The following is a 144,179-nucleotide window of genomic DNA, read 5'->3' on the forward strand; positions in this document are numbered from 1 at the left end:
TTTTGGAGCTCTTCCATTATAAGAAACTATACTGGAAGAAAAGATGCTCTAAAAGATGGATGTTATATGGGGATGAAAATTCGAATTTCTTTCATTCTGTGGCCACTGAGAGATATAGACAAAACACAATACCTCATATTGCCAATGATGATGGAGTATTTGTACAGTCACATGAGACAAAAGCTTTTCCCTTCTAGCAGTCCTCTAAAAACAGAATGGGTATAACTACTTTACTTGAGATGGCTTATAATTTGACTGATCTGCTCACAAGGAATGTAAATCTGGATAGGTTGGTGACTCACTTTTCGACCCAAGAGACGGGTGATCAGTAAGACGAATGCCAATATATAAGACCCCAGGCCCTCATGGTTTCAGTGGTGGCTTTATTAAGTTCTGTTGACCACTAATTGCACAGGATTTCTACATTCTCTGTGCACACTTCCATGCAAAAATCCTAAATTTAAGATCTATCAACTCATCCTATATAACTTTGGTACCCAAGATGAGCTCGCCAGAAACAATTAATGATTTCAGACCTATATCCTTGAATGAATGTCTCAATTTTTCGACCAATGCAAACTCTTGGCTGATAGATTGCCTAATATATAAGTGGGAGCCCCTCACCTCATTGGCTAGCTTTTGGGGTGGGAAATGCCCTTTACGATCCTATAATTGGTATCAGAGCTTGCTAGTTCAACATCTCTGACCTGAGGGACACAGTGTATGAAAGCCTGATGGACCTTAGGTGCTTACAAGGTGTAGGGCTTGTATACTTGAGGGACCATGGGGATACAGTGAAGGGGCGGTGAACGGCTGAGGGACACCAATGTGTGAAGACGGAGATTGTTGAATAGTCCCACATTGATTGTGTAAGGGCAAGAAACCTAATATGTAAGTAGGGGAGTCCCTCACATCATTTTCTAGCTTTTTGGGTGGGTAAGACCCTTTACGATTCTACAATTGCAAGGTAAAATAATGGAAGTGGTTCATGCATATCAGTATGGCTTCATTAAAACAAGGACAATCCAAGATTTCTTGCATGGGCTTTTGAGTATTTACATCAATGCCAATAGCCCAAAAGAGAAATAATTCTACTTAAGCTAGATTTTGAGAAAGCTTTTGACATAACAAAACACGAGTTCATCATTGAGATAATGAGGCATAAAGGTTTTCATGCAAAATGATTGTCATCAGTACAAACTACTTTTAGCACAACAACCACAACAATTTTCTTAAGTGAAGTTCTAGGAAGGTGGTTTGAATGTAAATGAGGTGTGAGGCAAGGAGACCCTCTTTCATCATTGCTCTTTGTTCTAGGAGTTGATCTATTGCAATCTATTATCAGTAAATCTTCATCCTGAGGCCTGTTGTCAAAGTCTATTGGAAATGCTGATATGGATTTTTCTATAGTCCAATATGCGGTTGATACCCTGTTATTTGTTAAGGCTGATGCCAGAGAGATTTTCTGTTTAAATGCTGTCTTGAACACGTTTCCTTGGTCCACTGGTTTCAAAGTAAATTATCACAATTCAAGCATGATACCGCTGAATGTTCCAGAGGATAAATCAGGTTCCCTAGCTGATCTCCTTGGTTGCTCCATTGGAGAACTTCCCGTCACATAATTGGGGTTACCTTTGGGCACAACAAAACCGAAAGTTTTAGATATGGCACCCATGGTAGTAGGGTTGAAAGAAGGTTCAGCTCTACTGCCAGATTCATGACTTATGGGGGAAGGTTGACACATGTTAACTCAGTTTAGTGATGTCACCCAACATATTATATGTGACCTTTTAAGCTACCTAGAATAGTAATAGAGGCTTTTCACAAGTATAGAAGGCACTGTCTGTGGATAGGGATGGCAATGGGGCGGGGCAGGTGCAGGTTGAGCAAGAATGGCCCCAGCCCCGACTCGCTGTGGTTCCACCCGTCCCCAGCCCCGAAGGGATGACCGGGGCGAAATCTCTTGCCCCTCCCCCCTCGGCCCCTCCGGGTAGGATGAAAACGGTACGGAAACTTTCCGTATTCCGGACCTATTTTTGAAAACGGAATTTATCGGTCGGAATTTTTTCGGAATTTTTGGGAAATGAAAACAAATTCGGAAATATATTCTCGGAAACATAATCGAATATGATAAGGGCAGTTTCCGTCGGAACTCGGAATCGGTTGGAAACTTTCCGAAAAATTTCTCGGAATCTCCGGAATTATAAAGGCCCATAACATAGTCTATAATTCCTCCCCAGTCCAACCCAATTCAGCATCCTAATTCCTAAGTCACTCAATTCAGCCCAACCCAATACACCCAATTCAAACTTGAGAATTGGACTTGACATGATTGTGTTTTGTGATGTAATGTTGAAATTTGAGACTTGAGAATTGGATTTGACATTGTTTAAAGCTTAGTTTGAGGGGTTTTTGTATTCCGATAAATTTTCTTTACCGTATCATCGCCAGTCTGTTTTCGCTCCGTTTTCGGTTTCGACAATATTTGATTCCATTTTCATATCCAGGGTTTCCGATTCCCTAAAAAAATATGAAAACGAAAACAATAAATGTAGTTTCCGTCCATTTCCGTACCGTTTTTATCCCTACTTCTGGGGACCTGCACCCAACTAGGGCCCTACAAGGCACGTCTCTTGCTCATCTCCGAGCTTGCAGGCAATGACAACAAGTGGGAGAGAATAAGGTGACCATGGTAGAGGTGGGAAGGCAAAGGGTGCATGCGGCACCATGGCAGCTGCCATAGGATCGCAGTGAGGGGAGAAGTCGCACAACACCAGCGGCGGCAGTCGATGACCGATGAGATAGGGGAGAGACGGAATGGCAGGAGCGCGGAGGCGAGGCTCTGTTGACGCGAAAAAACACACACTGGCCTGGGAGATCTGCTTAGCTCCAGTGCAGGTCCAAATCATGATGAGATGCGGGCGTGCCAGTCAGTTTGATCCTGCAACTGACAAGATATGCAAATAGTAGATCAATGAGCTGATCGGCTGGTAGGTCGATGGAGTAATTCCAGCCGACGCCGATATTAGCCGATGTCGATTCCAGCCTATGTCGATAGGGTTTTGAACAATCGGCTATATGCCCAATGTAGATAACGATATAAAGACAATCGGCTGATGATAATGCAAGCAAGCAACAATATAATCCAATAGAAACCAATCGGCTAATAATGATATGCTAGAACAAGTATTGATCCGAAGGTTAAAGCATACATCGGCTGAAAGTCCGATATCATAAAATCCAAATGATTAGATAAATAGTGAAACCTTTGTTGCAATCGGCTAAATCCAACTTGTATGTAATCCTTGTAAGCCGATGCAACGCCCAGATAACTTATCGGCTATCACCCCGATAAAACACTAGCATGAATCTATCAGCTTAACAAGATTTATATTATGAACAATAATCTAGTAGGTTGTGATGTGCACCAGGGTTCCCGATCTTCCGACTTCTTGAATGCACATGCTCTTGAGCCCCGCAATCGCAGCACCACGTCTCCTCTGGTTATCACCGTGTCGAAACGCGGATGACCTCACCGAGAAGGCTAATCCCTATTTACCAATCGAAGAACACAAACAAGAACATGTTAGAATACAACCAAAATTGCAGATGAATGATTAAGCGCACAAGTTGGGGTCTTACAAATTGATCAAGCGGCGAAACTGTTCTCGACAGAATAATCGAAGCAAAACCCAAACCTTAAAGATGACAACGGGTACTGATATATAGAGTTTGGGGTCATGCAACCCGGAAATGCTAATGGGCGGGTGATCCCTCCCCCGTCCGCCCAGCGATCACCCGCCCGCCCCCTCCCCTATACTACTCGATACACTCCTCCCTCCTCTCCCCCCTTCCTTCTCCCCTTCTTCTCTTCCTACTACAGTAAACCACAAAAAAAAATTTAAAAAAACAAAAAGTTAGAAAAATTTATATATAGAAATACTATATATAAAAAATTTGAATTCAAATTCAAATTTGAATCGGGTATGTAAACTTTTGACTTACAAACTTTGGGTCTATAAACTTTAGGTGTATAAACTTTAGATGTATAGAAATACTATATATAGAAAATATTTGAATTCAAATTCAAATTTGAATCGGATATAATTCAAATTCAAATTTGAATCGGGTATGTAAACTTTTGACTTATAAACTTTGGATCTATAAATTTTAGGTATATAAACTTTAGATGTATAGAAATACTATATATAGAAAATATTTGTATTCAAATTCAAATTTGAATCAGATATAATTCAAATTCAAATTTGAAACGGGTATATAAACTTTTGACTTATAAACTTTAGGTCTATAAACTTTAGATGTATAGAAATACTATATATAAGAAAATATTTGAATTCAAATTCAAATTTGAATCGGATATATAAACTTTTGACTTATAAACTTTTGGTCTCTAAACTTTAGATGTGTAAACTTGAGGTGTATAAACTTTAGGTGTATAAATTTACTAAAATAGGAAAGTAATACGGTGCCAAAAAAGAAAACCAGGTGGAGGGAGGGAGGGGGGAGGGGATCGATCGCTACCCCCATCTCCAGGTGATCGATCGCCCATTAGGATCCCCCCGTGCAACCCCCTCTTGAGGCAACCCTAATGGGTTCCATCACGATACACGGCCCAAAGGCCCAAATACGGTGACGCAATACCGGGACAGATTCTGGACGTCAACTTTTTCGGTCAATTCCCGTTGACTCGGAAAAAATTTGGATATGGGTCCAAAACCATTGGAAAAGTTATCTTCTTAGCTTTCCGTCGATATAAAGAACGCCCCAATCCGAGCACGTATGCGACCTGGGCACCCGTTTTAGTGCAGACTGGTCCTGGACTCCGAATTGCACTCGAGGTCGACTTGGTTTGAGCCTCCACCTTGACTTGGACGTCCTCGATGATCCTCCATGGCTCTAAGTCCTTCTCTAAGTGTCTCCTTGTCCACTCCATTGTTCCTAATCACAATATAATCATTAGGTAGCAATATAATCTAAATTCAATTGTCGCGCACGAGCTCTTCTTATCGGTCCTTGAATGACCGTTGGAGGATTGTTGTGTGTATCTGAAGGAGTGATGTCCGTATCAGGTCAAACCTTACCGATGCATCACGAGATTGTATATGATAATCGAATACTCGATGAGCTGATAGATCTATCTAATGTGATGGATATAACAAATCTATTTATAACAGCATTGTGATTGTAGAGATATATCGGCTAAGATAGAAGATCGGACTTAACCGAGACAGTCCCAACTAAACTGATGTGTCTCTAAACACAATGCAACTAGAGATAGAATTGAGATATCAGGTAGGCAAATATATCAACCAAACCAGAGCGATTCAAGAGATCGAAGCGATGCAGCCTTGAACACCACTAATGTAGCTGATAGATTCACCAAGGCCGGTGGAATGTAGGACTTACCCCTTTGCCAGAGATCGAACTGAACCAATGCAGCCCCGCGTCAGGTGCCAAATTCCTCTAGTTGATAAGTAAAAACCTCGGGAAAGAGGGTGGCGATGCGTCGAGAGTGTATTGATCAAGAGATAGTTTAAAATGACCCTGGGTGTACATATTTATACCCATGGGTAGATACTAGTCCTTGCAGGACAAGAAAGAAACTTTCCTAAAGATAAAATGAAAACATGAAATCCTTATCGAACACTAAACACACTTTCATAAAGATAAAAGGAAAACATAAAGTCCTTATCAGACACTAAACACACTTTCCTAAAGATAAAAGGAAACTAACAAATACTACCTAATTAATAGATAAACTGTCATGCCGCATCCTCCTTAAACTCGGTCACTTCTGGATAAGCTTCCTTTAATAGATTAATTTCCTCAACCAAATATAGCAGGAATCCGACTATTAGCGATGTGATAATTCTCTTAGGAGCTTGCCAACTTTCACTGTTAATAGGCTCACAATGAGTTGGCGAGGCAGGATCGGAGGGCAAAGGCACACGGTGACGTGGAGTCCGCTCCTTGCTAGTCACAACCGCGGACAAGTTGTAGGAGATGCCTGTGGTGGCAGGATGGGAATGGGAGGGGACTAGGGTTTTGACTTTTTCCAATGCATCGTATTGTATCTCTTTCTCTATTGGGCCAGTTTGCTATGGATAAGTGTTGGACTTAAATTTGTACAATGGGTTATATTAACATGATTAACTCAAACTGGGGCCCCGTCGGGTGACCAGTAGGTAACAAATGATCCCCGCCCCCCCCCCCCCCGGGCCCCGTAGAGGCGGGTCCCTGGCCCCAACGGTTTGACAAAAATTCAGAGAAAAAGTAGCAGCTTGGAGTAAAGTGTGAAAACCAAAAAATAAAGTAGGATTGGGAATCATTGACTTGAGAAAATATAAGAGACTCCAAATATAACGTGGCATTATGGATGAAAAACCTGCATAAGCTCTATAATCACCATGACTGCCGTGCCGTGGGTGCATCTAATTTGGAAGACATATTATATAACCAAAGTGCTTCCCACAGTTTTTAACAAACGATCCTTTTGGTGGAAGAATATGATTCACTTGTCAAATTTATTTAGAGGCATGTCAATCTGTTCCATAGGGAATGGATAAACTCTAATCTTTTGGGAAGATATCTGGAATGGTTCAGTAAAATGAGGAAGTATGAAAGACTTTATATATTCTTTCTGCAAATTCAAAGATGATTCATTAGCCATGATGTTTGCTAGAAAAATGCATTCAGTTTTCCACTTACCATTGTCACAGCAGGCATATGAAGAATGCACACAATTGGAGGAAACAATGCAATCAATCCAGCCAAGGGACATGCATGATAAATGGACTTATTTATGGACTATGCTAACCTTCAGATCACAATATATAAGCTCCTTTTTGCAGGTTTACGACCACAAAGACCTCTGACATCAATATGAAAGTGCAAATGTGTTATGAAGATAAAGGTGTTTGCTTGGCTCTTCTGTAATGACTGGCTGAATAGTGGTAGATCACAAGCATTGTGCACCAATAGATGCAGTGTTGTCATGTGCAATCTGCCTTACTGCAGGGAAAAAGAATGTACCTTTTCTTTGACTGTCCATGTAGCAAGGCATGCTGGAGGCAAATTGGAATTTCATGGAACTATAAATGGCCATATGGCCCGAGGCCTGACGGCCCGGCCCAAGGTACGGCAATTTCGGCTGCCTAAGCACGGCACGGCCCGACAGCCGGGCCGTGCCTTGGCTGCTCCCTCGGCACGGTGGGCCGACACGGGCCGGCACGACCAAAGAAAAATAGTTCAAGGATCCATCATAGACTTAATTCAGCCATTTGAGGTACAGCGCAAAGACAAGAGATATACAAAATAGACTTATTTCAGCCTGGCCAGAGTCTTATTGGGCCGTTCCTGGGCCGGGGGTGCAGCCCGTGGGTAGGCATGGCCCGGTCCACGGGCTGCATCACTGGCCCGGCGTGTTGGTCAGGTCATGCCTGGGCCGTGCCGGGCCGGGCGGCCCATTTGGCCATCTATACATGGAACACCCTAATGACCTTTTACCATATGATAGTTCTTGCTAGAGTACGTAATGTGAATAAGGGTTCCCGATCTTCCGAAAGGTTCTGGTAAACAATCCATTTGGTGGAGTCATGATAAAAATCGATCCGGCTTCTGAATGAACACGCTCTTGAACCCCGCAATCACAGCACCACGTCTCCTCTGGTTATCGACTGGCGGTGCATGGTCGACCTCGCCAAGAAGGCTAATCCCTGCTTACGAATCAAAGAACACAAACAAGAAGAACAAAGAATGCAACCAAATTTGCGAATGAATGGTTAAACTCACAAGTTGGGGTCTCACAAAATGAAGCATCAGCGAAACTGTTTTTGATAGAATAATCTAAGCAAAACCCAGAACCCTAAAGGTGGTGGCGTTTAAAGATATATGGAGTTTAGGGGAGTGCAAAGACCCCTGGACGCAACCATAATGCGTTTCAACACGATACACGGCCCATAGGCCAAAATACGGTGATATGCAGCACCGGAACAGATTCTGGGCATCACCTTGTTCGATCGATTCCCGATGACTTTTGTTGAATTTGGACCTGAGACCAGAGCCATTGGAAAGGTTATATTCTTTGATTTCCATCCATATAAAAAATGCCGCAATCTGAGCCCGTGTGGGCGCCCGTTTTAGCGCGGACTGGTCCTAGACTCCGAAACATATTCGAAGTCACTTGGTTTGGGCCTCCATCTTGACTTGAACGCCCTTCTGGTCCTCCACGCCTCTAAGATCCTCTCTAAGTGTCTCCTTGTCGTCTCCATTGTTCCTAATCATAATACACTAGGTGAAACCTCACGCATTGCTGCGGGAGTTTGGTATGATAATAATAAATAGAAATAATTTGTAAAATAGCTAGACGACAGAAACTTGCATAAGTTGATGTGGTTTATCATAATCTAAAATAATATATAGAATGATGATCCAACTATAAAAGTAATATGATGTGGCTTTATGAGAGAAGAAAAATGAGGGAGATAATTCTGACCATAGATTAATTATTTTGAGGGCTAGAAACAATTGAGGTGATATGGCTTAATGAGAGAAGTGAGAAATAACATTAACTAAGTGAGGATGAATTGCATAGTTATATAGATATTATACAAAATGATGGAGAGATATATTAAAATATTTTGAGAATTATGTGGAATGATGATTTAACATGCTTGAATTTTAAAAGCTCTAAAATTTAAGTGGGGATGAACTACATAAGCATATAAGATATTATAAAAAGTGATGGATAGATATATTGAAATATTATGTGAATTATGTGGGATGATAATTTAACTAACATGCTTGCATTTTAAAGCTCTAAAACTTAACAAATTAGCATGCTTGCATGAGGTTTGAGATGTAATAGTTATTAGTGGATGATGTGGCATCTTTGCACGTTAAGATTTAAAATTTAGAGGGTCTTAACTTTATAGAAAGATAGGATTAGGTAGCAATCTATTCTCAAAATCATATAAAGAGGAACTTAGGAACGTGCTCACCTCACCTCTAAATTCAATTGTTGTGCGCGAGCTCTTGTGATTGGACCTTGAATGACCAATGGAGGATTGTTGTATATATCCGAAGAAGTGATGTCCTCATCACTACGGTTCATAATGAAAGGGTTTATGGAGATAGTAGTGATAGCTTGCTAGCATATTTTGAAGCAAAGGAATTACAAGATTTTCCAGAATACTCCTACAAATGTGGGTAGGTGGCTGGCAAGCTTTACAAATGAACTTCTCCTGGATACTTGCAGGATGAAATCCTCAAAAAACATTAGTTTTAGACTTGTTACAACCAGTATAGATCTTACAAATTTTCTCCATTTGCCCTTCCTTTGTAACATAAACTCTTTTTTTCCTTATTTATAAAATTGTAACTATTGGGAAAACCTAGTAGTGTTCTCTCAAAAACCACCATCGGAGAAACCTACTCCTCGGAGAAACCACCATCGGACGCATACTCGAACTCTGAGGGTTGGGAGATAAAGCAAGACTAAGTACTACCCAATGTACTCAGCAAGTCATATCGGAACAGAGGGTATGATGTAATATAACCAAAGGAAGGCTAATGGGGATCATTTGCATAAAGCTAGCATTTATAAACAGCAGTTGAAATCATTAAAACAGTTGTAATAATTAATCAATATTAAACCAATCACTGCTCAACGCTACACCACGTTGAGACAGGCCCAAACCACCACCTGCACTAATCAGTTCCATTAACTAACTAGGGGTGAGACTAATCATGGTGAATCTGGTTGACCGCCCATAACCGCGGGCACGACTATTCGAATAGTTTTACTCTGATTAGAGGTGTACAACTGTACCCACAAGACACAGCCCCACGACACGTTACCGTGAGCCGGCATGCCACCACGACATACCGGAAAGGGACCGTGATAGGACCATTCGCGTAACCCCCTCTAACCAAACACACCACACCTCAGGTTTCACCCCCACTCCTCGCAAGGCAGCGGGCAGTCCCCTCTCATGCCTAGGTGAATCCGGAAGCCGCATAGGCCGTCGCTGGGCCTATCCAAACTCTATCACGCCCACCCTTGCCTGGATGCATCAGCTAGAGGAAAGCAACACTACAAGCCCAGCCGTTGCCCACGCTGGCTTGTGGTAAGTACGAGAAATTCTTCCAGGATTTCCTGCGAACCGGTCTTTAATTGCCATGGGTGCGACCATCAAAACCATGCACCCACAGCCAACCATTTAATACATTTTAATTAACCAACACCAGAGCGGTGGCACTAATTCAACATCAATACTAGAATCTGAAGTCTATGCATTAATGTAAGTTCCCCATTGTGTCTAGTTGAGCTAATCATGGCTAAGCAATCCCTAATCCAACATCTAATCATGTTGTATCCCCAAGCTAACAAAGGAACAAGGTAACAAATAGCATGTCTGAGACAGTAGGTAATCATCCCATAGTATCATTATAAAACAATGCAGTATTTAAAGGAAAACAATAGAGCATTTGCAATATGGGATCAACATGTTCAAGTGACAAGCATGACTTGCCTTGCTCTGTGGCTGGAGGGACCTCGGCGACTATCTCAAAGTACACCGGAGCATCGGGAGAGCTGGAATCTATACGAAAAACAAAGCAAACAATACAAACATGCTATAAGACTACTGAAACTGTTAACAACCAAATTTGGTAACATCAGCGTCGGAGAGAAGATTAGATCGAAGCAAAGTCGAAAGCGGAGATCGAGTTCGGAAACAGAGCAGGAATCGGCTGGAGCTCGGATAGGCTACGATTAGGATTGGCTGAGTCTGAGTCGAGCTAAATAAGCCGATGTAGCCGATTCCGGCAATACGACTTGTATGCGACATCGGGTTCAAGTTAATGTACTTCAAGATGATTGCCACGCATGGATAGAGTCCTGGGAAGGCAGTTGTATCTATTAATTAGGATATTTTATGTAAATTCCTTATAGATAAGTGTGGGCAAAAGTCTGCCGCAAAGACTTATGGTATCTTAGAGTTTGTTAGAGATAATGGTCGTGTCCGGTATGGGCATATCTTGTAATCCTCGGGTATAAATAGACCCCGAGCCTTATGTAAACAACAACACACGTTCAATACAATCTCGGCGCATCGCCACCCTTTTTGCTTTAGTTTTGTTTCGACGAGTTCCTGCTTTTAGGTTGAGCTGCATCAATTTCGATCTTCAACAAGAGGTAAAATTCGTTATGATGGATTGCGTTCTCGGGATTAGTGCTTCCATCTTTATGATACTCTAATCTTGTTGATGTAATTCGTCGAGTTATCATATATCTTACATAATCTCTAGCAATATCGCTATCTAACCCACAATCGGCTAACATCTATTAACAGACGGCCGCCGATTGGGTTAGATATCGACGTTGGTTTAGATTATATAAAATATCCACCACTCTATGAAACTTCTAGCGGCTTGATTGTTTAGATATCGTTCTTCTTTTCATACTTAATGCTGCATCAGTTGAGTTTGATCTATTAAGTCGTGCTTAGAATATCGATCTCTAGCCTGCCCTCTAGTTGCCGATTAGAATAGCATCGGAGTTTCAGCCGATCGTATCTGATTTAACTTCATTTGTTCTATATGCCTTATTAATATGTTAAATCTGCCCTTTATGTTAAGATATTGTTGTATCTAAGTATGTTAGGCTTTTGCTCAATATATTATACTTGCTTTAATATCTTGATATAGAGTAGTATCGGAGTATTAGCCGATACATGCTAGATTTATCTGATCGGCTATGCTATAAACATATATAGTCTTGTTATTGACATATATTTCGATCTAAGTGATTTATACTGTCTCGGCATGATGACTGATCTATCCCAATCACTTGTTTTAAGTATACATCGATATAAGGAGTATATATTGTTAATATCTACAGCCGATCGAGTAGATTTAGTCCTTTTTTACTTATTCATGACTGCCGATCGATGCACAGATGACATCGGCTCAAAGATAAATGATATGTCATCGGCATCTAGCCGATCGGCTATCATTTATGGATTTAACTACGGTTTCTTTGCTTCTATTTCTTGTTGATTACAGGATCAAATCAACTAGCACGCTAATACCTCCGAAGGCGAGCTTTGGACCTGCACTGGAGTTAAGCAGATCTCCCAGGCCACGTGTTTTCTGTCAACAGAAACAAAGAACAAAACCATTTTTAATGGATTCTTTGCATTTTTCTGGATTTACTGAGACTTGAATGGGCTTAAACGGAGCATGGATGAATTTTCTATGAATTTTAGAAGATTCACTGTGTTTTTACTTTAAAAGAAAAAAAACCTTAAATCGAATTATTGCGCATTAATTATCCCCAGATGACGTCAGCGAAGGGGGGGGGCGACATTCGGGCCTCACATGTCATCGCCTCAGAGGCGCCGGCCCACCGTGGACCGAGTCCACGGGATAGGGGCCGGGTGCACCACGTGGCACCGACGTGGCGCCGACGGGGCACCGACGTGGCGCCGACGTGGCGGCCATGCGGGCTGCGGATGGACGGCCCCGATCTACCCGGGGTAGATCGGACGGCGGAGGCGGCACGCGGCCGGCGCACGTGCGAGCAGCTTAATCCGGCTCGGCGGCCTAGCGCGCGGCTAGGTGGCGGCACGGTGCTAGCGACTAGGCGGCGGCGCTAGGCGGTGGTACGGGAGAGAGAGAGAGGGAGGGGGGAGGCCTCACCGACAACGACGAGTGACGGCGAGCGGCGGAAGACGGCGGCAACGGCGGGACGAGCTCCGGGAAGACCTAACGAACAAAACGGGGGAGTTTAGAGAGGGAGAGAGGGAGTAGGACGGGCTTAGACGCCGGCCGAAGGCGGCGGCAATGGTGAGCTCACCGGCGCACAGGGGAGGGCGGATTCCGGCGGCGGTTCGGCCGACGGAGGGGTGTACGGGGTGGCAAACGCGATGGCGACGACGGCACGGCTCGGCGCAGTGGCTAGCAACGGCTAGCGGCGGCCGGAGCGATGGCGGCGGCGGCAGAGAGGAGGGCGACAGCGCTAGGGCGATGGGGTGCACGGGAGCGGTCGGTCGCAATGTGAAAAAGAGAGAGAAGGGGTCGGGGATGGTTTATATAGGCTCGAGGGGGCGAGACGTGGCCGGGAGGCGCGAGAATCGGCCGGCGACGTGGGGGAGGTGGGATTCGAAAATCGAATCCCAGCCATCTCGAGCGCAGGCGTAGGCGGGGAAGTGGGGCGGCGGTTGCGGGGTGTGCGGGGCGCGCGCGGGGAGTGGGCGACGTGGGCAGGATGCGCATGAGAGGCGGAAGCGGCGGTTGCGGGCACGGGTGGCACCGGCTGGAGGTAGGGGACGGGCCCGATAGGTGGGCCCCACCTGTCGGCGACCCGGAGAGGGGAGGGGCGCGGGCGGGTGCTGGTTGGGCCTCGGCCTCGGGCCGGCCCAGCTGGGGCACGAGAGGAGGAGGGGAAATGGGCCAACGGGGGAAAGGAGGGAATGGGCCGGCGGCCCAAAAAAAGAAAAAGGAGGGAAAAAGAAAAAGGAAAAGAGAAAAAGATTTTCTAGGGATTAAATAACGCTTGTGCTTAATTTTAATTGGTTAAAATTATTTATAGAGCTCTGAAAATTCCACTAAAAATCATGTTAGCATATTTTGACATGTAGAACTCAAGAAAAATCCCACATGCCACTTCCAATTATTATTTGCATTAATTCAATTAGGGTTTCTCTCTTACTTTTACACAGGTAATTTCTTGAGACCATTTATTAATTTGATTTAGACTTAGGAGAAGAACTTCAGGGTGTGACAATTACCGACCTTTGCAACCATCATAGCTCAGCTATAAAAGGCCTTCACCTCCTCCACTCCTTCACACACTCAAGCAAGCTTAACATTTCTCTCTATACTTTAGTTTAGTATTCTAGTGCTAACTGGAGTAGAATAGAATAGCTCTTAGAGTCCTCGGAGTCTTCGGAGGAATTCGGGTATAGCTCTAGTAGCTTTTCTTTATTCTTTTGTAAGACTTTCGGAAGTAATAAAATGTTATTCTTTATATACTCTCGGACCATCACTGCCCGGTTAGCCTTTGTTAGTACCGTATATTTTTTCGTCCAAATGACCAAAATACCTTGTGTCGTTGCCTTCTAGCTTGCCTGCGCCAGTGCGTTCGCGGCGGCGCGTGCGAACCCCTGCCAGCTCCCATGCACAGCCGCACTGCTTGCTCCCGTGCGCTACTACCGCTTGCTCCCGTGGACTAGCGTCACCAGCAACCACCCCGCCGCTAGCCGCCGCCGCCGAGTGTACACAAGATAGCTAGTATAAAGATATGGTTAGGGATTTGTGTGGCTAGGGTTTGTGAAAATATATACTGATGCGGCATAAATGGGCCAAATGGGCTATTGGGCCATGAGGGGAGATTAAACTATTGAAGGGCTAAACCATATATATGGGCTAAAACATTTTTGGGTCGGGCACAGGTTACCCGTGGATGGAATGGACAACCTGTCAATGCCCACTAAATTCACGGGTATCGAGTCGGGCGTGCCAACGGGCAAAAGAAGATGCCCATGTCCGTGCCCGTCGGGTATTCTTTGATACCCGAACCCACGGGCAATACTGTCATCCCTAAGTTCTAGCTCTACCAAATAAGCTATCTATCTATTATATAATAAAAATCCATTAATCTTCCTACAAACACTCCCAAGCTGCCACGTGGCACTCCTACAAACACTCCTAGGTCGCCATGTGGCATAGTCTAATCTCACCGTCGATTTTCATTTAAATTGGTGGACCCGTTATTTTATACCATTAGATTAGATTTATACATGACATCGATTTTCATTTAAATTAGTGGACCCGCTATTTTATACCAACAGATTAGATCTATATATATATTACCTTTCTCCGTACTGTTTGCCGAAGGAATAGAACGTACGTACGTACATACAACAACCAAAATAAAACATACATGATTAGGACTATCAAAAAGCAAATATCTACAATATAAATTTGAAATATATTGGCCCAAAAATATACACATGCAGTTGAACTAATTTTAATGTTGATTTTCACTTAAATTGAGATGGATTCACTATTTTATCTATATGTGTTATTGATTTTCAAATTAGTGGACCTGTTATTTTATACTATTAAATATGTAACACCTTTCTCATGTACATAATATTTGCCGGAAGAAAAAAATGCACGTACTTACTATAAAGATAAAGCCAAAGTAAAACATAAGTACTTAGTACCATCTGAAAAAATCGATGGCCTTTAAAATAGAACTATCTACAATATAAAGATGAAATATATTGCATGTAGTGTTAAACTAGATCTATAATATAAATATCAAATATCAAATCAACCATCTATAAATGTTCATCTTTTAAAACTATTTTAAAATTATATATCTAATATGTGATCCTACAAACACTTCTAAGTCGCCAAATGGAGCTCTTACAAATGCTCCTAGGCCGCCACGTGGTACTATATAGTCTCGCTCTCGATTTTCATTTAAATTGGCCACCTGTTTAGACCATTAGATTAGAGGTATACATAGTAACTGTTAAAGAAAAACAGTAGGATTGAAAAGGAAATAAAGTTTCGGTAGTACTGTCCGCAGCAAGAAAAAAATATTATATACTAATAGTCTACTAAACTACCTAAAAAAAATTCTAAGTTGCTATGCGGTGCTCTTACAAATGCTCTTAGGTCGTCATGTGGCACTATATAATCTCACTGCCAATTTTTATTTAAATTGGTGGATCACGTGGCATACAAATGGCTAAGTTGAGGTGGCCCAAGTATGTTATAGTACTCTATGAGGATATTATAGTAAATTAGGTATTAAAATTGTGCTTCATGCTGATCTTGAGAGGACACAGCTACATCGATGAGGTACCCAACTTTCAAGTAATAGATCACCCGTTAATGAGGCATTCATGTTTAACTTAAAGGTTGTTATCCTATTAGTCGGTAGAAAGTGATACTTTTAGAATATTTATATATGGGTTTGGAAATAAGTAAGACATAAAGACTTAGCTAAGTAGTGCATTAATAATATATTAGCTTATTTTATTTGCACATATGCAATTTCATTTATTAATAGGTAATCAACTTTTATAATAGTGATAATGAGTTGTTACGATAAATGGAGAATTTATATGTGATCGGAACAAAGTGTTTTTTTACTAAAAGTCCATTAAACTTCATACAAATACTCCTAAGCCGCCACATGGCACTCCTACAAATGCTTCTATACCGTCATGTGACACTTTCCTTTAAATCGGTAGACCCAATATTTTAAATTATTAGATTATTAATTTTCACCATTAAATTTTATCTTCCAAAAAAAAATCTGTATGTTCCCCCTCTCCGAACACAAGTTCACATAATACGTTTTAAAACGAAAAAAAATGCGCGCATGTATGTACGTACTCCCTCTCTCCCTGTCTAACCCTCCCCTTCCATCTTTCCAATTTTCTGGCTAACAACCAAATGAATAGTATAAAAATTAATTAGATAGCTAAATAATCTCTTGGTACATATATTTTTATATAAAAATTATAATACATAACTTGGATATATATACCTTTAATTTCCAGGGGCGAACTCAAAAATAAAATTATCAAGACATCACTTGGATATATACCCTTTGTTTTCAGTGGTGAACCCATAAAATGATTATCAGGACACTGCACACACAAATTATTTAATTATTGATTGATATATTAATTAATATGACATGAATTATCTATTATTATATATTAAAAGTCCATTAGATGTCCTACAAATTCTCTCAAGCTACCACGTAGCTTCCTATAAACATTCCTAAATCACCATATGACGCTCTAATATATCTTAATATAAAAATTTTTGAGAAAAAGAAATCATCTTACCCAAACCAGTGGACCTTATTTTAAAATGTTAGATCTATATCTTAAAAATAAAACCTATCGATCGACCAGGCTATCAAAATCCGTATGTACAATGCACATATCCACTTCCCTCACAGATGAGACGAACCCACCGGCTCTCGCCTCCTTTTTTCCCTTACGGCAATTAAATTAACAACCGGATAAAAGAAAATCCTAAAAACTATCCCTAAAAAAATCCACCTTAATCTTTTAATAAAAATGGTGGACTCAGTACTTCATAATTTTTTAATAAAAATGGTGGACTCGTTACTAACTTAATTATATCTCTCAACATATATACGAGGTCTATTTACCTATACAAATATGTAAAGCTAAATCAATCTACAAACGTACAAATAAATCCGTAAATACGTATATGAATGAAGCTCTTTTTAATTACTGTGTCCATCCTACATTGAATCCTAAAATTTTATAGGAATTAAGGAAGAATGAAAAAAATATACTAAGATTCCCCTCTCTAAATAAGACTCATTAAATATGAGATATGTGCAGAGTTAGAAGATAGTTAGAGTACTGTTGGATAAAAGTTGAATAATGGATGGTTGGATAGGACGAGTAGTATTAAAATCCTTTATATCTTAGGATAAAAATTGAATCCTTCAATTTATGGATGGAGATAGTACAAGGTATGTAATTATGTCTTTAATTAGATAAAGAAGTCATATTACCATATTTTTTAATATGAAATTTCTTAACTTAATATATCCTAAAACCTATTAATACATCTTTAGTATACAAGAAAAAAAGTATTACTTAAAAGTTTAAATTAAGATGCTAAAAATTTTTTAAAAAGAAACACATGTAGTATAAATGATAGTTTCATATAAACCGGATCCATTGTTGCGACATTTTTTCTTATAAATTTAAGATGACATGATTCAAGTAATTTTAGTTTACAATTTGTAACAACCCGTTCTCTAGAACAACACATCCCAGCCCATTCAACCGGCACACCCACTTACAAATATCACCCACACTTACACTTTCATTCTCGCTTCACGTAAAATAGTCAACACGAAAATGATATGGTTAGAAGGGCAGTGCCTTACAAGTGGTTGCACTCTTGCTTAACTAGCAAGACGGTACTACTGAAGTGCACACGACGCTTATAGACAACACATATCACATTCTTTCAATAAAACATCGGCCATATCCTAATCGAACTAGGATGTCACAGACACCCCTCAAAGGACCTGACATCCCCGTCGGTCCGACATGTGTATAGACAAATGTCACAGACACCCTCTTAAAGGACCTAACATCCCCGTCGGTCCAACATGCGTATACACAAATGTCTAGAAACATGTCCCTTTTAGCACACGTCCGTACGTCCAATGATCAAAACTAACTTTCAAAACATTCCTAAACAAATTATTGATATACACATATTTAGAAGAGAAATTTTAAAAAAAAAATCATATATACATAAACATTCGTAACAAAATTTTAAACAGCGCGGGCTACCTTCCTAGTTATTTCTAAAATCTAAACCATTAGGCTATACCAGGCGGGATGGCATGGCAAAATAAAATTCACACGTCACCTACACGTCACACCAACAAGAGCAGCGTAGTCAAATAACGCTGCCACACCACTCACCAGTGAGAATAGCATAGCCAAATAATATTATCACACTAACAAGATCGATATGACAGTAGTTTTGCCACGTCAGTTTGGCTTTGGCTGCATGTGGTTAAAAGGTTCATATCGTAAAAATAAGTTTTTAAAGTGTTTATTTTAAAAATTAAAAATTGAAAAGGTTCAGAAAAAAAAATCCCGCACCTTGATCACCCCTGCTTGGCAGCCACGCTTCCGTACCCGGACTCCGACTCGAACTCGCCTCCCGATAAATCCAACCCGCCTCGCCTGCCGATAAATCCAGCCGCAGGTACAAGAGCATGCCATAAACCAGCTATAAATATATTTTAAAAAAATAAAAGAAGAGAGAAAAAAGCAGCGGACGGGCTACAGCTCTCTGTAGCCAGCTGTAGCACAAACTTCAAGACGTAACATATGTATGACAGGTGAGATCAGGTATTAATAGTGTAGTAAGCAACTATGTACTTCCTCCGTTTTACAATGTAAGACTTTTTAGCATTGCTCATATTTATATAGATGTTAATAAGTCTAGGTATATATATATATGTCTAGATTCATTAACTTCTAAATAAATAGTTGGCTATACTATTAAACTTGCTCTTTAACCCAAGGCCTAGCACCCGCCAACCCCATTCGCCTCGCCCTCGCCCTCGCCTCACGCCGCCCGATACCCCAGCGCGCGCGCGGGGAGAAGGAGAAGATGACGGCCGCGGGCGGCGACGGCGACGGCGACGGGGACGGCGCCGCTCGCAGATCCCGCCGTCGAGGGCTTCCGCATCCCCTTCCTCCCCAGCGACAGCGACCTCCTCGACTGCCTCCTCTGCCCCAAGATCGCCTCCGGCCGCGTCGACTCCCGCTTCGCGCCGCTCGTGCACGACGTCGCCGACGTGTTCGCACTCCCCCCGGGCCAGCTGGCGGCCACGCACGCGCCCGCGCCCGGCGCCGGCGGCGCCGAGGCGTGGTACTTCTTCGGCGCGCGCCCCCGCGCCCGCGCCGGATCCAAGAAGGCGGCAGCGCGCGCGGTCGGCGGCGGCGGCGGTGGCAAGCGGTGGTGCTCGGTGGGTGCCAAGAAGGTGGTGGACGGAGGCGGGTACTGCCAGAGGTTCAGGTACAAGGAGAGGATGGCGTCGGGCGTCGTGGCGCCCCGGTGGGTGATGGTGGAGTACGGCGTCGCGGAGGAACCCGGCGTCGAGGGCGTCGCCGAGCTCGTTCTCTGCAAGATCTTCCGCTCCCCTGAGCCTTCCCCTCGCTCGGAGTCGGGGTCGCCGTCCTCCGCCTCCCCGTCCTGCTCCGGCGGCCGCAAGAGGAAGGTCGCCGAATAGCACGGCGAATTCTGCGGCGGCCGGTGGCCGGAACGCCGCCGCTGCTGCTGAAGATATCCTGGCATTGTGATTATTAGTATATAGTGCACTAGTTTAGTAATTTACTAACTATTGCAAGATGCTTGTAGGAATCAAGATTATCAGACTAGGTCTCTTGTCTTTCCTCTTCTTTTTTTGGTCTCATGGAAGGCACCATGATCTCTTAGATGATAGGATGATGAATTCTTTAAATGGAAAGAAGAACATGTAATCTATGAACTGTATTTATCATTGATTATATATGAATAAAAGATAACATCTTTTTTTATACTTGAGCAATCTTTTATTCTCTGTAATCTCATGACCAAATGCCTCATTCGTTCTGTTGAGCCAAGTGTTCAGATCACAATCACAGATTCACAATTCTCTGTTCTGTTGCTAAAGGAAATCCCAAGTCCTGAATGTTGGTGAACTAAACAATTTTGTTTCTTTCAAGAAAATTTCAGTTACAATTCTGTTTCTTTCAAGAAAGTTTCAGTTGCTGCAAGGCTGTGGTACACTAGGAACTGATGAACTCAACAAAACTCTTTTTCTATCTGTGTGCTGCTGCATCTCAATTCTACTATTATTTTTCAGAAATTGCACATGAAAAACATATTATTGTCAGTCATGGTACAAGGACTACATTCTACTATTAATTAGTGAAGAAACTTGTAGGAATCATATTCGTAGACCATATGTCAATGTCTTCCTCTGTTTTTTTTGTTCCAGGGAATGATATGTGATCTCTGTTAGTACTAAATAGGATTCGAAATTCGTGTGAAAGGAAGAACATGTAATCTATGAACTGTAGTTGTCATTGATTATGAAATGCAAGATGAGACGTGTGGTGCATTCCGAATGACTATGGCTGTGTTTAGATCCAAAGTTTGGATCCAAACTTCAGTCATTTTCCATCACATCAACCTGTCATACACACATAACTTTTCAGTCACATCATCTCCAATTTCAACCAAAATCCAAACTTTCCGCTGAACTAAACACAACCTATGTTATCTCATGACCAAACTCTGACGTCGGTTTAATTTTGTTGCGCCAACAAATTTGGTTTCAGGGAAATTGACCTCAACCATTAGAACTCAGAAACCAGACGATACGAGCAACACCAGAGGTAGAATGACGGACTTTGCCCTCACCGGGTCCGTGCCTCCTCTGGCGAACCAGAGGTGGCGACTTTGAGCAGCCGAGCGTTGCTCAGAGGTAGGGATGTAAGCGGGTTGACGCGCGAACCTACTTAATTGGTAACCCGTGGATTTTCGTGTCATGGTGTGACTTACCGCATATAAAGATACAAATAGGTCAATCCATAAGCCTATTTAGATGTCACATTTATAGGTACCCGCTGGTCAGTCCGCGAGTTTCCCAACAATTTTGCTTATAAACGGATTCGCGGGTTGGTCCGGTTATTCCTAGCTCGAGGTAGGGGGAGGGATCGTGGTGGACCCAGATTGGCAGTGACATTGTCAGCTTATTCGGGTTTTTTAGGGGATATTCCAGGTTATTCCCACTGACATGTGGGGTCGCCCCGGCATTCCCCTTCCCGTCATCATGTACCCTTCCGCTTCGCTTCTAGTTCCACTTCCACCCGAGGCAAAAAAAAAAGAAAAAAGAAAACTGCAACAGTGAAAACAAAAAAGGAAAAGGGGGCATATGGCCACAAAATTAGAGGATAACCTCCGAATAGGCATACAACTACTTGGAGTGATCAAGATGTCGAGGTTATCAGTGCACTTTAAATTGACATGGCATCTAATTGATCTTTCAAAAACAAACTATCTTTTTTAACATTTGGCCAATAGCTTCACAATAAGCTTTAATTTTAAGGAGATCTGCATTGGCATTTAATTATATGTTTGTGGCATTTCATTGAGCTAAGAACATTTTCTTTGAGAACCGAGCAAATGGAAGCCCCGCTGTTAGAGGGGCAGAGCCAGAAACTCTGTAAGAGTAGGGGTCGACTTACATATACATTATTTTCAAAATTCTCGCTAATGTTTTATAGATTTAAACAGGAGTCTAGGATACAGACCTAGGGCTCGGGCCCTAGCTATCTTAGGCTTGTCTCCGCCACTAGCTGTGTCACACCCTAAAAATCCCAAATATATAAATTGTTGTCTAAATTGGAATTATTATAATTGATTTTAAAATCCTAGAAAAGAAGATCTAATTTTAAATAATAAATTCCAATATAAAATGGGGCCAGATAAAATTTTATTAAATACTTTGCTTGATTCTATAATTCCTAGATTTTTCTGGGATTTATTTAAGCCAAGGAAGTATTTTTAATAAGTGGAATTGCATTTCATGAATAATTTAAATGGAAAAAGGTTTTTAAAAGTCTCTTTTGGCTTTGGGCCAAAAGTCGGCCCAAAACCCTCTCTCTCTCCTCCTCGGCCCAAGTCGGCCCAAGTCAAGCCGAGCCGCCCGCGCGCGCTCGCTGCCGCTGACAGGTGGGGCCCACCTGTCAGGCCTGTCGTCTACCTCCGGCCGGCCGCCGCCCGAACCCTAGCGCCGCGCCGCCGTCGTCTCCTTCCAAATCCAGCCGCCCCTTTCCTTCTCCGGTGAAATCAATAGAGGGGAAATGATCCCCGGGATCCACTCTACCTTTTCTCTTTTGGAATCGTCAGCTAAAATCGTTTGGAAATCCTTGGATTCGATCTCGAATCGGATTTCTCTTTCTCTCCGAACCCTAACCTTTCCTTCGCGTCGCCGGTCGCCGTGGGCCTCCGTCGCCGCCTCCTAGCCGCTATAAAAGCACCCCCAGGTCCTCCGCTACCCGTCGCCACCCTCGCCTTTGCCCGCCGTCGTTCGTAGCGCCCTAGCCCCGTGAGACCTTGCGCCGCCGTCGTCGCCGCCGCTCCAGCTGTGCGCCACCGTCGCTCCAGTCGTCGCCGCCGCTCGGGGAGGTCGCTATCGTGGTCGCCGTCGCGTCGCCGACCTCGTCCGCCCCTTCGCCGTCGCTGTCAACCGCCGGAGCACCGTCGCCGTCGTCAAGCCGAAGAGTGCCGCCGCCTTTTCGCCGACGTCGTCCGGTCATCGTCCGCCGTCGCTTTGGTCACCGGTGAGTTCGCCGCGTCGCCCTCTACGTGTTGGTGTCCTCCGTTCGCGTCGTTGTGCCGTCGTTCGCCGGCGAGCTTGCGCGCCCGAGCCGCCGCCGGTGGTGACGTCACCGCTGACGTCTTTGTCGTCATCCATCCGTGAGCCGCGGTGGATCCGATCGATCTCGGCCGTCCGTTGTAGTTAGGATCGATCTCGGCCGCCCAATCTCGTGAACCGCCGCCGTGCACCCGGTCCACCGCGAACCCTAGCCGCTGACGCAATAATTCCCTTTTCCTTTTCAAAAATAATTCATTATTGCGTCATAATTCAATTAAAATCCATATAAGTGTTTTAATCCGATTTAATCTTTAAAAATTCATAACTAATTCATCTTAGCTCGGATTTAGTTGGTTCAAGTCTCTAAATTTTTCTAAAATTGAGATCTACATGTTAAAAATATCCACATGTACTGTTCATGCTTGTTTATGTGCTGTTTTGGTGTTTTGCTCCTTTCTGTTTAGATTCCGACGTTTCCAGAGAGTCCGTTTTCGCAAGAGAAGAATTTGAAGAGTTCCAAGGCCAGCAAGGCAAGTCACACAGATCCCAAACATCCCTTTGAGCATGTTGATCCCGTTTAAAGCTATTGTTTCTATTCAACTATTGCATTTATTTTCGAATGTCATTGGGTGGAATTAACCTATTGTTTGTTATAGCCCTTTTGTTCTTGATTACTTTATTCCTTGATACCGTGGGTTATTATAACTTGACTAGTTGGGCTTTATATATTGGTTCAGCTAGATGTTAGTTATGATTGCTTAGCCATGCTTAGAAACATTAGCACACTATTGGAATAACTTATGACTCACTATTATTTAATGATAGCTCATGATGGTTAATCATGATTGGTTAATTAATTAATTTGCCAACTAAAACCTGATAATGGTGGGTTGTGAGCACATGGTTTTGATGGTCGTGCTCATAACAATTAAGGACCGGTTCACGGGTTTCGGTTGTGAAACATTAACCGTGCCAACCACAAGCCAGCATGGGCAACGGCTTTACCTTTTGTATAACATGGTTCATTGCGGGACACCAGACTGAGAAGTGGCGGAGATAAGCCCACGGGGGGCGCTGGGGAGTCCATGCCTTGTTTATAAGGGGGTGATTATGATCCAGGAACGGTGCGCTGTGGTGAATTGTGTTGTGCGAGGGGTACTGTCACAGCTCCTTTCCGAGGTACCGTGGTGGTATTGAGGCACATGGTGACATGTTGTGGGGCTGTGTCTTGTGGGTATAGTGGTACACATCTGGCCAGAGTAAAACTATTCGAATAGCCGTGCCCACGGTTATGGGCGGGTCTAACAATGTCTTTCGTGATTAGTTTCACACTTCTCACCCTAATAAAAGATGCTATAACTGGTAATAATTTGATTAGCTCCTGGTTTGGAATGGTATATTCCTGGTTTGGAGATAGAACTGTGCAGCCGAAATGGTTGTTCAGAATAGTTGGGCCTAAACAACAGGGTATGTTGTATAGCGTTGGATTAATATTGTTTAATTATTACTTAACTGTTTTATTAAATTCTGAAATGTTTATTAAATGCTATTTATGCAAATGAAACCCTACTATGCCATCCTTTGTTATCCTATGCACTTACATATTTGCTGCGTGGCTTGCTGAGTATGTCATGTACTCACCTTGCAATCATTCATCAGATGAGGAGTTCTACAGTGATGCTGATGGTGTGGAGGATTAGGTGTAGCCCTGGTCAAGCTGCCTGTGGAGTGGAGTCGTCTACGCCGTTTACCTTATTTTTCCGCTGCTTAGATCTTTATTGATTGAGAGTAACTATCTACCTCTGTAATGACATTTTATTCGCTTATTAATTAGAGTAATAATTGTACTCTATTATCAATTTGTTATTGTGTGCCTCGGCTGATTCCTGGATGAGGGTTCACACACATGTAAGCGTTTGGAATTTTGGATAGAAATTCCGGGCGTAACAAGCTGTTAGGATATATTTTATTAGAAACTTAAAATAATAACGTTACAACGATTCAAGAAGAAAAATAAGGCATCTTTTGATAAAAATCAACCCATTTCTCTGCTTCTAGATGTTCCAAGGTACCAATAATAATTTTTCCATAAAGCATCCTCCTTGGTGCTAGTTATGGGCCTCGATCATCATCATTTGTATTCACATAGAAGTATTCCAAGTTATTTCCATCATTGCATACTGAGATAAGAACACTATTTTTTTGATGGAAAATTGAGATAAGAACAATAGTTGCATATGAAACAACATCTTATTTATTCATCTAGAGAACTCACCTCTTGAGCCGACAATTAAAAAAACTTTATCAAAGAGCCATTCCAGGGTCAGTCTTGGATTTTAAAAAAGGCAAAAATTTGTTATAGGACATTCAAAATTTGTGGTATTTATTGTGAGACACCCAAAAAATGCGTATCTTCTCGTGGACAAAAAATATGGTAATTTGCCACATGACACTCTGAGCATTAAAATACATTATTCAAATACATTATTCACTTAGTTGAGGAGAGAGTGGCACCTCCCCGGCAATCCCCGCGGCCGCTCCCCTGGCCAGCACGAGGAGCAGCCCCGCCGCCGCCGGAGGAGAATCCGAAGACGTCGTCATTGCCGCCGGCGACCCCGAGCTCCGAGGCGAGCGGCACCTCCCCGGCGACCCCTGGGGCCGCTCCCCTGGTCTGCGCGAGGAGCAGCGCCAGCAGCAGCGCGGACACTTCCAGTAGTGCCGGCGCCGATTTGGCCATGGCGCTTCTGCATCTCTGCCTTTGGATTTCGCCGTCGAGAATCAACACTTCCTCTGCCAGTAGTGTCGGCCAAGTTGAGAAAGAAGAATGAGGGTAAAGCGGCTGCCGGCATCGGGGCGCAGCAGAACCGGGGCGGCGGTCGGTGGCGGCGGCTCGGCCACGGAGGCTTACGGTAGTGGGAGGACGAGGGGAACAGCGGCGGGATCTTGATGGTCGATGGCGGCGGCGGCGGTATGCGATATCTCCTCCTTTGTGTCTCCGCAGCGCCACCGCCGCCGCTGCTAGGGCCGGAGTCTCCTCCTCTTCCACCTCGACTTCATCGCCGGAGAAGACCCCAGCGTTCGATGACACCAGCAGGAAGAAGGGTGGTAAGCCGAGCTTCGAGAAGCAGGCCATCCGCCACTGGTCAGCGAGGGCGCCCTCCCAGCGCGCCTCCGTCCACTGGCAGCAGCAGCAGCTGTGCGGCATGGTCGGCGGCGAAGCTGCTGAGGACCAGGAGGATGGGCCGCGTCTCGAGCCAAGCTTCCTTCTCAGGAGCCAGCCAAAGACAGCGCTGTGGATGCACGGGGAAGAAGAGGCGCCGCCGCCTTCGCTCCTCCTGTCGCCGCTGCGTTCCGCTCCTCACCACCGCCTTCCGCTCCCTCCCGACCTCTGATGGCCTCGCCGTCCCAACCACAGGAGAGAGGGGGGAGACCGCTCCTCGCCGCTACCTTCCAGAGGGGATAGAATGTGGAGGCCGCTCCTCGCCCTCGCCCTCCTGCCGCCACCGCCGCCGTTGGCCCCCGTCCCACGCTCGCGGCTTGCCGAAGGGAAGAGAGAGAGGGGGGAGGATCAAGGTAAAGAGGAGAGCATGATTTATGTGGGCCCCACATGTTAGTTGGTCCCACCCATACTTTTGGTGAATGACAAATGGGTCCCACACATTTTTTATTTCTAATGCCACCTAAGCGCCACGTCAACGCCACATGGAAAGAAGATCGAGTCAACACTGCCACGTAGGTGTCACGTCAACGAAACCGCCCTCCAAAACCGCCGAGGGAGTTAAATTGCACTAGTTTTAAGAGTTGGGGGGAGTCAAATTGCACTGGTTTTAAGAGTTGGGGGTCGATATCCAGTTTCATGGTTTAGGGTCATGGATAGGGCTGGATATCGAACCAACTCGGCTCGGCTCGGTCTAGCTCGTTAGGATAACGAGCTAGCTCGGCTCAGCTCCTTTGCAAGCTTGAGCTAGCTCCTTTAGCTCACGAGCTAGAGCGATAAAATTGCAAGACTGCACTTTAGCGACAGATAACATATGTAAAGCCAGCGAGCAAACATATAAAGCGAGCGAGCAGGAGGGCAGAAGCATAGTCTATCATCAATTAACCCAAAGAAGTACCCAAAAATCAAATAGAAACTATGTAAAATTGCAAATGCAACAAGGCAATAAAGCAAATAAACAATAGATTAAGTCCTCACTCCTCCAGTACTTAGGCCGATGAAACACTACTAGAAAAAGCATTTTTCCCGACGTAGGGGTCTCATTTTCGCAGGCGGACATGACTCTTAAAGCCAAATAACCGCCTACAAAAATATATATCGGGGTGAAAATTAGGCGGACCACTTAAGCGGCGCGTGCAAAAATCATTTTCGCAGACGCCACTTAAGTGGTCCGCCTACGAAAATAGACATAAATATAAATAGACTCGGGTAGGGGTTGATTTTTTCTAAGTCTCCACACCTCACCCTCCCCTCCTCACCCACGGCCGGCCTCTCCCCTCCCCATACCTCACGGCCTCTCCCCTCCCCTCCCCTCACGCCTCCTCCTCTCCCCTCCTCTCCCCGGCCGCCGGAGGGGGAGCGACGGCGGCTACGGCGCGGGGTGGCGGCGGAAGGCGGCGCGGCGTCCACGGCGCGGGGCAGCTCGGGGCGGCGGCGGCAGCGGCTCCCCTCCCCCCTCCCTCCTAGATCCGGCCAGAGGAGGGAGGGGGGAGGCCGGCGGCGGCGAATACGGCGCGGGGCGGCGGCGGCGGCGACGACGACGCGCGGAGCCGCGGCGGCGGCTCCCCTCCCCCCTCCCAGATCCGGCCGGAGGAGGGAGGGGGGAGGCCGGCGGCGGCGACTACGGCATGGGGTGGCGGCAGCGACGACGACGACGCGGGGCGCGGCTCCCCTCCCCTCCTAGATCCGGCCGAAGGAGGGCGGCGTCGGCGAGCCGCCGCCGTGATTTTTTTTTGTTCGATTCGTGGATTTTCGCAGGCGGGTTGTTGCTCCGACTGCGAAAATTGTTGATTTTCACCGTTGTTGTGCTACGGCGGTCCAACCCTCCGTTTACAAAAATCACTTTTGTCCGCATGTGGAAATACTTTTTCTAGTAGTGAAAGAAGGAATAAAGTGGCAGGATGCATGCTTGCTCCATGTGAACGCACTCGGTAGTGACGCTGAACGAGGACTGCATGCTCGGGATCTTCAACCATTCGCTCATCGCTGATGCATCTCGACGAAACTTGGTGGCGCCGGTGGACAGTGCTGCATCGTTACTTGCTCGTGCAAGGGGTGGCTGATTATGGCGCTGCTATACGGAAGATGGCGACGGTGAGATGGTGGCTGACTAATTTCGTATGTTGTAAGTCATGTTTGCACATATAGACATCAATTTACACATAACCATGCTTTCCTCCTACTGTTTATCGCACGAGACATGTTACGTTGCGTTCAAGGTACTACGTTAAACAACAATAATCTTATACTGCCATAACATTATTTGAATTATATTGTAAAAATTACATAATCTTCATAATCAGACTAATGAAAATAATATTGTTTGTACATCACGAACTAAAAAGTTGTACATCACAGCTAAATCAAGAAAAATCATTAGAGTACAAAATTGGCCGGTAGCTAGTTTTGCATCAAACTGCCATGCACACGAACCCTAGCGCGAGGCTGCCGGCCAGGGGATCCATCGCGTGCTCGTGGGCAAGGCTGCAATAACCAAAGCTCGAGGCAAGAGCGTCCGCGAGAGAGGAGGCTGCAACTCTGGCGCCGGCAGCGACTGATCAGCTGATTCCTCCACTTCGCTTTCCACCATGTCAATCGCCTGCTCCTTCCTGGCGGCAGCAGCGAGGAAGCCGCCGCGCCGGAGCTCCCTCCAGCGGTGCTTCATGACGCGCGAGGTCCGGCCGTAGACGGCGCGGCCGATCTCCTTCCAGCTGTCGCCGAGGCGGTAGTGGAGGCGCAGGAGCTCGTCGTCGTCGCGGGCGGTGAAGGGGCGGTGGTAGACGTCGCGGGCGAGGTGGTGGCGCCACCTGTCGCGGCACGACCTGGCGGAGCGGCGTGGCATGCTCCTGGCGACCCGGCTCCAGCGGCGGAAGCCGTTCTCCTTGGCGAGGCGCTGCAGCCGCGCGTCCTCCTCCGGCGTCCACGCCGGCGGCAGCTTGAGGCGGACGACGCACCTCGCGCGCGGCGGCGGCGGCTGTGCCCCGATCTCCTGGTCCTTCTCGAATCTCGACCTCTGAATCACTCCCTCTGGGTCTGGAGCGAGGACGACCTAGGGATGAGCAGTAGCACGGCGAGACGAGAGGATTCTGAAAATTAAATCGGTTCAGCGATCGAAAGAACCGAAAATATATAGCACTTCGATGTTCATTTCCCAGTGAAGTGAAATGGAGTCGGAGTCGGAGTGGGAGTGGGAGTCTGGAGTGCTTAATTAGCTTAACTTAGTTTGCACGTACTCTCTGCGCTGGCATGTGTTCGAAAGACCTGGTGAATTAATCCTAAAGCTGCCTACCATGTGAACCAAAACGATCTTAGCTTAGGATTTCTCACTTCGAAAGCCAGATTGTATTCGATATATATGAAGGCTCACTATATATTCTATCCGAAATCGTACGGATTGTTTTCGAAAATACTTTACCTCGGGCGACCGGCGCCCGGGGGGGGGGGGGGGAATCGGGTGCTCACCCCCCCCCACGCGCCCCTCCCCTCATGTGCGCACCTGTTGGACCCACCCACTTCTCCCTCCCCTTTTTTCTACAAAAGATGTTTCACCTAGTGTATTTACAATATTTCACTGTTTATAGATCTAGTGTTGCAATGAATTAAAATATTCTTTTACAACAAAAAAACCTATATATTTTGTAAACTCTCTGTTAAAGGAATTTGGTTTATTTTTTGTTCCACCAAAAATGTTTCACCTAATGTCCTCACAATGTTTCACTATATATAGATCTAATGTTGCAGTGAACAAAATATTCCATTGCAACAAAAAAAACCCACATATTTTGGAAACACCCTATTAAGGGAATTTGGTTTATTTTTTGTTCCACCGAAAAATGTTTCACCTAGTATACTCACAATGTTTCACTATGTATAGATCTAATATTGCAGTGAACTAAAATATTTTTTCGCTATTTGCTGAAACATTGTTTTTATATAAGCTGAAACAACACCCGGTTTAGACGAGTGAAACATTTTCAACCTACTAAGTGAAATAATTCCGATATACCTGGTGGAACATCTTGCAACATTTAAAAATAATTAAATAATAAGCTAAAAAAATTTCGTCGGAATATATTCATATGTGGTCTTGTTTTGAAGATTTAATTGCAACGAATTTAATAGTGCAATCGGATCATAATTTGGATAAATAATTTAGAAGAAAAATCAGTTTAAATTAGTTTTGCACGTCAGCGCCCGATTTTGCTCCAAACGGATCGGTCGTCCGAGCCGTAGGCTCGTCCTTTTTGTTTTCAAAGAAAATTTTAATTTGGGTATCTCGTTCTTTTTCATTTTTCTGAATTTAGTGAAAAATAATTTTAATTAGAGGCCGGATTAATGAAAATCTATTATCTAAAAAAATTCGGTCAAAATTTATTCAAATTTCAAGTTATTTTCCGTTGAAATTTTTGAAACACCAACATTTCTTTTGCCTGCATAAATAATAAAGACCAGGTAATTCACATTGACGCGACATATAAGTAATGCAGAAATAGAGGGATGTTGTCAACACGAATAGTTGTAATTAATTTATGCGTGCAACATCCACAACTTTTGCAAAAAAAAAAAAAGACCTCTCAATTTCTCTGAATTTCACGCAGGTATCAGCCATCATTCACCATTCGATAACGCATGAGGGTCGACCTAACTGTTCACATATGTAGGATCGAAACACACCAACTAAGACAATCAGAGGAGGGGTGAATGGTTGGTATACCCAAAAACTGAAAACTTTTAGCGGAAATAAAAGTTACCCTCGAATTCGACAGAAATCGGTCTGACCGAAGTTGCTCTGCCGGTCTGACCGCTCAGATGCCGTCGGTCTGACTGGTATAGATCAACCGGTCTGACCGCCAAAGTCGCCTGCCGTGCCTGCCGCCACCGCCGGTCTGACCGCTGCTTGCCGCTGGTCTGACCGCCGGTGAGTTGTCGGTTAGACCGCTGAAACCCGGTGAAATACAAATCGAAGAACTCTTAAAGTGGATGATGACTTTATTGATTCTCTCTGTGTTTACAAAGTGCATCAACAGCACTCCTTACAAAAATTTTGACTAAACTCAAAACCCTAACTCAAAACTCAACTCAATTGCTCTCAAAAGCGATACCGGGAAGCCTCATGCTCCCCTTCTATTTATACCCGAGGTAGGCAGCCTAAAGCCACGAACCAAACTCATACTGTTGGAATTAATAGATGGGCTAAGGCACATTCAAAGATTAATTCTTTGGAAAATCACAAAAGCCCACCTCATGGGATGGCATGCATGTGGAGTTTAATACCACCTTGCTTATTCTAGGAGAGGGGGACCTCCTTAAAAGGGAGGATGCTCTCCTAGCCACTTGAAGCATGTGTGGTGGAGAGAAGAGGGGGAACACACGCGCGCGCTCACCTCGCCTCGCCTGGCAGGGCAGGGCAGCGCAGGCGGCGCGCGCACGACGTACGCGTCGAATGGTCCGCAAAATTGGCTCCTCACCCTTGCGCAGATGCAGCCTCTTTTTGCAGTTTTGTTTTGCTGCAGGAAAATTCAGATTTGTTTTGTTGTTGGAAACATTCCAAAAAATCCGGTGCGTGAAAACGGCGTGGAGTCCGGATAAGTTACGCGCGACTTATCCAGCTCGGTTACGCAGAGTGGAGATTGTACTGGCGCCCTGATCAAGCGACCTATCTCTATATAAACCGTGCCGCGGCCTTCACGCAACACACGCGAAATCAATCTAGGGTTTGCCTCCTCCTCTGTGTTGCGCCGTCGCTCATAGACTACTCCATCCCGCTCGCCAGCGTGCACCGGCGATCGGGAGAGCAGGTCTCCGGAACCTCTGCCTTCGACGTCCTGCACCGGGAGAAGGCGGCAATAAGGTTTTTGGGAAGCACTTCGCGCGACTGCTCCCTGTTCGTCCGCGACGGCTCTCCTTCCTCTCCGCTCGCGTGCTGCGCGCCTTCGTCGACGCTCGCAACCGCGAGTAGTTCCTGTCGAGCAACCGGTCTTTTCGCCACCTCGGTACGTGTTCGACATGTTACGCATATTTGATCTGTTCATGTTTTACTGCTTAATTTACATGTGTAGATCTAATGATGCGTTAATGCTAGTATACATCTGTAATGTCATGATTTATTTATGGAATATATTAAATCATTATATGCCTATATCATCAACACATACTAGAAGTCCTAAACACCTTAGGAAACCATCTAGTACAAGAAACAAACTTTACATAACCAAACGTACCAAATTTGGACTCCTTCCAAATTCGACTCCGCATCCCATACGCACACAATTCCTCCATCGTATGCCATATGGAATCTCTATCAACCACGTGCATCAACTCTAGCCTAAGTATTCCGCATGATCTCTGACAACCACGGACGTCGTCTTATCCCCAAGCCGACTCCCGGTCCATCACCGCAAATACTCTCCCGAGGCATCGAGTCACCTACACATGAAATAAACAAAGAAACCATGTTCTGAGACCAAGCTATCTCCAACTTGACTCATTAGTAGCAAACAACAGTATTACATACGTATAGTATCCATCTAGAAGCCATAATCATGAAACAATCACGGATATCCAAACAACCAACCCGAAACCGAAACTGACACAGCGTCGGCCGGTCAGACCGCGGGCTGGCCGGTCTGACCGCGCGCATACCGCCGCTCTGACCGGCATACACAGCCCGGTCTGACCGGTCACATAAAATAACAACAGTATCCCGTAGATTCACCTGTGAAATACAATCATCTCCAAAACCACTTCGAAAATAAATTCCAAATAACAAAACCAATAATCTCCGATGCCAATTTATCGGTGATATGGACCCGGGGGTATCACGTCTAGAGGGAGGAGGCCGCCCTCAAACCCACGTGGCTCCCCGCGAGGGGGGATCAAGCCCGGGGTGGAGCGGTGGCTACCCCCACCCAGCTAGAGGGAGGAGGCTGCCCTCAAACCCACGTGGCTCTCCCCGAGGGGGGTCGAGCCCGGGGTGTTGTGGCGGCTGCCCCTCCCAGCTTGGGGTCGGGCAGCCCCCCAACCCATGTGGCTCCCCGCGAGGGGGGATCAAGCCCAGGGTGGAGCGGTGGCTACCCCTTCCCAGCTAGAGAGAGGAGGCCGCCCTCAAACCCACGTGGCTCTCCCCGAGGGGGGTCGAGCACGGGGTGTTGCGGCGGCTGCCCCCTCCCAGCTTGGGGTCAGGCCGCCCCCAAACCCACGTGGCTCCCCCCGAGGAGGGTCGAGCCCGGGGTGGCGCGGCAGCTACCCCCTCCCAGCTAGAGGGAGGAGGCCGCCCTCAAACTCACGTGGCTCTCCCCGAGGGGGGTCGAGCCCGGGGTGTTGCGGCGGCTGCCCCCTCCCAGCTTGGGGTTAGGCCGCCCCCAAACCCACGTGGCTCCCCCCGAGGGGGGTCGAGCCCGGGGTGGCGCGGTGGCTGCCCCCTCCAAGCTAGAGGGAGGAGGCCGCCCTCGCTTAGGGTCGAGCTGCCCCGACCCCCTCCACGTATCAGCCAACGTGTACAGGGTTAGGTGGGCACGCCTAACGCCCACCTAACTGCATTTAAAGCGGTGTATACAACCGTGCCATGCCACATTTAATGCGGCGTGCTGCACATCTGACTGGTCTGTGACCGGTTGAATGACCGATGGGACGGCGATTGTGTACCCCCGTCATGTCAGTGTGTCAGGCAGCGAGTGGTGTGCTCCGTCCCGTCCCATCATAATGATGAGGGGCTTCACAGCCTCTTACCTCAGTCAGAGCTGGTCCAACCACTCTGAACTGACCCGGGTTCCCGTTTTCTGGTGTGAACGATAACCCGAAAGTCCTCATCCATTAAATGGTGAATGACAAGGGTGCCCTGCATGATTTGATGGGCCCCGCGCAGCAACCGACGTACAGATAGCTTCTGGGCTAAGGCACAAGACATGTGATTAATATAGAGAATATTTTCGCTTCTCCCTAGGTAGCACTCGCACCACATGTGGTATCCCCTTAGAGTATAAAAGGAGGACCATGCCTAGCGAGGAGGGGGATCGGACTGAGGATCCCTGAGCCAAAACTTGTCTAACCCTAGCTTGTATACCAGGGATTCAGGGACTTTCTAAGCACAGAAGAATCATACACACAGGAGTAGGGTATTACACTTCATAGCGGCCCGAACCTGTATAAACCTCTTTTGTCTCATCGTCTTGGAGGAGCCTCCGAGATCAAGATCACACACAGTTTTGCTCACCACCAAATCCTCGAATCTCACCCGCTGCCCCCAGCCGAACTCTCAAAGGGGGGCCTCACAGCCTCCCGCTAGAGAGGGTCACCCCTCGACACAATTGTTCATCACAGAATAATAATCAAAAACACCTTTAATTTTACACCATCTTTTGACGTGGCTAAGATTAGTGGATTATAGGAAATGGATGGCCAAGATTTGCCAATGGCAAAGTGAAGCCCTATATCCTTCTTTTCCTTAACCTCATAGGACTCCCCTCAACCCACACTGCTCTCTCTTCTAAACATCTCGCCGGCCTTCGTCCTTCCCTCCCTCACACATGTGTCGTCATCATAATCTCGCCTCCTCTGGCCGTAGTCGTCGCGCCGTCACCTACTGCTCTCGCCTAGTGATGGTATCGCATCTGGCAGATCTGACTGCCTGGGCAGATGAGAGGGCGCGAGTTTTCGCTGATGCTGCTATCTTCTCCTCTTCTTTCATAACCATCAAACAGTTTTGTTTGATCTTATCCAACCAAAGATTTAAAACAGTCAACGTATATTTAGTTATTTGGCGTTACATCATGGTCTTGTCTCTTTACCTAATTAAAAAATTCATAGTATTTTTATCGTCCCACCTAACATACCGACCGTAAAAATAAGAAATCAGATTTGACAAATCTAGATTAGCGATCCTGAAAATAGGAAATAAAAAAATATTTATCTTTAATTATTCTCTCTAATATTTATCTTTAATTATTCGATACGATATTTTAGTCCAAGTACGTGAGTGGTATATCGGGCATCATGGTTACATTAGCGTCCTATTCAAGCGCATGCCTAGTGCACGCCAATCCGGCCACTTCCTGGTATCGTCGGCCCACCCGCATGTGATTCTGACTCCCTCGTGCCCTTGCGCCTCGCATATCATTCGATTTATAGCGCGCGTCCGATTCCCCCACGCTTTCACGCTGCGCCAAGCAGTAGCCGATTTCAGCTTGGACAGCATCCTGCACTTCCGCCGCATGTGCATCCTTGCCGCAATGACTCGGTGCCTTCTCATATCTCTCTGTTCACATGTCTATAACTAATACTCTCTCCGTTTCATAATGTAAGTCATTTTAGCATTTGCCACATTTATATTAATGACTGTCATTAATATGAATGTGGGAAATACTAGAATGACTTACATTGTGAAACGGATTAACATTAATATGAATATGGGAAATGCTAGAATGACTTATATTGTAAAACGGAGGGAGTAGCAATTTGTTTTCCAAAAATATATTAGGGTTCAGCTGAATCTTCACGCTCCCACATATTAGAGGTTCGTCTCCAAATGCTATGCAATGCCTGGCTCTGCGCTGAGATTTGCTCTGTTCCGTGTGATTAGTGATTGCTCTCTGTGGATCGTTCCCATGCACACGGAAAATTGGGAATAACGCAATTCCCCCTCACATTTACTTGAGCTAATTAATGCAATCACACTTTATTGGGTTTTGTACATTCGGGAATACTCTCTCCGTCTTATTAGAGTAGGTACAATAATTCTATTCAGCAGGCTACAAGATACTACTGCCATGTCATCGTAATGCTAGTTGGAGGGGAGAGAATTGAGGTGAGAGAGGGGACTGGGCGACTATTTTGACGCCCGGCGGTAACACAATCTCCCACGCGCGGCAGCTTGTGGAGGCATTTAAAAATACGGTTTCTGGACCCCACAACTAATCCATCGGACCTGCTATGGTTTTTCTATCGCTTTCCCTTCCGCTGGTCATCCCCATCTATTCCCCGTTCTCATGCGGCGGAGCGCCGAGGAAGATCAACGCCTGTGCCTCGCGCTCCTCTTCCACTGCGCCGCTAATCTCTCCTCTTGAGCCCCGTCAAAAAGCCGTCACGTGATAGATAGAAGTCCTCCTCCACCCCTTGTTCCTCTCCTGCTCCGTCAAATCGACCTCCCCTCACTGCTAGAACGATCTCCTCTCGGCCGGAATTAATCAAGCAAATCGATGCATGGATAAGCTCCTTTCTTTGTGTTTCTAGACATGACTACAGACCACCGAAGAGTTTGCTCCGTCATGAATCAACCACTGCTGCAAACGTTTGCTATGTTTTTCCTTTCGCTTTTGCTTCCATGCGTATCATTTTCTTCTAGTTCTTGTTTCTGTTGTCAATCGATTATAAGCTATGATAGTGTACTGTGATTTGGCTTAGGAAGAAGCAGAGCAACAAATTTGAAGAAGAAATATGAGCTAGTAGCAAGCAGGAAACCATCCACACAAATGGCCACAAAGATAGAGTACACTTTTGATCATACGGGGTAATGTATTCGTGCAAAATTAATTGTTTAATAGATAAGATGTAGTTAATGTAATAGCCAATCTATTGTACTAGGGCTGTGTTTAGATGTAAAGTTTAGATCCAAACTTCAGTACTTTTCCATCACATCAACCTGTCATACACACACAACTTTTCAGTCACATCATCTCCAATTTCAACCAAAATCCAAACTTTGCGCTGAAATAAACACAGCCTAGTTAGCTTCAAAATTAGCTATAATATGACGTGGCAATGGGTGGAGCCAACTATTGGCTATACTATTGACCTTGTTAAATGTAACCATGAGTTTCCGCACCCAACTTTAATCATCCGTCTTATTTGAATTTTTGTTATAATTAATATTTTTGTTGTTATGATATGATAAAACATGAATAATATTTTATTCGTGACTTATGTTTTTAATTTTTTTCAAAAAAGTTTTAAATAAGACGGACAATTAAAGTTGGGCACGAAAAATCATGGCTACACTTAAAATGGGACGGAGAGAGTAGCCATGCACTTGGTATGGATCAGATATATGCATTGACATAACAAGGACTAAACGTATTAATCAGGTTTTAAGGAATTAAATTGCTTGGCATCTTATTATCTTCTGGATCGAGTACCTTCCTAAAAATTAAGAGGGCTCCAGGTAGTCATCTTTCTTCCATGGTCATGTCACAAATGATACGGTTCTCTGGTGGTCAAGTTGAACTATGCTCGGAGCATTTTGGGGTATAGGTCTAACCACCTCAACTCCTCGTTTCTAGCATGCTATTGTTCTTTTAGTTTTTCAACGATGGGAATGGGAGATGGCCGGTAAGCCAGATGCTTCGCGAACGACCAATATATTTAATTGCACTTAGATCACCCTCGTTAAGAGGTGCACTCCGGTACATTGATGTCTAATAGCTTTGATAGTAATGGTTGGATCTACTAATACCCTGTCCATTTAGTATAACTAAGAAGGTAGCCCGCGCGAATGCGCGGGCATGCGTTTTGTACGCTATGTTTGAGACAGTTATAAGAGCGAAATATCAACCGTAAAACATCTACCATTATTTCTTCGTAAATTGTTTTCGTCGACATTAATTGCTTTTTTAATTTTCTAACCTAATAGCTTTATATTATAGGAGTATCATATTTACCTGATATTTATAAGCAATTATTTATAATCTTCTTCATCATTTGAAAAGAAGGTAGACTTATTTTCTTTAAAAAACATGTCAACGAAAAGTAAGTGTAAGGTAAAACTAAGGTATTTTTCTTTTTTTTTCAATTGCATATGTATTATCATGGTTTATTCGATGATGAATTGGGTGAGACATGAAGCTCCACTAAATATATGGGTTTATATAGTCTAATATGATTGATATAGTTTGAGAGTTAGTCAATCTATGAACATTTCATGTGGAGTGGGTAAGAGGTTCCACGCAAGCTAACTTGCATACGATAACGATGAAATATAATTGTACAATAATATTTTTAAAATGTGACATACCATGAATACACACTTGTGTTTCCTTTTATAAGATAGTTCTAACGGTTAGAAATAATGGTTCTACCGGTTTAAAAGATATAGGAGTACTCCAAGAATGTAGCTTAAAAATTATGGTTATTTTAATATCCAATATTATTGCGAAGTGAACATAGCTCAACCGGTTAGGTTACTTGTGATGGAACTTGCCCGAGTTCAGAATTCACAAATTCTTTTAGTGGTAGGCGACGTACCCGTCGATAGCGAGACGTACGTGGTGACTTCGTCAAACTCAAAATATATCAGGCTAGTCTCTTGAAAGTACTCAAAGGGGTATTTGCATGTGTGCATTCACAGAAGTGATTGTGCGCGTTGTGAGCGCCCGCGTTTGTACTTTGTTTCAAAAAAATATCAAACATTATTTATTGTTTCTCTTTTATTTAATAGATAAAACAATAGGGAGGGGACGACAGTGTTGTGTACATGTGAGGGTGAGGAGGTGGAGATTATATTTTTCTAACTTTTTTTAAATAATTTAAGTGAAAGCCAATGATGAGGTGTTTTATTTTTTTCTAAGAATTTCTAAAGTTTTTCCCTTTTTATAGGACGTGACACACGGTGACTTAAGATTTTTTCTAAAAAATAGATTTAATAGTTAAAAATAATGGATACATCAAATTAAATTGATTTTTCTTATAATTTAATTACAAGATCTAATCTATTGGTTTATTATAGATCTAGATTACATGCATATATATACTTCCGTATATTATGTAATATTATATTTTATCTTTTTTATATTATACAAAATCCTATTTTTAGACCGTAGTTTTTTCCACGGATACTAAGTACGCTTTTTTTGGCTTTATTTTTATCGTAGATAGATGTCTATTTTTTTTCTTCCAGCTAACAGTAGGTAGCTTTATATGTTTTTTTAAAAGGGAGTAGCTATATTTATAGCGCCATATTTTTCACCAAAAAATAGTAAAAAAAATAGTCGGTATGTATTTACATTGTAATTCCCTAAATTACATATGTAATTTTAGTGTATTTATAATGTAAGTCTCAAAATTACATATGTAAATCCTAAATTTATATACTAATTATATATGTAAGTGGGGTGTAACTACGGTGTAAATTCGTATAAATATATAAATAATTATTAATTTTACGATGGAGGGGAAGTGCTAATGAGTTTAGAGCTTGATTAGGTGCATTTGGTTCTTTCGCATAAGTAAGATGGGGTGCAACCTGCAAGTGCTTGAAACGAATCTTACCGGACGATCTCACGGTTAAAACATCCGACTGTACACAAATTTAGCAATACCGTTTTTAATTGTACCTACGTAGGGACATTTATTTTTCTTTCCTTTTCCCAGCCACCGGTTGCATATGTTTTTTTAAGGAAAAACTATCACCTTTTTTAATAATAGATCTAATCTAATGGTCTAAATAAATGGTCCACCAATTTAAGTGAAAATCGATGATGAGATTAGATAGTGCCACGTGGCGGTCTAGGAGCGTTTGTAGGAGTCCCACGTGACGGCTTGAGAGCGTTTGTAGGAAGTTTCATGAACTTTTAGTATATAATAGATAGATAGAGCAGACGACGGTATATCGATGAGCAAAAGAATGATACTAGGAAATATGGTCAAATTGAACTAAATTGATTTGACTGCAGAAAGTATATACATCTAGATTTGGCTCTTCAATTATAAGGGTGCATATCCGGATTGAGGGTTTATACCTGGACACACACATGTCCAGATACAAACCCAGGATTGGGGTTTTTTTTGGGACGGAGGGAGTACATTATTTTCCAAAATTTTGTATGTATATACATGTTTTTTGAAATATTTGCAGAAATATGCATTCCCTGCTGATTAGGGGCGCACTTTGAACATAATGGAAAAAATAAAGACCGGTGAGTTACCTGGACGACCCCTCGCACCAGTTCAATAGCCATCCCGTCGCCAGGCATAGGGGGTTGCTCAAGGTAGACAGAAGCAGTCCACAGGATTGGTCACAGTTGACCAATACGGTCATGCGGATTAATTGGTCGCGCACGACCGCGGGCAGCATCACCGCTTGACAGGACCAGCAGTGTCGCATCACCGCGATGGCGCAAGCATGCTACACGGGACATGCACATTCCCGCATATAGGTGCCGCGCCACCACCCTCTCCCATCAGTCCCCACGGCCCCACCATTCGAGCTACGCTGACAGTGCATCCCCAACCTACGGAGAACATGTATTTCCACGAATATTTGAAAAACATGTGTGTGTACACACTAACATACGATATATATATATATATATATATATATATATATATATATATATATATATATATATATATATATATACACACACACACACACACACACACACAAAATCATGAACCATAATGTATATTTCAAAATTTAATTCAGATCATCGTGACTTCCCCAAGCTGATTCTTGGTTATGATTATCGTGATTTTCTAAGCTGATTTCTTATTCACAATTCTAAATTTTAGTTTATTTCTATTGAATTACATAATTTTGGTTTTATCTGTTGCAGTGCACGGGCGCTTTTCTAGTATATATATGGTAAGAAAAATCAATGTATGTCAAGCAGTAATCCTCAGGCATTGGAAATTCCCAAGCCCACCGGCATCTTTCCATGGAGGAGGACATGTAGTAGGAGAAAATACATAGATGAGGAAGAAGAGGATCTCGATTTCATCGGTCTCTCGCCAAGAGAATAGCGATGGCCATGGCAGTCTTCTAGGGAGAACTTTTACGTTACAATATACTGTACTACAACAATATAATTATGAAGGCAATTTAGAACTTGCCACAAAACTAAAAGTGGCATTTAGTAACAACGTGCTTTAGTGCTGACCTACCACCTTATTGTCATCTCAGTATGTAAATTGACGGCAATATGCGTGGACTCACAGTAGCTAACAGAGCATCGTCTTGTTGAAGGATGGCGAGGAATGAAGAATGGGATAGGTCGGGGAAAACGCCTAACATTGTCTATATACTGTGAATTAATAGAGAATATCCATCGCTCAATAGTACTAGAATACAATTTTACCCCTTTTAATTTCATAATATAGTATAAGTGAGAGGATGAATTAACGTAAAATCTTGGATCTGACAGTACATACTACCAGCATATCTCTTATAACGAATTCAACGATGTTTCTCGGGCAACTAGCCCCTGCCACGTGGCGCATCCTAATTCCTAGGTTTGCTCCCCATGCACAGCCATCAGATTGAAAATCAACGGTAAAAAATTGCAATGGACTAAACTATAAATATATGCTTTCTAGGGAGTTTAATGAAAAATGGAACATCTCTATCTAAAAACAATTGAATATCTAGAACACCGGGGAAGGCAGAAAAAATGGAGGGAAGAAAAAAACAGCAGGGCATCACATCTATTGCGTATGGCTAGACCGTGGCACTAGTTGCATCTATACAATTAACGACGACGTGGTGCGTTACTTTTATAGATAAATCAATCCCCTTGATTAAAAAATAAAAATAATATTTCCTCAGTTAAATGTAAGGTTAATTATAATATAATCTAGAAATCATTCGGAAGTACTAAATTAAAAAATAATAATTTAACCACTACATCCGCTTAAAACAGTCACCTATCCCATGGAACTCTGCAGATGTCACGAGATTGAAGATCACCGATGTTGAAATCCAAAATAATCTGTTATCGTCACATCTATAGCATTTCAAGCATATTTCTTTGAAATGAAGTTCAAAATAATAGAAAGAGAATCCCTTATATGCCACTTAAAATTGGTCTAATCCCTTATATGCCATTGAAAATTGGCTCTTCCCCTATATGCCATTGGTCCACCCTCTCATGCCACTCCCGTCTGTTGACTATGTGTTAACAGTTAACTCTAATGTAAAAAAGACATATTTGCCCTTCTGAGTATAGAACCATGCCTAACAACTCGGTGGCACGTAAGGGATTCTCTCAATAGAAAACCTCACCAAAGAATCAGAATATAGAAAAAAAAATCAACAACAAATCTGCTTGGTTCAAAGCCCCTTCTCCTTCCCGTGTCAGATCTGGCATTGGGAGGCAGAGAAGTGATGGTATCAATGGCCTCGCCCACGGAAGGAGAGCAGCAGTATGCAAGAAGGGAGATTCCATGGTGACGACAATGGGTTCCCCATCTCCAACAGGTCTCTGTGCACCAATACTGGAGCCCTTCGCCCAAAGCTCGCATCTACAAGCGTGTAGGAGGCAGTGGCCGGGAGAGCTGGACGTAAATCATAAATGAATGATTGATTCTAACATATCTTAGATATGCCACTCATTATCCCTTCGTCAAAGAGTGACCGAATAAAGAAATTATAATGGCATAAAAAATATTAGTTATCTAATAAATTCATTTTTTTTACAAAGTCGTAATATTTTTTTAAAAAAATATCATAAACTATATTATCATATATTAAAAAATATGCTGGATATTACCATTCTTTGAAAAAGTATTATTTGTTGTAGTTACTATAAATTAATTAAAAAGACTTATATTATTGCTAATTTTATCAGTCACATGCACGGGCTAGCTCTTAGGCGCGCCAACTGGCGTGCCAATTTTCTAGTTTTACGTTAAAGTTCTCATGTTTGAAATTATGGGTCTTTTTCTTTTGAACCGTCTAGCTGCTTTGCTTTTACTCGTTTATCATTCAATTATGGAAAAATCTCTACAGGAAACTCAATTTGGGCAGAATCATACTTTCCTCTTGATGTTATATCGTTCCTCGCACGAGACATGTTACATTGTGCTCAAGGTATATACTAGTTTAAACAAAAATAGTCATATTAATTAGCCATACCATTATATGAATATTGTAAAGTTACATAATCATCATGACCAGATGAATGACATTGTTTGTACATGACCAACCAAAGAGTTGTACAGCTAAATCATGAAAAATAATTACAGAGTACAAAATTAGCCAGTAGCTAGGTGCCTAGGTTGCATCAAAGGATCAAACTGCCATGCACGCAAACCCTAGCGCGAGGCTGCCGGCCAGGGGATCCATCGCGTGGTCATGGGCAAGGCTGCAACAACCGAAGCTCGAGGCAAGAGCGTCCGCGAGAGAGCGCTGCAACTCTGGCGGCGGCAGCGACTGATCGGACTCGTCCACTTCGCTTTCCACCATGTTGTCCACCATGGCGAGCGCCTGCTCCTTCCTGGCGGCGGCAGCTAGCGGGAAGCCGCTGCGGCGGAGCTCCCTACAGCGGTGCTTCATGACGCGCGAGGTCCGGCCGTAGACGGCGCGGCCGATCTCCTTCCAGCGGTCGCCGAGGCGGTAGTGGAGGCGCAGGAGCTCGTCGTCGTCGCGGGCGGTGAAGGGGCGGTGGTAGACGTCGCGGGCGAGGTGGTGGCGCCACCTGTCACGGGCACGACCTGGCGGAGCGGCGTGGCATGCTCCTGGCGACCCGGCTCCAGCGGCGGAAGCCGTTCTCCTTGGCGAGGCGCTGCAGCCGCGCGTCCTCCTCCGGCGTTCACGCCGGCGGGAGCTTGAGGCGGACGACGCACCTCGCGCGAGGCGGCGGCGGCAGCGGTGGCGTCGCCATGATCACCTCCTGATCCATCGCGACCTCTCAATCTCTACGGCCCGAGCTGTGAGCTAGCTACGTACGGCGACAACAAGTGAGGATTCAGATGAAGAATCGCGATTCACCGGTCGATGATGAAAGACAGGGCGGGCGGCTCCGTCCCACTGAATATATAGCGCTATTGCGCTAATTCCTTCATTCGCTTGGGATACGAATCGGAGTCGGATTGATTAGCTAATTAGCTTAATTAGCATGCATGCGTGGATTAGTCGCTACTCCTACTTCGCTAGCTTCGGACTCCGTATTAGTATTTGGCAAATTATACCAAAAAACTGCCTGAGAAAAGACTAGTTCAGGAGCGGCCGCGCGCGATCTGCTGTGCTTGCCATTTCGCTTGCCCAGATGAGTATTCCTGTTTTTTTTTTCCTTTTTGGGCTTTTGTCGCATGGGCATGTTTCAGTATAACTCTTCGCCCGCATCAAAGCCATTGCTGCACACACACATAGAGCTTAGAGCACGCCTGCAAGTTTCACATCTTGCATTAGCGCAAGAAACGAACCCCAATCCATTTTGACATGGCGTCAGGGAATGTGAAGAATACGGAGTGGATTACAACAACGAATCCATATTGGAGGGGGGCGATCTGACGAGCCGCCACCGGTCCCGACCCGGCCGCGGCCGCGAGGCCGACGAAGCGCCGGTGAGAAGGGTGCCGCAGTGGCAGGTGATGCGCGGCCGCGCGGAGGAGTCGCCGAGCCGGCGGCGACGGAAGAGCAGGGCGGCGTGGAGCGCCGCGCCCATGGCGAGGATCGACGCCGTCGAGGTCATCTCCGCCGCCCCCACCGGTGCCCAGAAGAGAGGGGAGAGTGAGAATGGCATGTGGGTGATCCATTGCTCCATCCATCCATCCAAATGGACGCGTTAGATCACTCAAAAGCGATCTGCATCCCGTCCAACCTCTGATCTACGCGTGGGTGATGAGCCCCATCGAGCTTTTGTTATTCCGACTCGAAGCTCTGAATTTTTTAGGGAGGTTTGAACCGCTTTCTTGCTATTTGCTGCAAATTCTGTAAATTTGTATTCAGTCATGCATGTTCTTGACCACTTGAGTCTTCTTATGCATGAAGTAACAGTGTAACACAAATCTGTCCTTGGTAATCTTTTTTATGAGTTTTCCATTCAGGAGTTTCTGTTCAACAAAGAAGCTAAAAATGTGGTTCACAATGAATCCATCCTAGCAATTTTGGGGCTCTAGATTCAGACCACGTTGCTTCTCATTCCCTCCGTTATTTATATATTAGGGGGTGTTTAAAAAAAATAGGACTAATCCAGGTAGAACTAGATTGATTTTGAATTAACGAGGGGGTGAGGCTCGAACCAGACAGGCTAGCTCGCAGCTTGCGTTGCTAGCCGGGAAGACCGCGGCCTTTCTCATATTAGGGGGTGTTTACATGCATGGGTGTAAAGTTTCGGTGTGTCACATCGGATATATGGACACACATTTGAAATATTAAACGTACACTAATGACAAAACAAATTACAGATTCTGCCTGTAAACTGCGAGACGAATTTATTAAGCCTAATTAATCGGTCCTTAGCAAATGTTTACTGTTCAATTATATCATTATTTGGTAAAATTAATAATTATGTGGCTACGTTTATTTTGTTACCAAATATTAACAATGTGTACAAAATTTTAGCAACATTGTTAAGTCAATTTTGCTAAAATTTTAGTATTGCCAAATTTTGGTAAGGTTTATTTTAGCACTAATCTAAACGGACCCGCATTTTCTTTCATTCGCTAAATTTATTCAGATCAGTAACGTGTCGCTGCGCATTTCCTTCTAGTATCATATATCATCATCAACCCCACGAAGCCACGACGGCGGGCCTAACTCCTTTCCCCAAGCACTCCAGTAGCCCCTGCTCTTCCTACCCTCTCTAGGGTCTAGGCTAGTGTTTGTTTTAAGATTATTTGCGGATAAATTAATAATATGAATACATTAAATATTATATATTATCTAAACATAATAAATAGTTTAAAATAAGTGGTCTAGGCAATAAAGTAAAAGAAACTTTCATGGAAAATTATATTCTTAAAACATATGGAGCAAATAATTCGTAACTACAACTATCAGGTGATAAGCGTAAGCTGGAAAAAACCGGCCCTGCAAAAGTACAAACAGCTCCACTTCGTAGGCTCCCAGACGTCCTTGTGTTGTCTTTCCCCTGTCCTTGTCGTCACCCTCGGGCCTCGGATGCAGCAGGTGAACACAACCGCCAGGCCTTTGAGAGATTAGTTGATCTGGAGTCGATGAGTGCAACGAGCCAACGATCGAGTCGTCTACTCGATCAGTTCTTGGGGCTTTCAGAAAACATTTAATAATAATAATAAAAGAGAGTATGCATCCTGGCATTGCTGCGTCTTAAAGCATCTTTCATAGGGGCCAGAATTGCAACTAGAATTGTCGACACAAAAACCAGGTACTATAACAAAGGAGATAAAAGATATGCACAGATGCACGATGAAATACCTGCATTCCATTATGCACAGAAAGAAATTATCTTTACCCTAGCAAAACAGGCAAATTTGAAGAGCAATTGAGTGCACAAAGACACGTCAGGAAACAGTGGCATTATTTAAGTTGTTGCCGCAAGCAGGAACGACAGAAACCATAGTTATTAATCCTGGAGATTTTCAGTAAGAAATGAGACTAGGATCAGCACGCTAACCGCTGCACCAAGCTGGCACATGTTACAAATCGGACAGTGGTTCAAAACAGGTAGGAAAATGACGGAGGTTAACGAAAAATCCTAGCATGAAGGGAACGCCGGCACTAGAAGGGGCTACTGCCACACCCTGTAGGAAGAAAAATGATATATAGGTTAACGAAAAAGCATCATGGTCATACAATCAGAACAGAATAAGGAGCAAAGATTTTGTAATGTGAAGAATGATTCAAGAGAAATCCCCTTACTTCACAGCAATGATCATCCAGAAAGATCAGCATTGCATTATGTACATGGTATACAGCAGCCACATACAGCTTGTTACCTACAAGACAATTTTGGATAAGACAGAGAACACCTTCAGGGTTTAACTTGCATTATGTGCACACGGAGAAAAAGATAGCTCACCTTCTATACAAAGCCTTGATATCCTGGCGAATAGCATTAGCCTCCAATAGTTCATCTTCAGAGTCATCAATATGAACTTGATTCAGTTTGAAGTCTTCAGTAGTGCAGAGCTCACTCCATTCAAACCATAGCTTTGGTATAACTTCTTTCTTGAACGCAGTTTCATGGAACTTCACCTCTGGAGAATCAGCAGCAACAAGCCTGTACACAAACACTTTCTTCTGCTGTCCGGGCCTGAATGCACGTCCAATTGCTTGACGGGTGACAGATGGGTTCAAATGAACATCTAGAATGATGACTCTCGATGCACCAACAAGGGAGATTCCCTCTCCACAGGCCTTGATGGAACCAAACAAAACTTTTGCATCGGCAGAGTTGTTAAACTGATCCATCGCCACTTCTCTGTCGTCTGCACTAGTATCACCAGATATCATGAAAATCTCCTTCCCTACATGCCAGCCCAGCCTCTTAACCAACAACCTTTCCAAAAATTTCATGGGAAGTATATATTGACTGAAGGCAAGCAACTTCTCTCCTGCAGAGTTAGCAAGAGACAGAATGTTAAAGAAAAACTTGGCTTTCACCCCATCTTTAATGATGATAGACTCAATCAAGCTGTCAACAGTGGCATCTGTCAAGTTGGTCGCCCTATCTGCAGCATCACCCTCTGAAATTTCTGACAGGCAGGGATGAATGTACAATGCAGTCCCCACCGCACTTCTTTTGAACTTTTCATAGGCTTCTATCTTGTGAACAATTTCTTTCTGCTTGGTACTGAGTTTCAAGAACACACTAAAATCCACTAGGCCAGGTAGTTCATCTAAGATATCACCCTTGTAATAGTGAAGCACATCTTTTGTTAATTCTCTAAGACTTCTAATAACATGTGCCTTTCTAGTGAAGTTGTCGTCATTCAGCAGGGTGTCTTCTACTGACTCAGTGAATGCACTGTCATGAACCCCTTTTAAACTCCTGATACCTGATATTGCTACCTGACTCATTATACGTCTAGCGATAGGACGGGATGATTCCATCTTGAGAAACTTAGGGCGCACGAGGTCCAAGATGTTAAACACTTCCGAAACATGATTCTGGAAAAGTGTACCAGACAGGACCACTTTGCGTGGTGTTTGGACTCTTTTTAGTGATGCCAGTACATCTGTCTCCCGATTTCTTGGTGTATGACCCTCGTCTAGTATAAGTAGGTTGGGGACCATAAGCAGCCTGTCCCGGCACGCAGCTGCAATGTTTCCATCTCCATCACCACAGATGATTCGTGAGAACTGCTTGTATCCAAGAAATAGTATGCTCATCCGGGCTTCCCAAGATTTGAGGACTTCCAGTTGCTCTGTTCTTTTATCAGCCTTAACAGAATAGAAATCATATAGTGGTATGTCCTCCACTTGCCACCGCTGAAACTCCCTCTTCCAAGTACCTAAAATCCCTTTCGGAAGCACTACGAGGGGCCTTGCAGAAGGATACTTTGCTAAGAAGCTTTGAATGAAACTTATGAGCATAAATGTCTTCCCTGAACCAGGAGCATGAGCTAGAATACAACCTCCAGGTTTGTCTCCGACTAGATTCTTGACCAGGAAGCTGAATCCTTCCAACTGATGTGGTCTCATTTGCTTCGCATGTCTTGGATGAATGGCAATATCAGAGACAATGAAATCTTCGGAAACTTTAACAGCACCAGTATCAATATCATCAGCATCCTTTGAACGTGATTCATAGTAATTTGTTCTTGTCCTTGAAGCCTGATATAATGTAAGCATGAAGTTAACTTTCTTATCCACGTAGGAAAATCCAACAAACGTTAGAAAACTGATGCAAGCATTCCATCTTTGCTACAGGACCCATGCTCTGAATACTGCCCAGGCTCCCAGCTTAGCTCAGGTACAAGCCACTAAAGAAATCCATATGATTTGCAAAACGACTATTACTATAAACTCCAAAGCGGTATCAATATCAATATAGTTGGTAATGAAAACACTCTCCCATTTTAGGAAGTATTTCAGTAAAGAGAAGGTCCCCCATAGCAGGTTTTTCTACAAAAGAAACCAGAATCCCTAGATATTCATAGTGAATCTAACAAGCATTACAAAAACCATATATCAGTAATTTTTATTTCATTCAGCATGACTCCACAAATTTCTCTTGATCGTGATGCCCTTCCACTGCCTAAAGTCCTTCAAGGTACTGTGCCTTAATATTAATAGCATTTGCATAGGAGGTGAGGAAAACGGTTTTTGACATGAACACGGCAAGTGGATACGGCTGGTGTGTAGTGTCAAGTATAACCAGATCTAACTCTTGGGGCTTTAAAAGTGGACACTGTATGGGACATGAGGGGTTTCATGTAAATAATCAACTTGCAGTTTCTTTATGAAGAAAACAATTCACAAAGTTGATTGTCTGCTTATATTAATTTCCTCAAAGTAAAACTAGAATCTGTTATGGATTGGCTAGGTAAGGGTCCCAAGACCGGGGGATAGGGCACTCGCCCTCTAATAGCAGAGGCAGGGCTTCTCCCTGCTGAGCTAAAAGAGGCTCTGAGGCTTAGGGCTAACTTTAGATTCATTGATTGATTGATACTAGAGTACATGGGGTCCCTTTATATATAGGGAGGACATACTAGACACATAAGGAACTAGTCTCTAGTATTATATAAACCAATCCAATCTCTATCTCTAACTTTCTAATAAACCTCATCTCTTTCCTAACTAGATAATCTCCTATATTTATATGACTTATTCCTAATTTATCATGCCTAAACTGTTGCATGGGCCTGGCCCATTCCCATAACAGAATCATAGACATCACAGGTTTGAGAACTTTGAAGTATCATATGTCCAAAACATGGTATGTACCTTTTTCCACTGATAATCAATTATTGTTTCAGCCTTTCTAACAATCATGCCACAAATACGGCATACATGGCCTAGATCTTCATGAATCCGAATGTCATGATTGCAATCGTCATCCATCTCGTTTTCATCATCCACATCTTTTTCATTGGACATGTCTTCATTTGTATCAAGCTGGACAAAGAATATTACTTTGATCATTATTGGAAAAAGACACAATTCAGATAGAAATAATCAACTGAAATGCTTCAAAACTTTGTCAAAATACGCATTTAACTGATTTAAATGACAAATGAACGCCTTTTCAAACTCTAGCTTATCTTATAAAATACACTTTGCCATGAAACTTACTTTGTGGACAGTGGTATTCAATCTTGAAACAAAAAATAAAGATTACAGCATGTATTTCCGAGTACAATTAGAGGTCAGCTGGAAAAAGAACCAACAGTATTATAAAGCTGCAGAATAAAAGTAAAAAAGAACATCTGTGATTACATCTTGTACCTTTGTACATTCAGCAGCCAATGAAAAATCTTTCCAAAGATCCTCGAGACCATCACTTTCTTTTACAGGTTTCTCCTCTTCTATCATAGTCCTGTAGCTTTGTGAAGGAACATCATTTTGTTGCAAAGGAACAACATTTTGTTGCAAATCCAAGATTGAATCAACTGCTGCTTGATTTTGATGATTTTTCCTTTTTCCTTTCCCTAGGTTAGTTCCACCATCTCCATCTACCAGGGTGGTGGGTTCTGATTTCCTTCGTTTTCTCTCATTAGGAAGAGTAGGCAGAGTAAGGAAAACTTGTGTTTCTGCTATCTTCTCTGCATGGCTTGCTGCCTACAGTGAGCAACAAGAGTTAAAGTTCAAATATGAGATATTTAAGCTTCAAAAGAGTATAGATTCAACAAACACCAAACATTTCCATTCTAACATTCCAGACAAGAAATATCATAACGCTCTTCAGATTTATCAAAGTACAATCACAAGACATGATGCAATAAATTGGTTTGTCAGTGCAGGTTTGTGGAAGGAGTAAAAGTACCAATATGTAGAAGTGGATAGTCCATTGAAAAATTTCAAGTGAAAGATACATACCACCAGATCTTGAACGCGTTGCTCCTCAGGTCTTCTCTGCAATATAACCCTTTCATATTGGATAGATGGTTGCCAGCTGGTTTGCAAAGGGGACTGATTTATTAAAGGTGCATTTTGACCATATGGAACAATTTGAGTGCTTTGGACTCCATCAACATGCAAGGTTCCATTTACTTGGTCTTTCGCACTGGATACAATCCATGTTGTGCAAGGACTAGTTGGTCCAGATGGTGCCTGTTGTTTATTGTTCTCAGATGCGAGCTGTTCACATCTTTCTGCTTCGTCCTCATCATCAGAATCAAGAACTACTATTGCTGAGCTGTCCTTTTGTTTTTGCTCCAAAGGAGTGTCCATGTTAGCATCCATTCTAGTGGTTATCAAAGAATTTGCAGTGCGTTGATGCAGTGAAGAAAGAAAATTGATCAACTGGAGTTTGCGAGCATAACTAGCTTCCCATTCTTCGCGAACACCACCATATCCCCAATCATGAGCCCTATTTGATGCAGGAAATGAAATACCATTCTGACCCCCAGGCACAAACACATTGGCATTGACCTCAGAAGAAGCCTTCCTTTGCCTGCGGTAATACATTCCTACAAAGACAGCAGATTGATTAAATCAGAGGAGATGTTGGTTGTGGTTTGGGGTATCAAGTTAGAATAAGACAAAACAACAGATTAGGTCCATGAAAGAACAGGTTTTGGTTGGGAAGGAAACCAAATGATGCTTGAATAGCCCCTAAGTCTGCAAAACAATGAAACTGTGCAAATGCCAAGTAGAATGGTGAGCTTAATGCACAACTCTTAATTTAAGAATGTTATTTAGGATGTTCTATAATATAATAGTGAGCAATACTGAAACAACATCAACAAGCACATAAGGCAAGTGCCACATAAGAGCTCGATATGTGAATGGAGCAGCTAGTCTGATCTGGATGCAAATCTCAGACACAGAACAACTATCCAATAACCATAATGATTGAGGATGATGTGGCTCAACACGACGAGAAAATTAGTATTAATTGAAATTAGCAGGGAAGAATAGTTTAGAGTATATAGATGTCATTAATCATACATCACCATGGTTTGGCACAATAAACTAAAAGAGTTTTGTGAAATCTACTCTTCTTTATATGTACCATCGACAAGTGCCCACTTCCCAAAGTGCCATCAACAAACACCTCCCTTGTACGCCATGAGAATCTCAAATCACGACATGACGAATGTGCCCCCCACCGCTACCAGCGTTCTAGAAACATTATGCAGGTATTACTCCAAAACAAAGCAAAGAAGCTCCATTCCAGAACCTAGTTCACTCAAACATACAAACAAATGAGGTAGGAGTAGAACAAGCACTTCTCCCCTCAAATGTCATGAATGGTTTGTTTCCGAGGAGCATTTCCAAGCACAATACTACAAACCTTTGTTCTACTCAAATCGAGGTGTACATGTACAGGTGCTTAATGCATAATATCACGATCTAAAAATAAAATAAAATCACCGGAGATTTCGACCAACGGAGGCGAGCCAACATTATCACCGAGGAAAGGCCCAACCAGACAAAAGCCGAGGGTGAGCAGCGACCGCCGAGGGTTGCCGCCGGCTGGGTTCGCGGGAGGATGGGCGACGACGCGGGAGGATGGACGACGGCGACGTGGATGGATGGACGACGACGCGGCCGCCGCCGGCTAGCGCACTCCCGCCGCCAACTCGCCCCTGCTCGCGCTAACCCTAGTCACCGCGCGTGCGGAGGTGGGATGGCGCCGTCCGCCAGATTTCTGGATGAGGTTGTCCCGAATATTCTCTGTTGGAATCTTGCTAGTCTTTAAACCAAACACATGTAAAAGATGGGATGATCCCAATCCATCTCAGGATATCCTCTCAATCAAACACATAATTTCCAACCCCCCCACCCCTCCACCCCCGTAGAACTGACGAAGAAAGAAAAAAACGAACCCGCCCCTTCCGGGGACTTTGCCACCAGACGAGAGCGAGGAGGAAGGGAGAGGGAGAGGGCGAAGGGGGAACCGGAGTTCACTCACTGGAGGATGGCGTCGCCAGCGGGTCCCTGCCGGCAGCGGCCATGGCGTGGCCGCGGCGCGGGAGGCGGAGACCGAGACAGAGACAGAGAGCGGCGGCGTGTGGCGCGTGCGTGTCAAGTGTCGCTGGTGGAGTGGTGGGTGGAGTGGAAACCGTGGTGATTCTTGTGTAGGGGGAATCTCTGTTTCGGAGGCTTTGCCAATTGCCACCCGCTACACTGACGTGGCGCGCCTCGGGCCCACCTGGAAGGGGCCCTACTGCTCTAGGGTTGGTGGGGGTGGGTGTGAATTTCCGGGGTGAGGAAAAAAAAAAAGGAGAGAGACTAGAATATGCTGCCACAACGTGCATACCAGCTGGGTGATTTGCTTTAGAACCAGTCGAATGGGTGGAGCCACGTGGCGGGACTGATAGGTGGGCCGATGATGACCAGGCGTACGACATCACTCCTGGTAACTCCTGGTTGATCCAGGCACTATTGGATTAGATGACTCCTTGTAAAATATTTTCCAGCGATGTGAGCTTAACATGATAGTCCTGAAATATGCGCAATGTAAAGATTTAGGTTCTTCCTCACTGAAAAAAAAAGTTGGAATGAAGATGAGTAATTAATTTCGACAGTTAGGCAAGCTTAATAATTATGAGGATTGGCAAAGGATTTCTCTTATTTATAGAAAGAAGATAGGAAATTTTCTTTAAGATTGTATCCTATCGTCAATTTCATAAAAAAATAAGTAAGAGATAAAGCCTATTGGAAACATTCCTTTGGTTCAATCTTTACTGTGCTGCAACAACAAACTTCTCCTTATGTTTTATGTGTTTTTAAATTCTATAGGATTGAAAAAACATGTTACTTCCATTCATGCATTTTTTATCCCATGTTTCAAAGGGGACCTAAAGCGTAGCTAAAACTCCAAATATCTACATGTGCTTGCGGAAACTCCAGATATGACAAGGACACTGTCATGGGTGTTGATGGTTAGTTTTTATCCATATGAATTATATTAATGGATATATTCCGTATGTCTGTAGTTTAAGATATAGCAAAGTGATTTGGCCTTAAGGTCAATAAAAATAGTTATTACTGCGTCACTCCATGCTAAGAAATTGAATGCAATTGCCCACACTAGCATGCTACCTTGGCGCCTATTAGCATTAGTTTTACCATGCAACCCTTTGTTAGGAAACCAGAGGCCAAGAATACCTGGCCCAGTTACCCGACAAATGGGTCTGTCACTAAATAAGGAAACCACTCATGACTATACCTATAAATAGATGAGAGGAGCTATTGTACTCACTAGTGAGAATAAATGAATAAGAATGCAGTCCTACCCAACATCTTGTGTCTCCACTTTTCGTAGACATTATATAACCCCTCTTGATTAGGCATGTAACGTAGGGGTTGTATAATACGTTATCAGCATGATGTTCTACCGAAGACCAAGACAGAAGAAGGGTAATAACTCGCAAATCCATTTTGCATCTTGTCGATCTAATCACGAAAATGGATTCCTCTCTTCATTCTTGTTCCCTTTTTATTGTTCCTAGAAAAATCTGCCAACGCCGACTTGGAGTCAATGGCGAATGCTGATTGGGGATTTTCCAGAACGGTTGGCCGCCAATGCACGTTTCTCCATGCCGCATCGGCCACGGACTTTGCACCGTGCCACGGGAGAAAACAAAGGAAAGAAGCACCACCGACGAGTAACCGTGGCTGCTTACCGCACCGGCCCGCCATTACACGGTCGCCCCTCATTGTACCTTACAGCCACAGGGCCGCGCTGCCGCAGGCCTAACCGAAGTGTTGCTCCGGCTGCTGCATCGCACGGCCGCGTCAACCTCGCACAGTTGCACTGTCTCCGTCCTCCTCTGCTAGACAGCATCGTTGCACCAACGAAAAAAAGGAAGCGGAAACCGGGGAGGCGATGTCGGCCACTGCCGTTGTTGCTTGCACCGCCGGTCGGCCACGCCGCGTCTTGCCCATAGAGCCGGGCGCCGGCGGCCACACCGCCTGACATCACATGCGCCATTAGAAAGAAGAAATCAAAGAAAAAGAAAAATAAATAAATAAATGAGAAGGCGACGCCGGCCGCACCATCGAGGCGGTGACGGGGCCGCTGTGACCCACGCTGCCGCCGCACGGAAATATGGTCACCGCCAGCCATGCTCGCGCCGAGCCGCCGCCCGGCGAGTGCCGGCCTGGCTGAGCTGGAGCCGGAGCCACCGCGCCCGCCAAGGCCACCGCGCCAGCGGCAGCACGCGCGCCGTGATGCGTGTCGCTGTTGCCTGTCCTGTGTCTCGGCCTCCACGCCGCCATGCAACACCCATCGCGCGAGTCGCGCCAGCCTCCCCGCCCGCCACATTTGTCAGGAGCACCATCGGGAGAGGGGGAGGAGAAAAGAAAAAAAGGAAAGAAAACAAAGGGAGAAAAAGAAAAAGAAAATGATTGAATCTTGTGATTTTGCAAATAAACCCTCATCTTTTGGGAAATCGCATGTTTGTCTGAATTGGAAATTTCATGTTTTAAACCTTGAATTTTTTTCAAAATACACAAATAACCCTTTGCATTGGGATATTTGTTTGAACGGTATTCGGAATTTGCAAAACCACTAAAAAAATCATATTTTCGCATAAAAGAGCCCCGGAATTTTTGAATTTTGATCCCGATTTTGCATTTCAGGCACTTTTGTTGTTGATATTTATAATTATGAATTTTATTTATTGCATCTATGATTAGTGGTTATTTGTAATGCTTTTATTACCCTTAATTGATATCTTTGTGGTAAAATGTATAAAATTGCATAGAATATATTGGAATTATTTGCGGAAATTTTGTGTACCATTATATTGCAACATTTGTGTTTGCGTGTATTTTTTAATAACGAAAGATGACTGGCATCGCGAACAAGAAAGTTCATCGAATCTAGAATATCCCTGACATATGCAACCGAAGTCGACGGTGCAAGAAGCTTTGAGCACCATCAACTCAAGTACACTCTATTTATTAACTTGATGAGATTGATCAAGCATCTTCAGTCTCTCATTGGTGTCTCTATGTTACTTTCATGAATGAGTACACTAGATGAACAAGTGCGTTGACACTCTGTTGACTACACGAAAGAAGTGGTTTGAAAGATTATGATGCACACCCACCTCTCATAGAGCAAGAATGGTTTTTTCTTTTTTACTATGATTCATTGAGAATATGACTCGGAGGCTATTCGGTGCACCGAGTTTACACCAAATACTATGGAAACTCTCAATGATTCTACCCGAACACGACGAAAGTCGCACGTAAGCATCACTAGTGCACATACAAGAAGTATGCCTAATTAGTTGATAATAGAAGTGCGTAACGTTCAGTATCGATTTCGACCGCCAACTAGCACAACTAATAAAGAGAAAAATAGCATTTTGTACAAATATACCAATAATAAATAATGTAGTTGCGTTAGGATTGGAGAAATAACATGGATGCAGGAATTATACATCCAAGTGAAGGAGAAATGGGACCAACATACAAGGAAACACACTTCTGGTGAATCATGTGCAAGCACATGGATTGAGGGGCCCACAAGTCGGGCCAAACCGACCTAAAGTGGGGCCAAACCACCAGGAACTGTCATAGGGGCCCCACCTGTCATCTGCTGGTGAAAGGCAGTGGAGAAAGGCGGTGCCAAGGGTTCGGCCGAACCGCCTCTGCCACCCCTCATCCTGGCCCTCCACGTGTAGCTTCCTGGTTGGCTCCCAAGTCCCAATGGCAATTGTGGGTGTTTAACCGACATACAACTGTCATAAGCCACCTATAAAAGGAGCTCAGTCCCTCACTTGTAACACACACCTCAACGAGCAATTCCCTCTTCCCTATTGTGTTTTCCATAGTTTAGTAGGAATAAAGTCTAGAGGAGTTTTGGTCTTATAGCCTTCTCGGAGTTTTCAGTATGTCTTTAGTACTTTACTCTTCTTGTAAGACTATAGTTATATTAATGGAACTATCTTCTTTATTTATTTATGCTCATAGCATATGTATTCCTTTCTTTAGTATATGTTCTATGAGTAGTATATACTTTGTATATCTGCTTTATCCTAGGCTAGTCGATCCATGCTACGGTAACGGTCCAATGACCTTTATAGGTTGCTCTAGCTCCAACTTGTTCATCCGAAAGGGTGAGAGTCCCGGGAGAGTTAGTGATATTATTTACTAGCATACATGGTGTTTAGGCTAGCTGAATACCGTTGGATGCGGGTGTGACCCAGGACGCCATCAGGCTCTGCCTGTTTCCGTTCTCCCTACTTGGGAGGGCAAAACAGTGGTTCTACTCCAAGAGGGGTGCCATAGACACTTGGGAGAGGTGCTCAAATGCATTCCTCTCTATGTTCTTCCCGATGGGTTAGACCAGTGCCCTTCTCGGGAGAATCTCCGTTTCATCGAGGTAATCCAGAAAATGTACATCAATATCCCATTACTGGATGCGATGCAGGTTCCAACCTATGCTCTCTACCTCCGAGATAACATTAGCAACCAAAGGCCGCAGCCCACCACGGAGATCGTCAAACTAACAGAAGAGTGTAGCGCGGCTATACTCAACCAACTTCCTAAAAAGAAGAAAGATCCGGGGTGTCCCACCATCGACTGTACAATTGGGACACAACACTTCGACCATGCCCTATGCGACCTTGGAGCAAGCGTCAGTGTCATGCCCAAAGTAGTTTTTGACTAGCTGAACTATACAACGCTCTTGCCTACCCCTATGATGCTGCAGTTGACCGATTCTATGGTCCGCTATCTGACGGGGATTGCTGAAGACATTCCGGTGAGAATCCGGGGTTGCTTCATTCCTATGGATTTTGTGGTGCTGGATATGGACACCGACAAGGACACCACACTTATCCTTGTGTGGTCGTTCCTGAGCACGACAGACGCATGCATCAATGTGGGAGCCGAAGAAATCTGAATGCACATCAATGGCAAGTTATACACTTTTGAGTGATCGAGAGAATCATTTGAGGAACTTGGCTTTTATTTGCAACTTTGAAAACTTTTGATTAGTGCTCTACTAACTATTCTATCTCTCAACCACTCAAGACAAGGAGAAGCATGTGTCCCACGGTTATTAGGCGCATGGGTAAGCCACCGTGCTAACTCGCTTAACGAGAGAGAGAGTACTCATACTTTGTACCAACACCTTTGAGATATACAGCACGGTAGCAACTCCTAATTAACAACTAAGTTTGTTTTTGTAAATCTTTTACTCGGGACAAGCAAAGGTTCAAGCTTGGGGAGTTTGTTGGCAGTCGTTATAGACCAATTTCGACCGTCAATATAACCGGAATAAAAGAGAACTAGTTATGCTTGCAATGCGTATTTTATTAGAAATAATCTATTTCCATTTGTACTTAGAATTTTATTTGAATACAAAGATCTCTACATAAACGGAGGAGAATCATCGGAAAATAACTAAACGATCAATCGATGACCGCCGAGTGGCAGACTTATGGATGGATGAGCTTACAAATCCAATTTAACACCTGCAAATAAGCTCACTACCATACCATGAAGAACAAGGCCCAACAAGAAAGTCCTCGGCCAAAATTGGAGGCCAGAGGGGCCGACCCAAGTTCGGCTGGACCAAGGGTTCGACCGAACCCTAGCTGCGGCCTCTCATCCCGGCCTTCCATGTGAATGTCCATGATTGCTCCCCAATGACGGTTGTGGGTTTTTTTTTCGACAATTCCAACTGCCACAACCGTCATTGGCAGTCTATTTATGGAGGTCAGTTCACTCCACTCCATCACACACCGAAGAAGAAGAATCAAGAGCTCTCTCTCTCTAGTTTATTTACTTTGTTCTAGTACTACTGGAGTATAAACAGAATAGTTTTCTAGTTCCTCAAGTCTTCAGGAGATTTCGGGTATGGTTCTAGTAGCTCTTCCTTCTTTTGTAAGACTTATATTATCAATGAAATATTCTTCTTTATATAGCTTTAGTTCTTTACTTCATTTATATTATCTAAGTACCGACTTTATGTTATACTTGTCACAATATAATGATGTAGCTAACCTACCAGAGATATGCAATGGTGTGTATTTAATGTTTATTTTGATGATTGCTCTATGTCTACTGCAACGATATAGTGTAGTATTTAGTAATGTAAGCGTAGTGCTTAGTTTATTATATATCATTAATTGGTATTATATGCCATAGGACAGTAGTGGTGGGCCGCTGATGGTGATAGCTCAGTACAGGTATTCCTCCACGTGGGTATATAGTACTAAGACAATTTCCTGGTGTGGGTACTCCCCCGTATTCATTATCGGTTGGATGGCCATGACGGGTAAGAAACTCGACAATTAGGGGTGGTCTCTCGAAACACTAGGAGGGCATAGTTAGAGGGTATTGGCCGCATTGTTGTATATTAGCAAGTGTATATTAAAATGACTATATACTAGAAGTATTATTCTTTCTCCATTTAGCTTAGACTTTATTTTAATGAGAATAATGTGGTTACTTCTTCTGTGTCTCAACATTTTTCTACCCATAAATATTGCCTAACCCCTGCATAGACTCTGATCTATACAAGTGATATAAATTATTAGCATAGTATTCTCTTATCATATCTCTCATTGGAATTAAATAAATACAATACCTTGGAATACTTCCGGGTAAAATACTACAACGTTATATCCGTGCACTTGCGGATTATATTTGTAACCGTAAAATATATCATGAATATTTCGACGCCATTGCTGGGAATTATATTTCTAGTAATGTCGTTAAGAAATACCAACGTCAATGCACATCCTCCATCCCGTGACGGCTCGTTGTGGGATCAACTCTTTTTTGGAGTTTTCAAAGACCGCCAGTCCTCCCTTCTGGGCACATCTAGAAGAAACTTTTATGTGGAATGGACGATTAGAAGATCAAAGTCAGGGATTTTGAACACGTGGAAGTCTAGGAGGGCTTTGACATTCTTGTGCCTTAATGGCCCTACACATAGAATCCCATAACCTTCTATCATAAGACCTGAGGAACTTCGGAAGGTTTTGTCTATGGGTGCTAACAGTCTGTCCCCTAAGCTAGTTAATGCAAAGGCTGTAGATATGATGTTAGCACCAACAATGGGATTATAGTGAACATTCACCATGGCCTCTTTCATGAGACATTGAATAGTTAAGGATGGGGAGTTAATTCGAATTGCTTCGGAAGAAAGCTCCATATCTCTTAACAGCTCATGCTCACGATGGTAGTTGATCCCCTCACCATGTCTTTGAGAAAATTTTGCTCAATCGCCTCATGGGAACTACACGGGGCAAGTGGTCTCTTTCGATAGGAAAAGCTTGAGGTGCTTCCATAATCTTAAAAAAGATCATTCTCGAACTGGAAAGGGATTTCCGAAGACTGATTTTTTTTTCTTGGAAAGGGATTTCTGAAGACTGATTTTTTTTTCTTCCTCCGTTTCCCGAGGTTTAGGTAAGGGCTCAAAGGTTAACTTTTGGGATGTCGAGAGTTTGGGCCTAGCTCTTGCTCATCTAGCTCGTCAAAGGATGAGATTTTAATATTTTCTTTTCTTTTTTTTTAAATTGACCCCTCTTTTCGGCTCTAATGTCTTCAAAGGTCAGTACTCGATCCCTCCGGTTATGATATGATTAATCACTATTTGAAATTAGGATCTATACCAATCTTAAAAGAAACCGGTGGCGCTGGTAAGTGAGGGCCACAGGTCAGTTATAAGTGCTCCCGTCCGGCCATTTGGGGCTTCTGCCTTCTGCGTGTGAGAATATGGGTTGTTCGTTTCTTTAAAAGGGCAGTTGGGCCTATGAGTGCATGTACAACCGTGTGTAATAGCTGTCTCTCTTTATTGCCATGCAAGTAAATTTGATAATGTGGAAGAGAGAGAGAAGAGGAAAGAAAAGCATGGTTGCTATACATGACAACAGCTCAGAGTCGACTCTTAATATTTGTTAAAGGAAATTTTGTTGCATGAGGATGGAGAAAAGGAAAGAAGGATATAAAAAAAATATTTTGGTGCATTGATGATTAAGAGTTATTGTTGTCTCAACTATTGTAGCAGTATAGTCTCTAAATGATTCTGAAAAGATTCTACTAATCCCCAGTCAGTCACATTAATAATCCCATAATTATTGAACGGGAAGTACTATTCTAGAGCATACAGTAAGATTTTGTTTTTAATCCCGTAACAAAGTATGGGCATTTTGCTACTATTTGAAAATGCTGTACAGATCATGAGTTGCCTTTGTTTTGTGAAAGATGAAAACTGAGAAAAGGATGCTTTTAGACCAGCACGATATGTAAGTGGTGCTAGTTGCGTAGAATTTCTCGTCATCTCACCGCGGGTGCATGGTGAGGATCTCCGCGCCGTCGCCGGTGACCAAGATGGTGTGCTCGAACTGCGCGGTGAGGCTGCCGTCCACCGTGACAGCCGTCCACCCGTCGTCCCACAGTGTGCACTGGGTGCCTCCCATGGACAGAGTAGGCTCTGCATTGCATGCAGCCCAGCCATTAACCAAAACACAAGATCATGTATGTATGTATGTACCTACCTACCGATTGTGAATGTCTGGCCTGCAACCATGTAGCCTGGCTCGTAATCATCTATGTTAAATCAATTAGTTAGGGAGTGTGTTGTCGTCTGTAAGAAATTAACCATACTGAAATTAGACTACATGACATATATATGGTTATTGGCTACTTACAGGTATGACAAATGATCGGTTCCGAGTGGAATATTTTCCCAATTCCATGTCCGACAAAGGGATCGATGCTGTACCCGTACTCGTCCACGTACTCACTGAAATCAGAAATCATGAAATTATTTGTAGAAGCTGGACTATCACTGACGGGATAAGTGCATTTATGATTCATGGCATTTGAAATTCAGCATTATATGTTTTTCCTCTTACTGTTCAGCTTATTTGAGTTTCAGTGCACCAGAAAAAATGTATGATAGATAATATACTACATATATAAGTACATGAAACAAAATTTCTCAGTAAATTTTAGAGGAAAATGTTTGCTTATTACTGGGAAAAACAGCATCCTGATCAATTTTTGTGTTCCTTTTTTCAGTGCTTTCAGATCGATGCTGATTAGTACTTGATTCATCTGAAAGACATCATGAAATTTATGGGTAAGAGAGATTAACACCTTATTCTCTGACCAATTGTCTTAAAACTAGCACCGTGTTTGCAGGCTGATATTCCCCTCAGCATGCACTCTTCAGTGACCTGTTAGTTACAGAACAATATATAAGTTTCTTCAGATACAGGATGAAACATTATCGTATCATGAAACAATCAGCAGAGATCAGCAAGGTCATTTACACCTTTACAAGTTGCATAGTAGATTCATCAACTTCTCCACATAGGTATGTCCTTGAGGTGTCACCGTGGTATCCCTAGGTAAACACACTACATGTCACTTAATTTTACACTGCAAATGTGTCAATAACCAGGTCAATTAATGGCAGAAGAGCAGCACACCATGAGTAACAAATTGAATGTTGAATTTTTTTTTTTAGATAATGCAGATGATTTCAATCGAATTGAATGGTGATGACTGACAAGGAAAAGAGGACAGAAGAATGAAAAAGGAATCACATACATTCAAGTAGACAGTAACATCGATATTAATGATGTCTCCATTCTGCAAGAAGAATGATCAGTAATTGAAACCAAGCATTAGTACCAAACAGAACTAAAATATATATGAATGTAAGAAGCAGAAGGGCTCATGAATCCCTCTCGACCTGTAGCACCCGCGAGTCAGGGATTCCATGGCAGATGCACTCGTTCACCGACGTGCAGACGCTCTTCGGAAAACCACCGTAGCCTAGGGGAGAAGGGTAGGCGCCAGCGTCGATGATCATCTGATGAACTGCTCTGTCAATCTCATCAGTCGTCACCCATGGCTGACACATTAATAAGATATATGATTACACGCATGTTTGATTGTTGCATATTTTTCAAAGCAATTTTTCAAATGAAAATTGGGCAGAAGATGAAGAAACTGTACATATATATGGATCATATATGTTTAAGGGTTACCTTGACTAGTGTCCCTGCGTACTCAAGAACTCGAGCGGCGAGCTCGCAGGCGGCTCTCATACGAGCAATGCTCTCGCAGTCATGCAGCTGTCGATTGGGGTCGACATCAGGGAGGCGATTCGTGCCTGCGTAAGGAGGGAGAGGGATGTGGTCGGGCACAGGGAGGCGCGGACTCACCGTGCCGCGCCTCAAGGGCTCCCTCGTCCTCCTCCGTGGTTGTTCCGGCCACTGAATCTCTGCAGCTCTTCAGTTTTGACACTGAATGTTCGCCAGTTGACGAAAAAATTGTTTGCATCTGAAGAAATGGAAGGAAGAAACTTTGGGGTTGGATTGTGGCTGATACCTGCGGCTGCAGATCCTCTTGGGTTGCTTTACTGTCCACGATTTTCTTGGATCCGGTATACCTGGGCGGTGATGGCAGAGGGAGGGAAGGTGCCACAGCGGAGGCGAGTGCGAGAGCTCCAAACTCACCGACAATGCCATTGCTAGTGGCCAACTCGGAGCTCCCGGTCACAGCGAGCTGTAGATAGAAGAGAATAAGTCATGGAGCATGTGGCGGGAGGGGATTGGCTGAGCTGGTTTAAATCTGTCTCTCTTTCTCTCTTGCATCATGCAGGCCGCAGGGCATCGCCGACATTCCTGCTGGGAGAGGAGAAGGCCGTGTTGGTGGAGGCGCGGTTCGAGCGCACCATCCGGCACGCGCAGGTGGAGGTGTGCACGGCGCTGGAGGTGGTCAAGGAGGCCAGCAGCGGTAGGCATGTGGAGCAGGGTGCAATTCCAGGAGGACGCCTAGACACGGCCGGGCAGCGGCAAGGGCATCAGCCACGTGCTGAAGGGTGGGTCGTGTTCAAGAAGGCCACCGTGAACATCTCCGTCGTGTACGGGGTCATGCCCCCAACGCGTACCGTGCGGCGAGACCCGATGCCACGGCGGGGGACCTATTCCAATACTCTCAGTTGAAGTCAATGTACCACCTTGACGAGCTAAAAGATGCAATAGGTCCAATACACTGTAAGGACCATAAGGCATACACAAAAGTGCCTCAGCACAATCTCAAGCCGATATATGGTTCACTTCAAGAGCGGGTGGGTTGTGGGGTCCTAGTGCAGGATTTCAAAAAATGAGATTTGGAGGGAGAGACATCCCTCCAAACATTTTTAGAGAAGAAATTCTAGTGCAGGATTTCAATCCACTGGAAATGTGTTCATTCAAGTCTAATTACTCGGTCAAACGTATGGGCCTAAACTATGTCACTTAATATTAATATAAGTGGGTTTATCCTTATAAACTTTAAAAGAACCATAAAATTTCCATCTGAACACATGAAGTGACATAACCAAAATGTAAACATCACATGTTATGTTGTACTAGGGTTACCAAGGATATACCAGGTTCCACAAAGGCATGGCTGTATATAGCAATATAAGATAACTGGTCATTGCCGTTTCGAAAGGTTTTAAGTATGCCCAACACATGCACCCTAAATAGTACTACCTCCGGTTTTCATGTTACAAGAGTCAAAGTCAAACTGCTTCAATTTTGATTAAATTTATAGTAAAAAATAATAGAATATTGAACCCAAGATAAATTTATTATGAATGTATATTCAATTATTGATTTAATAAAACTAATTTGTTATTATAAATATTACTATATTTTTCTATAAACTTAATCAAACTTAAAGCAGATTGATTTTGACCAAACTCAAGACGTCTTGTAAACTGAAACGGAAGGAGTACTTCGAGAGGTAAGCAAACTGTCCAAAAAAACGGGGGGATGACTTGCCTTTGGGCTCAGCGTAGTCGTACCAAACGTCTCCTCCTGCAGTAGCGATGGCGTATGCATCAACAGCAAACTCTGACCCTTCTCCTGAACCGATGGCGTAATCTATGGATACACAATTAAAGAGCTGAGCAAATAAAATCCAAATAAACACTAAAACCTCGGAAGGTGCCGTTTAGGATCAAAAGAGGTTAGACGGTGAAATTTGAGAATTTTTGTAGCTTTAACGGTCAGCAAACCCTAAGAATCAAAATTTGGGGTTGTGTTAACAGATGCTCGGATGGCGACGAAACTGATGCGGATGGAGATGGACTCGGATAATCATTCAATGAGTTGGGAACAGGTGGAAGATTTTCGTTTTGAGGTCGAATGGTCACTGAACCAGAGGAACCAGAGAAATTGCCTTTTTATTTCAAAGGGAAGAGACTGCTTCGTTTTTCTTCGGTTTACGGGGGTCGTCAGCGGTTCAAGGCCGCCGGTGGCCAGCGGCCAATGGGGAGCAGGACCGGCGAGGGGACGCCTATTCCGGCGGTGCGGTGAAGCGGGAGGCGGTGGCGTGAGAGGCGGCGGCGCTCCGGCGGGTTCCAGCGAGGAAGGAGAGGGGAAAGGGGAGCACGGGAATGGGGAATCCATTCCTACCTTCAATTTTGGACGCGGCGAATTTCGGAGTTGGTTCGTGGGCGGCCGAGCTAGGGTTTCGCCTTCCCAGCTCCGGCCGGCCGGGGAGAGGCGGTGGAAGGAGGAGAGAAGTGCGCTGCGGTGGCGGGGCGACCTCGAGGGGAGAAGCTCGAGTGGAATGGATAGAGTTGGAGCACAAGTGGGCCGGGCTGCCCTGGGTTGGCTTGGGCTGACCTAGGCCAGCTTGACTTGGGCCAGAGAAGGGAAGGGGGGAACAAGTTCAATGGAGATCCCTCAACTTAGCAGCGAGAATTTTTAAGGTCCTTTAACCACAAAACTAGAAATGTGTACCCTTAAACTTACTCAAACCATTCAAACTTACTCAAACCGTTCAAAGGAGGTCCTTAGCAGTATTTTTACCCGGTTTTACTGACGTGGCATCCTAGTCAAAAATAAAATAAATTAAATTACGTGAGGCCCACTTGTCAGCTGCACTTTTTTTTTCTTATATTTTCTTCTCCTTCTCTCCTCTCTAAGCCAGCGTCGGGCGGCGATGGACGATGGGCCCGCCTGCTCGTGCGCCGCCCACACCCGGAGCTGCCGCTTGCCGCTGTCGCCGCCGCGCTAGGCCGCTGACGACGCACAGCGAGCAGCGGGAAGAAGGGCAGCGCTCGGCATGAGAGGAGTTAACGCGGCCTCACGTGTTCGTCCTCGGCCTGTGCGGTGAGCGGCTGAAGAAGGGTAGCGATGGTGGCAACGTCACACATGCCTGAAGACCTCAATCGCCCGTCCCTCACCCCCAAACCACCACCTCCACTCAGGGCCGGCCATGGCCCTATGCAGCCGAGGCGACCGCCGGGGGCCCACGATGGTGGGGGGGCATGATAGTGGGGGGCTAACACCTAATACTAGTAATCTAGTACCTGTCTATCACTACTAGAAAACTTGTTTTCTCAGGTGGCCTAAACAGGTTTTCATAGGCAGACTAGTTGTCCGCCTGCAAACGAACGACTGTATAAATGGTTGATTTTCGCAGGCGGACAACTGGTCCACCTACGAAAATAGCACCTGGCATTAAAAAAAATGGGCAGCCACCGCCCACCGCCGTTTCGGCTGGTAGCAGCAGCTTCCCATTCTCCTCCCATTCCCCCATCCAGATTCAACATCAAACCAAATCAAATACACAAAAACATCACAGATTAACAGACATCACAGTGGTTCACAATCAAATCAAATGTATCACAAATTTTTGCACAGATGTCATCGTCGCCGTCACACGAACGCACCCCGCCACCAGCCGGTCCGCCCTGCCGCCGGCCGGTCCGCACCCTGCTTGCGCACAACGCCGCGCCCGCCGCCGGCCTCTCCCCTCCGGCCGGTCCGCCCCACCGCCGCCGGCCTCCCCGCTCCCCCCTCCGGCTAGATCTGGGAGGGAGGAAGGGAGGGGAGCCGCCGCCAGCCGCCTCGCGCCCGGCTGCCGATTCACCTCGCGCCCGACGTCGCGCCCCATCGCCGGCCTCTCCCCTCCGACCGGTCCGCCCCGCCGCCGGCCTCCCCGCTCCCCCCTCCGGACAGATCTAGAAGGGAGGGAGGGAAGGTAGCCACCGCTAGCCGCCTTGTGCCCGACCGCCGGTCCACCTCGCGCCCAACGTCGCGCCCAATTCGCCCTTCACCGCCGGCCGCTGGCCTCCTCTCTCCCTCTCCGGCCAAATCTGGAGGGGTGGGAGGGAGGGGAGCCGCCCCGCGTGTGTCTGCCCCTTCTGCCGGCGGCCGGGGAGAGCAGAGGTGAGGGGAGAGGAGAGGAGAGGTGAAGGGGAGGGGAGTGGAGAGGAGAGGATAAATGACACTTACAAAAATATCGGCCGATGCGCCACTATTTATATTACACGCTAATTTTCGCAGGCGCCTGCGAAAATCATTTTCGCATGCGCCGCTTAAGTGGTCCGTCGCAGGCGGACAGTAAACTTCACCCCGATGTGCATTTTTGTAGACGGCTATTTGGTTCTGAGGGTCATGTCCGCCTACGAAAATAAATACCCAACGTCGGTGAAAATACTTTTTCTAGTAGTGTATGGCCTACCTGAAGCAGAAACGCCAAAACGGGAGGAGTTGGAACATTGTTGCCTCATCGCCCGATCTTGGACACTATTGATCTTAATACCGTTATTGATGATTTTGCATCAAGAAATGCCCGAAGAAGTATCTTTTTATGGGAAGCAATGGATATGATGGGGTTATTTTCTTCATTAAGATAATGATACTAGTTTAAGGTATAAATATATTGTTACTTTGGTTGACTTTATTTCTCGATAATTACCAGACATGTTAAATTTAATATATAGATGTATATTTGTTTTGCACGTAAAATTAGCGTCTATATATATAATAAAATTTTATATATAGCTTATATGCCCATTGCGATGAGTTTGTTAGGGACTTCAAAATCATAGGACCGGCCCTGTCTCCACTCCGGACGCCACCGCCTCTCCCTGCTCTCTGGGGATCTGGGCATGAGCTATCCCGATCTCTGGGCAAGAAGCTTGGCGATGTTCGCACTACTTCGGGAGGTTTTTACCTGTGTGCCATTAAAAAATATGACCCCTGCCTCTATGCCACTAAAAAGTTCGAGCCTCTCTATATGCCATCGTCGAACTTTATCGCGCCCTCCACACCATTCCGTCGCTATTCTGTTAGGGTCTAACCGTTTGGTAGCTCTGACATGTGGGTCCGGATAGGAAAAATGTCACTCTTACCCTTCCCGTCACGGGCCCCACCTGTCATACTCTCTCATCTCTCTTTCCCCTCTTCCCCTCTTCCTCTTTCTCTGGTGACTTCGTGAGCGCAGCGGGAGTAGCGGTGGCCGGCAACTAGCGGCGGGCACAGCGAGCATAGTGTGGTGGAGATCTCAGAGGAGGGGTCGAGCATGGCGAGGGCACGGCGGGCGTGGCGTTGAGGCAGGCGACCGGCGCGGCGCGGCGCGGCGCGGCGGCCAGCCGAGGCGAGAGGCGAGGCGGCGCGACGCGGTGGCAAGCCGAGGGGCGGGCGCCACGGCGGCCAGCTAAGGTGAGCGGCGAGGCGGCGTCCAGCCGAGGGGCAGGGTGGCACGGCGGCCAGCCGAGGCGAGCGGCAAGGTGGCGGATGACGAGGTGAAGACGCAAGGACATCAGCAACGCGTCATCCTCGGCGACGGCAAGGACATCGGCAACGCGTTCCGTTCGGGGTGGTGGTGATCCTTGTGATGCTCATCACCATCATCCTGCTCATGCTGGTGATGCTCATCATCGTGTTCGGTTGGTACTACGGCCGGCAGCGGAAGGTGGAGATGCGTCGGCTCCTCACCGCCATGGGGGCCGCCAAGGAGGCCGCGGCATCCGTGGCCGCCGCCGCTGCCGCCGTCCAGGCGCTCTTCGTCGGTGGACGCCGCCGCTGTCCCGGCGCTCTCTCTCTCTCTCTCTCTCTCAACCCTAAGGGCAATAAAGTCATTTGGCTGCGCCGTTGCCCACCGTTAGGACAAAAACGGACGGAATGGTGTGGAGGGCGCAATAAAGTTCGACGATGATATAAAGGGAGACGAATGGTGTGGAGGGCGCAATAAAGTTCGACGATGATATAAAGGGAGGCTCGAAATTTTTAGTGGCACAGAGGCAGGCACCATCTTTTTTAATGTCACATAGGTAAAAACCTCCTACTTCGGTCAAATCGGGGCCTCGTTGCCTACGCAGACTGGCATGTTCTTGTCAGCCGCATGGAGCGGTATCTTTTCTCGCTCAAACTCAGTGAATATTGATTCATGGTGAGGGATTGAATATCCATGTGTTTTGCTGTAGGGAAAAGCTTTGGATTTGGGGGCAGTACTGTCTTGTTCTATGGAGTCTCTCGTCAATCGTCATCCATCTCAGGGATAGAGAAAACACCATGGTTCTTCATCGATCTCCACCACTAATGCTTCTTCCTGATACGGTGAAACAAAGAAGATGAGGGAGATAGGGCCACCGCTCCGCCTGCTCCAACCGCGCGCTGACGCCGCCCCTCCGCCTACTCCGGCAGCGCTGCTCCTCGCCCTCTGCGGCAGCGCTCGCCCACCGCCACTGACGCTCTGCAGCCGCGTCTGCCCGCCGGCGCGCCGCTCCGCCTGCCTCCGGCTACACGCTGCTGCCGCTCCCCCTCTAAAACCGAAGAGAAGAAGATTGCTGACTAGGTTGGTTGATCCCATAATTTTTTTCTCATTTACATGTGGGTTCTACATAGTTATTTTTTTTATTTTTTTTGACTGGGATGCCACGTCAGCAAACCAGGTAAAAATACTGCTATGGGACCTTCTTTGAACGGTTTAAGTGAGTTGAAATACACATTTCTGATTTTGTGGTTAAGGGACCTTAAAAAATCTCGCTGTTAAGTTAAGGGACCTCTAGTGAACTTATTCGCGGGGGGGGGGGGGGGAGGAGGTAAAAGTCCACTTTTGGTTCGTCGAAAATGTAGGTTGAGTTTCATTAGCGTCCTCCTGCCACAAAACCAAATGTAGATGGTTCTCCAACTCCTAAAACCAGAGTAGATCTAGTCCACGGCAAAAGATACTTTCTGTAATTTCTATTAACATAATTAACAGTCTTATTTCCGCTCGCCGATTTGCTCGTGATATTTGGTGTTCCATTGAACAGGACCCTTTTAGCCTCTGTGTAAAGGATTATCCAACCAAGATAGAGATTGTGAGAGGTGCAATAACTCCGTGAGTGACCTGAGTTGACTTCGTTGACGATGGCATGACTAGAACCGGTGAAGAAATCTGAAACTTGGATGAAATTTCTAATTCATTTGATTGTGTCGATGCATGTGTGGTCGTCGCAGCCTCCCAAATTCGCCATCGTAGTGGTGTTTTTGCAGGCCGATGGGCGTTGGTTGCGCCGGCAGCAGAACGACGGGCTGGCCTGCGGCGTCACTAACTTCAACAGCAATTTTGTGCTTTGAGATTAATGAGATGAAAGGTGGCACAAATCTGAAGAGGGACCTCACACTAGGGGTTTGAGGCTGCACCCCGGAGAACCTTTTTCCGGGTTGGGTTACGTGACAAAAAAGAAAAACACAGTCAATCAAATACCATAACAATTGGGGTTCAATTTGTACTTTTGGATCATGCAGTGGAGCACTTCGGCTATCATATGATCAAAAGTAATTTTTGGAATTTCAACAAATTAAAAGCTCACCACATTTTCGGTCCCAACATTGTTCCGAGGTGTCAGTATGAGCCTCCATCAGAGTACACTGACAATGGTCATCAAAATAAGTACGATCTCATTTCATCATCGTAAGCCCAACAGTTTGCAGTTGCAATTCGCGACTAATACTGAACATTTTCAGGACAGCTATTCAGGAAAGTAAATTGATCACAAACTGACATATCAAAACACGATCAAAGTTACTGGGCAGCCAAACATCAGACACAGATCGAGCCCATTAAATGAAATTTTTAAAAAAAGTATCATTAGGTAACATGGGCATCTCAAACGTTCAAAGCTGCAACATGCGCATCTCAACCGTGACACCTGATGTGTACATAGCATGAACATGCCGTCCCAAATGATCTCAAACGATATTCATTAACAAATCATACAATCCGCTCCAGCTCTCTAGCATAGCTGAGCGTTTGGTTGATAACCTGCAAAGATGGTATCTCCTTGCAGGGCTGGGTCTCCTTCGCCTTCTGGAAGAAGACGGAACCATCCTTTATCTCCCATTCAGGGTGCTCCTGTAACACCACATTAAATACAGGGTTTATATCATGTAAATTGACGAGAGGCACATAAATAGAGGGGAGGAAGAGCAATTACCTCTGCGATGTACTGGTGCAATTCTTTGTCAGAGCTGAACATCAGCACTTGTCTTGCTTCAGCTATTGACATATAATCATAACCCTTCTCACTGCAACCAGCCAGTTCATCTCTGCATGTGCAGAACAAGCATTCAAATAAGGGATTATGGGCTGCATAAATTTTAAATCAATACATCAAATAAGAAGCACCAGTAATACAGTAATATAATCATACTGACCTGACTGTTTTGGCAAGAAGATCCATGAAGTACACATATGTTTCGTGGGGCACAGCCTGGCGAGCGCTCAACACTCGGTTGTAAGCACCCTCCATAAATGACTGCTCAAGCTCCACCGCATGCTTGATGCAAGGATTTTCAAGTGCTGTGACCGGCAGAAGTTCCAGCTCAGTGTGGAACTCTGCAATTCTGTTCTGAACTAACAGCCTTAGAAGATTAAGACCCAAGATTGGATACTCCTGCGGTGATGGTGGAATTATGCCGCTTCATAAAACAGAATGATTTAGAATCACATGACAGAAAAACATAAAACAACCATTACAACAAGCCCCTGAATTATTTATCATGCAAGTGTTCATCTAATTTTACATCCAAAGTTAGATATGACCACGTTTTAGAGGCATACAAAATGTTCACCATGCTGGTACATAATATAGATTAATACTTGCTCAATCAAAAGATATTTCATAAAAAAACCAACAAACTACACTTTAGCGGTAATATAACCCACGCTAGCCTAAACTTGACCAGTACAGGCTCAAATCAGTCGCAACTTGCGCCAAAGGAAAACAAATTATCCTTGATTACTTCTTCATTTTTAGTTTCTAAAAACTAATGGTAGATAAAAGAAAATTACATGCATCAAAATGACAGCCTACAATTGAATATACGGTAACAGAACTGATGTGAAGTGTAGACAGGAACTAACCATGTATCCATGTAATAAGGTTTGAGTTGACAGAAGTCCCTTTCAAATGCATCTTGGTCTTCAATTTTCACACTCAGAACAACTGCATGCTCATAGATGTCCCCTGAAAGATTACACATTTATCTTAGTACTAGACAGGTGAAGGCTATTTTAATCAAATTATTGTTATACAGTTTAATTAAAGTGAAATTCACTGTGGGAATTCGCTTAAAATCATGAGTTGCAATTAGAGTCCGATCACCTCAAGTTTGCATGCGAGTTCTTTTAAAGAGATTTCTTATACGACTCCTCGGTATTTCCAAAAGCAAACGAACTTAATAAACGACTCAAATACTGATATGTATTTCCAAAAGTGAACGAACTTGAAAACCGACTCATACACAGATGGCGTACCAAAGTACTGGCAAAAACATCTTCAATTTTTATATATAAATAGTAGAGAAGAGATAGAGATAGAGATGTGTTGTCATGGATAACTGCAACGTTACATAAAAAATAACTGGCTAAAATACTTCCTCAAATGTCTTGCTGAATAGCTAGATCAAAATCATGAGTCGATAAAACATAAGCATACACAATTTCCTGAGAGGAATCAAGATAGGAAAGATATTGACCACGAAAAGCATGTGGATAACATGCTAATGAAATACAGCCACCAAATTTCAGCATCAGATATTCAGATGTAAGTTTAACAATGAAATACACTGATCTATAATTGTGTGCAAAGGAGAAGTTCAAGAGTAACCATGTACAGAATCAATCAAATGTAACAAGTGTAGCACATTTTAGGCAGAAATTAATATAAAAGCAAACATCCAATTAATCTTACTCGCAATTTTCAGCTCTTCCACTGCATTCGGTGTCTGCTGAAACGATGGAGGAAGGCTGGGGAACTTGGTGAGGCGGACCTGCACAAGGAGGGGTACCACATGTAACACATGAAATTCACAAAATTTACACCTCCCTGTAGTGCCAAATCAGATTTGGACTTCGATAATAATCTAAAACCTAGTAAAATCCCAGTATTTCTTTATTCTCCACAGTAAATAAAAATAAAAATTAAAAACCCTAACTGACGCCAGAAGAGGAGGTCATGTATCTACTACAAACTCGGATCTAAAGAAATCCTTCACACTCGTTTGTAAACTAGGAATAGATCCGCCTTCCCGGGCAAGAAACCCTAGCTAGAATCGAATCCAGAAGCAATCGAACCTATGAAAAAAAAACATATCCCATCGTGACAGCAGATCAATCCCTACGCCGACGAAACAAGAGCAAGCTTGGACGAAATAGCGATAAAAAGAATCGAATATTTCTACGCGGCAGGAGCGGACGAGATCCACGCGGGACAGACCTTGAGCTGCGACAGCAGGTCTACGCAGGTGTCGAAGTCGTTCCTGGCGAAGGCTGCCTTGAAGCGGGAGAAGAGCTGCGTCACCTCCACCAGCTTTGGATCCATGGCGGCGGCGGCGGAGGAGGAGGAGTTGGATCGGCGGCGGAGGCTCCCCTTGTCTACTCTCGACTCGGTTGCGTGCTAGAGAGAGAAGAAGCGGACGTGGCCGATTGATCGGGCTATTAGGGCCTAGGGGTGTGGAGAGAGCTCTGGTCGCTTACATTTGGGCCCATAAGCAAAGAGGCCCACGTATACGTTTTCTTGAGGGATAATAAGTTGGAATAAGTTCACTTTAAATCCCTTGACTAGGGACCAAATCTGATTCGTATCCTAAACCACAATACTGGATATCTCGACCTCTAACTATTAAAACTAGTGCAATTTAACTCTTTTGATGGTTTTGGAGGGTAGTTTTGCTGACGTGGCACCTACGTGACGGTGTTGACCTCATCTTCGTCCCACATGGTATTGACGTGGCGTTTATGTAGTGTTATAATTAAAAATATACGTGAGACCAATTTGTAATTCACACAAAAAAATTGTAAGGCCCATATGTCATCGTCTTTCATTTCATTCCTCCTCCTCCTTCCCTCTCATCTCCCTCTTTATCCCCCCCCCTCGATCTTGCGCCTCCTCCATTGCCATCGCCGGCATCGACGCGGCCGGAGGACGAGCAGTCCCGTGGACGGTGGCTGGAGGAGGAGCACTGGTGAGCTCCGCGGCTGCACCGAGGAGGATGTGAGGAGCGCTGATGAGCTCAACGCTGTCATCATTCGGGATGGAGCTCCTGCGGTGCGGGGCAGCGTCGGCGGAAGCGGCCGTGAGGCAGAAGTCGACGACACTCTACCCCCATGTTGTAGCTCTATTTTCCTCTCCTTTCTATGGCTGGCGGAGGCGATCGACCCGCCCTAGCTCAATGGCCTGCCTACCTCTGTGGCCTCCAGTGCCATCATCGGTGCCAGCCCACCCCGCTTCCACTCCTAGGCGAGTCGAGGGCGTGCCATCTTCACCTAGAGCCTGGACACCGCCGAGACGTCCAACTGCTTGAAAAGGCGACGTCCTTAAAAAGGGGCAGAGAAAACGAGAGATAAGGGAGAGGGAGGGAGGAGGAAGGAAAAGAGAGAGGGTGACATGTGGGCCCACAATTTTTTTTTGTGTGAATTACAAATGGGTTCGACATATATTTTTAAATTTAATACCATATAAACGCTACGTCAATGTCACTTGAGACGAAGATCAAGTCACCACCGTCACGTCAGTGAAACCACCCTCCAAAACCACCGAAGGAGTCAAATTGCACTGGTTTTAATAGTTGGGGGGACGAGATATCTGGTATTGTTGTTTAGGGATATGAATCAAATTCGGTCACTAGTTAAGGGAGTCAAAGTGAACTTATTCCTAATAAGTTAGAGGATATGTTTTCTAAGGGAGTAGCAGCGCAGATTAACCGGATCTCCTCCATCGTACCGTATGACGAGTCAAGGACGGTTTATGCCAATCTTTAGCCTACTAAGGCTCTCTTAGTTTGTTTGGGTTAGGTTTATTGGATTAGGCATTAAGTCAACTTTTGCTCATGTGGTTTATAAGCCAGTGACAAGTCAATGGTGAAGTTGTACCTCCACTTCAAATAAGCTAAAAAAAACCTAGTTCAACCTAGTTTTTGGCTTAATAGTATAAAAGTGTCTCTTATGGCTTTAGAAAAGCCAAATAAAAAAATTGCTTCTTTGTTTAGGCATAGACTTTTTGGTTTAAAAACCTAAACAAAGAGGGTCTAAGCTTTATTACTACTCAAATAAAAAGAACAGATTTACTATACTACTTGCAAAAATTTTTTTCTCATAGTAACTTTCAAATTGTGAATCGTTAGATCACATTAATTAAGATTAATGTAGATCGGAAAGAAACAAATTGTGCAAAAACCGCGGGACCTAGTTGTCAAACCTGTGACCTCCCATTCAAAGCTAACCAAGTGGGCACACTTGATTTTCAATTAGTTACGTACTATTTACTTATAATACTTATAAGTTACTCCCTCCATTTGATATATATTATAAGTCGTTTGATTATTTTTCTAATCAAACTTCTTTAAGTTTGATTAAGTTTGTAGAAAAATATATAGTAACATTTTCAATACAAAATAAACATATATGTTATCAAAATATATTCAATATTAAATTTAATGAAATTAATTATTGTTATATATATTCCTAGTTTTTTCTATAAACTTAGTCAAACTTAAAGAACTTTGATTAAGAAAAAAGTCGAATGAATTATAACATGAAACAGAGGGAATACATTATAACTATAATGAATTCCGATCAGTTACAACAATTGTAACTCATTGTAACTATACTATTACTACATTATAATTCATGTATAAAAAGTTAACATATATTTTTCTTAATACTTATATATGTGTAGTAGCTATAGTATAGTTATGATAGAATTATATTACAACTACACTAGAGTTAGATCTGAAAATTTTCCACTCAAAAAACTTGCGGTAGTTTTTTAAGTAGACCTAAGAAGAATATACTCTGATTTCACTTACGTAAAAGCTATAAGAAAAACATATGGATTCTAGCAATAAGGTTATGTAACAATTAACGGAATTTAAAAACTCCTGACTGCCGATTTCAATAGTACATTATTATTATTAAGTTTATAATAGTGTGCAGAATCCTATTCCTCCCGCAATCTTCATATGGCCCAAGAATAATGTTAGCTGAGGAAAAAAGAACATAAACCTATATGGGGTTTAGAACTTGGTATCACATGGCATTTGTCACATATTTACTATTTTGTGTCACGTGGGTAAATATATGTAACGTTTAAAGATTTAAAACGAATAAGTCATGATCATAGTTATGGATGGCTAAGTAAAGTCGTATAAGTATAGCAGAGATGATTTTTTTTTTGTCCCTTGGATGTTCTGTTTCTTGGAAGTCATTCAAATAGTTATAAAAACAATTTAGTCAACACGTGATATATAACACCACAAACATACAAGGTTAAATTTGACTTCTATAAGTTATCAAAAAAAACTAATTAAACTCTAACTAGTACTTGTATTATTCACATTCATATTTATTAGTTTTTAATAAATGTATGTTAAATTTGATTTGCATGTTTCTAAAATGATATATAACATATTGATCTTTTAAAAGTTTTTATAACTATTTAAATGATACGTAATAAATGGGAGTAAATGTTAGGAAACTTTTAGCCCATGGGACCTAATCGAATTTCCGGTAGCAATCTCCTTTAAAGAAAAAAGAGTTTCCCTAAGTATAGTCCTATAAATTACGAAGTGTTCAGAGAAAATATTGGTTTTACTCTACATTGTTTGCTGAAATAAAATTGTTGGTTTGTCGTCGTGGAAAGAAGGAAGCATGATGTTCTTGATGTTATTAAAATTTTAAGAGTAAATTTCAGAAAACCCATTAAAAAATCACAGGTATAATAACTTGTAAATCCGTGGTTATGTGACACACATCATAATAACTTAAATTTTAAATATACTGTTGTAAGTTATTTCAGCTTGAGCAATTGTGAAATAAAATTTGCTTTAAGCTAGCATATACTAACATTTCTTTAATTGAGGTTTATACGCATATGGTAGGTTTGTATACACTATTGGGGCTATTTGTGGATTTTAGTTGATGGCAATGCCTCACCCATTCTTTTTTATAAATTGAGGATACTCTCGTGAGTTTAGAAGCCTGTTTTTTTTTCTATATTCGTGTTGGATCATTTTTGATAATACTAAGATAATTCGTATTTGCTTTTATCCGAGCTATTTATATTTACTTTTATTAAAAAAAGACGAATATGATACGAACATTGTTATCCATCCATATACACTTTGTTTTTCTCCATACATGTAACCATATATGTACTACGTAATATGAATTTTGTCAATGACCCTCATTTTCCACCAAACAAAGGACTTATTTGGGGAGCTTCTAGTTGCTTTAGCTTCTCTCAAAATCATAAGGTCCCTAAATAGTATAGTTTTTGGTTCAGATTCTAAGAAATTATAATTGTATAATTCAGAAAATAAAGTAGAAGCAATAAGCTAGAAAACTTAGTTTTTTCAGATTTCAACTAGGTGCTTCTATCTAAACTCCCCAATCAAGCCCCAAAAATATCTCCCATGTTCTGATGAGTTGCCAAAAGTACGCATGTCACGCAAGCACGCAACTCACTTGATCTGCGCCAAGTCAAATTATATTGCAAATCAAAAGAAAATGCTAGTACTCGCGATCTCCACTTATGGCAGCGAATCCATCCCATGGCCGCCAGGTTATCCACATCATCCGCACCGGCGGATAAGGTGCGCCACGCGGCGCCTCCCCACTGGCCGAAATCCAACCCGCACCAGCCTCCGCTGCAGATAATCTCCCCGCGCCATTTTACGCCTCACTCTCCTCCTCCACCTCCACCTCCACCACCTGCTCCCACTTCACTTGGAATTCGAAATCCACACGAGCGCGGCGGCGGCGGCGGCGGCGGCGATGGCGAGCACCATTAACGTGGCGTCGGCCACCTCGAGGTTCCTGCTGGCCGGCGGGAACGGCGGCAGCGGCGGCGGCGGGGCCAGCCGCGTGAGCTTCGCGGCGAACAGGGTCGGGAGGAGGATGGTGGTGGTCCGCGCCGAGGAGGAGGCCGCGGCGCCGCCGCCGCCGCCGCCGCCCGCGGCGGAGGAGAAGCCGGCGGAGGCCGAGGCGGCCGTGGCGACCAAGGAGCCCGCCGCCGCCAAGCCGCCTCCCATTGGCCCCAAGAGAGGCACCAAGGTGAGCGTTGGTTGCTTAGCTAATGTATTAGCTTCCTTAATGGCGTTGTTTAGATTGTATTAACGTTTAACTAATCACGCAATGTGTTCATGGATGGATGCAGGTGAAGATCCTGAGGAGGGAGTCCTACTGGTACAACGGCACTGGCTCCGTCGTCACCGTTGATCAGGTACGTACAAATCTCATAGCCTTCACATGAATCAGTTCAATTCTCCTAGTACTCCAATCGATAATCAAAAGGAAGAAATACTTTTAAGCAATGAATATAATCAATTAATGGTTGAATTGAATTGACTGGATGCAGGATCCCAACACTCGCTACCCGGTGGTGGTTCGGTTCGCCAAGGTGAACTACGCCGGCGTGTCGACCAACAACTACGCCCTGGACGAGATCCAGGAGGTCAAATGATTTTAATTCGGATGGATCGTCGTCGAGCTGGAGCTGCAAAGAATCATCTTAAATTGATCACGGAGTGAGGAGAGGATGCATGTCGTACATGTGGAAGAAATTAATTAAGCTGCTTGATCGAGCTTTGTGTGTATTAGTGTAATGGTGGTGGTTTCTTCTTTATAATCCGTATAATACTATGTAATTTGCCTGCCTCTGCTTCTTCCTCGTGGACTTGATAATCCCTTGCTTATAACCATTGTATTCTTTCTTCTACGGCCAAATTGTACATGCACATAAATTTCCATCATTCTACGAACCCTACTTATGTGCTGACCGACCATTTCACTCGCTTAGAATTTGCAGTGCGAAGAGAAGAATGTAGAAGGTTCTAGAAGAAGTAAATGGCCAGAGCTAGAAGCGTACGCAGACACTAATCCTGAGATCATCATATTGTTACAATGAGACAATTGAGCATTCCACAAGGCTCTCTGCAGGCTCGGTTACAGAGCATGTAGAACACATAAAAAACCATTAGCAAACTGAAGAACACTATAACTCACCTAAGTTGGGTCGAACTCAAGCTTCCAATATCACTACTTTTTTAGTTCAGTTCAGCTTCAGAGACCACAAAAGCTTGTGACAGCACAAAACCTCTTTTGGAATAGCATAGATTAGCTCGGTGTTCCTTATCTGTTTATCCTAGTACACAACTACCTTTGCCACGATTCTGGAACACTCTGTATGTCTCACTGTTACTACAGAACTAAAATAACAATAGGGTACAAATAATTTGAACCAAAATTTAGGCAGCACAGATGGCTCAACACGTGCCCTGGCTCCAGTTAAGTGTTTGGCATGATACACCATCCATCATCGTATACGAGCCCGTAGAAAGACCAGACATATTGCATTGCCTTGTAAAACCATCTATTGTTTTTTTTTTCGAAAGCACCTTTAGTCGCAATAAAGCCTAACGACAGAGTCAGCACCAGCAGTGAACAACCAAGGCTGTCTTGGGTGGAATTTGCAATCCAGAACTCCTGCACACCAACAAAGGCACAACTGATGATTAGATATTGTGCCCAAAATTACTTGAAGAATTTTGAAGTGCAACAATAAAGCAAGCAAATGAGTTAAACATTATTGGCATCCTTCAAAGAATTTTGAACTAATGCAGTAAAGATATCACTAATAATTAGAAGAAACAACAAGAAGAAACTTCTTCCCAAAAGGCAAAAAGGAGAGAACAAATAAAATATTTCAACCAGTATCTTCAATTTGCAGCAATGCATCCACACAGTTCTAAGATTACTCGATCAACTCAACTCAGTATTGACTTAATTATTTAGGAATATATGTGGTTAGTACATTTTATCAACAAAAAGCTAATAATGCATGTATGTAAAGAAATGTGTACAGGAAAAAGGACATGTTAGAGGATGCAAATTAAAAAAGACACTAGATATATATGTACCTCTTCCATCTGAACTTGAATGACCACGAAGAATTTCCAATGGTACAATAAGTGGGTTTTGGTTAAGATCTGAATAGACCATTCCATGGAATACATAGGCCGTACAATCCTCTGAGGATGAGGCAAAAAGAGGATATTTCCGGTGAAAAGTAACATTAGTGATATCCTTCGAGTGGTTCCTGAAATTAAGCAAACGAGTTACAACAGCACAAAATAGAAATATCAGAGTTCAAAAGATCATAGGGCATAATAATGCGATCTCCCAGTAAAAAAAAAAAAGGTGATCTGAACCATGAAAAAGAGAAGAGTCATAGTTGGATGACAAACAATAATAGCCAATCCTTTGACTAACTGGAAAATCTTTCTGAAAAAATATGGATTATGTAAGGTGTAAATGAGTAAGATGGAACAAGGGAAGACATTCCTGAGCACTAACTAGTAGCTCTCCTCTCAGAGAATCCTTAGAATTATTAAAATCTAGTCAGAGCTATCCCTTTTAATCCAAATCAAAGCATAATTCATTGGAGCAGAACCTTATACACCATGTTTGGAAATGCATAGGGCATAGGCTATGCTTATTTACGCTAGGTTTAGAATTAAGAGAAGGCACCAATGTTTCATTGCTTTTAACCTTTTACATTTCAAATTTAATAAATACTCAAAATTATGATAAATTTATAATTAGTGTGAAATTTTTGAAGACTGCAGAGAACTTGTTTTCATCCCGGAATATTTTCCTGGAAAGAATGGCACCACACAGCAAAAACATGTGACCCATGCTGTCCATATTCAAGTATTTGATACATAACAACACTTTGAAATACACAACATCAATGTTAAGTTAGCAGAAAAAAAAACTCAGCAAACAATGATAGGACAATAAGTAATGATAAAAGTAATGAAAACAACATTGAATTTCAGCTTCTTTTTAGTAGGAAATAAATCAGCTTTTGCATGAACCTCAAACAGAATTGACAGCATTCCTTCTGAGCAAAGAGCAAATTCGCTTGGCATGATGCTTACCTTTGTAAGACATCACAGAAAACATTTTTTTTAAAAAAAACTATAGATTTCCTAAAAGAAAAGATGTTTAAAGATAAGATAAGAATCATACTTTAATGTCTTGTATGGTCGCGTGGATAGATCAGTATCGAACCAACACAATTTACCATCTTTGCTGCCCACGATAACATTATCACCTAAATGAAAGAATTATAAAAGATCATCACTGCACCAATCAACTCAATAGTAATGCAATAATACTGATATAAACAAGTGATTTATTGCTTAGGACAATGCAATGTGAAGCAACTCTTGCCCCAAATATCTAGCAGTTAGTTAATTAACATACAGCTAACATATAACTTACCACCAGGATGTATCGAGATGGAGGAAATCTCACGAACACCTGACTCCAACTTCTTGACTAACTGTGCCTTCTGGAGATCATAAACCTGAACAAATTTCTTAGTGGCCACAAAGAACATCTTTTGACTTGGATGAAACACTGCTGCAATAGGAAGGCCTGGCAATTTACGGAAAGGATGATGCGAATGCTTCTTAGAGAGCTGATGCAACAGTACAGCTCTTGAATCACGTAAGCAGGAATTAAGGAATACACTTGAATAAAATCATAATGAAGAAGCATGTCTATAATTATGCATTATATGGGGACATGCAAAAGAATAGAAAGCACATGCCCCTACCTGAACAAAGAACATAGCTAATTTACATGGGACCTTTGCTGTAGACTGTAACTGATAGTACTCCATCCAGCCAGCAAATAATCACTATCAAGAATGCATGCAATCAAACCATATTTGTTTTCACCGAAGTTATTGTTTTGAATGTCTAGCATGGTTATACAAAAATGTAAAGAGTAAGTTCTTGATAAGACAAAAAATCATATTAGTATATTACACTTCGTAACTTTCCGGTATATAGCAATTAAATTAGTGGTTAAAGGTTCTTCTTGTTGACTTTAAAAGGTCACAAAAAGGTACTTCCATAACTAGTGTCATCAGTTCTCTGATTGGTAGTGGGAAGACTGAATTAGAAAAAGTATGTTTTTAATATTTGTTATTCTGCCAAGGTGCACTTGCAATAAAACAAAACAAGATTGCATGCTTCATAAAGGATATCACTTGGCACAACTGTGGTGAAATAGTCTCCCTTGAAATGCCACTCTACAGTTGACACAGCCTGATCAATAAAGTAGATGGTAAGCAAGGAGAAAGACAAGCTGCTAACTTAAAAGGAAGTCATATTTTAAGTAATACTACCCAGTTACCTTATGATGAATCAACATGATTCCATCAAATTTTTCATGCTTGACCCACTTGACAGCTGGTTTCTTATCACCTACAATATAGAAATAGTATGAAGAATTCAGAAACAGTGAATGAGTCTGTAAACATTAGCAGAATTGCTTGGTTGAGTTTATCTTACCATTATCCTCTTCCTGAGCCAGTTCCTCGATTTGGAGGAGCCCTTTTGTCTTCATTTGAGCGTCTTCATCCCCAACCTCAGCATTAAGAAGCAGCAGATCATGGTCTCTGTTTCAAAGATGGAAGATTGGAATTTAGAATACATAAAGGTCAAAGAAAGGAAAAGCATCAAAGGGGACAGCATGAGCTTACACAACAGCAGCAAGAATGTGTCTATCAGGTGAAGGATTCCAGGCAATACGGTGAACAACACCACCAACATTCCAAACCTTAATGCAGCGACCAGTTTCAACCTCCCAAACACGAATTGTTCCATCAGATGAACCTACATTAGAAGTAACTGTTACAATAAACTCGTGCAATCATGGATGTCAAAGGACCTAATCCTTCAAATCTTGTGCATTGGTTAATGCCAGATCTTCTAACACCTGAATCATTAGAATATTCTGCACGTATATATGCATGTGGCTCATAGAAAATGAATATAGTACCAGATGCTATCCATTGCCCAGTTGCTTCAACTGAAAGAGACTTCACTGGACCATTATGCCCCTTGAACTCAAGGTAACATGTTCTTGGGTATGGCCTCAAATCCTTTTTACTGGGTAACTTTGGCTTGAGTGACTCAGGATCAATGTTTATCTGCAGATTATAAATTAATCATCACGTACTAGAAAATGACAAAAAAAAAAAGAATGGTCCAAATTGATAAATGGAGGAAAAGTAAAAAATGAACCACATGTCCTCATGAAAAGAGGTTTCTACTTACACGCTTCTTGCGTGTTCTAGGGCAGAGATAAAGATCTAGACACCGATCAAAGCCTTCCCTAAGTGCCTTCTCATATGCAGGTACACTTCTAAGACAATCAAATCTGACAAAACCAACAGATAAAATATTAAATATATTTAAGACATACATAAGAGAACTAAAATAACAATGTAGATATCATACTTTCGTGGAATAAACTTTGGCCTGTCCTCCTCATACATAAGCTGATATGAATCTATCTCCTCTTGTGTTGGAATGTATTCAACAGAAGGATTATATGACTCTTCATGACCTGAATATGCAAATTAACGCCATTATAAGAATGGATATAAGTTGAAATATAATGAGTGCTCAGCACAACTGCACTAAATAACTTTGCTGGCACGGAAATGTTCATGTCCAAACATTTTGTGGCTGATTACGCAATTGCAGCATGGTACCTGGCAAATTTGGTTTGGGTGCAGGAATGTAGCTCAGGCCTTGCCGCTTATTGTCTGCTGTATCAGTTTCATCTCCCCACAAGAGATAAAAGTTAGGTTCCTCCTTTGGCTTATCAAACTTTATCCATCCTTTACGAATGGCTCTAACAAGTTTAACAACCTGCACAAAAGACCACATGAGCTACAAGGCTATCTCAATGGCAATGCCAACTGTTTAATAGTTCAATAGCGTGCCAGAAACATGACAGCATGCACTAAAAATTCGAATGTATTTCAGACGGAAGTTAACAAAAAATTCTTATGGACAATTGAGGCATTTGGTATGGCTTATTAATTTTAACCGAAAACAATATCTTCACAATGGAATAAGAGTGCATGTAGCATCATTAAAGACTAACTGCAATGTGCACTCATTTAGAATACCAAATGCTGAAACAGAAGATAGTGCAATAGAGCAAACATAATAAAAGAAAACAAGAAACACCTCATTGTCCTGTATTCATGAATTTGATTCACTAAAAAAGATATTTGTAACCTGCCAGCATTCATTTCACTCTAGCAAAAAGAAAATAAATTATTCCATATAGAATATGCATTCATCTATCTTGTCTTTTCATCAAGTTGAACTCGGTAATAAACATCTACACAGTTGTTTATATCTTGAAAAACATAACTAAACAAATAGGGGCATTACAAGGAACATACCTTCTTCTGTTCCCACTTCGAGGGTACAAATCGCCTCTTTGGCTCCGGAGCACTAGAAAGTGGATGGCCTTTACCATCATATTCAAACCAATCAACATAATCCTAAAATAAGGCATTAGTCAGCCCATTTTCGAGCAACACACATTATAATCATAAATAGTTGGAGGACTTTTTTACATTCCTTAAGAGGTATTGGAAGGTACATGTATCTCGTAGTGTTAATCATAAAGTATAGCTCTACTGAGACTTGTAGACACTAGGAGATACCTCTACCTCTCAATACATCACCAGAACCATAAAAACCTTGAGGAAACACTATCTATCTAGATGTATGCAGGTAACCCCCATTGAATTTTGCATAGTAAATGTAGATTAATATTTTTGTAATGGCAAAAATATCAGTTTAAATTGGTACAGATATGTATGCCACATGTTGGGAATTCTTTTTTAGAAATGTTTATCATAAAATACATAAGCATAGCAGCATGCATAATTGCATACCCATTAAGACAACATTGCCCCCTACCGATAAGCATTTACTATAGCTATGAACTTTAGCATTAAATACAAATGCATAATATATGTGTTATTGCACGTACTGGATATGGATCCACATTTGTGTGTGGAGTCTTTCCCTTCAGCAATCTACTAATTATCTTAGCCTCTTCCTTGGTAATCTGCACCTCTTCATCATTATACTCGTCATAGATCTTTCTCCTACAAATCGGAAAAAAGCAATGAGGATAAATTAAATTCATAAGTAGATTAATAGCCAATTAAGCTAGCATTAGATGATGTGCAAAGCAATAGTGCATGCAAAATGCATTTTCCAATCAATGGAGCGACAAGGAAAATATGGACATTTTAATTGTAATGGTTATCAAGAACCTTTCACTTTATTGGCCAAAACAAGATTACCATCTGGACCCGACATCTTTACAAAATGTTATGCAACGAAATATTCAAAATGAATGTTAATACACATGTGGCTGCACCTTCTTACCTGAAATCATGATTGAGCTTAAGCTAGCATGTTTTGAGTATGACAAGACTCGGACAATCAAAAGACTTAATGAGGGCATCCTACTGGAAATGAAAAAGCAGTAAATAGGGAAGCAATGAAGCATCCTACCAGCCTCATCATTTACTCATTCATCCTTTTTGTTGTGATGCTTATGTAGCAAAATAGAAATTGTAGTGTTATGGATGACTAATCCAATCCTATGTTCATCGGACCAAAGTTTTTTTGGCTGCATCAGCTACTGAAACTACACCAACCAAAGTTCTAGCAGCAACTCACCAATTCTTAGCATCATCAGCATTCCTGAGGTAGGCCTCAATTCGGCCCTCCCTATCCCGCTTCTTGATCTTACTACCAGTGATGTCATAGCCGATGTGCTCCTCGTTCTTGTACCATTCCAACGGCACATCTCCTATCGTATTCCGTGGCGCCACCTGCAACAAGAGAACACGAAATTGCGGAATCGTTAATGAATTAAAACCTGAAATAATTAAACGGGCGATGTTTTACATCAAACAGCAGATGGGTCTCACCTCGTCCTCAGAAGAGTCGCTCTCCTCCACCGCCGGGGCATCCGGTTCGTTGGACTCGGCGTCGGAGCCTTCGCCGCTGTCCTCGAAGGATAGCGATCCCTGCAGCTCGAACAACCGGAGATGAACCATCAACGCTTACTCACAAACCAAACAAACAAACAAAAAAAAAAAGCACGCCACAAACAATTGGGTGAAAAAGGTCGAAATCCTTCGAAGAGGAGAGCCGCACCTCGTCATCGTCGTCGGACCAGCTCCCCTCGCTCCACGGGGAATCGTCGGCGGAGAGGTCGCTACCGTGGTCGCCGTCGCTGTGCCCCATATTCTGTCAAAGGCCTTGGCGGCGGCGGCGGCAGGCGCGTAGTTAGTGGCGGTGGCCGCGGGCGCTGCCAACCGGAGGGGGTGGAGACAGCCGCCGCAGTTGGGGTCGAGGCGGCGCCACCAGCGCGGCGGAGTAGGGGGGAGAGAGAGAGTGCGCGCCGCCGGCTGGGAGTGCGGTCGAGTTGGGTCGGAACCCTCTAAAAACCTAGGTTTTAATGGCGGGCCTGTTTGGCCCATTTAGATTTGGGTCTATTCTAGAGGCCCATTAAGGTAGATTTGTGGATAGGTCCAGCGAATAGATGGGCCGAAACTAACCGTGTGGGAGAAATTTGATAATTCGACATTTTTTTTATTGTCCAATTGCTTTAATTGACAGGATGACATATGGGACCATCTAAGTGAATAAAAGTGCGGTTGGATGTCAAATAATCGAAACCCATTTCTAAGGAGTGTTAAATTATTAAATCTCTTGTGTTCCCACGCCGAGAAAATATTCACATCTCGCAAATCTACGACAATATTCCCTTCATACTTGTTAAAGGACGGGATCATGCGGGATCATGTTCAACAAGTGGAACACGTTAGTCATCATCCGCTTAGTGATTGGGCAAATAAGGGCATGTTTAGTAAGACTTTAGCTCCTATATCCTTATTATCGGGTGGAGTTAGAGCCGAACCAAATATCTATCTATCTATTATATACTAAAAGTCTATGAAACTTCCTATAAACGCTCTCAAGCCGCTACGTGAGACTCCTACAAACGCTCCTAGGCCGCCACGTGGCACTATCTAATCTCATCGTCGATTTTCACTTAAATTGGTGGACCCGTTTATTTAGACCATTAGATTAGATCTATTATTAAAAAATGTGACAGTTTTTCCTTAAAAAAACATATGCAACCGGTGGCTGGGAAAAGGAAAGAAAAATAAATGTCCCTACGTTGGTACAATTAAAAAACGGTATTGCTAAATTTGTGTACAGTCGGATGTTTTAACCGTGAGATCGTCCGGTAAGATTCGTTTCAAGCACTTGCAGGCTGCACCCCATCTTACAGCTTATGCGAAAGAACCAAATGCACCTAATTAAGCTCTAGACTCATTAGCACTTCACCTCCGTCGTAAAATTAATAATTATTTATATATTTATACGAATTTACACCGTAGTTACACCCCACTTATATATATAATTAGTATATAAATTTAAGATTTACATATGTAATTTTGAGACTTACATTATAAATACACTAAAATTACATATGTAATTTAGGGAATTACAATATAAATACATACCGACTTTTTTTTTAATTATTTTTTGGTGAAAAATATGGCGCTATAAATATAGCTACTCCCTTTTAAAAAAAACATATAAAGCTACCTACTGTTAGCTGGAAGAAAAAAAATAGACATCTATCTACGATAAAATAAAGCAAAAAAAAAGCGTACTTAGTATCCGTGGAAAAAACTACGGTCTAACAATAGGATTTTGTATAATATAAAAAAGATAAAATATAATACTACATAATATACGAAAGTATATATATTCATGTAATCTAGATCTATAATAAACCAATAGATTAGATCTTGTAATTAAATTATCAGAAAAATCAATTTAATTTGATGTATCCATTATTTTTAACTATTAAATCTATTTTTTTAGAAAAAATCTTAAGTCACCGTATGTCACGTCCTATAAAAAGGGAAAAACCTTAGAAATTCTTAGAAAAAAAATGAAACACCTCGTCATTGGCTCTCACTTAAATTATTTAAAAAAGTTAGAAAAATATAATCTCTACCGCATCACCCTCACATGTACACAACACTGTCGTCCCCTCCCTATTGTGTTATCTATTAAATAAAAGAGAAACAATAAATAATGTTTGATATTTTTTTTTAAACAAAGTACAAACGCGGGCGCTCACAACGCGCACAATCACTTCTGTGAACGCACACATGCAAATACCCCTTTGAGTACTTTCAAGAGACTAGCCTGATATATTTTGAGATTGACGAAGTCACCACGTATGTCTCGCTATCGACGGGTACGTTGCCTATCACTAAAAGAATTTGTGAAGTCTGAACTCGGGCAAGTTCCATCACAAGGAACCTAACCGGTTGAGCTACGTTCACTTCGCAATAATATTAGATATTAAAACAACCATAATTTCTAAGCTACATTCTTGGAGTACTCCTATATCTTTTAAACCGGTAGAACCATTATTTCTAACCTTTAGAACTATCTTATAAAAGGAAACACAAGTGTGTATTCATGGTATGTCATATTTCAAAAATATTATTGTACAATTATATTTTATCGTTATCGTATGCAAGTTAGCTTGCGTGGAACCTCTTACCCACTCTACATGAAATGTTCATAGATTGACTAACTCTCAAACTACATCAATCATATTAGGCTATATAAACCCATATATTTAGTGGAGCTTCATGTCTCTCCCAATTCATCATCGAATAAACCATGATAATACATATGCAATTGAAAAAAAAAGAAAAATACCTTAGTTTTACCTTACACTTACTTTTCGTTGACATGTTTTCTAAAGAAAATAAGTCTACCTTCTTTTTAAATGATTTCAAATGATGAAGAAGATTATAAATAATTGCTTATAAATATCAGGTAAATATGATACTCCTATAATATAAAGCTAATAGGTTAGAAAATTAAAAAAGCAATTAATGTCGACGAAAACAATTTACGAAGAAATCATGGTAGATGTTTTACGGTTGATATTTCGCTCTTATAACTGTCTCAAACATAGTGTATAAAACGCATGCCCGAATGCGCGGGCTACCTTCCTAGTTAGTATAATAATTCAAGGAGCGCGCAGTCAATCATTCTTAAAAGTCGAAAAAAAGGTGGGAGAGCTGTAGTTGGATTTCATGCAACCACAAAGAATTCAAGGAATATGATTCCAACTTAGCAACCACATTAATTGTATGGAAGTTATAAGGTGGTGTTTGAATCTCTTGAACATAAAGATTAAGTGTTATAAAAATTAAGTGTTTCACGCAAAATGAGATGGTAATAACGTGTGATTAATTAAGTTTTAATTATTATAAACTTGAAAAATGGATTAATCTGATATTTTAGTACAACTTTCATATAGAAAGTTTTTGTACGAAACACACCGTTTAGCAGTTTGAAAAACGTGCTATAAAAATCTTCATCTTCATCCAAATATTGTTGGAGAAACGAACAGTACCTTAAATCTAGATCCGCATGTTAATAACTCATAAACATATGCTAATATTCGTTTTTACTTGAGGTGTGGTGCCAAATGATTGGTTTTACGAAGTTGGCCAAGTAATCATGATAAACATTTTCGCACTAACCTTTTGTTGGCCTCTCTTTTTGGGAAAAAAAATGGTTTGGCAGCAGGTTTTCAAGAAAAATGGTTTGACCAGTGTAAGTTGAAGGGTTTAGACTTCAGATTTATATCATCGAAAGATCTTTCTAGAAGTTTTTTTTTTTGCCATTCCATTCACTATCTATACTACTTCTCCTGCGCACGGAAATGGAGCGGTACATTAGCGCGTGATTAATAAAGTATTAGTTTTTTTAAAAGTAGATCAATATAATTTTTAAGCAACTTTTGTATATAATTTTTTTGAAAAAAAAGTACAATTTAGTAGTTTAAAAAACGTACGCGCGAAACACGAAGGAGAGGAGTTGGGAACACGTACTGCCGAACACATTCTTAAGGCAGTAGTGTCTGCCACCACCACCAACACCGGCCATGTGGCCCATGATGCTTGTGGAATAATTAACTACTTGCCACTTTTACGAATGGTGATAAAGAATTTATCAAAGGATCCACATGTCATAGACACATGAGGGCCCACATGTTATAGACAGCGAGTGGCAAATCTTTAATTTACACATTTTAAAAGTGGTAAATAGTTAAATGTCCCACTTGTAGTATACTAGTCCTATGTAGTTTGCAGATTTCTATTGCGATGCTTTATCTCAATTCAACAAAAAAAACTCACAAAAACTTATTAGCGTGTCAGTAATCCATATTTAAGTAAGAAGATATATCCTATATACATCTATATACATAAAGCTTCTCGTGCACGCTAACTAGCAAATATCACAAACAAATCTACAAAAAATTGGATATTTACTCCTAATAGTATTGCACATATCTAAAAAGTCTCATATTCAAATTCATTATATTTTAGCCGTAGCAAAAAAAAGTGAAAAATCTGACAAATTAAATTTGTCAGAATTTTGTTTTTTAGGCTAAAATATAATGAATTTGAATATAAGGTTTTACATGTAGGCCCCGTTTGGCACAACTCCAAACTCCAACTCCAATGGGAGCTACTCCCTCTGTCCCAAAATATAACAACTTTTAGCCCTTAGGATTTGTCCCAAAATATAATAACTTTTCCACCAACATTCTCTTCTCAACCAATCACAACCCTCCACCATTCACTTTTTCCACCTACCTCCACTACTCATCCAATCACAATCCTCCACCACTCACTTCTACCTACTTTCTTAATAACCGTGTCCAATTCGAAAACTTCTTATATTCTGGAATGGAGGGAGTAGAGGGAGTAGCTCCTATTGGAGCTGAGGTGTGTGTGAATGTTTGGCTAGACTTGTTAGCTCCACACCACCACGTCCCTTATAGTCATTATGTCAAACAGTTGGTGGGCGTCGCCCAGGCCACCACCCAGCCCGCGCCGCTGCCGCCCACCGCCTGTGTCCACCGCCGTCGGCGCCTCCAGCCCGCACGCCGCCACCGCCGACGTTCGCTGCCGGCACCTCCACCGGCCAGCTCGCGCGCCGCCGCTGCTGCCTGCCGGCGCCGTCACCACCCAGTCTGCGCCACTGCCACCCGCCGCCCATCACCCAGGCCGAGCGCCGCTGCCAGCCCCCGGGCCACCGCCACCAGTACGCGCGCTGCTGCCCAGCCGGCACGCCGTCAGCTAGCCCACGCGCCGCCAACAGCTCTCGCGTCACCGCCGCCAGCCAGGCTGCCGTCGTTCGTCGCCGAATCGTACCAAATCTCACTGGCGGTGATAGGAGGATGGGAGGAGAGAGAACAGGAGGAGAGAAGGTGTGAAGGGGTACTTCAGTGGCATTTTTGTGTAAATACGTTAAAAAATTAAAGGGCAATGGATCTTTTAGGGTGGTTTGGAGCTGTGGAGCAGCAAAAACCTAGCTCCACCTCTGTAGTACAAATTTGTGGAATAGCTCTGCCAACTCCGCTCCAAAAAATAGAGAATCTATACCATTTGACACAGCTCCAACTCTATGTAAGTTGGAGTTGGGAGCTAGAGCTGTGCCAAATTTAAGAGTTCTGCCAGCATCCTCTCCTTGCATGCTGGACGAATTTCTCCCTCTAAGATAGATGCTGGAGAATGATCATGAAGTAATGAGGCTTCTTCAGTGTAGACTGCTCCAGTAATCTTGACAAATGGACATTCGAAAAACCTTACGTGAGACAACAAACACCAGCAAATGGAAAAGATCCAAGAGATGACAAGAACACCTAATGATATCTGACAGAATACGGATATATTCCCTCCTTAAAAAAAAGAAAGAATTTCTGATTATGAATCTAAACATATTCTTAAGTTTTTTTTTTAACGGACGGTTTATGCCCTGCTTCTGGGAATCTTGATAGATCACCACCGAGGAATGATGATGCTTTTTAATGTTGTGAGACAACAAACAACCAGCAGATGGAGAAGGAGATCCACGAGAACACCTGATGATTTTTGATAAGGTACAACTGTATACCTTCTGTCTCTGCACATTCCTACATAATGTTTAGCTGTACTCTTGAGCTGCCAACCGGGTGTACCCCTCAATTGATATAAATAATGTTGTGTTTGGTTTCTTCAATTAATAAGGTGTGTTTTGTTGGTTGTCGAAAGTGCCAACGTATGCAAATTGTTAGGTATTATCTAAAAGAAATGCAAATTGTTAGGTGAGATAATGGCTTGGGTCGCGGTTGATGTTTGCTTCGTCAACGGGTTTTAATATTTTGGATCGTGGTTGATGTTTGATTTGTCAATGGTTTTTAATATTTCTGACACTCAAGTCAAGCACAAAAAATAATATAAGGCATTGGCATGTACTCCCTCCGTCCAAAAAAACTCAATTCCTGGGTTTCCGTGTCTAACGTTTGACCGTCCGTCTTATTTGAAAAAAATATAAAAAAAATTAAAAAGATAACTCATGCATAAAGTATTGTTCATGTTTTATCATCTAACAATAATAAAAATACTAATCATAAAAAAATTTCACATAAGACGAACGGTCAATCGTTGGACACGGAAACTTAGAATTGAGTCTTTTTAAGACAGAGGGAGTACAATAATAGAACATCGAGGATATTTTGCAGATCAAGGAGGGCGAGGCAAGAAGTCTACAGAAAGGGATCAGACTGTTAAAGCGGGTTAGCCGTTGAGGTCTATGGCGCCTATCATGGATGGAGCCTCAGGACAGCAAGATTACAAGGGTCATGGAAGACAAATGTCTGGTGGGGGATCTAAAAACTGGAGGAATCGTGATCGTGCAGTTGTCTGAATATTTAGTTTGGAGTAATGAGCGCCATATGTGAACGCTTTGTTTCGATGGGCTTCTGTTAGCTCCTTCTGCTCTTGTAAGCTGTGATGAAATCGGGAGAGGTAGCGGTGATATGTCTTTTAGGGGAGGACACTGAACTTGCTTGGCTTCTCACCCCCAACCATGGTGCGATGGTACCTGGTGAGGGGGGAGGAAGTAGCTATCTATACTTTTAGTTTACGATGAATCACTTTGTAAGAGAGGACTTTTAGGGTACATTTTACTTGAAGTATATACTACCAGTATATTTGATCTAACGGTGTAAATTCATCTAATCTTTCTCCCAATTATTCTGCAGTATAAATTGAATGGGGGTATATTTGTCTTTTTTATCTATTTGTGTGGGGTAATTTTGTAAATTCGTGTTTCTCACTTAGTCAGATCTGGCCGCGAATTTTTCTCGAAGCCACGCGTGGGCGACCGCCGTCTCGCTGACTGCCTTTGCGAGCACGCTGCGCCGCGCTGCCGTCGACAACCAGAATCGGCGTCGCTGCCATCGGGAATCGATTCGATTTCCCTCCCCCTTTCCTCACCCAAAACCTAGTTCTTCCGAAAATCCCCAAATTGTCGGGTCTGCGGGAGGCGGCGCCGGCGGGCTGCTGAAGGCGGCGGCCACGAGCAGTTCGTCTTCAAGGGGTTCACCAGCGCGAATCTCAGCTTTGATGGCATGGCAATGTTAACGTGACCAACCACCTCTTCGCCGTTGAGTTCGACACCATCCTCAACTCGGAGTTCAACGACATAAGCGGCGCCCAGTCTGCGGGAGGCGGCGGGCAGGTGGAGCTGCAGAAGGGCGCCGGGAAGAAGGCGTGCAGCTGCGGCAGCTCGCAGCGGCAAAGGCAGCCCGGCGGCAGCAAGTGGCAGCGGCAAGGCGGCATAATTAGCATAACTAATGTGTAGTTAGCATGGTTATATGCCAATATAACTAATGTATGAACAGTTTATGTGACTACTATCCATTCAACTCCCATGTTCCAGTCTTCCAGAGAAGGCCGTGAAAGAAGAATGTTCAGACTCCAAAACCATTAGCATCATTTCGAACTTTAGACGATATAAACCATGTTTAGACTCCAAAACCATTAACCCTCGCCGCCGTGGTTTGGGGAGGGTAGAAGCTGTGGGAGGTCGGATAAGGGGGAGAACAGGCTAGGGCTGGAGACAAGGCGCCGGGGACGCGGAAGACGCCGGGCGCGTGGAAGATCGGCTTCTCTCGGCGCCTAAGGAATTATCGGGATGGAGGCGCTGAGCCGGGGCGGGAGCGAGGTGCGCCAGGAGCTTCCGTCGTCGGGGACGCCAGATGAAACGAAAAGAAGCGCTACACGCGGACGACGATATCCACAACAGAAAAAAACCACGGGAAAGTTTATCACTATTCGTGATTAAAAACAATCTCTATTTTAAATGACTAAACAACCCTTTTCAGATTTTTAACAAATATCAAATCTACCCTATTATATACTAACAGTATATACTTGCAGTAGAATGTACCGTAAAAGTTCTCTTTTAAGAATGTTTTCATTTCTACTAATAGAAATAGGAGAGCGTTGCTCTCTTAGTTATAAAAAAACTTTGATACGAATTGAGAAGAGCAGGCCTAATTTCAGAATTGATCTAGTTCCATTCTTCTTCTTTTTTTTTTTTAACTCTGGCTGGGTTTGAAACTTTGAAGTTTGAACCACTAGTCTATAAGCAAAGTATAGATTCCCTCTTTAGTCATTTAAGTGGTCAAATTTTGAATTTTAAATTGGTTAGATTCTCTTCCCATGCATCTCATCGGCTGAAAATGTATAGATTTTTGTGTATTGGAATTAATGTTATAGAAATGGTTATATTGTGTATAAATTTTAAATCATAGAAATTATTATATTTTAAATTGATGGAGGATTTCTTTCTGTGTTAGAAGAGACACATCTCCTTCGCACACAATGTACTCTTACGTGGCGTTGTGGATTAGTGGTCCACACTAGAGTGTTGTAAATGCTCACATGATGAGTCTTTATCATAGCTAGATCCCAAGGGTTTATAGACACACACTCCGTATAATATATGTATAATTTATGCGTACAATGATTACATATTTTTATATTTTTATATTAAAAAATATCGTGACCAAAAGTTCATGTTTGGATGATAAGAGAAGCTACCATTCTAGGTACACAATTTCTTTTCCATTCCTTCAGAATTGTGCAGATGAAGTTGTTACTCTCTCCGTTTTAAGTTATAAGATGTTTTGATTTTGGTTAAAGTCAAACTGCTTTAAGTTTGACTAAGTTTATAGGCAAATATATTAATATTTACATTACCAAATTAGATTTATTAAATTAATAATTATATAATTTTTTATAATAAATTTATCTTTGGTTGAAAATATTACTATTTTTTTCTGTAAACTTGGTTAAATTTGAAGCAGTTCGTCTTTGATCAAAGTCAAAACATCTTATAACCTGAAACGGAGGGAATATTTATTTCTCTTAAAAATATTTATAGGAAAAATGTGTAAAAGCAATTGGGATTCTCTACGACATTACTACATGTGTTATGTACAACATTACTACACGAGTAGTAGTAGGACACCAACGGTACTGCAGAAGATCCAACCTATGTAAAAAGACACATCACCTAGAACTCCATGATCTTCTCTGGCTGTGCGTGATTTGTTCACACATCGTACGAAAGAAAAGACCATTGTTTGTGTACAAGTACATTTTTTTATTCATTAGTTACTACTACTAACCACAAAACTCAAAAGTTTAATTTGGCCATGCAAGTGTGGTTTTGACCCACTGTATCACTCAAAAAAGTTTAATTTTTTGTTCACTGTATCACTGCTTCTCTAGCGTGTGTATACGCGCTAGCACATATATACATCTAACTAATGTATATGTTGGCGCCCTCCTTCCATTTAAAATGAAAAAACAAACATGATTAGATTAAGTTTGGGTGGTGAGGATAACTACCGCTTTGGTTTGGCTCAGATTTCTAAGGATTCACTTGCGTACTTGTGTATATGCATTGCAACTACAGTGTACACAGTGGCGAATTCAGAATTTAAATTGAGGGGTGCTACCGTACTAGCTAGTGTAAAAAATATATCCCACCACATATTCACATTAATTGAAATACATGATAATTAAGGCCAGTGGCGGAGGACGGAAAAAAACAAGGTGTGGCTCATATGGACTAGCGCGAGAGTGAAAACCCAACAAGAATAAGGAAATAAACAATCTCAATTGCACGGTATCGTACGGCAAAATATTACGTCAATAAGCCTATGTTAAGCAGGGCAGCAACCATTGATCGTAATCCATTGTCCATTTGCACATAAGTATAAATAAAAGAGTATGCATTGAAGAATACTTAAAGTAATAAAGTATTTTTTTTTTTGGGAATACAAGTAAACGCTGAAGTGCAGCAAGTGCTAAACGCTGCTCTCTCCCTGCTTGGTTGCTTGCCGCGCGGTGTCGGTGCCGTTCCCAGCCGCAGCCCGCACCAGCTTGCTCCCATCCTGCAGGTACCACGGTACCAGCCCAGTATCAAATCTCAGCCATTTATTCAGCTCGATCGAACGGTGGAAATTATGCGATACCTCCAGGTACATATTTGTCCATGAGGTGGTACCGGAATAGTTAGAGGGGTGGAATGGTAATGTTGTCTTTTCGCGTAGGGATCCATCTCGATTCAGCTCTGATCCGTGAGAGGTGGCGGTGGTGCTGGACGGGAGCAACGCTCAGAGGCGGCGGCGAGGTGGTCCTTGGGAGGTGGTGGCGGCGGTTGATCCGTAGGCGGCGGTGGCGACAGCTGATTCGTGGGAGGCGGCGGCGGCGGCAGCGTGGGAGGTGGCGAGTAGGTGGTCCATGGGAGGCGACGAGGAGGTGGTGGCTGGTCCGTGGGCTGCGGTGGTGAGGTGGTGTTGGCGGTAGTGTCTGGTGCTTGGGCCCGTGTCCGTGAGGTGGCGGCGGCGATGGCGTCGACAACGGGTGGTTCGTGGCATGCGTGGTGGTTCGACAGCGGGTGGTTCGTGGTGGGCATCCTTCTTCAACCTCTGGTTATTCTGTAGCACTGCCCACAGCTCAAGCACTCAACTATTATGTTGAGAAAACGAAGGCAGAAAAGAGAAAATGAAGCTAGAGCTGGAAATGGCTGACCGGCTTTCAGACATGGAAAATTCATTCAGGAAGTTGTCCAAGCAGAAAAAAGAGACTAATGACATTAGAAATGGGTAAATTGGAACCATGCCATTATAATTTTCCAAAGTTTGAGACATGCCATCGGTATCTCAATGACATGTAGGACCCACATGAGTCAATGACATGTGGGTCAGGATGGCATATCTCAAATTTTGCAAAATTATAATGGCATGGTTCTAATTTTCCCATTAGAAAGTAGTTCATAGGAACAGTAGTTGTAGCTGTGTTCCTTCTCATGAAGCTATTTGATAATATGTACTATGCTTGCCATTGTTGATTTTGTACATGTCAATTACCAAAATTAATGGATGGGGATCACTCAGCATGTTGATATCTCAGCAACCAATCCATGTGAATTCTGTTTATCTATCTCCCACTATCTGAAACTCTAAATTACAGCTTCTTCAGATGGGTTGTCTAACTTATCCTTCAGTTTTAGATTCTTGCTAAGTTCTAGTTCGTTCTGTTTGGCTGAAAATTTGCAGAATTCTGTTTATTTTAGTCTCTCCCACTATCTGAAACTCTGAATTACTCTATGTTTGTTTTAACCGTCTATTCTGTTTGGGAGAGCACCTAACCTCTCCCACTGTCTGAAACTCTGAATTACTCTATGTTTGTTTTAGTCTTTCAGAATCATGTAAATTATACTTTTTTTCAGTAATTATTGCCCCTGTGTCTAGCACTCTACTCCAGTGATTCCTCAACTTTTACATCTCTAGCTGGATTGCTGTTCATTGAAAACACTTGTTTGTAACCATTGTTGTGCTGCTAATCACTCCACATAATGACATGTCTTTTACAGGAGATCGAGCAAAAATAGCAGACAAAATATTAATGACTCTCAATACGACATATATACCATGCTCTGTTCACAGCAGACAAAAATTAAGTCAAAAGCTCCATTCAACGATAGATCATGCCCTGTAAACAGCATAAAAAAACAGACGACAGATGAAAATTTTCCATTCAAAGATTAAAGTCTCCAGCAAAAGCTTGTGCTTTTCTTATAAATTCATTACAAGAAACATGGCAGATTGAATTGTTCATTACAAATAACTAGACCATATAGTGGAGTAGTTTTTGAGCCGTAATGGGGGCCTAGGCTGTGCCGATGGCAGCGGGGGAGGTTAGGTACTTGCTTGAGCCGTCGAGGGGGGGATAGGGGACACAAAATACCACGACATCTTCACTCGTGAATGCGGCGGCATTGCTAGTGACGGAGCGCGCCGGTGGCTTTGCTGCCGCGAACAGCAGATGGATGGGGAAAAAATCGGCACCGGCGGAGGCGTGGATGCGGCGCAACTACTCTGTTTCTGCGCTCGGATGGAGTAATAGATGAGAAAGAACCGATGCGGGGAGGGAGGAAAGAAAGAGCGCAGTGAGGGAGGAAAGCGGCGGCGTGACTCCGGAATCGTTCCGCCTCTTTTCTGTTTCCCAATTGTAACCTTTCAAGGTGGACGGCCAGATTATCGGTTGGTACAGGCTGCCGGACGGGAGTAAAACTCAATTGTATCCTTTCAAGGTGGACGGCCAGATTTAATCTTGTACCTCCCGGTACTAGTACCGGTCGGTACAGGCTGCCGGATGGGAGTAAAATTCATTATAGGATTGGTCTATATAATCATAATTGTTGCAGTGATACAATAATATGTTTGAAATTTGATGGTGGATCGTCCTACTTACACGAATATTGAATTGGTGCAACGAACTAAACACCTAATCCTTACCATTGTTTAGTATATGGCTCTGATTAAGAATTGGATCTTTTACCCGTAGATTCCTTCTAACCAATTAGTTTCCATTTAATCTTTATTTTCGGCAGCAATGTAAAGCACTGCTTCAATTTAATATTGTGAGAATGTAAAGTTTCTATTATATGAATTGTGATACAACATAATCATTTCCGTTTGTACATACAACACAATCATTTCCATCATGGTTCTCATCTAATTTTCATTGAAACAATTAATTTTTAAGTGTGTTTGGTTTACTACACAAGTCTGCTTGGAAGATGGCCACTATATAATTTATGTTTGGTTGATAGAAAAATAAGAATGGGACCACCAAGGAATATTCCCCTAATATGCTGGATGGTGGTCCCGAGCCAATCAGTTGAATGAAACCATCTATATTTTTCTTATGACAACATGTTATATCTTGATTGGTTACGATGGATTCAATTTTTGTTAATGAGCTTGGAATGATTTTTTTTTCCTTCTAAATCATTCATTTGATTTGTGATCCGATTATAATGTTGCCTTTTGTAATTAATGTTTAAAATAAGATATCATATAATCATATTTTAATGAAAAAATATACTGGCAAAGAGTTGGATTGCCCCATCGTATAGACCATTCGTGTAGGGACTGAGCCTTCCTTACTCCTATTTGTCTCGTCTCTTAATTTCTTACTAATTTCTAGGCATCCAGCACAGTATGCAAACAAAAGTTCCCTAGAAAAGTATCCTAATCCCGATCGTACGGAACTGCCGCATATCGTCAAGAATATTTTTAAAAATAATGTTATTTTATTGGAAAATTGCAAAGTAGTTGGATTTAATTATGAAAATAAATGTCCGTTGAACTGAGAAAGTTCGACATGGGGCATGTCGTATGAAGGACGAACGATAGATCTGCGGGGAGCCACGACTATATCGAACTTTGATTGTTCCAACGAGCCCAGTCAAACAGTCGAAACGACCAATGTTCGATAAGCCTAATGCCCAAGCCAATCAAACTGCCACCATTTGACTAGCTTTTGGAATATTGTTTAAAATAGATTTAAACTCAAAAATGTTTTGTTCGGTTAGCAAATTTAAAATTTTATATTAATCCATTTGTACTCGATTAATTGGATTCGGTGAACAATACAGCGCACTGATGCATGGACTAGGTTCACACCGTGAAGGAGATGGGTGTGGTGCACAGTTTTCCTGGTATACCTTGTTATTAGTGTGCTGAAAATTAGCTTACCTTTTTTTTTTAGATAATGGGCAACGGCCTATGCATTCTAATGTGAATGCACACGGCCAAAATTGGCTTTCCTATGTAAGTGAATTTGTATTCACACGTGAAAAGGTGAAATAAACGTATTGTTGCATCTCATCTCAGCTTTATTCACGTGTTGTGTTAGAGCAAGTACTGTAAGTCCCTAGGCACTAACCCCAAGATATCACTTAGCTAATATGGACATATGGTGAGATGGAGAAGAGAAGAAAGGAGAGAGATAGTAGGAGCCATCCCTCGTGAAGTGGTAACCTCCACACAAACTCCAAGAAAAAGTAGGGAAAAGAAATAATGGATTGGATAAATAAATAAAATAAAAATATTAAGAGTATTGTGCTAGAGCTAGTGTAGAGGTGATATATTGTACATATTACCTCTTAACTTACATGGATAAAATTAGGGGTGACAATTGCCTCTTCTATAAAACTTGCTCTTAGTGGTGATGTGTCGAAAGTTTGTTGTCATCTCCCGCTTGCAAAGGTATGCATGGCGAGGTGCGCTATTGTACAACCTACCCACCAACTGACTATAAAAGGGACCTTGCGGAGGGAAAGAGGGCAAACTTCACTTGAGTTATCACTCTGCGGAGTTCAATGTTAGTGAACTGATGGTGTGAGCTTCAATAGGTTGAAGCACTTGGTAAATTCGCAGGCCCTATCTTGTGGTACAAATAGAGTACACACTTATTTATTATGTGTATTGCACGCTTACCGTCATTGCTCTCGCCTGCACAGTCGTAGACGTCGCCTCCTCCCGACCACGCCGACCTCCTCTCCAGGCGACCGTGACGGCGGCTCTCTCTATCATGGTGGTGGAACACCCCCCCTCCGGTGCCGCTCGGTGGTTCTCCATCCTTCTAAAAAATTACTCCAATTGAAGTGGTAGGGAGGGTTTTAAAGCAACCAGTCGAATGCCCATTGTTCGGGGGCCTATTGAACTGCCAGTTCGATAGGGCCTGCGGCTGCTAGGTTGTCACACCCTGAAGTTCTCCTCCTAAGCCTAAAATCGAAATAATAAGAGACCCTAAGAAAATACCGGTGCAAAGCAAGAGTTAACCCTAGTAAATCAATGCAAATAACAATCGGAATTGGCATGTGGAATTTTTCTTGAGTTCTACATGTCGAAATTCACTAACAAGATTTTTAGTGGAATTTTCAGAGCTCTCGAAATAATTTTAACCAATTAAAATCGAGCATGCAATATTTTAAATCCCAGGGAAATTCTTTTCCTCCTTTTTTTCCTTTTCCCTCCTTTTCCTCTTCTTGGGCCGTTGGCCCAGTCCACCCCGCCGCGCGCGCCCTCCTCCTTGTGGGCCGGCCCAAGCCGCCCCTCCCTCTCTCCCCGGGACGCCGACAGGTGGGCCCCACTTGTCGGGCCCGTCTCCTTCCTCCAGCCGGCGCCGCTGCGCCCGCAACCGCCGCCGCGCCCACGCCTCCGCCTCCTCCGGGCCGCGTTGGCCACGCCCGCGCGTGCGCCGCATCTCCCGCACCCACTTCCCCCTCTCTCGCGCTCGCGCCCGCGCCCGAGATGGCCGGGATTCGATTTTCGAATCCCGCCTCTCTCTCCTCCCCCACTCCCCACGTTGGCCAGCGAAATCTCGCCCTACCGGCCACGTCCGGGGCTCCCCTCCCCTATTTAAGCTTCCCCGTCGCCCCCTCTCGCTTTTTCCTCATCTCGCCGAACTCCCTCGTGCTCCCCATCGCTCCCGCGCCGTGCAACCACCCGCCGCCGCCGTTTCCGCCACTCCGGTCGCCGCTAGCCGCTACTAGGGTCGCCGCCGCACCGCGCCGTCGCCGCCGTCGGGTTCGCGAGGCTAAGCTCCACCCCGGCCGCCCCTTCCCCGCCGGGATTCATCGCCGGAATTCGCATCCCCTCGCGCTCCGGTGAGTTCAACCTCTACCGCCGCCTTCGGCCATGAATGCCGGTCGCCGTGGTTCATCTCCCTCCCTCTAATCTCTCTCTTCTCCTTCCTTAGGGCACCCCGAATCCCGTCCGTCGGTTGCCGTCGTCCTCCCGTGGCTCGTCGTCGCCGTTCGCCGTCATCTTCCTCCGCGCCGGCCACCCTCGGTGAGGCATCCCTCCCCTCTTTTCCCCTTCCTCCCCTCCTAGTGCCGCGCCGCCGCTTCAAGTCGCGCGCCGTCGCCTTCGGCCACCGCCGCCGCCTCCCGTGCCGCCGGTCGCCGCCGCTGTCGGCCGCGTGCCGTCGCCGCTAGCCCTGGCCGGCCGGTCGGCTTTGATGCCGTGCCGAGTCCGGCGGCCGCCTCTATCACCGCCCGTCCGATCGGCCCCGAGGGCGATCTGGGCCATCGGTCCCGTGGACCAGCGGTGGACCACCCGCGTGGTCCCGGTCCACGGTGAACCGCCCCCCTTGAGTCGCTGCCCAGTGGGGCCCGCCTGTCGGCGCCGCGCCTCCCCCCGTGCTGACGTCAGCCCTGGAAAATATTGCGCAATAAATTATTTAAGGATTTTTTTATAGTAATAAACACAGTGAATCTTCTAAAATTCATAACTAATTCATCCGAGCTCCGTTTAAGCCCATTCAAGTCTCAGTAAATCAAGAAAAATGTGTAGAATCCATTAAAAATGGGTTTGTTCTCTGTTTCAGTAGTCTTATAGCCTGTTTGCAATGTTTGCCTTGTATGTCGCTAGATTCCGGTTCTTCCGACGCTCCGATGTACTTCGAGATAGTCGCCGAGGTTCCTCTAGTAGCAGAGCAAGGCAAGTCATGCTTGTTACTTGATCATATTGATCCTATATTGCAAATGTCCTAATGTTTTCTTTCAAATACCGCATTTGTTTTGCAATTATACTATGGGATGGTTACCTATTGTTACAGCCATGCTTTTTGGATACCATACTCCTTTGTTAGCTTGGGTTATAACATGATTAGACTTTGGACTAGAAATTGCTTAGTCATGCTTAGTTCAACTAGCACACAATGGGGAAATCTCATTTAAAACCTAGACTATAGGTTTATATGATAATGTTGGATTAGTATCACCGCTCTGGTGTTGGTTAAATAAAATGAATCACATGGTGAGCTGTGGGTGCATGGTTTTGCTAGTCGCGCCCATGGCAATTAAGGACCGGTTCGCGGGATGCCCTAGAAGAACTTATCGTACTTACCACAAGCCAGCGTGGGCAACGGCTGGGCTTGTAGTGTAGCTTTTCTCTAGCTGACGCATCCAGGCAAGGGTGGGCGTGATGGAGTTTGGATGGGCCCTGCGACGGCCTATGCGGCTTCCGGATTCACCTAGGCACGAGAGGGGACTGCCCGCTGCCTTGCGAGGAGTGGGGATGAAACCTGAGGTGTGGTGTGCTTGGTTAGAGGGGGTTACGCGAAGGGTCCTGTCACGGCCTCTTTCCGGTATGTCATGGTGGCATGTCGGCGCACGGAAACGTGTCGTGGGGCTGTGTCTTGTAGGTACAGTTGTACACCTCTTATCAGAGTAAAACTATTCGAATAGCCGTGCCCGCGGTTATGGGCGGTCAACCAGATTCACCGTGATTAGTCTTACCCTAGTTTAGTCTAATGAAATTGGATAGTATAGGTGGATGGTTGGGCCTGTTGCAACGTGGGATAGCGTTGGACAACGGATGATCAATATTAATTAATTATTGCAACTTTTTAATTCTTTCAACTTCTGTTTATAAATGCTCGCTTTATGCAAATGAACCACTCTAGCTCTCCTTTGATAATTCCCTGCATCATACCCCTATTCCGGTATGACTTGCTGAGTACAGTGGGTAGTACTCAGTCTTGCTTTATTTTTTTTCCCAACCCCAGAGTACGAGTATGTGTCAGATGGAGGTTTCTCCGAGGAGTAGGCTTCGTCCATGCCGTCGAGTATACCTGTGGAGTGGTGTTCCCGCTGCAGTTCTAGTCAAGGCTTAGCTCCTGTTGTCCTTCGTTTTTTCCGCTGCATTTATGAAAGACTTTTATGATGTTTGTAAGACGTGGATTTGAATGTCAACATTGTCGTTTGTGTACCCCGGCCGGTCCTGGACGGGGATTTTAATGCACATTCTGCTTGGAATTCTATTCGGGAATTTCTAGGCGTGACATAGGTGTGGGCCCAATTGAACCTCCACCGTTCGATTGGCTCCACCAGTTGCGCGTACACTGTTTGATAGGGTGCTATCGAACAACAACAAATTTACGGGAAGAAAACCGCCAAAATATTTGAAATGGATTTGGAAGAGTAAATGTACTATGAAAATTAAGTTTTTTATTGGTTATTGCTTATTGCTTATTGACCGCCTAAACACCATAGACATGCTAGATAGAAAGAAGTGTGCACCTGAAAGACCTGTATGCATCTGTTCTTTGAATGTCCTTTTAGCATAGAATGTTGAGAGAAGCTTCGGATTAATTGGAACACATCTTCTGACTTCTGGTTTAGGACAATGCTTCATCAGGTTGCAAATGTTTACAAAGTTGCCATTTGTTGAAAAAGTCCTTTATGTAGCTTGGAACATTTGGAAACAGAGAATTGAGTTAATATTTCAGCAAATAGTGCCTTCAATTCATTCTTGGAGCCTTTTTTTTTTCAAAAAGGACATCCACCACCTATTTGCTTTTAGACTTAATCTTGTAAAGAGATATATTGTAACTTTGTTGCTTTAAGCTATGTAGTTTTTTCCGATTTTAAATAAAATTTCTAACTGACGGGGTTTCCCATGCTTTGGTCTTGTTAAAAAAAACAGCAACAAATCGATAGACCCCATATCAAAGTTTGTCAGTTTGACAAGCATCTATTTTCACAATTAAATCCAAGCGTTTGTAATTTTCCAACAAAACAGTATTATCTCTAAAAATACCCTCAACCTCAATGCAGTCGCTGCTACTGCATTTCTTGCAGCTTCACAAAAAACTCCATATGGCCGTCATCCCACCATTCTAAGAGCAATGCTCATCAATTAATGTTGATGTTCTCTTCGCAACATCAGTACAGTGGCACAATGGATGGTCATAGGCATGCGAAGTAAGAATATGTTTGGGGAGCTTTACGTTCTAAGGAGTTAGTGGGAATCTAGCTTGCGAAAACATGGAGAAGCTGGGAAAATCAGCTTCTGGATTCTTATTCATTTTCTGGATTCTATAACTACATCTTTTTAGAATTTGAGTGAAATTATGGACTATCTAGAGAGCTTTAAATTTTGGAAAATATAGGGCCAAACGCTCCCCAAACATGTCCTAAATCTGTAGAACCAAATTGTTGAAGTTCACAACGAGATCATGAAGGGGATAGATAGGAATGGCATTACAAATTTGTCTTTTTTCACGTATATGATTTGTGGAATTCAAGTTCTTTTTACTTCAATTTTATATGCTTAGGCTATTCTTTTTTTTTTTATTTTTGATATCTTCATATTTTGTCGAACTTTTCATGAACTAGAAAAATAATAACAGGTCTAGAAATTATATTTATTTTTATCAAGAAACACATGACTAGTGAATAGGAAAAATGTGTGATTTGGTGTGCATACAAATATAAAGCAAACAAAGGATTATGAAACACAAAAAGAGCTATTGAAATAACCGTTTGGATAAGCTGTAGGGCAAATGGATAAAAGGAAAAAGTCAAAGGAAAGTTTCTATGAGGTTGGATCTCATATTAACTTCCCTCTTAAATCTCCATCATTAAACCATACCAACGGAATGTGATAGGATTATAAAAACTTTAATCCTTCATTACAAAAGATCAAATAAGGACATTTTTATTAGACTTCAATCCTACAAAATTCCTCCATAAATTCTTTGTCCCAAGAGAGCCATACTTCTTTTTTACATTAATTATCTTTCCTCCCAATTGCAGTGTCCACATTAATTATTTTTATAAACCCTTTCTTTCTATTCCTCCTTTTCAAAATATAAGCATTTTTGTGTGTTTTAAAAATGTATCTGGATGCTTAGCTTGTATGGAAGATGTCTGCTATATTTTTTTTTATGTGTTTGGTTGATGGGCACACAAGAATGGGACCACTAAGGATATTAATGGATGGTGGATCTAGCCAAATGGAGCCATCCATATTTTGTTCCTAGCGACGTGTCATATTCTGATTGGTTGTGATGTGTTCAATTTTGGTTAGTAAGGTTTAAATGATTTTTTCTCCTAAACCATTTATCCAATTTGTTATCTAATTATAATGTTGTATTTATTGCAATGAAATGTTTAAAACAAGATCTCCTATGATTATATTTTGATGGAAAAAATATATGGCAAGCGGATTCCACTAAATTTTGGTTTATCACATTCAAATTGTATCCCTCCAACCAAACAAGAAATCTAATCACTACATCCATAGAAAAAGGTTGGATTGCCCCATCTAGCAAATATGAATTTCCATTTCCTATCCATCCTTACCCTTGAATTTTTTTACCATTATTTCTTATAATATATTCATGAACCAAATAGAACATTCAGTTCTATAGTTGTTGAATATATTATAAAAATAATGGTCAAAATATAATGTTGGAAACTATGTTAATAAACCTAGAACAACTACTCTCGTGAATTACGTTGCTTGGTTGTACCATCGGGATCAACACTCATGTAGCTCACCAGTTTGCCACGAACAGTCATTTGGATGTCAAGGTCACTTTTATTGGGATACATGTTGCTTTGCTTGGTTCTGCTGCTAGGCATTAATCGGCAATCTAGATCTAATGGTTAAAAAAAAGAGAAATTTGGACGGAAATACGTCCCTCCATTTTAAGAAGTTGAGGATTTAACACAAGACCTCAAGGTTGAAACCACACCCCTTGTCACTGTACCACTAAGTGCATCTCAACAATCTCAACATCTCATGGCCATGTAACCATACAGAATTAAATGATAAGGTGGATGACAGAAGTAAGAAAAGAGAAGATGAGCAACACTCCTCATGCAAGGGCAACCACCACACAAACTACAAGAAAAAAATAGATAAAAGAAGAGTGGATTAGACAAACAAATAAAATAAAATCATTGGGATTAGTATGCTAGAGATAGTGTAAATGTGATGTATTGTACATATCATCTCTTATTTTACATAGACAAAATTAGATGCCACAACTAACCCTTATATAAAACTTTCTCTTATCATCAGTGTCATTTAATAAGCCACCTACTTCTAACCACTTTTTCTCTAGCTCACATAGGTACTCCCTCTAGTAAAAAGAATATATGATATATTGAAGATTGCCCAATTCTCTCGAGATATTTAACTATTTACCACTTTTGGATGTGACGATTAACTATTTATCATTGGACCCACGTGACATAGGCACATGAGGGTCCTTATGTCATTGACATATAGGTGACAATTAACTATTCTCTCCCTTTTCTTCTAGGGCTGCTAACAACCTACTATGAGGCAGATCTGATAATCACCCCTCCCCTAATAAGGCTAATTTTGAAATGAGATTGGATATTGCTACTCTATCATTTACTGTGAGCATGCTTCCCAAACGACGTGTTTTTGCAAGTAAATTATATAAGTTTCTTTTTAAAAAAATAAACTCAAGTTTTTAATAATAACTATAATTATTGTTTCAATTAATTATATACTAATGGCTAACTTCTCTTTTAAACTCAGCCTAAGTTGATTTGATGAACTGGAGCTCCTATTTCCCCTAAGTCTCAACATTGAGCTTTTAGTGGCGTTCTTTACAAGCTAATACAGAAGAGGAGTGGTAATGGTGGTAGGGCGATGGGGCCGCCAAGGGGATGACTAGCAATAAGGAAGACAATTAAGGTAAATAGAGATAATAGAGCAATTTTAACCAGGAAAAGTCAATATAGAGCCTATGTATAATGTGGATCTAACGACTTAGGACATTCACAATGTGAACATAGTAAGAGACATAAAGGTAGCTAATAGCCTTATATATTGTGAAAGTTGGCAATAAGCCATTTGATGCTAAAGTTCACCATAAGCTTATGGCTTGGACATTAAGACAAAAGAAGAATAAAACTATTACACAAAGGAGAGGGAGTTAGTTCATTCTTGGGGTGAAAGATTTCAAATGAAGCAATATTTCCTTAATTCCTAACCATTGTGAAGTTTGTCATAATTAGTGCTTCCTGCACAGGACCTCATCATTATTGCTTATCGATATATACACATAGAGGATGCCCTTAGGTTACAATACCTACATCCTGGTTACAACTACACCCTCTGTTATAAAATATTATGTTTCTAGCTTTTTTAAATAGGGATTAAGGAAGAGGGAAAAAGACTTTGGTGTCCCTTAAAAAAACAAGAATGAGTTAGGGTGGGAGGGTGGTATGGAAAGAAGTTTGAATGGAAAGTGATTGATGTGATAAGTAGTAGTGTGAAGTGATGAAAATCCTTATATTTTAAAACAAGATATGCATCTAAAAATTCTTATATTTTAGAATGGAAAGTAACAAATGACCAAACCATTAGAGCTTGTTGTCATGTTATAGCTAAAAAACAGCTCAATAGGAAGTACATCCCTTGTGTGGCCACAACTTGTAATTTGATGCCTCAAAGGGCCTCATCTTTTCAATTATGCTTATGCTTATCAGCCAAAATTTGAATTTTCAACGAATAAATTTGAAGCTGATTTTGAGGTTTTTTTTATCGAAGTTTATTTTTTAGCCTTTGATTTTAGATCGCTAAAAACACGTGTATAAAAGTTTTATTCACAAATTACTTTTTGTTTGTAAATATGTTGTTAGGCTTATTCCACGAATAAGCCAAACGATGGGACCGAAAGTTTTCATCCCTTATGTGACAAACAATTTAAGGCTGTGTTCGTTTGCAGCAGTTCCCAACTCCCTACTCTCGTTTTCCATGCGTACGTTTTTCAAACTGCTAAATTGTGCGTTTTTTGCAAAAAAAGTTTCTATACGAAAGTTGCTTAAAAAAATCATATTGACCCTTTTTGAAAAAAAAAATTAATACTTAATTAATCACGTGCTAATAGACCGCTCGGTTTTCCGTGCATAGCAGATGGATCCCAACCCCACCAACGGACACAGCCTCAGAAGGACACAAAGACTCGGGTTGCTCTAATAGCCAACAAACAGGAGGATGTGCACGCCTAGCAAAAGACCTTTTGGGAAACAGGGACTTATTCTAAGTACCTGTCACATCGGATATTCGGACACTAATTTGAAGTATTAAACATACACTAATAAACCCATTCCATATCCTTGACTAATTCGCGAGACGAATCTTTTGAGTCTAATTACGCCATGATTCGACAATGTGATGTTACAGTAAACTTTTCATAATTATGGATTAATTAGGCTTAAAAAATTCGTCTGCATATTAGCTCTTATTTATGAAATTAGTTTTTTTATTAGTCTATGTTTAATACTCCAAATTAGCGTCAAGCATTCGATGTGACATGGATTTAAAAATTTTTAGCCCCATCTAAACACCCCCTAAGTGCGTTTTGTTCGGTCTCTTGTTGCTTTGAAACTTTCTAAGGCCAAATTTTCCCCCTAAGAATCACCATGTCGTGTTGAGTAGCAGATCTCAGCTAATTCTATCAACGAAATGGTATATTTACGGTTCTGGCTAAGTTCTACACAGATTATTTGCTGGGCTATTTTATCATTTATTGTGAACATGCATTTTAAGTTACTAAACAGTTTTTTAAAAAAGTTATATATAAGTTTCTTTAAAAATAAAATAAATTTATTTTCTAATATTTTATAAAAGCTACTTCGTAAAACTTAATTAATCATGTGTCAGTGGCGATTCGCGTGCTACTAAAATAAGATAAACCAAATAATCCTATGGAATAAAGCATTAGATGTAATCGACGATACCACGCTACATGAAAAAAAAGTAGATTAACCGTTTATTTTTTTCTACATGCATATGGACCATTTGCATTAAGAATATTTCACAAAAGTTAGGGAAACGAATTATAAGAAAAATAATATGACCGTCATTCTCCGTTTTTTCATAGTCTCCGAATATTTATTAATAAGTTGATTTTGTAATAACTCATATTTAACTAATAAAAATCAACGTCACATCAATTCAAATAAATTAATCGTTTAAAATCCGCACGTCCCTATCTCAAAATAATAACATATAAATAAATATTATAAAGATATATCGCCGTCTTATCGAAGCGATATACCATAATTGACCCTGCACCTCGGGGAGGTGCAGTTGAGCATTTACTCCACTCTTTTTCTCGAGAAACCCACCAAGTTGTCGTGTGGACCTGTTTGTCAGTGACTGTTGAGAGCACGAGGTGATGGGTGCACGGGCCTTAAAGTTTAATCCTCTATGGATTCGATTTTTTCACTTATTTTTTTACTTTTCGGTGAAGCCCGGGAAAAAGGGCGCTCCATTTCGGAGATTTCGCACTTCCCACCCCTTCCCTTCGCTTCCTCCCTCCCTCGCCTCCGCCTCATCGCCGATTCAACCGATTCGCCATCGCCCCCCACCTCGCCGCCGTCGCCGCCGCCGCCGCCTCGTAAACCGGTGGGATTTTGCGGGGAGGAGGGAGTTTGGTGCGGGAGAAGGGGGCGGAGGAGTGGGTGGTTTTGTTTTTTTTTTTTGTATTTTGTTTTTGTGTGTGAGAGAGAGGGGGGAAGGGGGCAATGGAGATGGACACATCGCCATCGTCTTCGGCGCCGTCGTCGCCGGCGGCGTCGTCGGACTCCATCGACCTCAATTTCCTGCCGTTCCTCAAGAGGGAGCCCAAGTCGGAGCCGGCTTCACCGGAGCGAGGGCCTCTGCCGCTGCCGGCAGCGGCACCGCCGCCTCCACCTCCGCCGCCGCCCCCACCACCGCCACCGCAGGTGCAGGCGGCGACGGTGGCAACTCCGGTGCCGGCGACGCCCGACCTCTCGGCGGCGGCGGTGATGACGCCGCTGCAGTCGCTGCCGCCGAACCCCGAGGAGGAGACGCTCCTGGCGGAGTACTACCGGCTCGCGACGCTATACCTGTCGTCGGCGGGGGCGGCCGGCGTAATCGTGCCGGCGGCGGCGCCGGAGGCCTCCGCGGGGGCGGTGGCGCAGCCCGGGTCGGGGTCCGGCGCGAAGAAGCGGCGGCCGCGGTCGTCGGAGCTGGTGCGGGTGTCCTCGCTGAGCGTGCAGGACCAGATCTACTTCCGGGACCTGGTGCGCCGGGCGCGCATCACGTTCGAGTCTCTCCGCGGGATCCTGCTGCGGGACGACGAGCGCGCGGAGGTGCTCGGCCTCACGGGCGTCCCCGGGTTCGGCGCCGTCGACCGCCGCCGCGTCCGCGCCGACCTGCGTGCCGCGGCGCTGATGGGGGACCGAGACCTGTGGCTCAACCGCGACCGCCGAATCGTGGGGCCGATCCCGGGGATCTCGGTTGGGGACGCCTTCTTCTTCCGCATGGAGCTTTGCGTGCTAGGGCTACACGGCCAGGTGCAGGCTGGGATCGACTTTGTCACGGCTGGGCAGTCTTCCTCAGGGGAGCCCATAGCCACATCTATCATCGTGTCCGGTGGGTATGAAGACGATGACGATCGCGGCGATGTACTTGTGTACACAGGACATGGTGGTCGTGACCCCAACCTCCACAAGCATTGTGTTGATCAGAAGCTTGAGGGTGGCAACCTTGCCCTCGAGCGTAGCATGGCCTATGGTATTGAGATCCGCGTGATCCGTGCTGTCAAGTCCAAGCGCAGCCCCGTCGGCAAGGTATACTTCTATGATGGCCTCTATAAGGTTGTTGACTACTGGCTTGACCGTGGGAAGTCTGGCTTCGGTGTTTACAAGTACAAAATGCTGCGCATCGAGGGGCAGGAGTCGATGGGCTCTGTAAATTTTCGACTAGCCGAACAGCTTAAGGTCAATGCCCTGACTTTCCGGCCAACAGGGTATTTGAGCTTTGATATTTCCATGGGTCGAGAGATCATGCCGGTTGCACTGTACAATGATGTTGATGATGATCGTGACCCACTTTTATTTGAGTATCTGGCGCGGCCAATATTTCCGTCCTCTGCAGTCCAAGGGAAGTTTGCTGAGGGTGGTGGCGGGTGTGAGTGCACTGAGAATTGCTCAATTGGATGTTACTGTGCACAGAGGAATGGCGGTGAGTTTGCATATGACAAGCTCGGTGCTCTTTTACGGGGCAAACCACTGGTATATGAGTGTGGGCCATATTGCCGGTGCCCACCTAGTTGCCCCAACAGGGTTAGTCAGAAGGGGCTTAGGAATCGGCTTGAGGTATTCCGGTCAAGGGAGACTGGGTGGGGTGTTCGGTCTTTGGATCTCATTAAGGCTGGAACCTTCATCTGTGAGTTTAGTGGGATAGTGCTCACTCATCAACAGTCAGAGATTATGGCTGCGAATGGTGATTGCTTGGTGCGGCCAAGCAGGTTCCCTCCAAGGTGGTTAGATTGGGGTGATGTCTCTGATGTCTATCCAGAGTATGTGGCACCAAACAATCCAGCTGTTCCTGACTTGAAATTTTCAATTGATGTGTCAAGGGCAAGGAATGTGGCTTGTTATTTCAGCCATAGTTGCAGTCCAAATGTGTTTGTCCAGTTTGTGCTGTTTGACCATTACAACGCAGCTTATCCTCACCTCATGATCTTTGCCATGGAGAACATTCCACCATTGAGGGAGCTAAGCATTGACTATGGAATGATTGATGAATGGGTGGGAAAGTTAACCATGTAGTCAGGCTGTCTACTAGAAGGCAATACTCAGTTTATCTTCCTTTGTTTTGATGCTTTCATAATCCTTCTCATGGAGATTTTTGAGGTGATTGCTGACAACAAGTTTCTCTGATGGTAACTCTCCCAGTCCTTCCATGATCTTTTTATTTTGAGATTTCTAGGATTATGTTTCGAACTCAGTACTTATAATATGCCTTTATAACAAGTCTACATTACTTGCGTGTGAATTGCTTCAATTTGCATTTTCTGTACCTCCTTTTGATTGACCTGTATTACTTCCTACTTAATTAGTATTTTGTTTATCTCTTGCTTATTCAACTTCATTGCATTTTTCAATGCTGGGATCATGATTCATAAATTGGTTGTGGTACTTGAAAAGATTGAATGAAGTAATGAATTGGTTAAAGTGCAGCCTTGTGAAGTAGTGCTCCTGGGTGCATGCGTTCCTTGCCCTCTATAAATAGGCAACAATCTCCATACATATGTACCATAAATGTTATCTTTGATTTACTAGTCTTCATTTCTTTCAGTCAGAAATATTTGGATTTTATCGTACTATTGGTGGTCAGCTGCTGATATGTGCTGTTCAAAAAAAAAAAAACTAGTGGTTTCAAAATTTAGTTTGAAATTAAATATCTTATACCAATTATCATGATGATTTCTGGGGATATTGTTCTTCAGCCTGGCTTATGTTAGAATATCAATTATATATTGTTACATTTTTTTGCATCGTTTCTGGAATCTGGAGGTCAATCTAGCCCATATATGGTAATACGTGCCCATATAATTCCCCAACGAACTTTATGGTTGTTAAGTAGTAAAGTTGAGTCAAGTTGCCCCTCTACCGACTTGAGAGTTGACACTAGTCTTTGGTAGTATATCTGACTTTTACTACATTTACTGGTTGCTTCTACCACTCGTCTTGCACTACATGCTGTGCTGATGGACCTAATGGAACTCTTTTCTTATCTCCCTTCATTCAGTAATAATGGGCCTGACAGACCAAGCCTCCTAAGCAACTCATCGTTGCTGCCTTGCTTCATTGTGTCTTCTACTGCCAACAACTTCTTGTGCCCTCAAGTCATCCTCTCTGGCCAATATGTGGATTTGTTTTGTGGGTTTGATGGTAATGTTATCCATGATGCTACTATGGGACACATATGTTCACAGTAAATTGGGTTCAGTGACCTAATAAAAGAAACAAATATTATTAAGATTAGGCAATGCCATGATTTAGAAATAAACATGGCCTTGTGCCATCTCCCAAAACTACCTAAAAATAGAACAAAATGTGTTTGATCTCCATGTATAGGCAGTAAAACCATAGTTTTGCGGCCATAACTATTTGGAAGCTTGTTTCATGGCACACCATGAGAAGGATGCACACATGTATTTGCTTGTCCTATGTTTTATGGGCTCATGGCACTGATTGTAAATGTGAATGTCTGGTCCACCATTATCTTCATATGTGATTGTACTTAGCATGCCTATAGAAGCCTATCTTGGCATCACTTGGATGGAGTTTATTGAAAATACTCTCATGTATTTTGATGGTGTGTTTGGTTGAGGGAGGAGGGTGGATGGGATAGGAAAATGCATGATGGATGAAATGGTCTAGAATGGACTGTGATACAAGTTGTCCCTCCATCTCAAAATATAGCTACCTTTAGCATTCAAGTTCTGTTAAAACAAAAGTTCTCATCAGGTGTTAGCGCTATCTTGTTCACTTTTGTCAACTGAAGTCGCGCCCAAAATGTAGCTACTTACACCTACCCGTCATCTCAACCAATCACAACCATCTCATTTAATTTCTCCACCTACTTACTCATCCCAACCAATCACAACCATCCCCATTTAATTCCACCTACTTCCTTAACCAAGGTAGCTAGCTATTTTGGGACGGAGGGAGTAGATGTTTGGTTGGTTACACAGTATGGTACAAATTTTCTTTGCTTGGTTGTGTCGGATGGTTCAGGATGGTACCATACGATGTTTGGTTTGTAAGATGACAAGTAGGATACTGTTTGACACGCATGACCCACCTCTGTCCTGAACAGCATGGTTCAACATTTTTTTTCTCACATGGAATTGTACAGAATCAATATAGAATATTCCTGGAATATGTATCCCACCATCCGGGAGGATATTATCCCATCTGTGAAATCAAACAGCATGATCAACCTTGAAGTTGAAGATCAAACCATCCACTCTCATCCCCTCATGCATGCGTGTCAGACCATGCCATGTCATAGCCTTGCCATGCCAACGTCCCTGGCGTGGCAACGAAGCGCTGCAATGCCGTGCTCCTTGGTGTAGCATAAATGGCTGCTAGTGCTTGCATGCGTGTCAGACCATGTCGTAGGTAGCTGCATGCTTTGCCTGTGTTAGCTAGTAGGTGCATACCATTGATCACCACTCTTTGCATATTTTCTAGATATTCATGTACAGTAATATATGAAGATAATGGTCATAAAAGTTACTCCATCCCATAAAAAATAAATCTAGTACGGGATGTTTTTTATGGGACGGAGAGAGTACATCATATATATCACTTTTACACAAATGCATGTATGGCTAAATTACATCTATAATTTCAAACAAAATAAACAAATAGTTATGAGTAACCACTGGTATAGCAGAGCATGTAGGGACCGGACTCATACTGCATGCTTTGTTTTTCCTATGGCACTTTCAAAGGACTCTTATTATTTTTTCCTGTGTTTTTTTATTGATGTAGGATTTAAGAAACATACTATTTTAATTTTTGTGTTTTTTCTATTCATGTATTTTTCCAATCCTACAAATCAAAGGGCCCTTCACTGAGTGGCTTGCGACTTTGAAATAATTCAGAGTGCAATATGTTGTGACCCCCTCCTGTAATATAATGACATCACTTCAAAAATACTTTTAAACGATCAATCAACATTATTTGTTACCTAGCTGGCAACTCAAACTAATTAATTAAAGTGTCATACATGTATGGCACGCTAGGGGGCCATTACCTCCAATAGGCATGCAAAGCCTGCTCGCATCCAAACCAGGGCATGATCAGCATGCATGCAAATCTCCGTCATGCCGCAGGGCACGGCAATTCAGAGCAAGGTTGTCACGCCAAGGATGTTGGCGTGGCAAGGCTATGACGTAGCACAGTCTTTCAGTGTGTCACGTTCCATCATGCCAGGGTTATTTGGCAATGCCAGTATTCTTGGCATGGCCAAAAGTTTCAGATTTGGAAATAAAATTTTAATAGGGTCTAATATTAAATTATTATATGTAAAAGGTTTAAAAAATAAAAACAATTCTGCGTGTTGATCATTGTTGTTAAGTTGTAAACTACTAAAGTCAAGTTGATGCATCCTTCTACCAACCTGTGGACCAGTCATTACTAGTCGATGAGTTGATTAGTGTTTTATAAAGGAGATCAGGGAAAAGAGGGAACACATGAGCAAAGGAGGTGTGAAATTCTTGCTGCTTCCTCTAATCTGGCTCTAGCTCTGGTGGCTGGCTATATATGGAAGAGGAAAATAACTCTCCTCTTTTTCCCCTTTCCTATGAACTTGGCCTCCCAAACAAGACCCAGTTTGCTCTCAAGCAGTCCCAAGTTGAGTCGTGTCCCTCTAGTCGTGCTCTATGGTCGACTTGTCAACTAGTCACCTACTGTGTAATAGTGGTTTGGATTTGCTGTTGGGACGGTAGACGACACTCTCTCTTTGTCTAAATAGTAGTATTTGTTATGACATGACTTTTTCTGCGTGCGTTTTAAATTACTGCCATGCTGTACCATATTGTTTTGCAGATCAGCATCCTATTTGTTTTTACCAAAGCATTTTGGTCTACAGCATATCTGAGGTGGTTATTGTATTTTACATGTTCAAATTCAATCAGCTGTTTCTACTTTGCTAGTATTTTTTTTTATGTTAGCTTTACATTTTTCCAACAACATCATTATGCATTTTTGTCAAACTAGTGCATTGCTTTCATTTCCTGTAAATAATAGTTACACTCCTTTTTTTTTAACTCATCATTGCCCGTAATAATTCCTTTCCTTTTTCAAATATGAATGAGCCTGTTATTTCTTATTTCAGGCGAATAACAGAAGCTTGCATATGGGATGATGTATCAAGCCTTCCCATGAGGAAGGCAAAGTCACAGCTCATTGTCATCCACTAGGCATCAACCGTCCGTTGTATATTTTTGCATGGTAGCTGCAGTGCCCCGTGGCTGATTCCCTCTCACCCTTGAAGCTTGATGCTTGCTTTTGTAGGAAGCTTGTTTTGCGCAGCAAGCACCGAGTTTCATACTTGACCTCTGTTTTTCTTTTTTTTTTCCCTTCAATTGCTACGAGAACTCCATATGTACATATATCTGTACATTACATGACTTCAAAATGTGTCCCACTTCTGTCTGTAAATGCTGGTTGGCCATGTCTTGAATGGTAGGGTAGCTCATAGATTTGGAGCTCTTACAGAGGCTAGTCCTGGAGAGGCATTCTGTCCAGGACATATATATGCCGTACTGATGGTTTTGCTAGCTATTCATATATTCAACTGTCGGGCTACTGGTGTCAATGTCACCCTGGTATCTACAAGTGCAACCTGTTGAGGTGGTCATTGTAGAGATTTCATCAGCAATGCCACTCCCTCTGTTTCATAATATAAGACTTTCTAGCATTGCTAACATTCATATAGATGCTAATGAATCTATGTATATAATAATGTCTAGATTTATTAGCATCTATATGAATGTGGGCAATGCTAGAAAGTCTTACATTGTGAAACAGAGGAAGCAGTTACTAATTACCTGTGCTTTTAAGATTCTGTTGCTGCATGAACCCAGGTATCCTGGTCTAAAAATCCTAAGATGTTTGCCTCGTAGGCAAACCATCAATAGCTTGTTTTTTTTTCTTCTCCAGGTGTGCCCTTCATATTTCCAGTTGATTGCTCTGAGACCGATGTTTTTGGCCTTCTTTCCCGATTGTTCTTCCTTTTAGTTTAAAAGAAAAGGTAGGTTGTGAAATTTCGAGCATTTCTTTGAGTGGCAAATTACATATTTACATGGGTAAATCTGTTCTATGCCGTCGGAAAGACTGTTTTCGTAAGGTCTTGGGCAGAGTTTAACGACACTGAAATATGGTAAGCTCTGTGAATGCCAATCACTAGTTAGAAAAATTCATTAATACAATATTTAGCTTTGCTAGAAGTATAGTAAGCAGCCATGAACATATCAGCTAACAGCCTCGGATATAACTAGGTTTGGCTTTGATATAACTAGGTGAAACCTTGCGCGTTATCGAAGGATTTTAGTAAAATAGTTAGACAACATAAATTTACATAAGTTGATATGATTTATGATAATTTAGAGAGTATATGGAATGATATTCAAATGTAAAAGTAAAGGTGATGTGGTTTTATGAGAAAAGAAAAGAAGAGATAATTTGAATCATTGATTAATTATTTAAGAGCTAAAAACAATTGAGATGATATGGCTTAATGAGAGAAAAGAGGAGGGAGATAATTTGAACCATAGATTAATGGGTTAATCATCTAATAACTAAAACCAATTGATGTGATATGGCTTAATGAGAGAAGAGTGAAATAACATTAAGTAAGTGAGGATGAACTATATACCTAGGATAATAAAAAATGATTGAGAGATATGTTGAAACATGTGAATTATGTGGGATGATGATTTAACATGCTTGCATTTTAAAGCACTAAAATAAAAATTAATAATTATAGAATAGAATAATAGATAATATAACATACTTATGTGATGCTTAAGATGTAATAATTGTTAGTGGATGATAATATAGCATCGTTGTATGTTAAGCTTCAGGATCTAGTGAGTTATAACTTACACTAAGATAGGATAGGATGTTATGTAGTAGTTTCTGGATCCAAATAATTGTAAAGTTAACAGTTTCTATTTAATTTATACAGTTTCTTTTGATTGCTTGAAATAATAAAGACACATTTGTATTTTCTGAATTTACAAAGAATCCCCAAAATTCAAATATGCTTATTATCAAATATATTTACCTCCTATAGATTTATTTATTTCTGGCCTTTTACAGATAACTCCTGCAAGCAGTCTATCACTTCAAAGTGTTCACATTGTTCCCAGCAAAATAAATACAAAGGCCAGCAAGAAACTTAGCCTTTTCTTGCGAACTGCTCCTTCCGTTCTAAAATATAACAAAAACAAAACTAGTAGTACAAACTACGAATAGATATCTATATCTATAGTCTATATACCTAGTTAAAATATACGCAAGACTTCCGCTTATTCAATTTGGGACATTGCCAAGTCCATCTGCGACTCGGCTTCGCGTGTGTCTGTATATGTAGCCGGCCTATGATTTTTTATTTTTTGCCAAGCAGCTTTATATAGAAGGCACAACGGTACTAAAATTGGTTTGCTTTGAATTTTTGGAATTTCATTAGCTCTCAGATGGTTTCGGCTACCAAACCTTCAAGCCCTGCAGGCCCATGGGTAAAAAAAAAAAAAAAACTGCCAGAGTTGAAAAAAAGAAAATTGGTTTCTTTCGCGTAAAAAAAATTATTCCTTAGCTCTCTCTTCCTGGTAAGAGTGTTGTAATCCGTTACTTGCATGCGAAAGTTACAGCCACAACAAGGCCCATATGTGAGTATGTGACCCACATGTTAACTTTGTTGGTTTGCTCTGAGTGAATCCATGTGAACTAGTCAAATTATATGGAAACTTTATCCATTATATTTAACATGTTTTTTCTAGTTTCCAAGAAACTTTTATAAAAAAAACCTCAAAAAACTTTTCTCTACTTCTCTTCTCTATCTCTATTACCGACAATTGCGCTCTTAAAATCTAATGCTGCTTAATTCCCTTGTGCTCGAAAATTTATGATTCTTCTTTTACCTAGCAAGCAATTGACGTGCTATTTGATTTTTTTTTCCTCCAATCAAATGTTTTATCTTAGGATAATATTTTATCAAACTTTTGAAATGTTTAGACTATTTGAGCGACCTACATTAATAGGTTCTCTTTAAAAGCTCATATCACACAAAAAAATGAATTTTAATCATCAAATGCGCGTCGCCTGCCCAAGTCCACCGCCCACCGCTGGTCCTCCGCCGCTCATGGCCATCCCTCTAAGTCTCGAGTAAACCTCTCTCTTCCCCCTCCCCAACCCCCTTCTACCCTGACACCCCACCCCCCCCCCCCCAACCAAACCCTAACCTGTATAGTCCTTGTCGGAGTTTGGGTGTCGCCAGCGCCAGAGAAGATGGGGAGCCCGCCGGAGTTGGAGGAGAAGAAGCCGATGCACAAATCTTAGTATAGATCCAATGGTCCAAAATCTGTAAGGTTTCATCCCCAAATTTCATTCGAATGATATATAGCAATTTCATTTAAGATTATCCTAAAAGCAGATGATTCTTTTTTAACTATCCTCTTTTTTCTGTTTTTCTCCAACAAATCCTTTTATTGAACTAACCATTTTTATTTTTTCCTACAGTAATATTTTTTCTTGCTCGATGACGACTTGCTTCTAAGTAGTAGAGAAATTCTTTTTCTTGAACTAAACGTTTTCAGTTTTCAAAAAGAATATTTTCTTTTTGTTTTTCTTCAGTACTTTTTTTTGCTTGCAAAAAGTGTGCTGTGCGTTAGGAGAGAGGATGACGACGACTCGCTTTACATACGCTTTTGCAGTACTCTACTCGGTCTACATATGTGTTTTGTGGAGTGTTTAAAGGGACATTTAACTCCATGTCACTTTTAAGATGTGCTTATCTATGACATGTGGGCCCTCATATGTCTGACATGTGGGCCCTCATGTGTATATGACATATGGGTTTAGTGACAAATAATTTAGCACCAATTTTAAGCAAATAGTTAATTATTCCGTGTTTATAACCTATACACTTCTTGATTATGGATTAGCTGAGCTACCAACCTACCATAACTGAAATGAGCTGAACCACCCGCACTGTTCCCATTATCATTTCATTTCGTTCGTTACCTGTAGAGGTCGCACAACTCCATCATACATGACACATCTCTCTGGCGGCTGCAACAAAAGAAAACTCAACTACTGTAACGTACTAGTACATTGCAAAATATAGTACTAATGATGCAATTATTAGGAGGAAACGAAACCTAGTACTGTACATTGATAAGAACGTGGGCAAGTACATCAGTGTTCTCCTGACGAACAAAAGAATATCCATGAGGAACAAAATAATATCCAGCATCTTTTTTTTTTTTTGTTGCAAATGTGGTAGGCACCCCACCTAGCACCAAGGTTTGAAATTCTCGGTTTTTAAAGCCACAATAGGGCCCATTTGAATCGTAGGAATGAAAAAATAGAGGAATAGAAAAAACACAGGATTCTGACAGAAATATAATTGTAAAACAGAGGATTGCAAAACACAGGAAAATACAGGAATGGCCGTTTGATTAGACCACAGGAAAAATGTAGGAATCAGATGAGAGAGATAGACTCGGAAGAAATGTTCCAAGAGGTTAGACCTCTTGCTAACTTTCCTCCAAAATATGCATAGGATTACCATTCCATAGGAATTTTAAAGGATTTGATAGGATTCAATCATTTGTTTCAAAGGCCTTCATAGGATTTTTTTTTCGTAGGATTGAAATCCTCCAAAATTCCTACATTTTTCCTACAAATCAAAGGGGCCCTAAACTTCACGGAAACCATAGTAAACTTCACGGTAACCATACGGTTTTCACGGTAATCACATGGTTACCATGATAACAACCTTACCGTGGGGTTGCGATAACCTGATCCGAAACAGTTTGGTGAACCTGCCTAGCACCAGGACCAAACCACACAAATTTGTGCAGCAATGTTATGTAGTACATGTTCTTGACTGCTTAAGGATTGATTATACAAATAATTGAAACTGAGACGAACAATTAAACCGTGGTAATAAGCAATCATCAGAAATATAAATTTTAAAATTTGCCTGATATGCCCAAGCTTAACCAATACGAAGTTCAGAATAGCAGACCAGATAAGACACTAAAGACAAATTCAACCATGAATATTGATCCCTGCACCCAGCAAAGACAGAAAATTAATCTACCATACAATGATCTACTTAAGTTAAGTGTGCACCTTCATGTCACAAAATTTGTGCCACCCCAACATACAGAAATATGGTACTATGCATTTGGATGTTGGCACGGTGAAGATGCAAAAAAACAGGCAATAACTTTAGAACACCGCGACACCAGCATTATCAACAGACACCTCGGTCAAAAAAAACTACCTGCAGGTCGATGCAATAATAAATGGGATTGAAATGATTTGGGTTAAACGAAAGAATGTTGCGAACAAATCTTTTCATCACATCGAAACTAGACAAGCGGTTGTTTCTTGACATTCGACATCAGTCACCTGCAGCTCGTCGAAATCTTCAAATCTCCCACTCATCCTTCCTGTTAGATCAGAAGGTATCATCACACCAAGTATTGCCCTTTCAATGATTTCAGGGTCATCCACGACATTGTCTCAAACCACCACCAGCGCTATCTATCTATGCCGCCGCATTTCGGCCTTTCTTCGACTTACTCTTGTTTTCTTGTGTCTTCTTTTTCTTCTCTTCTGGTGTCGTCCACACATAATCAGCAGGGATGACAAATGGGTCCTGGATGTCCTCTACACGGCTGCTGGGGCCTGGAGCTGTTGAGAAGTTCTGATGGTAAGGAGCCTTGATCCATTGAATCCAAGAACTTGAGGAAGACTGCGCCACTGGGCTCTTGCTATTGTCAGGGCTGGATGGCGGTGTGGTGAACTCCTCTAATGGCTGTAGCTCTTCAAACTTTGTGAATGTCACAAGTACCCTGATTGTGGGTACAACTGGGATGGCAACCTGAGAGTAATAAAGTGTTAATACATCACCAATTCATCATGTTACAGAATCCAGCAAAATTATTTCAACAGACTAACAGCTATAATGTAAAAATTTCTGTTCAAGCAATACCAGAAGGCATATATGGCAAATAGGATAGTATTATCAATGCTTTAACAACTCTGCACACACACTGCTCTTTTCAAAACTGTTTACCTACTGACTATTATCATCTGAGCTGAAAGTATCACTGTATAAGTGTCGGTAGCAACAATATCAGATAATACACCGTATTGTATTCTGTAAATAGAACATAGATAGCACTGGTATCTTTCTTTTAATAGTAAGTTTTGAATATATTCTCTCCAGTTCCAGTTATCCGTTTCTTACACCTCAGCCCATTCCCACAACACCTATTGACCTCCCTACATAATTGACGCCCTGGTTCCTTCCAACAAAATCAAATGGACTTCCAACAAAATCAAATGGACGGATTGCCATAATTCTGTTAATGCCCTCTGCCGGATATGCCATTTTGAAGATACCAAGATAGCAATGACATGGAAACACACCACTATTGACAGAGCAAATGCAAAAGTATCATATGTCATTTATAAGCGCACAGCTATGTCATACATTTGCTATCTGAATCCAGAGAAACAGATGCCATTACAGGTCAAAGCTAGTGCATAAAAATATCTAAGCCAAATCCCATAAACAAACCACTTGAATTATAGACATCACAAAAGTATATCTCAGTAACTAAATTTGAATAATTAGCTCCATATACTCTAGACCTCTTCATTAAATAGAGTATCACGTCTAAAATAACTGAGCTCTATAAACAATCAAAGGATTTCGCATGCTTTCCATGGAATGACGGAATTCCCCTTGCTTAGTTTTCGCTCCGCTCGTGCGCGGCACTCCTTGCTTGCGGGGCGGCATATCGGAAAGTCTATTATATTCTTTGATGGATGTGCTGCTTTCAATACAATGCATCGATGAAGTTGATATCTAGCACTTTTTTGCTAGGAAATGAAGCTACAATATATCATATGAGCTATGAATCTACAGCATGCAAATATGGTGTTAATCTCAATTTATCTTGGAGAAGACATTTGATCAAATAAGCAATGTAGATACAAATTCAGATCAAAATATATAATAGTTACAAGTTAGCATGTCAACCTTACAAACTAGTAGTAACTAGCATCATGCCAGGCACTGCAACATTGGTCAAATAAGCAATGCAGATACAAATTCTGAGCAAAATATATAATACTTACTAGTTAGCACATCAACCTTACAAACGAACTCACATGTTGCCAGGCATTGCAATAGTCAATAGACACCAAATATGACAGTTCAAAATGCTAAATATAATTATCCTCAAACCTAAAAATGTATACAATCAGCAACCTACCTTAGTACCTACACTGATACACACATGTGCAAAGAATGCAGCTATTTACAAACATGATACGAAACCACAAACATGTCTAGGTGTAACTAATTACAAAATATCTTTATGAGTGGGGAATGGGTGTAGACTACACCATCACCCACAACTACTTTTAAAACAGTATGGAAATGGGATCAAAAGGGAGAAATATCTTGATTTTGTAATGTATCGGATGTCACCATAGCAACTCAACTGAGAATAGTTACAGCTACCAGACTTAAAGTGCCAATCCAAGAAAAATACAGGATAGCCAATATTATTGAATTTTGTTTCAGGTATTCATATGTACATTCAATATGACATGTTTGGTTTTATAAGATTTTGCATCTGTCCATTAAATTCAAGAGGCAATCAGAGTTTGAGACAACTTCCAGTCTTATAAGTGCAGAACAAGGACTAGATCTCCCAGAGGAAAAGGAGAAATGACGCATCATAGTTAATACTGTAAATGAAAGTATATCAAAGATACAACATATATGGCAACATATCCTATGCACACAGGCCCTCACGTGTACACACGTGCACACCAACTAAAAAATGTCACCAAAAAATCTAGAAAAAATCATACACATACTTTCAATTGTATTACACCTAGGGTTAAAATCTTAACGTCAAATTCATTATATTTTAGCCGTAACAAAAAAAACAAAAAATCTGACAGTTTTAAGGTTGCAATTTTGTCAGAATTTTATCTTTTTTGTTATTCTCTATGTAGAATGAATTTGAAGATGCGACTTTGCACGTAGATGTAATACTATTGAAAGTATATGTATGAATTTTCCTAGAATTTTTTGTGATAATTTTTAGTTGGTGTACACGGTGTGTACATGTGAGGGCCTGTGTGCATAGGATACGCTCCCCAACATATATACCATATAAATTCTGATATCGGGGGCAAATCTACCTTGCTAGTTGCTGCCTAACAAATAATCCCTTTGTTCAGAAATACATATAATTTTGGACAATTACATGGTCTTTAAAATACAATTGGACCATTATTTTCTATTGTTATGTTATGTACTCATGAAACAAAACAATTTAGATATTATGTAAGTACTCTAAGACGAATCTACACATATATGATTTTCTTGCATCCAATGTAAACATTTTAAAAGACATTGATACAATGTTTAAAAAGCTTTACCAAAGGTATGTCCAACACGAATATTTATGACCAGAGGGAGAAACTCTATTACAAATCTACTATAAAAGTTATTTTTAGATGGCTATCAGGCTCATGCTAATCCAAAATGCATAAGGTCTATATCGTCCTTTTATAATGAATGAAACAGGAGACAAGTGGAAAAGGAATAAGAACTCTCGAGGATTTAATATTACAGGGCCACTCAAGATATTCAAGCATAAGGCTCCTCTTGTAATAAATACATAGCGCCTTTTCTTGGAGTTCATTTATTTACTAGTTGAGTAGCTATATGTCATATATGATGTAGAAATAGCATCTATTCAATACCAAATAATTATTATTTGTTTATCAACTTATTATCCATGTCTTGACGTACCACCAAGTGCAAAGTGCAAACAAGGACCTCAAATTATACATTATTAAAAAGAACGAGAATCTAAAAAAGCTCTATAACTAACAATGATAAAGGCACACAAGTACACATTTATATGGACTCATTGATTACTAGTAGATGGTGCTCTAATAGTTCAGTAACATGCACGCTCAACAGTGCAAGGAGTTCAAAATTGTACAAATAACCAGAAATGAACATAGTAAAACTTGCACGTTGTAGCCGAACACTAACAAAATACTGTAGCTCTGACAAGCAAGAATAAACTTGACACTAGTTGGGGCAGAAAGAATTGCGGCACAGTAAATGCATAACAAACATATACGTGCAATTATAAGTTAAGCTAATACCTTGACTGGAAAAGTTCCTGGTGGCAGTTTTGTTGTAAGGAGATCTCTCAAGCGACGGATCGCCTTCACCTTGTTCGCAAGAATATCAAGCAGTGGCAAGAGCTCCTCAGTCCGAAGAGGGAAGTTAGGAGAAAGCCAGAGAACAGGCCTTAGACCTTTCTTGTACTCGCTTTCTTTGCTACCTTCTTTGCGCCTATGTCCACACTCCGACGAAGCAGCAGGTCTCCGATAATCCCTTTCCTTGCCCCTTCTGCTCTCATCCCCTCTTACTACATCTACCGAATGCCTTCCTGGCCTAGTTTGTACATTCGATGGAGATTCAATAAGGATATCGCTCACCTTCTCATCTACACAGAGCGAACTCCTTGGAGGTGCCATCTTCTTCGTCCCCTCTAGCTTGCTACTCTGAACCCTCTTTCCCCAATGACCAAACCAACCTTTCTTATCATGTTTACTATCCCCATTTCCGGAGATGCTCAAATCCTCAATTGGTATCTCTCTCTCCCTCGGCTCAACACAGCTATGTCGAGGACCAACAAACGTGTCGGACTGGCCTTCACCACCAGCACCATCAGGAGAGTCCATCTTAAGTGCGGCTTCCAACTGCTTCTTCTCCTCTTCAGTCAGAACATCGTCGAAGCCCTCGCTCTCGGTATCGTTCTCGTTGCAAGCCGAGAAGAATTCCTCGTCCGTCATCGCGCCGGGGACCCTCCTTGATTTGACACTGACCATCACATGGTGCATGTCATACACCTTGGCCTTCCATGGCCCAACCGACTCGGTCCTCTCCTGGCGCCGCCATGTGAGCTGCGGGAGCAGCACGGCCTGCGTGACGTCTATTCCGGGGCGGAAGATGTTGGTCTGTGACATGGCGGTGACCTCCTGCTGCACCTCGGCCTCGGAGGCGGGCGCGCCAGCGCCTTCCAGGGCGTTCATCACCTCCTTGTCCTTGTGGTTGATCATGCAGAGGGAGCCCGGGGGCACCTTGCCGTCGTCGGAGCCCTCGCCGAGGAAGAGTATGGTCTGGTCGGAGCGCTGGATCTTGAAGCCGTCGAAGCCGGCGAGGGTCATGTCGGCGCGGAGGTTGGCGCCGCGCTTCCAGACCCGGTAGGTGTCGGAGGGGGCGATGCGGGAGATGAAGGGGATGACGGAGCTCTCGAAGTGGAAGGTGATCTCCATGTAGAAGTCGCGCATGCGGCGCATGGCGGCGACGACGCGGGGGAGGCGGCGGCACCACTTGGCCCAGGCGAGCGGCTGGTAGTGGCGGACGATGACGCGGGCGAGCGCCTCCTCGCGGGCGCAGATGGCCTCCTGGAGCGCGCTCCACCCTTGCTCGTTCTGCAGACTCCAGTCCGCGCCCGCCGCCATCAGCATCTCCGCCGCCGCCGCGTCGCCCAGGCGGACGGCGAGGTGGAGCGGCGTCTCCCGCCCGGGGACGTCGCGCCGGTCGATGACCGCCGACGCCGCCTCCGCGCGCGCCTCCTCCGCCACGGAGTCGGCCTCCGTCCGGATCTCCTCCGGCCTCCGCGCCCTCGGCAGCGCGTCCAGCACCCGCCGCAGCGCCGCGTGGTCCCTCGTCGCCACCGCGTGGTGCGCCTCGCTGTGCGCGTACCTCGCCGCGTCCACACCGGCCATCCCTCCTCCTCCGGCGAATCAATCCAAGAAACGCCTCCTCCTCCTCCCCCCACCTCCCCGCTGATCTGCAACAGCAGCGCAAGCAAAGAATTGAGGCGCAATGCTACCCCCCGCAAGCCAAGAATCCAAGAAATGCCTCCCCAATCCTTCCTACCTTTCTTGCTCCTTGCTTCCTCCTCCTCCTTGCCTCTTCTTGGCTTCTTCTTCTTCTTCTCCCCTTGTTGCCTCTCTCTCTAGAGTTGTGCTATTGCTACTAGTACAACAACTAGGATGGACCTCTTCTCTCTCTAGAGCCAGGCTAGAGTAGACCACCCTCCTCCTCCTCCTCTCTCATCTCATGATGGGGTTGCCCAGGAATAGGGGGAAAGTATTTGGAATCTAGAGAGAGAAAAGAGATTGGGACAGCAGCAGCAGCCCAGCAGAAGGCAGAAGCAGCTTGCAACCGAGGAGGAGAGAGAAACAAATGTGAGCAGAGCACGAGCAAAGCAAAGGGGAAGAACTTTTTTTTTTTTTTTTGGCTCCACTCCGTCTTGATTCCCCCCTCCGTTGTTTTTGCTCTCTTCTTCCACCGTTCGCAAACTTCAATCAATTTTGGGGCTGGATTTGAACAGTTTTTTGAGTTTCGAATGGAAACGATTCGTTCGCATTTGCTGCCTCTATTCTATTTTATGACTGTATTTGCAACTGGTCAGAGCGATTAATTTGGATTCATTAATTACCTTTGGATTGTTTCATTCGCAATTTCTCAAGCGTGGGAGTCAAGTGAAAGTGCAAGAAACTCTTTCCAGATAAGATGTAGCTTTGACAACGAGACATTCGTGGTGATTTCGTTAATTCAGTTTTCAAAGATAATCATGTAAGGCGTGTGTGCATGTGCGCTAATTAGAATATATATGCACATGTTTATACGAGTGCGTGCGTTTAGTTTTTTTTTTTCAAAAAGAATTGATCAACTACTATAAAAGGTGTCACGCGAATTTCCACTCCCGTGACTTTACCAAAAATCGACTTCAGTTTGTCACGTCCAAAACGAAATGCATGACGAAAATTTTTGTTCAAAACCATCTGTCATTCTACAGCTATTCTACAGCTACAAGTTTTTTTTTGTCTGATTTTACTATTGGAGCCTTGACTGTCATTGTAAACTTGTGGCTTAAAAGACAAACGGTTCACCAACTGCGTAGCGCAAAACGCCAATTCAGCACACTAGAAGCTCGAAAAAAGAGACGTAAATGTCTCCTTTAATAATATTTTTTTAGTGCACCTTCCTAGTATACTACTCCATCCATCCCTAAATATATGTGATTTTAGCTAGACGTGACATATCATAGTACAATAAATCTGGATACAGAATACATCACATTCAACTAAAATCTCTTTTATTTAGGGACGAAGGGAGTATAGCATAATAATTGTTGCTGATATGCATGAGATTGAATGCATGGATTGAGATGCAATGGAGAACTAGCTTTGGGTGTGTTTAGTTCACGCTAAAATTAGAAATTTGATTGAAATTATAACGATGTGATGGAAAAATTTAAAGTTTATGTGTGTAGAAAAATTTTGATGTGATGGAAAAGTTGGAAGTTCAAAGAAAAACTTTGGATCTAAACTAGGCCTTAGGCTTCGATCTACAATGCAAGTTGGGAACCTTTCCCAAGAAAAAAAAAGCAACGAATCAGTGCATGATTAATAAATATGAAGCTTAAAAACCCTTAAAAATGAATTAATATAGTTTTTTAAAGTATCTTTTCTATAAAAAAAATTAAAAAAACATATTGTTTAGTAATTCGGGAAAGAAAAAAGTCCAAACTCCCTCTTAACTTTGAATGTAAATATGTCTGGCACCCTTTATAAATTTCAAAACATGACATTCAACCCCCTAAACTTATAATATCATTTATAAAACCCTCTAAAATGGTTTTTACACAATGGTTTTTATCTAATTTATATATAACTTGGATGAATTTGATCACGTGACATACAAATTTGACATAAATATTTAAAATCTTCACTTAAATTTTTTACCCCTTGTTAGCTCTCACTTGCAAACAAATACGAACTAGGTATCACTGTAAAAGTATAAATTGATGACTTACGACCGATGATATCCAAATATGTTATATTAATTATTCGAAGTTGTTGCAAAACCATCATCCAAAACTATATTATGAGGTAATATAATATGGATAGTATTTCAAAGTTTAGGGGATTGGATGTCTGATTCTAAAGTTTAAGGTGCTAGATGAACTTGGGAGGTATTTGGACTTTTTTCTTCGCAAAATATGCGCATGGAAAATAGGGAGTACAAGCTTGGAATTCACTGCCGAATGCACACTTAGCCTGTGTTTACTGGTAAGGGTTGGAAATTCTCTCGTGCGCATGTAAAGCGGAACGACTTATTAGTACATGATCAATTAAGTATTGTATTAGCTAAAACCATGAAAATGAATTAATATGATTTTTTTCTAAAAGTATTTTTTTATAATTTTTATATAAAAAAACGTATTGTTTGATAGTTTAGGAAGTGTGCGCGTGATATAGTAGAAGTTAGAAACTTGCCCTGCCGAACTCATATAGCCTGTAGTTCTTCTGGTGAAACAGTAAACTTATACCGCAAAATAAACGACTACTAGTCAAACAAACCGCCGATAATGACAAAGTTATGCTCTATTGCCAATTTTTTTAGAACTCTGTGACCAGTTTGAAATGCATGGTTTCTATTTTTGTTACAGTTTCTGAACTTTTCTTTTTTTTAAAAAAAAAAAAAGAACATTATGCTATCACATACCAAAGACAACAGGCTACTCCTACTACCTTGAAGTTAAAAAAGAAGGGAGAGAAAAAGGCAGAAACAGAAAGTGAATATTATGGTATGGATCATACCGGCATAATTCTAAGACCCCACAAAAAAGGCTATAAAGCCTTTTGGACCACAAATTATGCAACATTCAAAAATTTCATGAACTCCCTGATAGGGGACACTGGACCGGTGGCCAGAGTTTTTTTTTTTTTTTTTTCATCTCAGCTAGCTAGCCCTCCTGCAGTTTCCCAACTGCTCAATTCATTAAAGAAATAAAATTCTTTTTTGAAGAGAGATATAATACTACTTGTTTCTTAATATAAATAGAAATAATAATATTTTCTTTTTATTCAAGTTATTTTTTTTCTAGGGGTAAAGGAACAAGAGGAAATGGATGGATGATTAATGCTTTAGATCTGGGCTGGGCACCATGCATGTATGTTTGAGGGATCAATCCATTGAGAGGGATCTCAATGTCATAGTCACATGGCCTTGATTCAGAGTGTGGTCCCCATAAGTCAGCCCCTCATTATTTTTTTCTTCTTCTCAATTTTGGTTAGTTAAAGTCAAATGATGATGCAGTAACATGATATCATGAGTTTGATATATTCTGTTGTTTTGTTGCCCAAAGAATATTAAGGGGGGTGTTTGGGAACTAGGGACTAAACTTTAGTCCCTCTCACAAAAGCATAAGTCCCGAGAGGGACTAAAGTTTAGCCCCAGTTTAGTCCCTCCAACCAAACACCACCTAACTCTACAGTGCAAATGCAGCCGTGCCCTTCAAAAAGCTTAGGGAATGCAAGGATGTCCAGGTTGAAACAAGTGGCAGACAGTATATATTCAGTTATTGACTTATTAGTCATGGTATCCTCCTTTTTACCTATGGATCCTCTGCCAATAAACAATGGAAAAGATATTTCCTCCTTTTACTCCCTTTTACTCTTCGAACCTCTAACAATAAATATAAACGAAAAGGTCTATATAACCCTCCGAAGTGGTTAATCTACTTAACCCATATAAAAATTGAGTATTCTACCATAAAGTATGAAAACCGGTCCAAATAGTCTCATGGAGTGGTTTTGCAGGTATTTTTGTCCACATCGACAATGACGTGTCGTGTGGTGTTTCTTAAGTGGCCGACACATTAGGATATTTTACTCAAACCAACTTTCATCCTTCTCTACCTAGTGAGCCCATGAATTACATGTTACTAACATTTATGTGCTTTTAAAAATCCATATAACTTATGTAAAAGATATTTATCTGAATCCATTCCCATATGTTAATGTCCTTGTCATAGTTCACATGGCCAAAACTACTTATAACTGCTCTAGTCTTTAGGGCTTATTTGAACATGTTTTCATTCTTTTGGGTTTACTAGTTTTTGTACTTCAGGGTAAGTAGATCAATCCCAACAAGTATGGTTATATACAATTCAAATAAAAACTAAAAAAAACCAAAAAGAGAGAGAGAGAGAAACACCAAGTAGATTAGGGTTTTAAGTGGTGATTATAGGATTATCCTAGTTAACACTCTATATCAGTAGCTTGAAAGTATTTTTTTCAACCTATCATAGATTGCTTTTGGTTTGGGATGAGAAGTGCATGTGTAATGGGGTTGACATGGCTAACATAGTGAATTATGACCTATATAATCAGAACTGGGAAAGTGCGGTTAGCAATGTCAAACATGAATTAAATCTGGCATATAACTTTAAAAAACCACCAAATTATCGAGTGTAAAAGAAAAAAAAACTAATCATGCTAACCTCAAATAAGGGGAAGTATCAAGTGAAACCATCAAATTACTGAAGTTGTGGAAAGCCTTTCCCAAAGTAGAAGTTATAAAAATTTACTAAAAATATGGTAAATATGGGAGGTGCTATTTTACAGACATATAAAAAAATTGAGATTAAACTCAATCTTATTGGGAAGATAGGAAATGCACAGTTAATGAAGTGACTAAGGCTAAAGAAGATGACTTCAACTGTTCCTTGTTTATCGATTTTCCTTCCAAACAAAAACAATCTAGACTTTAAAATTTTACGGTCATTTGAGTAGAGGTTACTAAAATTTTCACCAAATTTGTGCCTTCGTCCTCATATTAGCGCATTGCTTTCCGATTAGTTCATGCTCAGAGTGTAGATTTAAGAGGTGTCAAAGATTTTAGATTTGGTCTAACCAGCACAAATTTGAAGTTGTATTTTTAGCAGGGCTACTTCTGCAATTATATAATTTTAAGAGGACGGGTAGTATGAACTAGGATCTAATTCCCTTTTTCCTTGTGCCATCCCCCATATCATCATTTTGTCACCTTGCACACAAAGTACTGCTACTGAGATCATTGGTAATAGAGTAGCATTTTTTTTTGTCACGTGACTGTTATCAGCAACTGTTCATGGAAAGTACTTTATTTCATTATGTCACAATGTGATTGTTGTAGTAGCCCTGTAGGCAAAGCTAGATGTTGTAGTTGTACCTCATCTATCAGATCGTGTCTGTACGGTCCAAATGTATTTATTTAATTATTAAACCGACCATTTTTCAGATTTAAAGAAGGCCATGCGTTACTTTGTCCCACATTTTCCTATATCCTTATGTTATGTTTATGTTTTTATTGTCATGTATATTTCAGTTGTGTATCTTTCGATGGTAAAACTTAGCTTAATACTTGTTGAAAACTAGATAGAAAAAAAAAATGTACACATGTCTAGAGTGGGTAATAAGGTAGAACTCACCTAAAAGAATCTCCAAACATGTTTAAAAATAGATAGAACCTACTATAAAAGTGCTTACAGCCTGTTAGTAAATCTATGACTTGGTAGTAGTTATTTACTCCTACATTGTGGATGTCATTATACTCCTGCAGAAAAATGTCTAGCTGCTCTACAAATCGTTGCCTCTGTCCAACTTATGTGCTAGTAAGTAATATTGCTTATTTCTTTTATTGATGTATTTTTTTACAGGATTGCTAATTTTATGCCGTCATATTTTTTCACTTTATTTGAATAACTTTTCTCCATATGTGATCACTCCATCTCTCGTATGTATCTTCTATCTCCTCTTTTAAGTAGATGATAAATTTCTTTTAATCCTAATTCTCTTTATATATGTGGATTAGAAGAAATATAATGTAAATATCAAAACTTACAATGTAATTACTGTCAGGGTTATAGATAAGACATACCTCCGTTATACATACATCATATATACGGATTTGTGATATACAAAAATATCACGTACCTAATAGTATACGGGAAGATATCCTTAGATGCGGAGTTTATACGAGTCTGAAAGGAAATTGTCTATCTGAGATAGAAGGTGTCAGAGTCCTACTAAGGAAAGACAAGGTTTCTTCGGCTCGTGTTAGCCCAAAGTCTCAGTGTTTTACTTAGAGAAGAAGGTACTCATTGTTATTAATACATGGTCCTCCATGGAGGGGGGGGGGTGCATCGAATTACAGCCATAGCCTAAGCCACATCAAGATACAATCCGGATGAAGTTGAAACCCTAGTCGTCGATTAGATCTAGCTGGACCGTTCTTGGCGCGTTCTAGTCGGCGGATTAGATTAGTCATCTCTTTCCCCTTCCTTGTAATCCATGTGGCACATCTCCCCAGCAATACATATAAACTAAAGTAAGGTTGTTACTCATCTTAAGAACTCGAACTAGTATAAAACCTTGTCCCTTGTCTTCTTGATACAATCTCACGTATATTTTGATATTCAAGATCTCCATACTCTAAAAATAGCGTAGTCGGGCATAGTCCATAGACAATTACATTGTAAGTTTTGAAGTTTACAACATTCTTACAATGTAAGTGTAGGTAATTTACATCGTAAAAAATATTTTACTTTTTTTTTGAAAAATAAGTATAGCTACTCCCATCTTTTTAACACTTTAACTGATTTCCTGGATTTAGTATCTATAAATTAGAGAAATTAATAGATATCCGTTTCCAAATTCAATTATGGGGAAAAGTATTGGATATGAAATGAAATGAATGATATGTTATCCGCCGATCCGATTTCAACCCTAGCCTGAAATGTTTGGAAATTGATTAGAATTATGTGTATTCGAGTTGTATTTCTTTGGACAATAATATACTTGTATGGAAAAAAGTCTAAATGTTGCACGAACTCTTGCTTCAGTCCAATTTACCTCCTCCACGATTAAAACGAGGGGAATTACTAAGGCTTCCTTCGGCCCTTCGGGGAAGCCCATCACGAGGGGGAGAAATCCCTGTGTTAACACAAAGTGCATAAGTGTGTTTGTGTTTAACTTGGTCTTTATCCTAATTAGCGGCGGGTTTGATATACAGTATTAATGAATCTCCCCCTACATATGTTGTTTGTCCAAACCAAACAAACTTATTAGCAGCGATATATTAGTTGTTGGTTCTATAATTTTGGGGCGCGTTGCCTGCTGCCAAAACACCACAACCCACTGGGCAAAACACACCACCTCCCCCGTGGAGTACTACTGGAGTAGTTGAGACGCGGTTTGACGCGGCGTCTACGTACCAAAACACAACAACTACTGGGCACAAAACTGGCGTTGCGGCGCACACACGGCACGCGGCGCCTCTCCCTCTCCCTCCCCCTCCGGCCGTGTCCGTGGTCGGCGTCTGGGGTTCAGCGCTGAGGCTGATCGAGCGCGAGAGCGACGGCCGACGACCACCGTGGAATTCTGCAGGGCCCCACCCCTCCGGTGGCACGGTGGTGTGGGGCCCACATCCCTTAATCAAATATCCACCCCACCCCGATAATCCGGATTAGGAGGGAGGATGCAGCGCGTATCACGACGCGCCGCCCGCGTTGTTGTTTGTCTTTTAATTTGGACCTAATCCATTTGGGAAGCAAACTCCCGGATTGGATTGTACTTTGGGTCTATCTTGCCTCATCTTTCCTGCTTGGCTTGGCTGCTTCGATCGGTTGATTTCAATAATAAAGCCATTGAATTTTCTAAAATGATCTAGTAAAGCAAAGGTTGTGGGTATAGTATTTTGAATTATTTGCTACTACCTCCAGCCTCGAATGATCCATGTTTATGCATGATATTCAATTTTAAACTACTAGCGGAATCTCCGTAGCATAACTACGGATTAAAAATATGTTATGATACTTTTTAAAATGAAATGTATTACGCATCTTTATGCTAAACGGAATATATATTCACCTTAATTTAACTATCCATTTAGATTTGGTTAATTTATAATATAAAAAATTGAAGGGGCAATCCACAAAATTACAATAAAAGTAGGTTAAGGTGACAGATACCCTGTCGTCATCGTCACTATATTCTTTTAAAGTAGCAACATAATGATTTTCTATACTACTTTTCCAATGATAAAGCAGTAATTTCAAAGTACTATAGATGGTTACTGCTCATTGCAAAAGCAGTAAATAATTAACCTATGTGCACCAACTATTTCTAGTGTAATGAGCTCACAATTTCATTATAACATTGTTGACGAGCATCCCACATTTGGGTTGTCTCATGTTACACTCACTGCCTTGATCTTTGAAAACATTGTCTCACAACGTTAGGATCGATTAGTATTTGGATTAGGCCTCACAAGTCAAAACCTAAGTATTTATCATATGCTATAGCTAATTATAAAAAAAGTTAACAGTTAGACATGTCCTTTGGTCTCTGGACAGTGTCTGATCAATTGACTTAATTGTCGAGCTCGATCGAGCCTAACATTTCGATTACGGCATTGCTAGCACAGTGCCACATTGTTGCTATAAATGTTGCCTTATTACGGCATCGAAATGTTAATCAATTTCGATTAACACAGTAATGCACAGTAATGTGGCAATGTGATTACAACATTGCTACTGTAATGCACAGTGCCACATTGCTATAGCCTAACATTTCGATTACGGCATTGCTATAGCCGATTAAGCCGACACAAGACAGGACAGGTACATAGGTCTAATTAATCCATCAGATAATTAAGGCCATATATTAGTACAAAATTGGACATAATTAAATCCATTGCCTAAGATGTTTGCACTGGATTCCAGGTGCATGCTTTCCTCTCTCTCTCTCTCTCTGATTCTATTTCAGTTAAGTCAAGGATACCAGGAAGCTAGCTAGCACCATTGTTTTTGTTTTGCATCACTTTCTTCAAGGGTTTGAACCCTCGTTTGTCTTTACCGGTGATAGAATTAGTGCGTAGTTAACTTAACCATAACCACAAGCTTGTGTTCTTTACTCTAGAAATTTGACTCAGGGACAGTGATAATTAACATACTCTCAGTTATTTTAAAAATTGATAAAATGTCATTTTTTTAAAAATCTACTACTACTTCTTTACAGTTTCACTGTGGACGTTTCTGCTTGTCTTCATCCTGCAATAGTCATTACTCATTAGAATTCGGTACTGCAGTTACATCAGCTACTTTCTCGTTTGTACATACATACATCAGCATAGTATAGTAGTAGTACTCCTAAGAGCAGGTACAATAGTAGACTATTAGCCAACTGTAAACATATTTTAATGAGATAAAAGATAAGAGAGAAAAGTAGCGGGCTACAGATCTATAGCCAGCTGTAGCGCAGACTCTAAGACACAATGTGTGTATGACAGATGGGACCATATATTAATAGTATAGCAAGCAACTATTGTATGAATTGGCTATTAGATTGGCTATAGATAAATTAGAGTAAGTAGTGGGCCATACTATTAAACTTGCTCTAACAATCTTTATTCAGTTGAGTGCAGCTATCTATAATTCCTAGGGCAAAGGGCTTGATTGTAGGCTGGCAAAGGTATAAATTCATGAATCATGTGCCCAATCATAGTTTACTCAATGCTTATCACAAGTTCAGAAACACAATTACTTTTCATGGATCCTGCAGCTACCTTTGTGGGGCTGTGTACTGTATAGTACTACAGTGCATGTGATGTGCAGGCTACCTCAAACTGGAAGACTAGTGGTTGCTACTATTTGCTATACCACAATCAATCTCCACTCTTCATTTCAAATTATTTGTCGTTCCGGTTTTATTCTAAATTAAATATTTATATATTTGATAATCGCTTTCTAAAAAATTATATGGATTAACTCTATTAGATTTACATTTATGGATTTATCGTGAGAAGTGCTTTCATAATACATACATACATATATATATATATATATATATATATATATATATATATATATATATATATATATATATATATATATATATATATATATATATATGTATGTGTGTATGTATGTATGTATGTATGTATGTGTGTGTGTGTGTGTGTATATATATATATATATGTATGTATATATATATATATATATATGTATGTATGTATGTATGTATGTATATATGTATGTATATATATATATATATGTATATATATGTATACATATATAATACATATACATATATACATATATAATACATACACACACACATATATATATATAATTCACATGTTGCTTAACTATACAAATTTCTAAAAACTAATAGTAAAATATAAATATTTGATTTAAAACAAAGCTAGAATAATAAGTAATTTGTAACAAATGGAGTAAGTTATATGGAAGGCCCTGTTTAGATCCCACCCAAAAATTTTCACCCTGACACATCGAACGTTTGAACACTTATATGAAGTATTAAATATAGGCTAAAAAAATAACTAATTGCACAGATTGTGACTAATTTGCGAGACGAATCTTTTAAGCCTAATTGCTCCATGATTTGACAATGTGGTGCTACAGTAAACATTTGCTAATGGTGGATTAATTAGGCTTAATAAATTCGTCTCGTGGTTTACTGACATATTCTGTAATTAGTTTTTTTATTAGTACCGAACACCCCATGTGATACCCTATATAATATCCTATGTGACACGCCAAATTAAACTTTACACCCCTGGATCTAAACACCCCCGAAGTTAAGAGACCTCATGTAGCTACTCCCTCCATCCCAAAATATAATCATTTTTAACTATGAATCTGGACAACTGTGTTTCTAAATTTATAGCCAAAAGTTGTTATATTCTTGGACGGAGGTAGTAGCTAGCTAGCTAGGAGCCTAGGAGGGTCCTGATCTTGTTGTGTTGTGTGATGGTTGATCTGAATCTGATGGGACCAGACCGGACATGTTGCTAGCTACAGATCTTTTTCAGTTAATTGTTCAAAGATTTGATGAGAGCACGATGCTGGAATTGAGGGGAGCTGGTTGTTTGGTCTTGTGCATCACCATCACCAAACTTTGTTTAGCTCACCAAACAAACACACATGCATATGGATCACTGTGGAGAAATTAATTAATACTATCCTAAATCTTCCATTAAGGTCAACTTGAACCCAATGAGAGCTATAGCTAGCTAGCCAAGTTTAAGCACTGGCAATAATGCTGCTTTAGTTATTAATAATTAAGTATAAATGGCAAGCTTTGCACTAGCAAGAAACAGATGCGTCTTCTTTCTTGTGTTTGTTGGTAGCGGACTGTGGAGTGCATGTTCAGAGTTTCAGTCGCACGCTGCCTGCTTGCCTGGGATCCTGGAAATGATTCCTGAGATTCCAGTGCACTTCAGTCCAGTGGATAATATTCTGGTTTCAGTCAAGCTGTGTGTAAAACAACTGTGAACAGTTGTGGATGCCGGGGCCTTCGACGACGTAATAAGGATCATGAAATAAAATCCAGTCTGTGCAGATTTGCTTTTGTATTTTGTTTATTATGTTGCCGGTGCTAGAGATTCAGTGCCATTTTTTCTTGGAAGCAAAACCAATATGTATTCTACCATGAGTGGTAGAGCAAAGATGTAAGATAAAATGAAGGATCAGAGAAACTCTATCTGGGGTTGAAACCAGGGAAAAGAAAAAAAAAGAACTATCCATATTTATGTGAAAAAAAAATGTTTAAAGGTGCTCATAAGAATATGATGTATGTATATGCGTTTATAGTGTCCATGCGTGAGTATTAGTGTCTATGTTGGTGTTTGTATTGTTATTATAGAGACAAGTCAATTTTTAACTACTACCACCTCCGTTCTCGAAAGGATGATCATTATTTATCAGACTATATATTTGTAAAAGAGTATTAATAATATAACTATTGGCCTGCTCGGAAGACATGTATTCGGTCCAAAACGGGTGTAAATCATGGCCATGTTCTAGTAAAGTTAAATCCTTGATGGGCCGTAACACAACAAATTTCCACCCGTTTTCAGCCCGATCCAGCGAAAAATAAGTGTGGGCTAAGGAGGTCACACTTATTTTCGTGAAACATCGGGCTCGGCTCACTAGGCTCGACTCTCCATGTTGATCAACGCATAAAAGATAAGGGAGTTTGGGCTTGTTGATTTGCGGTCTTCATAAGAGCTGGCCTTGATGATTTGCACGGCTAAACCATAAATTTCTTTTCATTTCTCCTATTTCTCTAATTTGATGTTGTTTTGATCTAAAACCTTCGATGCCTGGGATATCATACGAACCGAGAACATCTTTGTTGCTAATTGGGATGAACCTGAATTTTCTTTTCATTTTTCCTATTTTAGCTTATTCCCCCCCCCCCCCCCCCCAAAAAAAAAAAAACAGATTGTCCTGCATTGTTTTTTATTTCACTGGTAAAGTTGGGGCACCATTACAGGTGCAAAATTTTTCGGTGTTCCCAAGCAGGGCCTACATGATAAAATTTTGATTACCTGTACATTCATGATGCATGGATGAAATGATATACTGTATAATTTTTCACCAAAAAATAATGTATAAAATTAGACAAAATCATTTTTACAAATTTATTTCACAGCGACCAAATTTATATATTTTTCTTGGGGAAAGTTCAGATTGATAGTTCAAAGTTGGGAGGGATCCGGTTTAGCCGTATACCATTGATTTTTAGACTTGCAGAAAAGTTCAGCGTTGATGATGCGAGGGTGTGCAGATTTTCCGAAGAGAAGATAATCCGATTGAATGGAACGACGTTGGTGATCCGACTAGAGACGTTGCGCGTTAGCAATCATTACACTAACTCTAGAGGCAGTCTTGAATCTGAGCGGATGCATAATCAGCCTAACCACAAGAGTGATTGTTTCTGTAAGCAATCGAGAACTAGAAACAATAAGATAAACAAGCAACTCAATTTACGGAATAAAGATGTAGGATTAAATCAACAAGAGTGTCAAAGGTGGGGTTCCGTAACGAGCAAAACGGCAATCTAATTGATCACAAGATTACATGGCAAAATAGCGACACTAAACTTTGACCTAAACAAAACCCAAGTTGATCTATGGCGGCTAAGGGAAATATATAGGTGGAGAATGAGTTGGGGTTGTCCTCTAACTATAAGGCGTGTCTCTAACGGACTCAACTTGGTACGCATCACATTCGACCCAAATAAGGTGACGTAGCACCGTGGACATAAAAAAGTCTTTGTAGTAAAATGATGATTGCAGACTCTCCAGAATAGATATGGACATGAGGATGGATCCATTTGTACTTACATGCCCAAAATGGAGTTTGTATGAAGTCGTGGCAGTTGTCACAAGTTGTGATGTCCTTTAGTCCGAGTCCAGCCCGCGCAAATCCTCTCCCTTTTTGGTCCTCTCAATCATTTCTAAGTAAAACATGAGTACACATGTCACACCCTAAAGTTTCCCCTTTCTCTAGCCTTAATTCAGTTAATAAATTGCCTCAAAAAATAATTTAATTTAACCTAGAGCTAAACCCTAATTAATAAATGCAATTAATAATCGAAAATGACATGGTGGGATTTTTATTGAGTTCCCCATGTTTAAATATATTAACATGATTTTTAGTGGAATTTTTAGAGGCTTGGAAATAATTTTAACCAATTAAAATCAATTCTCGGTAATAATTAAATCCCAGCAAATCCCTTTTCCTTTTTCCTTTTCTTAGGCCATCAACCTAGTCTGCCTCGCCCGCAAGCTCCCTCCCACCTCGCTGGGCCAAGCCGAGGCCGTGGCCCAGTCGGCGCCCGCCTCCTTCCCGCTCAGGGTCACCGACAGGTGGGGCCCACTTGTCGGCCCCTTCCTCAATCTCCAGCCAGTGGAGCCCTAGCTCCAACCGTTGCCGCCGCTTCCTCCGCTCCACCCCACGCCCCCACTCCGCGCGCACGCGCCACGCCCACATTGCCCGCCCACTCCCTCGCCTTTCCCATACGTGTCGCGCCTGCGAGATGGCGGCACGTGCGCGCGGCCATAGGGCCACCTCCCCCACGTCGTCGGCAAAATAGGGGCACCTCCTGGCCACAAACTCCTCTCCCCGGACCTATAAGATTCTCTCCCGCGCCCCCTCCTTTTCCTCACTCGCCGCCTCCTCCCGTGCCTTCTATTGCGCCTGCGCTATCACACCCACCGCCACCGCCTTCGGCCGCAGCTAGCCACCGAGTCGTGCCGTCGCCACTGTTGGTTTCGCGAGGTTGAGGGCTACCGGTCCAATTGAGTGCACTTCTCTAGTTTCTCGTATAGCTTATGAAGTTGGGTTAGTGTCGGATGCTCAAATTTCTTACATTTCCACACCCCGTTCATATGTTAATGAGGCATATTTGGTGCAAGGCCATACACTCAAACATGGCCCGGATGATTTGCTTGTATTTTTCTTCCTCGGCTATACGAATGAAATCACGTTACCTAACTGGGGTTCTATTTGTATAATTGTCGAGTGCTACTATTCCTCTCCAATTGATAGAGGAATCTTGTACAAATGATTTCCACGCAAGGTGACGTGAAGCATGGCAAGAGTGACACCTTAAGAGGTGTCATCCTCTTCACCGGCAGTGCAGATGTATGAGGCCGATTGAGCCCCAACTGAGGATGCCCCCGGTTGGACACAAGGTCCTCAACATGAGGCCGGAGGTTCGTCTTGGCAAAGCGCTTCTCCAGTTCAAGTGGTGTACCTCCCTCCACCTGATTGCGTTGCTCTGTCTCCTCTCGAGGGTATTTATGTGAACTCACTTGGAGGATATGCAATCTTGAGCTGCAGGCCAGAGATATCCAGCACACGCTCAAGGAACATGTCATGCAGACACAGGAGTGGCAACAAAATGTTGATGCACAACTCTCCAACTTCAACAACACGATGCAGCAACAATAGGCCGACTGGCAGGCCCACTTTCGCCACCAGGGGTTCAGCCCCTACCTTGGACCATGAGCAAGAAACAAGCTTGGGGGGAGATGCCTTTCCCCCACTAAGGTGACTTGTATTATTACCCTTTCATATTGCATTTTCCCCTTCATGTTGCATTTATAAACTTGAAAACAAAACAAAAATTTGTAAAATATAAGAAGAACAAAAATATAGGTTAGATTTTTATATGCTATGTAAGTGCCCTTTGGTATCAAGAAAATATAAATTCATAAAGTATATTGATGGAGTGTATAAATTTATTATATGTGACTATTATATTTATGAGTTTATTCTATGAGATATTATTTAGCAAAAATATTTTTTATCGCACAATAAAAATAAATTATCATAAATAATATCTTGCGTAACAAAGTCATAAATAATGTTTATGATAATTTATTTTTGGGTATGACATAAAAATAAAATTTATTTATTAGTTATTAAAAATTATTTATTTAGCATGTAAATATATTTATCTTACAAAAATGTCGTACTATTATAACAAAATATGTTATATATACAGTTTTTAATGGTAAAAAATATTATTTTTTATTATATCTAAAAATAAATGTTGTCATAGATAAAAAATATTTTTGTTTTGCCTTCGCGGAGGTGAAACTAAAATATTATTTTTGTTAAATAATATCTCACAAAATAAACTCATAAATATAATAGTAGCATACAGTAAATTTATACACTCCATCAATATACTTCATAAATTTATTTTTTCTTGATACCAAAGGGCAAAATAGACTTTATGATAGGAATTTAATGGTCAACTAACGTAAGGGGTATAGAAGGGATCCAAACTTAAATTTAGGGGTATAGAAGGGAATGAGCAAATCTCAGGAGTATAAAAGAGATTAGGTGAACTTTTAAGGGTACACAGGAAATTTTCTCCGAAAGTATCTTCAAATTTAGCGTGTTTTCTCTCTAAATAAACAAGACTAAGTCATATTGTCTCCTTCTAAAATGAAGTAACCAAATTATGAATGAAATGTGGTACATAAAGGGTTTGTTTAGCACAGCTCTAACTCTAGCTCTACCTTTTCTGGAGCTGGAGGCCAACCAAACGATTTCAGCTCCACCCAAAAAGGGAGTGGAGCCGACTGGAGTTCTCTCACAAAATAAACTATAAAGGTGGACCTGGGTTTAGGTAGCTCCATAACTCCACTTTAAACCCAGTTCCTAGAGTTAAGTGCTTGTTTGGTAGAGCTCCAATTTCTAAATTTAACTACAGGAGTTGGGTCTGGAGTAGAGTTGTGGAGCCACCTAAACCCAGGTCCACCTCTCTAGTTCATTTTGTGAGAATGCTCTACCTAGCTCCACTCTTATTTTAGGTGGAGCTAAAACTGTTTTGAGCTTTAGCTCTAGGAGAAGTGGAGCTGGAGATGGAGCCGTATCAAACAGGCTCCATTTTCACACGTGTTGGATATGACATGCAAGTAAAAATTATTACCACCTCTGTCCTAAAATATAAGGATATTTAGGGGTGTACATGATTATTAAGAAAGTATGTAGAATTTTTTATGGTAGAAAGCAGGTAGAATTAAATAGAGAAAGATTATGATTGAATGAGCAGTGAAGA

At 42.2% G+C, this 144,179-nt stretch overlaps 8 protein-coding genes across 13 annotated transcripts; 3 read left to right on the forward strand and 5 right to left on the reverse strand.

The window, feature by feature from the left end:
• Positions 1-46,403: 46,403 nt before the first annotated feature.
• LOC127779483 (protein CHROMATIN REMODELING 35-like) lies at positions 46,404-53,067 on the reverse strand. Of its 2 annotated transcripts, none has more exons than XM_052306272.1 (7): positions 52,925-53,067; positions 50,884-51,476; positions 50,293-50,625; positions 49,792-49,962; positions 46,922-48,678; positions 46,762-46,838; positions 46,404-46,643 (listed from the first exon to the last, which is right to left on the reverse strand). In XM_052306272.1, the coding sequence occupies exons 1-6, from the start codon at positions 52,965-52,967 to the stop codon at positions 46,835-46,837; spliced, it is 2,901 nt and encodes a 966-aa protein (XP_052162232.1). In that variant the 5' UTR covers positions 52,968-53,067; the 3' UTR covers positions 46,404-46,643; positions 46,762-46,834. The 2 variants fall into 2 exon arrangements, with proteins under 2 accessions (XP_052162232.1, XP_052162233.1); XM_052306273.1 differs by lacking the exon at positions 52,925-53,067 and adding an exon at positions 52,384-52,800.
• A 4,327-nt stretch (positions 53,068-57,394) lies between these two features.
• LOC127780191 (uncharacterized) lies at positions 57,395-57,874 on the forward strand. Its single transcript, XM_052307136.1, has 2 exons — positions 57,395-57,607; positions 57,683-57,874. The coding sequence occupies exons 1-2, from the start codon at positions 57,395-57,397 to the stop codon at positions 57,872-57,874; spliced, it is 405 nt and encodes a 134-aa protein (XP_052163096.1).
• A 3,077-nt stretch (positions 57,875-60,951) lies between these two features.
• On the reverse strand, positions 60,952-65,549 carry LOC127778623 (methionine aminopeptidase 1B, chloroplastic-like). 3 transcript variants are annotated; one of them, XM_052305243.1, is made up of 12 exons: positions 65,406-65,549; positions 64,770-64,871; positions 63,328-63,504; positions 63,162-63,228; positions 62,985-63,071; positions 62,687-62,848; positions 62,542-62,583; positions 62,264-62,335; positions 62,086-62,165; positions 61,635-61,729; positions 61,482-61,533; positions 60,952-61,417 (listed from the first exon to the last, which is right to left on the reverse strand). In XM_052305243.1, the coding sequence occupies exons 3-12, from the start codon at positions 63,465-63,467 to the stop codon at positions 61,261-61,263; spliced, it is 954 nt and encodes a 317-aa protein (XP_052161203.1). In that variant the 5' UTR covers positions 63,468-63,504; positions 64,770-64,871; positions 65,406-65,549; the 3' UTR covers positions 60,952-61,260. The 3 variants fall into 3 exon arrangements, with proteins under 3 accessions (XP_052161203.1, XP_052161202.1, XP_052161201.1); XM_052305242.1 differs by having other exon boundaries at positions 61,486-61,533; positions 62,985-63,228; positions 65,406-65,548; XM_052305241.1 differs by having other exon boundaries at positions 62,985-63,228; positions 65,406-65,548.
• A 5,275-nt stretch (positions 65,550-70,824) lies between these two features.
• On the reverse strand, positions 70,825-73,696 carry LOC127778252 (26S proteasome non-ATPase regulatory subunit 8 homolog A). The gene is made up of 6 exons (XM_052304824.1): positions 73,493-73,696; positions 72,968-73,046; positions 72,139-72,241; positions 71,430-71,693; positions 71,210-71,321; positions 70,825-71,127 (listed from the first exon to the last, which is right to left on the reverse strand). Exons 1-6 carry the CDS (start codon positions 73,595-73,597, stop codon positions 70,987-70,989), a joined length of 804 nt encoding a protein of 267 aa, XP_052160784.1. The 5' UTR covers positions 73,598-73,696; the 3' UTR covers positions 70,825-70,986.
• Positions 73,697-77,817: 4,121 nt separating this feature from the next.
• Positions 77,818-78,991, forward strand: LOC127779159 (photosystem I reaction center subunit IV, chloroplastic-like). Of its 2 annotated transcripts, XM_052305875.1 has the most exons (4): positions 77,818-78,014; positions 78,217-78,327; positions 78,431-78,496; positions 78,632-78,991. In XM_052305875.1, the coding sequence occupies exons 1-4, from the start codon at positions 77,826-77,828 to the stop codon at positions 78,734-78,736; spliced, it is 471 nt and encodes a 156-aa protein (XP_052161835.1). In that variant the 5' UTR covers positions 77,818-77,825; the 3' UTR covers positions 78,737-78,991. The 2 variants fall into 2 exon arrangements, with proteins under 2 accessions (XP_052161835.1, XP_052161836.1); XM_052305876.1 differs by having other exon boundaries at positions 77,955-78,327.
• Positions 78,992-79,598: 607 nt separating this feature from the next.
• On the reverse strand, positions 79,599-86,596 carry LOC127779158 (ribosome biogenesis protein BOP1 homolog). Its single transcript, XM_052305874.1, has 17 exons — positions 86,337-86,596; positions 86,108-86,206; positions 85,854-86,008; positions 85,153-85,270; positions 84,554-84,655; positions 83,849-84,008; positions 83,592-83,700; positions 83,409-83,511; positions 83,131-83,281; positions 82,832-82,964; positions 82,641-82,747; positions 82,483-82,553; positions 82,334-82,394; positions 81,562-81,789; positions 81,307-81,391; positions 80,193-80,371; positions 79,599-79,758 (listed from the first exon to the last, which is right to left on the reverse strand). The coding sequence occupies exons 1-17, from the start codon at positions 86,424-86,426 to the stop codon at positions 79,673-79,675; spliced, it is 2,037 nt and encodes a 678-aa protein (XP_052161834.1). The 5' UTR covers positions 86,427-86,596; the 3' UTR covers positions 79,599-79,672.
• A 23,928-nt stretch (positions 86,597-110,524) lies between these two features.
• Positions 110,525-117,263, forward strand: LOC127779615 (histone-lysine N-methyltransferase family member SUVH2-like). Of its 2 annotated transcripts, XM_052306440.1 has the most exons (3): positions 110,525-112,966; positions 113,836-113,978; positions 116,938-117,263. In XM_052306440.1, the coding sequence occupies exon 1, from the start codon at positions 110,799-110,801 to the stop codon at positions 112,851-112,853; it is 2,055 nt and encodes a 684-aa protein (XP_052162400.1). In that variant the 5' UTR covers positions 110,525-110,798; the 3' UTR covers positions 112,854-112,966; positions 113,836-113,978; positions 116,938-117,263. The 2 variants fall into 2 exon arrangements, with proteins under 2 accessions (XP_052162400.1, XP_052162399.1); XM_052306439.1 differs by lacking the exon at positions 113,836-113,978.
• A 4,510-nt stretch (positions 117,264-121,773) lies between these two features.
• Positions 121,774-128,448, reverse strand: LOC127779487 (uncharacterized). Its single transcript, XM_052306278.1, has 3 exons — positions 127,837-128,448; positions 126,048-127,747; positions 121,774-122,721 (listed from the first exon to the last, which is right to left on the reverse strand). Exons 2-3 carry the CDS (start codon positions 127,680-127,682, stop codon positions 122,386-122,388), a joined length of 1,971 nt encoding a protein of 656 aa, XP_052162238.1. The 5' UTR covers positions 127,683-127,747; positions 127,837-128,448; the 3' UTR covers positions 121,774-122,385.
• Between the last annotated feature and the right edge of the window lie 15,731 nt (positions 128,449-144,179).

The sequence above is a fragment of the Oryza glaberrima genome, chromosome 7 (assembly GCF_000147395.1).
Source record: "Oryza glaberrima chromosome 7, OglaRS2, whole genome shotgun sequence".
NCBI lineage: Eukaryota > Viridiplantae > Streptophyta > Magnoliopsida > Poales > Poaceae > Oryza > Oryza glaberrima.

Bases quoted from the DNA above. Each gene is read 5' to 3' on its own strand.
- LOC127779158 (XM_052305874.1), bottom strand. From the start codon at position 86,426: ATGGGGCACAGCGACGGCGACCACGGTAGCGACCTCTCCGCCGACGAT. The intron at 83,701-83,848 runs GTACCATGCTGC...TTGCATATTCAG, and splicing joins ACCCAAACCAAATTTGCCAG to GTCATGAAGAGTCATATAAT. The intron at 82,965-83,130 runs GTACTATATTCA...CTTCTAATGTAG, and splicing joins TGGGCAATGGATAGCATCTG to GTTCATCTGATGGAACAATT.
- LOC127778252 (XM_052304824.1), bottom strand. From the start codon at position 73,597: ATGGATCCAAAGCTGGTGGAGGTGACGCAGCTCTTCTCCCGCTTCAAG. The intron at 73,047-73,492 runs GTCTGTCCCGCG...CTCCTTGTGCAG, and splicing joins ACCTGCTGTCGCAGCTCAAG to GTCCGCCTCACCAAGTTCCC. The intron at 71,128-71,209 runs GTAATTGCTCTT...GTGGTGTTACAG, and splicing joins TGCACCAGTACATCGCAGAG to GAGCACCCTGAATGGGAGAT.
- LOC127780191 (XM_052307136.1), top strand. From the start codon at position 57,395: ATGCAGGTTCCAACCTATGCTCTCTACCTCCGAGATAACATTAGCAAC. The intron at 57,608-57,682 runs GTCAGTGTCATG...ATGATGCTGCAG, and splicing joins TATGCGACCTTGGAGCAAGC to TTGACCGATTCTATGGTCCG.
- LOC127779483 (XM_052306272.1), bottom strand. From the start codon at position 52,967: ATGGCCGCTGCCGGCAGGGACCCGCTGGCGACGCCATCCTCCA. The intron at 49,963-50,292 runs GTACAAGATGTA...TTCTTTGTCCAG, and splicing joins TGGCTGCTGAATGTACAAAG to CTTGATACAAATGAAGACAT. The intron at 48,679-49,791 runs GTACATACCATG...ACATTATATCAG, and splicing joins TTGATTATCAGTGGAAAAAG to GCTTCAAGGACAAGAACAAA.
- LOC127779487 (XM_052306278.1), bottom strand. From the start codon at position 127,682: ATGGCCGGTGTGGACGCGGCGAGGTACGCGCACAGCGAGGCGCACCAC. The intron at 122,722-126,047 runs GTATTAGCTTAA...TATTACTCTCAG, and splicing joins CAGGAACTTTTCCAGTCAAG to GTTGCCATCCCAGTTGTACC.
- LOC127778623 (XM_052305241.1), bottom strand. From the start codon at position 63,467: ATGGCATTGTCGGTGAGTTTGGAGCTCTCGCACTCGCCTCCGCTGTGG. The intron at 63,229-63,327 runs GTATCAGCCACA...TCAAAACTGAAG, and splicing joins AAGAGGATCTGCAGCCGCAG to AGCTGCAGAGATTCAGTGGC. The intron at 62,166-62,263 runs GTGTAAATGACC...TGTAACTAACAG, and splicing joins CTACTATGCAACTTGTAAAG to GTCACTGAAGAGTGCATGCT.
- LOC127779159 (XM_052305875.1), top strand. From the start codon at position 77,826: ATGGCCGCCAGGTTATCCACATCATCCGCACCGGCGGATAAGGTGCGC. The intron at 78,015-78,216 runs CCACACGAGCGC...GCGCCGCCGCCG, and splicing joins CTTCACTTGGAATTCGAAAT to CCGCCGCCGCCCGCGGCGGA. The intron at 78,328-78,430 runs GTGAGCGTTGGT...GGATGGATGCAG, and splicing joins GCCCCAAGAGAGGCACCAAG to GTGAAGATCCTGAGGAGGGA.
- LOC127779615 (XM_052306440.1), top strand. From the start codon at position 110,799: ATGGAGATGGACACATCGCCATCGTCTTCGGCGCCGTCGTCGCCGGCG.